The 116,888-nt window shown below is 35.8% G+C and overlaps 12 protein-coding genes across 17 annotated transcripts; 4 read left to right on the forward strand and 8 right to left on the reverse strand.

The window, feature by feature from the left end:
• Window positions 1-12,141: 12,141 nt before the first annotated feature.
• LOC106136156 (insecticyanin-A-like) lies at window positions 12,142-16,153 on the reverse strand. The gene is made up of 4 exons (XM_013336616.2): window positions 16,046-16,153; window positions 15,008-15,221; window positions 13,999-14,097; window positions 12,142-12,365 (listed from the first exon to the last, which is right to left on the reverse strand). Exons 1-4 carry the CDS (start codon window positions 16,151-16,153, stop codon window positions 12,142-12,144), a joined length of 645 nt encoding a protein of 214 aa, XP_013192070.2.
• Window positions 16,154-17,690: 1,537 nt separating this feature from the next.
• LOC106136155 (insecticyanin-A) lies at window positions 17,691-22,778 on the forward strand. Its single transcript, XM_013336615.2, has 4 exons — window positions 17,691-17,894; window positions 20,970-21,177; window positions 21,572-21,670; window positions 22,565-22,778. The coding sequence occupies exons 1-4, from the start codon at window positions 17,772-17,774 to the stop codon at window positions 22,759-22,761; spliced, it is 627 nt and encodes a 208-aa protein (XP_013192069.2). The 5' UTR covers window positions 17,691-17,771; the 3' UTR covers window positions 22,762-22,778.
• A 1,251-nt stretch (window positions 22,779-24,029) lies between these two features.
• LOC106136279 (insecticyanin-A) lies at window positions 24,030-27,485 on the reverse strand. Its single transcript, XM_013336772.2, has 4 exons — window positions 27,316-27,485; window positions 26,053-26,284; window positions 25,024-25,125; window positions 24,030-24,285 (listed from the first exon to the last, which is right to left on the reverse strand). The coding sequence occupies exons 1-4, from the start codon at window positions 27,439-27,441 to the stop codon at window positions 24,095-24,097; spliced, it is 651 nt and encodes a 216-aa protein (XP_013192226.2). The 5' UTR covers window positions 27,442-27,485; the 3' UTR covers window positions 24,030-24,094.
• Window positions 27,486-27,793: 308 nt separating this feature from the next.
• LOC106136280 (insecticyanin-A) lies at window positions 27,794-31,382 on the forward strand. Its single transcript, XM_013336775.2, has 4 exons — window positions 27,794-28,194; window positions 29,228-29,453; window positions 30,533-30,637; window positions 31,136-31,382. The coding sequence occupies exons 1-4, from the start codon at window positions 28,084-28,086 to the stop codon at window positions 31,327-31,329; spliced, it is 636 nt and encodes a 211-aa protein (XP_013192229.2). The 5' UTR covers window positions 27,794-28,083; the 3' UTR covers window positions 31,330-31,382.
• Window positions 31,383-31,878: 496 nt separating this feature from the next.
• LOC106136195 (bilin-binding protein) lies at window positions 31,879-39,994 on the reverse strand. 2 transcript variants are annotated; one of them, XM_013336664.2, is made up of 4 exons: window positions 39,647-39,994; window positions 37,548-37,761; window positions 37,115-37,216; window positions 31,879-33,090 (listed from the first exon to the last, which is right to left on the reverse strand). In XM_013336664.2, the coding sequence occupies exons 1-4, from the start codon at window positions 39,752-39,754 to the stop codon at window positions 32,906-32,908; spliced, it is 609 nt and encodes a 202-aa protein (XP_013192118.2). In that variant the 5' UTR covers window positions 39,755-39,994; the 3' UTR covers window positions 31,879-32,905. The 2 variants fall into 2 exon arrangements, 1 of the variants encoding a protein (XP_013192118.2); XR_009657237.1 differs by lacking the exons at window positions 37,115-37,216; window positions 37,548-37,761; window positions 39,647-39,994 and adding an exon at window positions 33,167-37,108 and having other exon boundaries at window positions 32,954-33,090.
• Window positions 39,995-43,331: 3,337 nt separating this feature from the next.
• On the forward strand, window positions 43,332-71,365 carry LOC106136222 (uncharacterized). The gene is made up of 40 exons (XM_013336698.2): window positions 43,332-43,534; window positions 45,150-45,351; window positions 45,883-45,969; window positions 46,419-46,651; window positions 47,028-47,241; window positions 47,653-47,751; window positions 48,151-48,377; window positions 48,797-49,016; window positions 49,215-49,310; window positions 49,828-50,054; window positions 50,834-51,050; window positions 51,402-51,494; window positions 51,639-51,868; window positions 52,088-52,295; window positions 52,630-52,725; window positions 53,090-53,316; window positions 53,694-53,907; window positions 59,162-59,251; window positions 59,421-59,650; window positions 60,105-60,318; window positions 60,640-60,732; window positions 61,086-61,315; window positions 61,682-61,877; window positions 61,979-62,074; window positions 62,199-62,425; window positions 62,706-62,922; window positions 63,395-63,490; window positions 63,819-64,048; window positions 64,534-64,747; window positions 64,967-65,062; window positions 65,211-65,446; window positions 65,617-65,830; window positions 66,182-66,277; window positions 66,544-66,767; window positions 67,184-67,388; window positions 67,825-67,914; window positions 68,460-68,692; window positions 69,572-69,794; window positions 70,203-70,298; window positions 71,121-71,365. The coding sequence occupies exons 1-40, from the start codon at window positions 43,406-43,408 to the stop codon at window positions 71,330-71,332; spliced, it is 7,077 nt and encodes a 2,358-aa protein (XP_013192152.2). The 5' UTR covers window positions 43,332-43,405; the 3' UTR covers window positions 71,333-71,365.
• A 2,893-nt stretch (window positions 71,366-74,258) lies between these two features.
• LOC106136221 (serine/threonine-protein phosphatase 5) lies at window positions 74,259-85,840 on the reverse strand. The gene is made up of 9 exons (XM_060949050.1): window positions 85,573-85,840; window positions 85,199-85,440; window positions 84,542-84,689; window positions 83,777-83,898; window positions 82,978-83,248; window positions 81,920-82,150; window positions 79,966-80,185; window positions 79,406-79,487; window positions 74,259-78,663 (listed from the first exon to the last, which is right to left on the reverse strand). The coding sequence occupies exons 1-9, from the start codon at window positions 85,664-85,666 to the stop codon at window positions 78,601-78,603; spliced, it is 1,473 nt and encodes a 490-aa protein (XP_060805033.1). The 5' UTR covers window positions 85,667-85,840; the 3' UTR covers window positions 74,259-78,600.
• Window positions 85,841-86,222: 382 nt separating this feature from the next.
• Window positions 86,223-88,926, reverse strand: LOC106136229 (uncharacterized). Of its 4 annotated transcripts, none has more exons than XM_013336711.2 (5): window positions 88,794-88,926; window positions 87,890-88,031; window positions 87,398-87,554; window positions 86,735-86,921; window positions 86,223-86,480 (listed from the first exon to the last, which is right to left on the reverse strand). In XM_013336711.2, the coding sequence occupies exons 2-5, from the start codon at window positions 88,022-88,024 to the stop codon at window positions 86,324-86,326; spliced, it is 636 nt and encodes a 211-aa protein (XP_013192165.1). In that variant the 5' UTR covers window positions 88,025-88,031; window positions 88,794-88,926; the 3' UTR covers window positions 86,223-86,323. The 4 variants fall into 4 exon arrangements, with proteins under 4 accessions (XP_013192165.1, XP_060805264.1, XP_013192159.1 ...); XM_060949281.1 differs by having other exon boundaries at window positions 87,890-88,043; XM_013336705.2 differs by having other exon boundaries at window positions 87,890-88,043; window positions 88,497-88,926.
• A 2,430-nt stretch (window positions 88,927-91,356) lies between these two features.
• LOC132902805 (uncharacterized) lies at window positions 91,357-99,161 on the forward strand. The gene is made up of 5 exons (XM_060949226.1): window positions 91,357-91,476; window positions 91,662-91,742; window positions 91,835-91,967; window positions 98,250-98,409; window positions 98,901-99,161. The coding sequence occupies exons 1-5, from the start codon at window positions 91,357-91,359 to the stop codon at window positions 99,070-99,072; spliced, it is 666 nt and encodes a 221-aa protein (XP_060805209.1). The 3' UTR covers window positions 99,073-99,161.
• LOC106136154 (uncharacterized) lies at window positions 92,247-94,105 on the reverse strand. The gene is made up of 4 exons (XM_013336614.2): window positions 94,021-94,105; window positions 93,352-93,455; window positions 92,988-93,212; window positions 92,247-92,796 (listed from the first exon to the last, which is right to left on the reverse strand). The coding sequence occupies exons 1-4, from the start codon at window positions 94,103-94,105 to the stop codon at window positions 92,254-92,256; spliced, it is 957 nt and encodes a 318-aa protein (XP_013192068.1). The 3' UTR covers window positions 92,247-92,253.
• LOC106136153 (uncharacterized) lies at window positions 94,565-97,360 on the reverse strand. Its single transcript, XM_013336613.2, has 2 exons — window positions 97,336-97,360; window positions 94,565-96,851 (listed from the first exon to the last, which is right to left on the reverse strand). The coding sequence occupies exon 2, from the start codon at window positions 96,846-96,848 to the stop codon at window positions 94,602-94,604; it is 2,247 nt and encodes a 748-aa protein (XP_013192067.2). The 5' UTR covers window positions 96,849-96,851; window positions 97,336-97,360; the 3' UTR covers window positions 94,565-94,601.
• A 40-nt stretch (window positions 99,162-99,201) lies between the features above and the next one.
• LOC106136226 (L-asparaginase 1-like) lies at window positions 99,202-116,302 on the reverse strand. 2 transcript variants are annotated; one of them, XM_060949157.1, is made up of 13 exons: window positions 115,945-116,302; window positions 114,251-114,376; window positions 113,723-113,835; window positions 112,369-112,494; window positions 111,770-111,894; window positions 105,709-105,938; window positions 104,452-104,609; window positions 103,712-103,825; window positions 103,378-103,434; window positions 102,864-103,008; window positions 101,769-101,898; window positions 101,045-101,270; window positions 99,202-100,250 (listed from the first exon to the last, which is right to left on the reverse strand). In XM_060949157.1, exons 1-13 carry the CDS (start codon window positions 116,174-116,176, stop codon window positions 100,080-100,082), a joined length of 1,953 nt encoding a protein of 650 aa, XP_060805140.1. In that variant the 5' UTR covers window positions 116,177-116,302; the 3' UTR covers window positions 99,202-100,079. The 2 variants fall into 2 exon arrangements, 1 of the variants encoding a protein (XP_060805140.1); XR_009657243.1 differs by having other exon boundaries at window positions 100,112-100,250; window positions 101,045-101,265.
• Window positions 116,303-116,888: the final 586 nt, after the last annotated feature.

Here is a 116,888-nt window from a genome sequence, read left to right on the forward strand (position 1 = left end):
AAAATAAAATGGCGTAGTCAAAAGTGCACTTAGCAACATTACGCATGCAAATCGGAGCCGTTCGGCGTCATCTGTGCTGATGTTATTATGCAGGGGACTGTACCTCCACGGTATCACAAAGATGTTACATCGACTTGATTGCCATTCATTGTAATTTTACGTCTGTTCTATTCGTTCCAAGTTTTGTGAGCGCAAAGTCTTTTATAAATTTTAATTCATCCTTGATTATTGTAGCCCCTGACGATATAACAAATATACTGTGTGCCGTGTGGTTACCGGCACCAATAGATAAAAGAATAGGACCGCTCCATCTATTTTCTATGGATATCGTAAAAGGCGACTAAGGGATAGGATGAACTTGTGATTCTTCTTTTAGGCGATGGGCTAGCAACCTGTCACTATTTATTATGACTCAAATACTACGAAACTATAATTAGGTGTAAATTAAATACAATTAGTGATGTGAACAATATAATATTTCAAAACATCGCGATCACTACCCGAGAAAATTTATCGATTAACTTTATTTCCAACCCTCCACATGAAATGCACTTTCACTAAATGAAAACTATTTGGTCCCCCTTCGTGAGGTATTTAAGGGTTTCCACGGGCTACCTGCGGACCTTACACCCTCTAAACTTTTATTGCAGGGTTGATGGGGAGCCACAAAAGAAAACAAAGTTAGCGAGGGACTTGTTGAAACAATTTCTACTTGTATATACATAATGTAATACCATTATTGGTTGTCCTGTGGTTGAGGTATTAGACTATAGGTGTGTCCGTTCCAATTTGCAAATATAGAAAGTACATACATACATATAATCACGTCTACATCCCCAGCGGGGTAGACGCAGTATTAAAAAGATTGAAAGACCACGTTCAGCTGTATGACTATAATATAATCGAGATTCAAATAGTGACAGATTGCTAGCCCATAGCCTATAAGAGGAATCTGGAGGTTTATGCCTTCCCCTTAGTCGCTTTTGACGAAATCCATAGGAGATATTCTCAGTGCCGGGAACCACACGGCAAAATACATACTGTTAACTACTTTAACACTACGCAACAAAGCCTCTCTCAATCAATTTCCTTGTGATAGCCTGGGAGATATTGCATCATGCGATAAGGCCGCCTTTTGTACATTGTTGTGTTTTGTTTTGAACATATCATGTACAAACACACATTGCACATTCGACCACACAGATATGTAACCGTGACCCTATATAAGTTAGCTTTCTCTGTAAGGTAAAGGAGGTCAAAAAGGTGGCACTTTGTGTAAAAACCTGATTTCACACCAGGATCGTAGCAGTGAAGAATTCTATAACACCAGTGTGTAGAATTTTTAAAAATATTTTTTGAAGTTATCCTCTTCCAACTTGAAATTTAAACTTTCCTTATCATATTTTGCCACGATAAAAACCCCGAAACTAATGTTATGTTTTTAACATGTTTATCTATACAAGTATTTATTATAAAATATAGTATCGTTGAGTTAGTATCTCGTAACACAAGTCTCGTACTTACTTCGAGGCTAACTCAATCTGTGTAATTTGTCCCGTACATATTTATTTATTTTAAACTGTATATCACGTAATAATTCACAGAAAAGGAAATCATTTATTCTCCCCTATTGTGACTCAGTCACCGTCGATTGGCTTCAAAAGTGACCCCTGAGAATCGTCACGACTCGGGAATGCACGTCACGACACTAGTAATCCCTGCCCCTTCAACACCTCGATCACTGAGCAAGGTGCGCCGTCCCCGAAGGCGTTCTGTGCTCTGTGCCCGATATACACTTGGGGCATCTTATTGGCTCACTTGTCAAAACGCCAAAGCTAGTTTAGTTTTTATTGGTCGTAAATTTACTACCGGCCAGTACGTTTGAAATTCTCGTCTTGTTTATTCTCGTTTATTTTTTTTTTTTTTGACGTTTCATCCTTTCTCACCTATTGCAAATCCTTCCATACATTACAATGAACATGCCCCATTTCTGGAGGGGTAGGCAGAAACTCTACTATCCCTTTAATAAAATCCCTGCATGTTTTTTCCTTTCGCCTAAAACCCATTTTTTTTCTTTGTGAGTTAATATAAGTGGAAATCCAGTTTACAAAAATTACAATGAAAGTAATAAAAAAATTTAATTAGTAACGACAGCACCGCTTTACAGTTCCCGTATTCCCTGTTCGAAATCACAAGAACCAATAAAAAACAACCTTATGTACAATATTAGTTACTTAACTATATTCACAATTTTCAATATAGTAAAGTAATAGACGGACATACACTCGCATTAATAATATCAGTATGGAAACATTAATAATATAAGAAACGTTTGCACTTTCGACTACACACATAGAATATATTCAAAAGGGCAGACTTCACCGTCCTGTGCAACTAATAGACAACGGTTTACTCATAAATTTGCCAACAATAGCGCTTATGTTTGAGGGTAAGGCGGTATACGATAAACTTACGACCAGCCCTGCGTAAGCAAAATTTCAGACAAGCAAACGTTTTGTATATTATTTTACTTTACCACTACGGGTAAATGACCGCTCATTTTGGGTATATCGTGGAAAAATATGAAGATACTGTCGGCTTTCTCTCATGATTGGCATCCGCTTTCTTTCTGTCCTTGCTTCAGAAGAAGATTTATAAAAAATTCTTTTTGTTGAGATTAGGTGAATGGAATTCATGAAAAGGGAAGTCCAAAACGAACACACCTTATCCAAATCGGAAATAACCTAGTGCAAAAGTCAGGTCAAGTATGTCTATAGCCGACTAGCTTTCAGCATTCAGACCATCTAGCAAAAAACGTAAATCTATGTATGTATGTATGTAGATATATACCTAATCTGTAAGAAAATAATTCTTTGCTCTAATTTAGATATTTCTACAGAGCATACGTAGACAAAGAACTGTACAAACATTCTCAAACTTCACTCTGTTTAGTCTAGTCAGTAATTGAACCAATTTATATGAACACACGGACCAGAAAAGTTGTAAGCGCAGAAGATTGTTTTGCTCAACTCGCGTCCGCTGAATTGGCTTCGCGAAGAAAGCTGGAGTTTTAACTGCTCACCGCAGAGAATGGAGAAAACATAGGGACACACGGGCGACAAAAATGCGGAGCGAAAAAATATGAAGTTTGACTGGTAACACTAATTTTAAGAAGAAAAGCACACGCCATACCGCTCCAAAATTCATCTCTCCTCTAATGGGTCTACTGGAAGGGATTTCTTTTAAAATAAGTAGTGCGTTTGTACTAGAATTACTGTATTTAATGCTCCTGTATATAATTTTGTGTACATAAATAAATAAATAAGAAAACTAAGTTTAACTGCTCCACACGCAAAATGGACAAAAACATACGGAAGATACGGGCGACAATAACTCGAAGCAAAGACAGCTAGAATTGTAACTGCTTATCTCATAAAATGAAGAAAAACTGTTCGCGAAGCAAAATAAAATTCCGACTGATTATACAATTGTTGTAATTAATTGTTGTAATAAACAGTTTAATCATAAATTTCTTTTTCTTTTTTTTTTAAAGAAACTTTTTTCGGACCCCGTAACAGTACTCTGTGGTCGAGTTGCGATAGGTTTGATCTTGAGTCATTGTATGTTTTTGCAATCTCCTAAACTTATGAGTATTGGTCTGCGGAAGCAGGAACTGTTCAATGTACTGTACAACCGCCCGGGTTGAGAGGCATGCTTGTCTCAAGCACTTGTGTAGACTCCTATGTATGTTTGTAGTAAATAAGATTATATCATAGTTGGCTGTTCATTACAACCGTATGTATTACATGAAAGAAAAATATTACATGAAAAATGTTGACAGCGTTTAGTCGTTGGCTGTAATCGTTCGCTATCGTGCAATTTTCTATACTTTTTGGAATCAAGAATACAGAAGAATAATATTTCTTCAGATAAACCCTAGCTATCAACTTTCATTTTTCTTTCACATATAGAAGGACAGGGGAAACAGTCACAAGGCAGTGGATGATGTAATGATAAAATTCAATATCAGAGAGAGAGGGACTGATAAGAAGAAGCATTTAAAATTTAGAAGTGTATTTTCTCTACATGATGAAATTTCAAAATCTGCGGGGCAAGTCCATTCTCAATCAAAGCATTTTAGTCTTTTCAACACTGTTGGCTCTGACTACCCCGCAAAGGATATAGACGTGATTATATATATGTTCGTGTGCAGGGAAAGCATATACCTATTGGAATTTAATTTCTTGTCCATTAAATTCCAACTAATAATCGCGCCTTTTCGAACACGTTCAAGCACGACCTCACACGAGCAATATCCGGAGCCCGGGGTTCTCTTTACGGTACAATTAAAAGCACTTCGCGAGTTAGCTGCTGTCGCCGCCAGCTTCCGCTCTTTGACCTCTCGTCTTTATAATGGAAGCGTGTTACGAGAATATACCCGTATAGGTATATATTATGACATTTCAAAGCGTAGGTGGTGGAATCAATAAGGTGCCTATAAGTTTTGTATACTTCCTAAAACAGCCCTAACTACTAACGGGATATAGAAATCTATAAAGATAAATAAAAATGTTCACCAAAAAAAAATTATGTACATCAATAACTACATAGTATAAAACAAAGTCGCTTTCTCTGTCCCTATGTCCCTGTGTATGCTTTAATCTTTAAAACTACGCACCGGATTTTAATGCGGTTTTTTTTCAATAGATAGAGTGATTCAAGAGGAGGGTATATGTATAATAACATCCATTAAATAGGGGAGAAATACTGTTATTTTTGAGGTTTCTAATTTGATGTCGTTAATTATTAAAATTTGTTGCATTTTGAAAACAATAAAACCCAGAATACAATATTGCTCGCTTTATACCAATATATCGAGCAACGCTGCGAGCAAAACATATGGATGAAAAAAAAAACAGATACCTCTATACATTCCTTTTGAGCACCAAACCTGGCCATGCATTGTAAAATCCGCGCCATATACAGGATCGCGCCAAATTGGATCGATTTAATCCTTTTTCCGAACACCCTGTTTGTTTGCTGAGAACGGGAAACGTGGACAGCATGGATGTGAAAAAGAAGAAAAAAAAGTACGAAACACAGAGGTCTTCGTGACCCCTACCATTTGTTTCCATCACGTAAACAGGCTTATAAACTTGGGATTCTTCTTTTAGGCGACGGGCTAGCAACCTGTCACTATTTGAATCTCAATTCTGTCATTAAGCCAAACAGCTGAACGTGGCCTATCAGTGTTTTCGAGACTGTTGGCTCTGTCTACCCCGAAAGGGATATAGACAAACAGATTACAGTACTATTATCAATTATACATATTGAAGTAGACGCCTTATTTTGGAATGGCACGAAAATATTTGAACGGTTGAACCCAACAGAACCTGCCAGTTAGTTTAGAAACTCTTGTATCAAAGTAGTTTTAACTTAAGAAATATATTATTTCATTTGTCAATAACTTACCTAAAATTTTGCTCAAAACTGAAAGACTAGTAAATTGTACAAGCCAAGGAAATAAAGGCCAATGAACTTGGGATTCTACTTTGAGACAAGCGACTCGCAACCGGGCACTATCTGAATGTCAATTCAATCATTTAACATACATACATACATATGATCACGTCTTTATCCCTTGCGGGGTAGACAGAGCCAACAGTCTCGAAAACACTGATAGGCCACGTTCAGCTGTTTGGCTTAATGATAGAATTGAGATTCAAATAGTGACGGGTTGCTAGCCCATCGCCTAAAAGAAGAATCCCAAGTTTATAAGCCTATCCCTTAGTCGCCTTTTACGACATCCATGGGAACGAGATGGAGTGGTCCTATTCTTTTTTTTATTGGTGCCGGCAACCACACGGTCACGGTCAATCACTTAAGGCGGCCATTTTAAAGTGACTTTCCAGTATTTTAACGAGCTCGATAAGACTGAAAAGCCATGGAAAATAATACGGTTAGGATATTACGTGTAAATGTATAGATACTGGAACTAGCAGCACTAAACGAATACGCAAAACTCTCACTTATGAGAAACGAAACAAATGGTAGGGGTTATTTTACGGAAAATGCATCTCGTAATGAAAAATCCCTTATAGAGAAAACAACTGCAGTGTTCGTGTGACTTCGCGCTTGATGGCATGTCTATTATCCTTTTGTATCTATGTTTTTTTACGTAATGTCAATTAAGTTCTCAAACACGTGTAAGACCTTCCAAAGTTATGACTGAGAAAGTTTGTGTATTTGTTTACTTTTTCACGCAAAAACTACTACCTAAATGGATTTTCATGAAACTTTGCAGTTATATAGCTTAGAAATAGTGTATTGAGAAAAAATAAATAAAGAAAGGACAGCTTGTAATTTTAGAATCCGAAGCTTAGTGAATCTAAATGCAAAATTTCAATAAATTCGTGTTTGGATAGATCAGTCACTGATATGTATCTAACCGATGTACAGACTTTCTTAATAAATAAACAATAATAATAATTAATCGCGTCTATATCCCTTGCGGGTTAGACAGAGCCAACAGTCTTAAAAAGACTGAAAGGTCACGTCCAATTGTTACGTACGGCTTAATGATGGAATCGAATTTTAAATAAATAATCTCATCAGATTTTAGAAGTCTGATTTCAAACTATAACAATTATTTATTCAGATTTCACTACATTATTACAGTTTTCCTTCATTTGTTATTGAAGTATTCAATTTAATTTTCAAATCAAACAATGAGGTCGTCTTTCAAACCCTGAAAAGACCTAAATCTTAGAGGTCACAGGCCATTCCCAGGTACTAAATTAGACCCATTGCTTTTGCTGAATTAAGTAAACAATGAACCAAGTCCTTGCAGGAATTACTAGGGTTGCCAGATTAATTTACAATAAATAGTATAAGAAGATCTTAATATTTATAAAAATGTAACTCTTTATTTCATGGAAACATGTAAGAAAAATGTATATTTATCAAGTATAAGAATACAAAATTAAGACTTTTCATCACAGTTAACAATTCTATTGTCAAGCCAAACAGCTGGACGAGGCATATCAGTCTTTATAAGACTGTTGGCTCTGTCTATCCCGCAAGGGACATAGACGTGATTGTATGTATGTATCATAGTTACTTATAATGAAAAGAAATTAATAAGGTGATAGTTCATATTTTATTTAATTGATACTAGATATTAAATATCACTGTTTATGTATGGTTTTGATGCTAAAACAGTGTTTTTTTTTTAATTTTAAAATTACCTATACCTATTACATATTAATAACTGTTTTTATCACATATTGATTATATACATAAGTAATGTATTATGATTACATAAGTATTGGTTTTCCCAATAAAATGAAATACCTAATGAAGTGAAAATAGTAGAAAAGTACCTACTTTGAAGTGTTTAACAGTGTAGTTGGTAACCCTAGCAGTGTCGGCCATTTTGTGACTGAGATTTTTCTTTAGACAATGGAATCAGGCTAATGGAGTAAAGGAAATAATTTAAAAGAAATAATGCCAATTTCATTTGCATTTTAGCAACCCTTTTAAGTGTGATGAAAAAAGTTAAAGTGGCCATTTCTCGCTTTTTTTCTTTTTTTATCGCGTGTGTGGGCGGTTTCATTACTCAAATTCTTTGTTCAAATTCGTAACCATAATCCTTTCATGTACCTACCAATGGTACAGATGTTTCGCTAATATTGACCTTTTCCTTCTAAATTCAAATTCCTTAATAGGTACAGGCATGTACGTAAGAAAAAATTTCAAAATTCAAATTAAAAAAAAAATAGTTAATAATTTTTTTTTATAAAATAAATATAGATGAAAACATTATTTATTTAACTACTAACGCACTACCCGTACATACATATTCAGTTTGGTCCAAAGGTTCGACTGGCAGAGAAAGCCCTTGTGGTATTAAGTCCACCTGTTGCACATTTCACGTGCATTGAGTTTTAATAAACAAGTAGGTAATATGGAATATAAGTAATGTGGAGAACTTAATTTGTGCGAGAGAGCTACAGCCACGTGAAATAGCTAGTTTGTTATAAATAAACAAAACATAACTATTTCCCCGGGGCACTTACATGCGATGCATCATAAAACACATCAATATTAATGCTATTACTAGATCATTCGATATGTATTGCCCGCCATATTTAATTTACCTTGCATAAACCAATAAATCACCGATATGACAGAGAATAAGCTGTTATAATTTTAATTTCATATTTTCTGCTTTTTTAATTCTATTAACTCAAAAAGACTTGATTATCATATTCCAGGATCTGGTAACACGAAGTGGCTTCTGTCAAAGAAAGCTTCCCGTGGGTTTCTCTCTTAATCATGGTTGTTGCACTATGTGTATAGAGTCCGTATAGTACCGACGAGCATGCATGAAGTGAATTATGAATATGAATGAAGCGAAAGAATCATGCAGGGATCGTGGCAAGTGGAAAGGTGTAGTCTTTGCCTACCCCTCCGGGAAAGAGGCGTATGTATGCTTTTTCTTCTGCGCGTGCGTGCTAAGGGGGCACCGGTACTAAGGCCATAAACTTTTATTAACCACTTGACCACGGCAACACATAAAAATCTAAAATAAATAATTATTCTCATCCGATGGCTTTCGAGGAAACAAGTAAAATTTAATTCACCAACTGCACAGTGCTTTGACAACGTTCATTATAAATTTCGGACTAACGAAACAAGTTTTTCATTTAAATTTAATAGGTTGCATAGAAATAACTTTGTGGAACTAGATTTTAGGCACTGACAAAATAAAGGTTGTATTTGTTTTGTTTTTATTCAGCTTTATGCTTTAAATAAATCTTTATGTGTGTGTTTATAAGTATCTGGTAACACGAAGTGGCTTCTGTCAAAGAAAGCTTCCCGTGGGTTTCTCTCTTAATCATGGTTGTTGCACTATGTGTATAGAGTCGCCTGATCCACATAAATAAATGGAGTATTTATTTTAAATGTTAAAGTGTTTACAACACAAACGTGAAACTTAAAGATATACACATTCAGTTTCATGAATGTCATTCAGTTTCATGAATGTGCACGTTTTCAACATTTTTCCCTAAAGCCGTGACAGCATCTTTTAGTACTTACACTGTAGCCAGAAAGAATCATTAGTACGTGGTCGCTGTAAATTAAAACCTGTGCATCATTATTTGTTTTTTTTTTTTATTGTTTTGAGTCGGGCACAGGTCTACCACTAATGTTTTTTAAACAAATATGAAGCCTTATCTCTGTATTATAGATGTGGCAGACAACTCCCAGTGGAGCGATTCTATAGACGGACGTGTATTGGCATAATCGAATGGTCAATTTTATTAAAGAGGAATTCCCTAGTTACCTTCGATACAGAACTTTGAATGAAACCATTTCTAACTTCTTCATCGCTTTTGATATGTTTGTTATATTAGAAATATTATTACTTAGAACAAATATATGTAGAAGGATAGAAACGAGAATGGTTTAACATTGATAATTAACTGTACTGAGATATCCAATTTTTTTTTATCACTAAAAGTTTATACTTTTTCTTAAATGGTTTGGCCATGTCGAGAGGATGAATGAAAGCAGGTTGACTAAGAAAATATACAAAGGAAGTGTGAATGTACTGTTGGAGTGGGAAGGTCTAGACGAACGTACCTTGATCGACTAGTAAAAGGTTAGGTCAAGAGTAACCGAAACCGACGAGCATGCATGAAGTGAATTATGAATATGAATGAAGCGAAAGAATCATGCAGGGATCGTGGCAAGTGGAAAGGTGTAGTCTTTGCCTACCCCTCCGGGAAAGAGGCGTATGTATGCTTTTTCTTCTGCGCGTGCGTGCTAAGGGGGCACCGGTACTAAGGCCATAAACTTTTATTAACCACTTGACCACGGCAACACATAAAAATCTAAAATAAATAATTATTCTCATCCGATGGCTTTCGAGGAAACAAGTAAAATTTAATTCACCAACTGCACAGTGCTTTGACAACGTTCATTATAAATTTCGGACTAACGAAACAAGTTTTTCATTTAAATTTAATAGGTTGCATAGAAATAACTTTGTGGAACTAGATTTTAGGCACTGACAAAATAAAGGTTGTATTTGTTTTGTTTTTATTCAGCTTTATGCTTTAAATAAATCTTTATGTGTGTGTTTATAAGTATATTGAGATTTTAAAAATCTGTTTGCTATTATTTCATGGTCGACTGCAGCATTTGATAATAACGTACTGGAAAATTGAGTCATAAAGTGAAGCCATTTAAGTGTCGTAATTATTTTATAAATAGACAAGTTAGTTTTCTTTTGAACGAATAATCTGGAAAATCACTAGACTGATTATGAAAAAATTCGGCAAAAAGATAAACTAGAGAAAAGATGTCTATAAGATTATGAGTGGCTCTTTAATTGTTTTAAATCTTCACGCAAACAAATCTCGTTAAGCAGACAAAAAATAGTCAGCAAATAACATACCGTTTTCTTAAACCGGCCTCGCCGTACGCACTTAATCCGAATTGCCTCTTAACCCTCCAAGCTAAGCGTTAGCAGCTATTACTTAACCCTCAAAAACTCACAAACCACGAGACGACCCAATCCTACTATTTCACCTACGGCAGTAACCGTAATCAACTCTTCTAGCACATTACCAACTTAAAATTCACTTCTGAAAACAATTTTTGATCTAAACCGAACTTTATTTCATTGCAATAAGGTTTTACGAAAATTGGTGAAATGAAATGCTAGTGATTGTCTTCGATAGTCTTTGCTTGCTACGGTAGGGTGTAAAAAAAGCCATAAAACTTTACAACCACCTAAGTCTTGAAGTTTAAGCAGTGAACCTAAATCGGTAAGAACCAAAATGTTAAGTAACCTTTCTTAGGTTATCTGATAAATTTCACGGCTTCTGTGGTGGTCTGAAATTGACTGAAAGCGAAGAAAATCATAGTGTATGCCGGCTTTATAATTAAGTGAACACTCTAAGATACCAGCACGTATAATGATTATATTCTCTTTCTTGCCAGCTGTTTCGCTTCCCGCACTGATTGTTACGAGTAAAGAAACCGATAAAAAATGACGTCTCTATTTCTACCAAAAACTCAGTAGGTGCTTTAAATCTGTATTTTTTTTTTACTCTTTGACTACAGGGTGGATAGCCAGAGAATGCTTTATGTAATGAAATTGCAATTAAGCTACTTAATTTTAAAACAATCTTTTGAGTGTAAACCCCGGTAAAGAAAACAAAAGGACAGTTTAAAACGTCATATATTTAGTAAAACAAACTCATTTACAAATTTCGTATAGCGCCATCTATTAAGACGCAGAAGAAAAACAAAAGAATTTAGGAAAGGTTGGTTTCGGAAAAGTGAAAAACCTAACATTTCTTGAATAATTTGGGAAAAATCCCACAGATGGCGCTGCTAGTTATTTATTGCGGTAACAATATAGGTAGGTACAGCAAATAAATAAAACACAGAAGATACATCCAGGTTTTCTGAAACATACATTTCATAAAGCTGATAATTATAAGGCAATGCTACTCTTTTGATAACAAGCAACTTTTACTGAATGATTGAAAAAAAAATATGAATGTGGGTAAAGCGAAAGATGAACACAGGCTAATTAAATAATCCCTTGAGTAAAAGAGATGTTAACTTAGGTAAATCTTAGCAGTAGGTATACTCTTATGAGTATTAGTTTAAACTATCTAAAATAAATTAAATTGCATTAATCTTATATGGAATGATTTTAGAATAAAAAATATTAAGATTACTGTGATATAGTTTTTAAATGACACAGTAATCTGAATATTCACATATTTTTACATTTTTATGTCTTATTTGATTGTTCTTATAGTCCTAAAGGTACAAAACAAGACCCCATGGTAACTTTTTAAAGGTGACCCGAGAAGTAATTATCTTTGCCTTTAAGGGAAGAACTAAGTAGTTATAGTTATGCTAGAATAGAAAAAAGATATTGTAATAGTGATTTTAATACATACGGCATCTGTTTTCTTTCCCGTCTTACAATAAAAACACCATTCATTAAAATTAGCTTGTTCTTCCTGTCTAAATAACTTTCCATTTGTCCATATGTCAAACCTTATTCCTATAAAATTCCACGGCTTAAATCTTAAAAAATTACACATCATCTTAGTACAGTCTCCTAAGAAGCGCGTACGCAGCCGCTGAAGTCATAAGCAGTGTAGTAGAATCCAAATTTTGATGTCCTTTTGATGATTCACTGCATTTCTCTTCACTATTATTGAACGTGGTGAAGATGGTGTCTTGAAGATCATATTTGGCGATCGCTTGGTCGATTTTCATGGCGTCACTAGCTTTTATTATCGGTGAGCGTGTCATTTTCCAAATTTCATCTGAAATAATTGACATAAGTATGTTCTTAACATTCCCTTGTCGTAAGCTGATATCAATCGTTTTCGAAATATAATAAGAACGACGCTAACTTAGGATAACGATTTCGGATAATAAGATTGCGAAAGTAACCTCTTTGTATTTAAATTGTATTTTTAAAGATGCAAAAAGCGCGCTACTGGCCACTTACAAAAAAATATTTATCTCATGGCACGCTCATTAAATATAAGAAAAAAAATGAAAATATTCTTAATTTCGAATCTAATTTATTTGTACTATCTCTCAAATTCTTTAAATGACAAGAAAAATAGAGCTACACAGGTTTAATATAAAAACCAATGTCTTCCAGTCAAAAGGAAAAAAGAACTAAAATAAAAACCTAGACCGACGAGTGGCTATTTCTGAAGTCTGTCTTTCGGCTAAAACCGACAAAATTTATAATCTATCAATTAACAAAAAAAAAAACGATGAATTAATTTGTTTCAAAGCAAAATCACGCGGTTTTCCGAGCCATTGCCCGAGGCCTCCAGTGAACCAACAAATTGACTGCTACTACCGCCATATGCCAAAAAAAGTTAATGTTTGTACGCATTTTTAAACGTCTGCCTTTTGGTGTCTATATACAATGTTGACTGTATGTTTGAATTATACTATTATCTACTCGTGATTATAGTCTCTTAGTACTTCTTTTAGGCGATGGGCTGGCAACCTGTTACTATTTGAATCTCAATTCTATCATTAAGCCAAACAGCTGAACGTGGCCTATCAGTCTTTTTGAGACTGTTGACTCTGTCTACCCCACAAGGGATATAGACGTGCCCATATGTATGTATGTAGTTCAATAAACAGCTTTACTTGTACAGCTGACCTGGACTAAATCTAACTCATCTCATTGTTGAAATTTTTTCTCTATCAAATTTTTTCTTATTTTCTTGATATTGGTAGGTTTCTCTCTACCTATCCATCCATACTTCCATACTTTTATTGAAAAGAGAGAAGATTTTTCAATATTTAATATATTTTGTATTTAAGTTAGTTAAGAATAAACTCAAAAACTACTGAACTGTTTTAAAGGGTACATATTTTATGGAATTTGGCACGGAAACGGGCTAAAGGTTTAAAAGCTTAGATTATTTTGGCCGAATTTCTGTGTAATAGTGTACGCCCGATATTTTTTATATTTTTTGTTGTAAAATAGTTGTGGTTCTTCTGAAAACAAACTTCTTCTAAATTTTCCTAATGAGCGATACGAGCAATATAATATTGAGTGTATCGTAAAAAATTAATGTTGAGAAAGGGAAATTTCATTACGCCTGTTGTTCGGCACTTCAGAATAAAATTACTCCATGTCTTCCCCTTGCATGTCGTAAAAGACGACTAAGGGCTTTGGATTCCTCTTATAGGAAATGGACTTGCAACCTGTCACTATTTAAATCTCAATTCCTTCATAAAGGCGAACAGCTAAAAGTGGCCTTGCAGTATTATCACGACTACTGGCTCTGTTCAGCCCGCAAGGGATATAGACGTTACTATATGTGTGCATGTAATGTTAACAAAGGGAAATTTCATTATTTAATTGTAGTACTTGTAGAGGCGTGATTTTATGTATGTATGTATGTACGAGTATGTACTTACAAACGCTACTGTTGCCGTCTTCGTAATCTTCACAAGAGAACATGACTGCGTAATGCTGGTAGTCCACGTCAAGAAATTTGTACGTCTCTGATTTACCATCTGTAAAGTTTTACCGTACAATTACTTCACGCAGAAACAATCAGAGACTGAATCTTTCCACTTATCCCTGCATACTTCTTACGCTTCATCCACGCTCATAGCTCTCTCTACGCAAGGTGGCGGTTTTGGGTACTCTTGACCTTATCTTTAACCATGATGTCCCTGATTTGATCAAGATACGCTCGTCTAGGCCTTCCCACTCAAACGTTCCATACATACTCTTCTTGTTTACAACAACAAGTACTGTTTATATTTTTTTTGCAATAGGTAAGTAAATGTGTTAGCGGTATTTACTTGTTGCGAAAAAAATAATCTATGGTCTACCTTTTAGAAATACGGTAGACCATAGACGTAGAAAAGAAGGCAGGCGGAGTGTGACTTGAAAAAAAAAGTGAAGCATCGTAATGTACGTACGCATATGTGTGTAATGGCGGCCGACTGTCACACTATTGGTGAGCCGACCGGCTTAGTATTTGTGCTTCGTTTTTCAGTATTGTAAGACTCCGTCCGCCTTTTTCCTACGTTTATGCGGTAGACATTACTAGTCACATATTTATACCTTACGTAGTATACAGGACTAATTGTCAGAAGTCTCGATGGCGAGGTTTAGCTGAATGGCTTAATCGATAGTTTATTTAGATTGAGCCATTCAACAATTTCCCTTAGTTGACTTTTAGAAAAGAAGAATAAGCCTACTCTTTCTCTTTCCCAAGGATGTCGTAAAAGGTGACTAAGGGATAGACTTATAAACTTGGGATTCTTCTTTTAGGCGATGACGATGAGGCTAGCAACCTGTCACTTTTTGAATCTTAATTCTATCATTAAGCCAAATAGCTGAACGTGGCCATTTAGTCTTCAAGACTGTTGGCTGTATGTATGAGAGCAAAAAATGAGATCAGCATTAATTTACCTGAATACGTTATTATCAGTAGATCTCCACTGCTATTACTGTTAGGGTCACTGGTTATCGACACTGTTCCATTGTAGAAGTCAGTCATGTTGTTCTTCGCCCAGCTTATGGACACATCTGTGTAATTGCTATGGTTGAAAGTGAGGGACGCGCATGCGCCTTCAATGTTCAGATGGTCAGCCGCCATGGCCGCTATGTACCATTTTCCGTCAAGCTGTAATATAGTAAGTTCTTTTTTTAGTAAGATTACGATAGAAATATTTTCTTCCTCCAAGTTACATCTTCATCGCTCTGGAGAAGAGACTGTGGTGTGCCTTTGGATTATGTTCCTGGTTTGGCTGAATCTGGATTTAACCCAAAGAAACATCCGTCCAGTCTATTCTTATTCAATTATGTCTTTTATCAAGTCTTTGTCCTAATAGTCCAATGGGACTAGTGACACTAACAAAATCGTCCCAATTGTCCCACCATGGGTCTGCTTGATGGGACCAATACAATAGACTGCACCCATCTGACCTTCACAACTTTTACAAGGGGGAACCTTACCTATATTCGATGATTGTTGCAGATCCATACCTGAATGTCTGCTAACTATATTTTTTACTCTACGTTAAAGCATCGGTTAGCGCTCAAACTGATGTAAATTACTAAGAAAATCTTGGGAAACGCTTTTTTATCCCAATACAGAATCGTAGTCATAAACTGACGCCTCGAGAGATGTGGACAGTTTTACCACCAGGATGATGATGAAAATTGATCGTTACATACAGTTTCCATCAGAGAGACATGACCCCTATTTCATTTCATCAAAAAAAAATAGAAATTAGTCGTGAGAAGCGACTAAAGCAATATACACATTCATTAAGTGCAGCTTTGATCATGATACAATATGGGTTAGGTTCCTCTGCAAAGGTCAGACGGGACGTCGCTTTGTGTAAAATCCTTCTTATCCAGAATAATGATCACAATCCACAGAGGTGAGAATTCAACCGAAGTATAAAAAGACTGATAGATTTTTACACTAGGAACGGAACTTACTTCTTTCCAATCCAATTCCATCGGTTCGACTACCGGACATGTTGTGTTTAGCACTACAGATTGCACAAACCTTGCACAGAGTAACAATAAAATTGGTTTTAGAAACATCACTTCCTTATTAAGATTCAAATGTTTCGGAAAATAAGAACACTACAAATTTAAAAAAGAGCCTTTTTAAAAAAAATTGGAATCTTTGTTTTTTTTTATTTAGGATTATTGCAACCACAATATATATTTTTTTTGCCAATATTGTCTTGTTTTTTTTTAATTAATGCTTATTTAAATATTGTATTGGAATTGTCTTATTCGTCACAATCTAACAGCTAGTCCGACCCCTGCCGACTGAACCGTGGCATTAGACGCTTCCTTCTTTATACTAACTCATTTTTTATTATTGTTCTTGTTGAGCGTTGAAATAGTTTACAATTGAGATTTGTTTTATTATGTAACTAGTATTTTGTCGCGGCTTTTCGCGCAGAAGTTTCTAGACACGAAAAAAACTTTTACGGAAAGCATTAAGACAATTAACAAAGTCTGTTGGGCGGACAGACATTATGTCGCAGTTAAAATAAGAGTTTTTGACACTAAGGTAATCAAGGTCAATAGCCTGTACTCCATAGAAGATTCGTCCCTGCATTTTTGGTCATCCAAAACTAGTATCTTACTTTAGTTTTCGTGTAAGTAAATAAGAGTGACAAATTCAAAAAAAGGAATTGACAAATGATAATATTAATTGTAACTAGCTAATTTAGTATTCCTGTAAATAGTCCTGGGATTGGATAAGTAAGATTTTTACACAAAGGGATTCCGGTCTGACCTACTGCGCTGCCATTGCACGAGAACCTAGCCCATATTGGATCAAGGTTATACATCCATATTTCTGAATATGCAGGTTTCCTCGCAATGCTTTCCAGCAACATATGATATCGGTTAGCACTCAGAATCGGCAAGAGAAATTGACCAAGTCACACCGGGGAGCCAAAGGGTATCGTGGTGAAATGCCGTGCGATCCCATACATACATGCATACATATGGTCACGTTTATATCCCTTGCGGGTTAGACAGAGCCAACAGTCTTGAAAAGACTGAATGGCCACGTTCAGCTATTTGGCTTAATGATAGAAATGAGATTCAAATAGTGACAGTTTGCTAGCCCATCGCCTAAAAAAGAATCCCAAGTTTGTAAGCAAATCCCTTAGTCGCCTCTTACGATATCCATGGGAAAAAGATGGAGTGTGTCTTTTTTGTATTGGTGCTGGGAACCACACGGCACATCATGCGATCCCATGATGTCCTCAAAATAGAGGAGGGGTATTAGTAGGTAGGCCACATTAGACACCAGGAATCCCACACTTTCCGGGTGAAGATCCGGGAGGCAGCCCGTGAAAATTTCCCCTTCGAAAACAAAAAAAGGGTAGCTTTTAACCTGTGCCTACCTGTGCATCACGGTTTTTCAACCGGGCTTCATAACGGTGCGATTACTTACTCGCTTATTACCTCATTTAATACCTACTGTAAACTTATATCATCGATTCAGACATCTCACCTTCTTATCACTATTGATAAAATGAGATGATACAAACGGCGTAACAGAAAGCAGATAAAATGTTATATTCATTGTTATTCCGATTTTTGTGATAGAAGCTATTTATTGGATGTATTGAGATACATTTTTTTTATAGCATTCTAGTTTTTTCTGTTACAAAAAAAATATTTCTTTAAAATCATGAGTATAGTTATTTTAATGTTTGTGAGTTTGATTTTAAATAATGAAATCTCAAATAGTCAAGTTCTACAGTTTGGTCCGTGTGCTGATGTTAAAACTATGGAATATTTCGAGTTGGAAAGAGTGAGTGCGATGGATTTTGTGACAATTTGCTACACTAGTTTTTCCGTAAAAATTTAAAAAAAATTGCAATAAACCTTTCTTAATGTAAGACTTACCTTCTTTGTTTATAAACATACATAAAATCATGCCTCTCTCCCGGAGGGGAAAGCAGAGACCACTTGCCACGATATCTACATACTTCCTTCGCTTCATCCACATTCGTAACTGTCTTCATGCAAGCTCGGCGGTTTCGGGTACTCTTGACCTTATTCTTTATTTATATTTAATTATTTATTGTTTATTATATTTTAATATGTTTTTCCTAAAATATAGTGTTTTTCACTTGATTATTTCTCTCCTCTTCAGTTCTCCTTCTTTCTTCTTTAGTTTATATAGTACACTAGAGGCCGCCCGCGACTTCTTCCGCATGGAAATCCTATCAATCCCGCTGGAACTCCAGGCTTAAAAGAAGCCTATATGTTACCTACATACCAAATTTCAGAAGTTTTTGCGTGAAATAGTAACAAACATCCATACTGACATTCTGACATACAAACTTTCGCATTTATATTATTAGCAGGATTTCCGAACTTTCCTCTGTAACACCCTACACTTTTTCAAATTTAAAACTTAGTTTAGTGAACTAGGATTTTTTCTAGCAAATTTTAAGCCAACTTTTTTATTTTAATAAAAATAACAAAATTAATGTCAATAACAGTGAAAACTCAATACTACCTTCGGTCTATTATAACACCATCTCTTTAAATAGACACAAACAATTGCTGGGTTCTGAAGGTTAAGGTTACATCATGAATAATAGTATAATACGAGCCGAGACGGAAGGAGATTACTCACGCTGCTTGATATAGTCCACTGAATATTAATAAGAATGTTGCAACCTGTCTCTATTTGAATCCCGATTTGTAGGCAGCCCTTCGGACTTTTCAAAATTATTGGCTTTGTCTACCCCGCAAGAGAGTGATTGATGTATGATGTATGTTATATTATAAGAAGTAAATTATACTTAACATATCTACTATATTATACATCTTGCAAGTGACTTTAATAGTTGTTGTCTTAAAGTCGCTTACAAAATGTGTTGCATGTAGAGGAAGTGAATGAAGTATGCAGGGACCGTGGTAAGATGTTTTCGCTGCCTATCCACGAGGGAAAGAGGTTTGATTTTATGTATGGAAACTAAAAAAATAAACTTACTTAAACAACATTAAAAAATAAAAAAATACTTATGTAATAAAATAATGCCAATTAAAAAAAAATTGTGCTCATTCTCTCTTTATGTCAATAAAAAAAATAGGTAAAAAAACTTTTTAAGTTAAACGGTTTTATGTTAAACATACATTGCAATGTTTAATATAAATGTACTAAAAACCAAAAAATAATAAAATAGATACAGTCGTGGGAATTATAAACATATGCATAGACTAGACTAAAATAAAACCGTGGGGCACGTCAATTGTCTACAAATTATAGACTTAATATGCGATAGAAGAATCGTTTAATTCGTCGTTAGGCAGTTGGCCCGCAGACGGTGCGCAAATTACTTACTATTTTGCTGGCTAGCGAGGAATCGTTTCACTGCTCGTAGTTTGTCTTTAATCGACAAAACTTATGATAAAAGTACTACTCGCTCAACATTATGAAACCCTAAAACTCGCTTAATCGAGCTTGCTAACTTGTTTCCACATTCTAGCCCTACTTATCACACGTCCATCGTTATCGGTTGAACAACTGCCTAATTATAGTGTAACATTACAAAACAAACATTTTAATCAACGATTGTAGACAATTGACGTGCCCCACGGTTTTATTTTAGTCTAGTCTATGCATATGTTTATAATTCCCACGACTGTATCTATTTTATTATTTTTTGGTTTTTAGTACATTTATATTAAACATTGCAATGTATGTTTAACATAAAACCGTTTAACTTAAAAAGTTTTTTTACCTATTTTTTTATTTTTTGGTTTTTAGTACATTTATATTAAACATTGCAATGTATGTTTAACATAAAACCGTTTAACTTAAAAAGTTTTTTTACCTATTTTTATTTGTTTTTGTAACGAATAAACTCAAAAACTACTGGACCGATTTGAATGAAATTTGGCACAGGGATAGACTTAACCTTCAGGAGTAACATAGGCTACATTTTATCCCACTGCTTAGATTTTAATTTTGAATAGTTAATTGTATTCTACTTGTTGAGACCTTTCATTTGATACCCATGTTGATGGGATTGATAAAACCTAAGTTATCCGCCATTTTGTAGAGGCCGCCATCTTGGATTTCAATTTTTTATAGTATATTGTATTCTACTTGTTGAGCCCTTTCATTTGATACCCATATTGATGGGATTAATGAAACCTAAATTATCCGCCATTTTGTAACGGCGGCCATCTTGAATTTATAATGATAATGAATAAACATATTTATATTGTCACCAAAATCCAAAGTGTATACAAAATTTCAGATTAATCGGTTAACAGGAAGAGGGTGAAATTTGAATTACTAAATTTGACCCAAGAATAAATAAAACAAACGGGGTGAGCTAAATAAAACCGTTTAAAAAGACTAAGTAGAATTTGAGATGTATAAAAAGAGACTCTATTTGATACGCTGAAACTGTTTCGGTTCGGTAATTAGGTTAATTTTTGATACATACATATAATATAATCACGTCTAAGTATATCCCTTGCGGGGTAGACAGAGCCAATAGTCTTAAAAAGACTGAAAGGCCACGTTCAGCTGATTTCTTTTTGTTTTTCGTGTTATCAATCTAAACATGCCGATGGTAAGTTACATATTCAGCTCTCTACACTAGAATCTCATCTTATACTTTGTTATTAATACACACGTGTTAACGCATTGTTTTACATAAACAAAAAGAACGCCCGTGACTCCGTCAGCGTATAGAAAAATCTCGTTTATGTTCCCGTAAGAATTTCTGGAAAGCACTGAAAGATTTAGTATACCCCTAGGCCACATAAGAAATCAAATCTTTTGTTTTGTCTGTCATTTGAGTCGGTAACGGAAGAGGTTTTTATTCAAGGATAAATCATAAAAAATCATCGGTTTCAGTTCTTAGGCCAATGGTACGAGATAGAGCGCTTCCCAACCTGGTACGAAGACTACGGCGCGTGCGCATACAAGCGGATCCAAGCTTGCGGGAGAAGGATAGAAATAGAACACGCTTTTGTGAGGGACGGAGTCAAATACATATTACACGTGAACAGCAGTTATGTGCCTGGGGATGACGCTGTGTTTGTTATACAGCAGAATAACGTAGGTAAGTGCCGGGTGGTTCCCCGCACCAATACAAAAAAGAATGGGACCACTCCATCTCTTTCCCTTGGATGTCGTAAAAGACGACTAAGGGATAGGTTTACAAACTTGGGATTCTTTTTTAGAGCTTTTTGGCTTAATGATAAAATTAAGATTCAAATACATAGTGACAGGTTGCTAGCCTGTCGCCTAAAAGAAGAATCTCAAGTTAATAAGCCTACCACTTAGTCGCCTTTTACGACATCAACGGGAAAGTGATGGAGTGGTCCTATTCTTTTTTCTATTGGTGCCGGGAACCACACGGCACAAACAGGTTAACTTTTCTTCATTAATTAAGTTATAGGGTTTATATGTATGTATGTATGTAACGAAGAAAAAACATCTTTAATCCTTGACAGATCCAATGGGCGTGCCGTTCACAATAATCACAACGGACTATACCAACTACGCAGTCGCATATGGCTGCAGCTTCAATGAATTCATCGGAATTAAGTACAGTAAGTGCTAATTACGGTACGTTTTCGTTCCATCTCTCTTCTTATCACGACATACATTCCTGTCACCGCAATATGACACGTAGGATGCCATTTTTATCGCGCGAAAAACTATCGCTATCCCGTTTCACGTCATAATAAAAAGCGAAACGGCGATAGTTTTTCGCTATGGGGACTGGTTCTTGCAGCTTCAATGAATTCATCGGAATTAAGTACAGTAAGTGCTAATTATGGTACGTTTCCGTTCCATCTCTCTTCTCATGACGACATACATTCCTGTCACCGCAATATGACACGTAGGACGTCGTTTTTATTGCGCGAAAAACTATCGCTGTTCCGTTTCACGTCATAATAAAAAGCGAAACGGCGATAGTTTTTCACTATGGGGACTGGTTCTTGCAGCTTCAATGAATTCATCGGAATTAAGTACAGTAAGTGCTAATTATGGTACGTTTCCGTTCCATCTCTCTTCTCACGACGACATACTTTACATTCTTGTCCCGCAACATGGTACGCACAACGCCGTTTTTATTGCGCGAAAAACTATCGCTGTTCTGTTTCACGTCAATAAAAAGCGAAACGCCGGTAGTTTTTCGCTATGGGGGCTGGATCTATTTTCACCAAACAATATAACATATTCTATTTTATATAATATATTCTTTTTCCACGTAAGAGATGTGGTACAGGATTCCATGCTAGTTTGGTAATGTAGAAGCGTGTGCCAACTGCTTCTCATTTCGGGCATATTTTTAAATCAAGGGAAAGGCTTAGGTAACCTGTCACTATCTGAAACTCAATCTCTACTCAAGTCATTCGGGTAAACGTAGCCTTCAAGTCTTGCTCTATTTATTTTGTGAAGGATGAAGGTGTAACATACATATACATGTTTTTTTTAAGTTTCAGCCTGGATTTTATCGAGGACTTCTACACTGGAACCTGAGATTTGGCAGAAAGCTCGTTCGGAATTGAACTCGCTACCATACGCCAGTGTCGCCTACTTGGAGCCTGTACCACAGGGTGAAGGAGACTGTGACTTCCATTGGACGGCGCATGTGCAGTCTGTCAATACTGATGATGTTTTGAGTAATGATTAAAATTTTTACTATTTATAGTTGTTTCATTTTCTGTTTAAGTATTTTTTATTCCATATGAGTGCGGAAATTGGAGCGTAGGTGGTCGAATCGGTAAAGTGCCCGGTTAAAATGCGTGTTGCGCAAAAAGGCACAGGTTCAAATCTATGTACCTACTAAATACATACATATGGTCACGCCTATATCCCTTGCGTGGTAGACAGAGCCAACAGTCTTGAAAAGACTGATAGGCCACGTTCAGCTGTTTGGCTTAATGATAGAATTGAGATTCAAATAGTGACAGGTTGCTAGCCCATCACCTAAAAAAGAATCCCAAGTTTGTAAGCCTATCCCTTAGTCGCCTTTACGACATCCATGGGAAAGATATGGAGTGTACCTACTTATGACTATTTTCGAAGTTATGAACGTTAGTTTGAATACTGACCGATGCTGTTACGGTGAGGGAAAACATCGTGAGGAAACTAGCTTGTTGCGTTCAGGCAACTGGATGTGTAACCATGATCGATCCGGGTTAGATTTTCCTGCAAAAGTTGCTGAGGTCAGATGGGAGTCGCTTCGTTTGAAAAACCTGACTCACCCAATCCAGGATCCATGGTCAAAGCCATACCCCGAGCCCCTCTCCAGAGAAGTGAGGATACGACCGGTACTAAAGGCAAGAGGAGGAGAACGTGTTTGGGAATTGTCAAAATCAATTTGAGAGGACTAATGGTATCCTACTCATATTATAAATGCGAAAGTTTGTGAGTATGTCAGGATGGCAGTATGGACGTTTGTTACTCTTGCAACAAAAACTACTGAACCGATTACGATGAAATTTGGTACGTAGGTAGCTGAAGACCCAGAATAACATATAGGCTACTTTTTATCCCGGAGTTCCAGCGGGATTGATAGGGTTTCCATGCGGACGAAGTCGCGGGCGGCCTATAGTATTCTATAAAAGTCTATACATCGAATCAATCTAAGACTTTTGCTTACATTATATACAATACAAGAGAACTAATTTTGGATTTGACAATTTATAACTTGATGTTTTTAATTTATTTTAAAAAACAACGAGCAGTAGAGATTTTTCTTAAACACTAATAACAAATCGCGCTTTGTCATCAAAAATAAACTGTAATTGATACATACATACACATAATCACGTCTATATCCTTTGCGGGGTAGACAGGACCAACAGTCTTGTAAAGACTGATAGGCCACATTCAGCTATTTGGCTTTAAGTTATAATTAATATCTTAAATCCAAATAATAATAATAATAAACTGTCATTAATTTTAGCAATATTTATTAAAATGGCTTACATTATCATACACATAAAATTATCATAAAAAAATTAAATAGGCACAGGGTATCTGAACGTCATTGGTTCAGTCTCGATATCCTCATAATATTTTGGGTTGCAGCTAACATTGTCGTCTTTGACCAGTTTAACTGGATCCACGTTAATCATACTGAGTGGTTTAATGGCCAGCTCTTTGGATACATCGTTAAGGAGTGGTCGTCTTGATAGTAGCCACACATATACTGCAATAATATATAATAATTACATACATACATATGGTCACGTCTATATCCCTTGTGGGGTAGACAGAGCCAACAGTCTTGAAAAGACTGATCGGCCACATTCAGCTATTTGGCTTAATCATAGAATTGAGATCCAAATAGTGACAGGTTGCTAGCCCATCGCCTAAAACAAGAATCTCAAGTTTGTAAGTCTATCCCTTAGTCGCCTTTTACGACATCCATGGGAAAGAGATGGAGTGGTCCTATTATTTTTTTGTATTGGTGCCGGGAACCACACGGCACATAATAATTTTAAGCCAATACTCTTACGGTGAGATAAAACATTATGAGGAAACCTGAACTTTCAAGCAACTGGATGTGAAACCATGATCCAATGTAGGTGACAATTCTTAAGCAAAGATTGCGGAGGTTAGACGAGGGTCGCTTCGTATAAAATTCTAGCTTATGTTATGTGTATACATGCATACATATAATCACGCCTATATCCCTTGCGGAGTAGACAGAGCCAAGTCTTGAAAAGACTGATAGGCCACGTTAGGCTTAATGACTGAATTGAGATTCAAATAGTGACAGGTTGCTAGTCCATCGCATAAAGAAAGAATCCCAAGTTCATAAGCCTATCCCTTAGTCGCCCTTTACGTCGTACATGGGAAATAGATGGAGTGATCCTTTTCCTTTTTTCTATTGGTGCCGGGAACCACACCATTCATCTTAATAGTGAACGAAAATCATACTCACTGAAGTGTTTATTGATAAGCGGACTGTATTGGCACGTGTAAACAGTGGCGTAGTACCGGTAATTAGTCGTCAGAATGTGGAACGGGTATCTTCTTGTTTTCACTGGAAACAGTCGAATGTATAAAATATAGTTAGTGAATGTAGGGACACAAATTTTCAAATGTTGGTATAAATAAATAAATATATACGGGACAAATCACACACTGATTGAGTTAGTCTCGAAGTAAGTTCGAGACTTGTGTTACGAGATACTAACTCAACAATACTATATTTTATAATACATACTTATATAGATAAACATCCAAGACCCAGGTCAATCAGAAAAAGTTCTTTTCTCATCATGCCCTGGCCGGGATTCGAACCCGGTGTCACAGACAAGCGTACTACCGCTGCGCCACAGAGGCCGTAAAAGTACAAACGTATGAGTGTCTATCAATGTAGTGGTGGTTGCGTCCAACTCATAAGTTTTGCAGGCAGTCGCTTATATACGGAGTTCAGTATAGCACGTGTATTATTATAAATCATCCCTCATAGTCGGAATTCCTAAAGTAAATGAAGTTTTCCATAAGAAAGATAGGAAGGAATCTATACAATTTTCAGTCATTGATCATCTAAGAAAAAATAACAGGCACAAAGATATTACAGCAACCCAAATCCGACAGCACGGATGGAGCAAATTTCCATAAAAATAAGTATTTGACGTGGACATCCCATTAAAAGATTGCTTTAAATGTTTACGTGAGAATATTCTCAGCGAGAAAGTAAATTAGTGAAGCCACGTTTATACCAAAACTAGACATAACCAAAAGTAAAAAAACACAAAGTAAGATTCAGAGACAGTGATAGACCTCAATAAAAATATACCTTAATAAAAACCTTTTTGAAATTAATTTTAAAAATTGCGCGGGAACAGTAGCAACTTGCGGCGCAGGCACACCCTGAATATTTTCTTCGCTGCCAAACCAAAAATTTATTATTTTAAGAACAATCATCTAAAACAATGAAAAGTCTTAAAATCAATCAACTCACATCTTCTAGGAGCGTTCTCAAAAGTGAAGGTGACATCTAACTTCGATCCCCCTTCTATATCACCAGGAATCTCCAGTCTCCCCAGGCTGAACCTGTGGAAGAGACCCCGGTCTACCCTGGACTGGTTGAGGTAGATTCCTGTATGTTTATGAATGGTCTCTATTGTGGAGCAGTTGTTTTTTTGCTGACCATCGCTGGAGTAATGGTAGGCTTGGTACCATTTACCGTGGAACTGTAACAATATCATTTCACGTCCTCATACATACATACATGGTCACGTCTATATCCCTTGCGGGGTAGACAGAGCCAACAGTCTTGAAAAGACTGAATGGCCACGTTCAGCTATTTGGCTTAATGATAAAATTGAGATTCAAATAGTGACAGGTTGCTACCCCACCGCCTAAAAAAGAATCCCAAGTTTGTAAGGTTATTCCTTAGTCGCCTTTTACGACATCCATGGGGAAGAGATGGAGTAGTTCTATTCTCTTTTGAATTGGTGCCGGGAACCACACGGCACGTCCTCATTTCTATTCTAACTCAAAGTTTGGATAATTGTTAAGTTGACTTCAACCAATATTATGAAAGCGGCTCCCGTCTGACCAGGAACCTTGAATAATGATACACGCTACTACACTAGATGAATGTAGTTGCTTTTTGCGACAAGCATTGGAGAGAGATGAAGTGACCTTTTTCTAAAGCACTGGAAACCACATGTTGCAGGCCACTTCAGAATTATTTGTAATAAAGAATGTCATAAGACTTTTGGCAAAATACAGATGATGACGAATTAAAAGTATATGAAGATAGTCAAGGCATAATAGAAACAAAGCAATGTACCTAATTAAATTATGTGTATATATTAATGGATGCCGTAAAAGGCGACTAAGTGAATGGTTAATAAACTTGGGATTCTTCTTGTTAGCGATGGACTAGCAACCTATCACTATTTGAATCCCAATTCGCTGAACGTGGCTTTTTGGTATTTTCAAGACTGTTGGCTCTCTCCACCCTGTAAGGTATATAAACGTGATTATAAGTATGTATGTATAGCTCTTTTTTTAATCGAGTGGTTAATTTGTGAAATGAACATTTATATTCCCCGAGAAGAACTGTCCGCGAATACTCAAAAGTAGAAAAAATGGGTATCTCTTGGACAGGAATGTAACATCTTCAACTACATCATCACTTACCATCAAGTGAGATTAAAGACAAAAGCCTAACCCAAAAAAAACCTAACTAAATTTCTATAGAGTTTAAACTTACATCGGCCAGTCTAAAATCCTCTTGCAAGCTTACATTTTCAGGACACTTGCCAAGTAAAGTAAAATAAGCCGAAACACTATACAAACATAAGAAAAATACAATTATATTTAAATTATTAATCATCATAATAAACACACGACTGAGATACTCTGTGATATAAATACAAATAAAGCTACAGTTGATTATTTCTAAGGTTATCAAGGAGCAATATAAAGATGATTTTGTGGTAAAATCCATAATAACATTAAATTCTTAGAAGGTGTTTACAAGTTATCGTTTGTAAATAAATTATGGTTATAATATAAAGCTTCACAATAATATTTCTTAGTAATAAAGAGCTTCTTAGAATTGTTTATCGCAATATTTATTTCTTTATTAACTCGATTTGTGTAGACTTATTACAAAAGTCGTATTCACAATAGTGCTTGCACTCTCTCGTAAGGATTTACATACACAAAATTACTCCTCTATCTGGGAAAGACTAGGTACTACATCTCTCCACTTGCCACGATCCCAACACTTTATTTCACTTTATTTACATCCACCATTGCCTTCGTGCAATCGTCTTCGGTTTAACTTGACCTTTCGCAAAGACGTTTCCGATTTACGACCTATTTCTCTAAAAATAGTTAAGGATGCGCATATTATAAAACGATATAAATGATTTACGCGACAATATAATACGTCTTTAGAAGGGGTCGGTTCATTGGATAATTGTCGCGTGGGACCACTTTGGTTCTTACGCTCGTTTAGGATACTTGTTTTAAAATGCTGCTGATTTTCTTGTGTTGTTTTTTCGCTAAAACAATGTCTGCTGAGTTCACGTTGCCTGGTGAATGTCCCGATGTTAAGTTACAAGAGAATTTGGATTCCACTAAGGTGAGGTCTCGAGTTTTTAGAATTTTTCGATCGTTATTGTCTTAGTAGCGGTCACATGTCTTTTTTTTAAATTTTATTTATTATTTATGTACATCAAGGAAATACTTTTTACTAAAGACAAATTCAGTACAAGGGCACTATTTATTTCTAGAGAAATTTCTTCCAGTAGGCTCACGGCATCATGACAGGAAAATTTTAGTATGTTTGCACTTGAAATATTCTAATCTCTTTAATATCAGATGTTATTGAACTTGTTATAATTCTTACATTCTTTAAATAACATGTTTCATAATCTTTATCTGTACCTAATCCATTACATTCATATATCCGTACCTGGATAATAAAATGACTGTTATCAAGCACGTAGTGATAATCACAACAGGTGCATCGTTTTGTTTTCTTAAATTTATGATTACTTTTATCAATAACGGATGATTATAGTAGTGAAAAAAGATTTAAAATCTGAAGACGATGTTTTTATCACACATGATGTCAAATGCGCTTTCGTGAATAAGAGACCCTATATCATACTACCTCAATTGCATACTCTTCCTTCATTCACATCAAATTAATTCGCTGATCTTATTTTTTCTCCAAAGTTACAGAGGCACCTTAATATTAGATTATGGTTACAATAACCTGAATAAGTAGGTTTTCTCTCTATGTTATTTCTCACCGTGAAAGGAACAGCAACAACCAAACAATACATACATACATATAGTCACGTCTATATCCCTTGCGGGCTAGACGGAACCAACAGTCTTAAAAAGACTGATAGGCCGCGTTTAGATGTTTGGCGTAATAGAATTGAGATTCAAATAGAGACAGGATGTTAGCCCATCACCTAAAAAAAATAATCGTAATTTTGTAAACTTATCCCTTAGTCGCCTCTCCTGACATTCATGGAAAGATTTTGGTCCTATTCTTATATTTGTATTAGCGCCGGGAACCACACGGCACTGCCAGGAACACAGATGATCTTATTACAAATCACAGATTCAATACTAACAATACGAATAATAATTCCTAACAGTTTTCAGGAATCTGGTACAATGTAGCAAGTTACGCCAGCGATAACCGACCAATCTACGACTGCGCTACCCTGGACTTCCAAGAAGATAACCTTGGATATACCCTAAGAGAGACCTTTGTCACAAGCGACGGTGTGAATAGAACTCAGAAGTCTTACCTTGCCAGAGTGGACCCGACATTTGATGCTGGAAACAAGGCTCAGTTTATAGTCAGCCATGAAGATGGAGGTAAAACATAATATATAAAATCATGTTTATCTCAATTCTATCATTAAGCCAAATAGCTGAACGTGGCCATTCAGTCTTTTTAAGACTATCGGCTCTGTCTACCCCGCAAGGGATATAGACGTGACCATATTGCCGTCCCTCATCAAGAAAGCTATTCGTAAATTTTTACTTTATTACGGAAGTAATACAGCTGAATATTTAGCCATACAGCTGAACGTGACCTTTCAGTCTTTTCAAAACTGTTCTTTCTCTTCAATACTGTCTTTTCAAGGCTCTGTGTACCCCGTAAGGGATATAGACATGATTATATGTATGTACGTATGTTAAAGACTAAATAGCTGTAAAACACAATTTTAATCACTACTCATTTGGCTATTTCTACCCCATAAGGGATATAGACGTGATTATACATTCTATGTATGTATTCCACTGCAAAGGTTGCGCAAGTCAGATGGTAGTCGCTTCATCTAAAAACCTGACTTTCCCATTTCAGAGAGAATCGTTGTAAAAGGCGTACATGTAGATAGTGACTACTCATTACACCACAGTAAAGTTTTCCTTTATAAACTATATTTTGTGCTAATTAAAGACTAATGAAGAAAGCCTTGTGGTTCATGGCACCAATAAAATAGTAGACTGGTAGAGAATGGCAAAAGGCATTAAGTCCACCTTTTGTATATTTATTTTTGTGCAATAAACTTTTAAATAAATAAAAAAAGAATGAGAGCACTCCATCTCATTCCCATGGATGTTGCTAAAGGCGACTAAGGGATAGACTTATAAACATGGGATTCTTCTTTTAAGCGGTGGGCTAGCAACCTGTCACTATTTGAATATCAATTCTATTATTATACAAACAGCTGAACGTGGGCAGTTTCAGTTATTTCAAGACTGTTGGTTCTGTCTACCCCGCACGACTTTAACTCACTACGGCCTAACATGGCCTAAGTTTTAAGGTAGATGAGAATGCGACCGGGATTATTAAAAATAGGAGGATTGAAACACATTTAAAGGATATTTATAGTTTTAAGTCAATAATAAATTTACAAGATTAATAAAAAGCTTATCATTATTTCCAGATAAAGTGCTACAGTTTCCATTCTTCATTCTGTCAACGGATAATGACAAATATGCAATAGCGTACACTTGTAAGACTTTGAAGAAAAAGGCGAGAACACATTATGGTATGTTATGTCCAATCTCAATTTAATACATAAGTAGTTTTTGTGTAAAACAATATACTTACATGACAGTTATTTGTTTTAAATAATAATATAATCTCGTCTATATCCATTGCGGAGTAGACAGAGCCAACAGTCTTCAAAAGACTGAATGGCCACGTTCAACTGTTTGGCTCAATGATAGATTTGAGATTCAAATAGTGAAATGTTGCTAGTATATAGGCCTATCCCTGAGTCGTCTTTTACGACATCCATGGGAAAAATATGGTGGTTCTATTTTTAAAGTGCCGAAAACCACATTGCACAGAAATGCTTTTTCGTAAAATTCGATTTCCATAAAATTAAAAAAGACTATTTGTAATGTTCTTTATGGATAACGAACCAAGTGGAAAAAAAGAAGATGATGATCTAAAATGTACAAAATCCCTCAACAGACGTCTACCCAGCATATAAATACGTGACTATATGTATGTGTCAGCACTCATCAAAATCCTGTTTCAGTATTCACATGGATCCTGTCAAGAAGTAAAGAGCCACTGCAAGGAGACACCCTGAAGATAGTGGAGAATGTCTTATCAAAATATACCGAGTTGGCTGAACATCGCATGGAATTCGTATTCAAAGACTTTAGTGACAGCAGTTGTTCTTTCGCTGACAAATACGAAGTGGATTTTTTTACAACCAATTTCTGGTAGCTGACTGTTTGTATCTGTGATTATAAAAAAAAAAAAAAAATTTATCTGTATTTTTTTTACATGTTTGGCTTAAAAAATGTCATACGTTAGGAAATATTGTTAGCAACCAACCGTAATGTGACAAAAACGCCTGCATCGTTTGTAATATTAGTTTTATAAGTTAATTTATAAATAATTTAGATTACCCTTTGTTTATTTTATGCCTCTAAATGTCAGACTTCTGAGGCGATAAGAGAGGTTCTCGCAAAAATGTTAGGACAAATTAAACGCGGTTAGAAAAATGTAATCAAAGCTTTTAAAAAACAAAACTTGTGGTTACAAACATACAATCATGCGGGGCAGGCAGAACCAACGGTCTTGAAAAGACTAGATAGGCAACGTGCAGCTGTTTGGCTTCTTGATAGAATTGAGATACAAATAGTAACAGGTTCCAAATCAAAATTGTAACTTGTAGTTCCCGGCACCAAGTTTAAGACCTCTTTGTCTTTCCTATGGATGTCGTATAAGGGATAGGCTTACAAACTTCGGATTCTTTTTTAGGCGATGGGCTAGCAACCTGTCACTATTTGAATTTAAATTCTATCAATAAGCCTAACACCTGAAAAATTCTTTAAAACACTATAAAGCAAGCAATTCCAATTATGCATTTATTTCCAAAACAGATTGGTGTCCGATAGGCTGCCAACTGTTAAAATTAGAGAAATCCCTTTCACAGCATATACAGTACTTTGGTACCTATGTTATGAATTCTTCCTTCAGCGGACTAAGCTTTGATGCCAAAAGCTTTAAAAGTATCAGGCTATAGATGTATATAAACCTTTGAAGTACAAATCAAATCAAATCAAACATCTTTATTGTGATTTGATTTGATTTGTACTTCAAAGTACTTTCATCTTGTAATAATATGGATGAAATAAAAAGAATAATCAATTCAAATCTGTTGCAACACTCTTTTTACAAAGTGAATAAATACTTTTTAAAAGTAATATCATGATAACGAGGTCGTGGATATGATAAAACGAAATTCTGTCCATATTTACCTTTATCTATGGTGACGAACTTAAAGAGAAAAAAATTAAATGATACCAACAAAAATAATCAATCTTTTACTTTTAAAAAACATACACGTTAGTTTCCAATCTGGTTACAATATACATATTTCAGATCAATGAGTTTATCACATACTTAATAAAATAGTTAAGTGACAGTTGTCAGCTATATAACTTGAATAGGCTCTTTATCAGAATATGCTGTACCAAAGACGATAAACACGGGTTATTTTATTATAATAATGCTACTAGTAAACATATTCAAATTAACAGTATAAAAAAGAGTCAAAACTAATCGTAAAAATGATAAAAGATTTAATTTTCAACAGAAGAACACACAAGTTTAAAAAGTAGGAAGCAGTCAATGAGGGCCTATCTATTATCTATGATATTGTTAGCTTAGTAATTGACCAATTGACTAAGCACGGCATCAAAGTTGCTAGTCTTAACAGCACTGATACTAAACTCGGTTGACACTTAAACAACACTTAATTTTAATGGCGTAACATTTGGGCTTCTATTCCTAGTCACTGTTTCTTCTGTGGCTGTGTAATGGCGCTGGAGCTGGTAAACTTACAAGCCTCCTCAGAGAAGTCGGTCTTCACCAATTTTGTAGCGTCAATGTCCTTAAAATTGGCCTTCAGGAAGTTTTCAACAGTTGTCTTCGTGTCACCTTCCAGCTTCTTGCTTCGGGAAAGGATCCAGGCCGAGTCTGGAACAAATGAAATTTGAAAAAGTTTTGTTTTTGTTTCGTTTAAGTTCGAGCATTGATAACTCTTGCGAAATACCTTAAAATTTTGCTCTAAACAAATTTATTTTATGGTCACATATCTTCTAACTTTCAATTCGTATGAAAAATCTATGTACAAAAACTATATTGAATATCTTAGGAAGTTGTTTTATTTTAAGCAAAATTTGCAAAACAGTTTTATGTTAATTGTGATGAGTAACACATTTCGTGAACCAAATATCCATTGACGTCTTGATTAATACATTTATCAGTACTATCAAAAATTGTTCTACTAATCTTATCTTTTTTATAAATGCTGTGATTTCGCCAAGGCAATCGCCTTGGTTTTGAATATCTATAATTTTACAATTTCATTACATCAGGAAGTGATTTTTATACATACATACGTACATACATAAAATCACGCCTCTTTCCCGGAGGGGTAGGCAGAGACTACCTCTTTCCACTTGCCACGATCTCTGCATACTTCTTTCGCTTCGTCCACATTCATAACTCTCTTCATACAAGCTCGGCGGTTTCGGGTACTTTTGACCTGACCCTTTACCAGGACGTCCTTAATTTGATCAAGATACGTTCGTCTAGGTCTTCCCACTCCGACCTTTCCCTCCACACTCTCCTTGTATATCTGCTTAGTCAACCTGCTTTCATTCATCCTCTCCACATGACCGAACCATCTTAACATACCCTTTTCTATTCCTGTAACTACATCTTCTTTCACATCACAACATTCCCTTATCACGCTGTTCCTTATCCTGTCACTCAATTTCACACCCATCATACTCCTTAACGCTCTCATTTCCACTGCATTTATTCTGCTTTCATGCTTCTTTTGCCATACCCAACTTTCACTCCCATACATTAATGTCGGGACCAACACGCCCCTGTGCACAGCCAGTCGAGCCTTTTTGGATAGTTTCTGACTGCTCATAAAGGCATGCAAAGCTCCATTCACCATGTTCCCCGCGTTCACTCTCCTTTCAATATCACTATCATACTTGCCATCTGATGTAAACTTTGATCCTAGATATACAAACTCTTTCACTTGCTCCACTTTTCTCCTCCAATCAAAATATTACATGCTGTCATTTCTTTCTCCATTTCAAAAACCAGTGTTTTAGTTTTACTTACGTTCACTTTCATTCCTTTCTCTTTTAAAGCTTCATGCATACAGTTTACCATCTCCTGTAACTCCTCCGCTGATGACGCCAGTATAACCTGATCGTCGGCATAGAGCAGACATTTGACGAGTAACTCATTCATCCTTAATCCACTTTTAGACTCTTTCAAATCTGTCAAACAGCTATCCATAAATAGGTTGAACAGCCACGGTGACGCAACACATCCTTGCCTAACGCCTTTCTCAATCTTAAACCACTCAGTGTGCGCTCCGTTTATCCTGACACAAGCACTCGAATCCTCATATAAGGATTTCAGTGCTCGTATTAAGAGACTGCTCACCCCATGCATAGAAAGTGCTGACCACAATTCATTCCTCTCAACTCTGTCATAGGCCTTTTCCAGATCTACGAATGTGCAATAGACTTTTTGACTCTTGGCCAAAAACTTTTCGGCTATGCACCGCAAGGAAAAGACCTGATCAGTACATCCCATTCCCTTTCGAAATCCCGCTTGAGCATCCCATATTTTGTCATCAGTTTCATTCCTGACTCTATTAATCAATACCTTAGCATACAATTTGCCGACGACGCTAAGCAGGCTTATACCACGATAATTTTTGCAGTCCAGCTGTGACCCTTTTCCTTTGTAAAGTGGCACGATAACAGCCTTACACCAATCTTTTGGTACTCGGCCGCTTCTCCAACACAAATTGAAAAGGCAGTACAACTGACTAGCTACTACGCCTTTTCCTGCTTTAAGCATCTCGACCGACACTCTATCACACCCAGCAGCCTTTCCCGCTTTCATACTCTTAAGTGCTTCCACAATTTCGAACATTTCAATTTCGCCTTCCATCTCATTCTCTTTTTCTTCGCTATAGCAGAAATCTTTCTTATTTCCTTCCTTTTTTTCAAATAAACTTTCAAAATAGTCCTTCCATATCTTTAGTACACATTCTTCTCCTTTCACAACGCTACCATCCTGGCATCTGATCCTAGTCAGCTCTCTGGTTATAGTATTTCCTCGGGCTGACCTTACGGATTTCCAGAATACTTTCAGATTTGACTGAAAGTCTTCTGATAGCCTTTTATCAAAATCCTCTTTATACTCTTCTTTCTTTCTAATCACAGCTTTCTTAACCAAATCTTTCATTTTCTTATATTCCTTACGTGCTTCATTCACATCTTCATCTATAACCTCTTGCATTCTTAAGTTAGCTTTTGCTGCTAACAAATCCAGCCATGCTTTCTTCTTTAATCGCACAAGTTCTTGCACATCTTTACTCATCCACGCATTTTTGTGATTTTTTCCTTTCCTTCTTCTACTTACACCACACACTTCAACAGCTACTTTCACAATTCTTTCTTTAAATTCCTTCCATCCATCTTCAATATCGCTCATTTCCTCTAAATCTTCAAATTCATCCTTCAGTCTATTAATATACTTCTTACCTACATCCATATCTTGCAAATTTTCTACTTTTACTCTTTCCAAAGCGCTGGTTTGCTCCCTTACCCTGTGCCGCCAGCGATTGAAGATACCCCTTATCCGGGATATCACCAGTAAATGGTCCGAGTCAATGCCAGCACCGCGATATGCACGGGTATCCAGCACTTTGTTCTTCAATCTTTCATCTACAATCACAAAGTCTATCATACTTTTTAAAATACCTTCCACTCTTGTGTAGGTGTGGATCTCTTTATGTTGAAACATTGAGTTCGACACAAAAAGATCCCACTCTAGACAAATTTCTAATACACTTCTTCCATTATCATTCACCTTTTCGTCACCAAACGCACCAAGCACCTTTTCATATCCATCACGCTTTACACCCACCCATCCATTAAAATCACCTAACATAATAATCTTCTCATTTGGCTTGGTAACTTTCAATACTTCTCTTACACTATTCCAGAACTCCTCGTTTTCGCTTTTTGCTGATGTTGTACCCCTCGAACCCACATCCCAAGGTGCATAAACACCTAGAACGAAGATCCGAGTGATTCCAACTTTCAGCCTAATCCATAGAAGACGAGGGCTGACACACTCATACTCATTCACGCACTCAGCCATTCGTGCAGAAAGAATTAGACCGACCCCTTGACAGCCTCGGCTGGTACTGGAAATTCCAGACCAATACGCCGTGTAAGGGCCGTGCTGCGTCGCGTCGCATCCTTTCCGCTTCGTTTCATTCACGCACAACACATCCAAACGTCTTTCATCCATCATCTGGCATACTTCCTCAATCTTATCCTTCATTCCTCCTCTTACATTCATCGTCGCAAAGCGGCTTTCAGCAGACCGCATACCGCTCCCGCCGGGAACGAGACGTGATGGGGTGCGGACACCATCGCCGCCATCTAGGTGCTCTTTCAAAAAATTTGCATCCATGCGATTCCCACGAGACGCTAGGGAAAAATTTTGTCCGCCCCAGCAGAGCCCCGCATGCCAGGGTAAGGCTAGCCATTACCTGGGGGTCGCCCAACCCCATGGCGGAAGTGGCACGCTCGAGACTAGGCTCGCCCCTAGCCATGCATCCATCGGCGCGGCAGACCTTAGATTGGCAGGGATTTACATTAAAGAGGAATCCCAAGTCTATCCCTTAGTCGGCTCTTACGACATCCGTGGGAAAGAGATGGAGTGGTCCTATTCTTTTGTAATGGTGCCGGGAACCACACGGCAAAGTGATTTTTATCGTTGCTATCAATGTTATTCTAAACTTGGGACTCCACCTCAATGGGTATCAGCTCAGCTTTTCTGTGTAATGCAAAATTTTCCTAGTAGTTCCCAGCACTTAAGAATGTAACCATTCCATTCCAGACCCTTTTGAGTATTAAATCTTACCATCATTTCTCAAAAATCTTACCTGTATGAGATTTACTCTGCTCGTCGTATTTGCAGCTGTAAACAAGGGCGTAGTTAGCGTAATCAGTCAGGACTACACTCATTGGTCTCTCACGGTTGACATCTGAAAATTACATTAAAAGTCTCATGGATATTTCTAAGTGAAACTTAAATGGCTGGATAACTAACTGATAATAACTTTTCAAATCGTTTATGATCATTAAAATATTCTCAATATAGAAATATCTCAAGGGTATCTCTTTTTTTGCAATTCAAAATTGACTGCCAAAGAACAGACTACAACTCTAAAGTTAAATACTTCTTTAATGTAGATAAATGAATAAATTTGATACTTTGATAGCGACAGCTTTATAGCTGCAGACTCTGATTTAAAATGAAATGCAATCAGGGAGGGAAAGAGGTAACCTACGGTAAATAAAGAGAAATAAACTCACCTCCAATTTTCAAGGTCACTAGTAACTTAGCGCTCTTGTTAGCATCAGCGGCGAACTTAGCTGTGCCCTCAACATACTTTTGGACACCATCAACGACATGAGAGTTCTTGACCTTGACTGTTTCGCCTTCAAGTTTGTACTCAGCCTGGGCGCATTTGCCTCCCTCTTCAGCTAAGTTGGGGGTTTTTGAAATCTCATACCAGATTCCTTGATACTGCAAAAAATTACATTTATAAATTCTTTCTATACAATATCACAATAATAGCGCTAAACATTCTCTGTTTTCTTGGCGGTTAAAACCTCTTCTGGAGCTCGGAGTGAGCCTCTGACCATGATCATGGATTGGGAAAGTCAAGTGTTACCCAAAGCGACTCCCGTCTGATCTCCGCAACCAGGTGAACCAAACCGTATTGGATTATGCTAAATAATTCATCCTTAATAATCCTTCTCTTTGTATGGAAAATTACATACATACATATGGTCACGTCTATATCCCTTGCGGGGTAGACAGAGCCAACAGTCTTGGAAAGACTGAATGGCCTCGTTCAGCTATTTGGCTTAATGATAGGATTGGGATTCAAATAGTGACAGGTTGCTAGCCCACCGCCTAAAAAAGAATCCCAAGTGCGTAAGCCTATCCCTTAGTCGCCTTTTACGCCATCCATGGGAAAGAGATGGAGTGGCCCTATTCTTTTTTGTATTGGTGCCGGGAACTACACGGCACACCACATGGAAAATTAAGAGCAGTAATTTGCATTATTCATCTATAAAATCGTCTCAAATCTTGACATTTGAGATAAAGGAAATAAAGGATTTACAAAACTAATCAGGAAAGCAGTAAAAGTATATACACATAAAACGGTACAATTAACATTTGACATTGACATTGTATGGAAAACCAATGTTTTCAGTGAAGGTCTTCACGCTTCACCAATTGGTGATTCATCGATTCTTGACCGATTATCGCGACCGGAACGGGTAGGATCGATAGTTAAGTCAACAATTGGATAATGAGACGATTGCTTTATTGAACTTGACAATGGTGTAATTGGGTACTGACCACAGAAATCTAAATTTGCCTCATTATACTCATTTAAGTACTTACCAGATATTTATCTGGTTAGTACTTAAATAAGTATAATATAATTTTACATAAAAAATATCCAACGTGGTCATCATGTCGTGAACAGGTGCCTTTTTATGGCATCACAAAAAAAGGGAAAGGGGAATACCTCAAATAATATGGCTAACGAATGGCCAGAGGGACATGTGAAAGCCTCGAACTGCGCTAAGAGAGCACAAGCCAGCGGATTACATGGCATGATAAAAAAGCAGAACCCCAGTAACGGGAGAGGCGAGGAGGACTAAGAAGAAGTCAATATTTTGAAGACAGAGCAAAAAGTTACAAGATCAGAAGCTGAATGGCTTGATGATGGAATTGACAGTCAGACAGAAATAATAACAGCCTAGGTCGTTGCCTATAAGTAGGTTCTTAAGTTTTAAGCCCTTTCTTTGACCAACTTTCACAGTCTGCGCGGGAAATCTACGAAAACTACCACAATTCTCGGAACGGGAAATCCTCTCTTAGTGCGGCTTGGGCTGAGCATATTGAATGTCAGTCAGTCATTCACTTTCTTCTTTTATTTAGTTAATGTTGTACGTACCGTGTAGTTCACAGCACATATAGAAACAAAGAATAGGACCACTCCATCTCGTTCTCATAGATGTCGTAAACGGCGACTAAGAGATAGACTTATATAACTTTTAACTTGGGATTCTTCCTTTAGGCGATGAGCTAGCAACCTGTCACTATTGGAACCTCAATTCTATCATTAAACGGCTGGACGTGGCCTATCAGTCTTTTTAAGACTGTCGACTCTGTCTATCCGGTAAGGAATAAAGACGTGATTATATGTATGTAACGAGTCTTCTAATACGACATCCAAAAGCAACCTTGGATATATCTTACTTCCCTGCTGGAAACTTTATGGTCCAATAATGTAGCTTTTTCATCCTTGGATGTTCCCATCACCTTCAGCTTTTGCGCTTTAAAGCCTTCTGAAAGGAGGCAAATAAATAAAAATAAAACAAGAACTTACTGCTGTGACATTGAAATTCTCCACCGACTTGATGTCCGGGCAGCCGCCTTCGTGGATGACACTGGCTGACGCGGCCGCGACCAGCCCCAACACAAACAAACGAAGCATTCTAAATTCAAAAAATTAAGTCCTCTTTGCCAACCTGTCTCCGCGGGTATCAGGCACAAACTGGCGAATCTGGCAGCAAATCCACCCTTTTATACCAATCCCACTGGGGGTCATGGGCGTTATTCAATTTTCGTAGGATTATTTAATTGAAGAAATCACTCGATGCCAACGGAGACTTCTAGAGTGCAATCGATTTAATGCTCGAGATCTGTTAGAGACAGACTGTTGTTGAAATCGGTACAATGAAGATTTCTGTTATCTAATCGATGAGATACCATGTGGCGACCATGTTTTGGACACATTTGGTACAAACTAAGATATTGACCGGTCTGATTGTTATAAATTTAAGTATATAAATAGTATGTTTCATAATATACTTAATAATAATTATTCTGAGGGTCCTTTATTCATTGACAGTGAACAGATCTCTCATACTTTCTACTAATTGCTGTAATACTACTCGTATGTCTACTACAGAGCTTCTAGATTAAGAATTATGCATAAGACCCAATTACTTTTGACAAATACATATAAGCCTGTTCCCAATCACTCAAGATTCGAATTTCGGGTCCTCAATTAAAGTCATCATTTGATACTTTATACACATACATACATATAATCATATCTATATCCCCTGCGGGGCACACAGAGTTAAAAATCTCGAAAAGACTGATAGGCCACGTTCAACTTAGTGATAAAAAAATTGAGATTCGTATGGTGACAGGCTATTATATGGTAAGCCTATCCCTAAGTTGCCTTTTACGACATCCATGGAAAAGAGTATATTTATATCACCGTACAAAAAATTATGTTAATAATGCTAACTTAATGCTTATTCATCCATTTACCAATGTGTTAATACTAAAATAGAACAGACAAATCGGATAATTCTACACTTATGCTTCAAGTATTGTTGGTTGGAGACAGCTTGACTCATCCTGGAGTCAGCTTGTTAGCCACGTGATTCTAATGCATCTTGCGAACACGTGACCGAGGTACAGATTATAAAATAGTTCTACATTATTTCACAAAAAGAAATCTCAGCTCTAGCCAAAGCTACAGTATACTTGTATTTGAAAAACATCTGTAAATAATAAGTTGATCTAATAGTATTTGAGCCGCGGCCTTCATTTTGTTTTTAATTTTAAATATCTAGGACCATTTAAGAAATTATTCATATCTATATGGTCCTCTTTATATTTTACACATCATGCCGCCACCGAATATTTCAATATTTTGGTCACATAGCGGGCCGAAGCATTGGCATCTTGGGAAAGCTAATAAAAACTGTTTGGCAGAAGACCACGAAGGAAGGAGTCCTGAACGATGGTCCGATCAGGTGGCCGAGGTACTCTAAATGCCGATGTCTCAAATTCTCCATCACGCAGAAGATCTCAGTAGAACCCTGCTGCAGCGCTCCGTAAGTATATAATGTAATGGTCCTCTACATATTTTTTCACATACTTCAAAATGTTTTATCAATATGCTTTTGCAGTCGGCCGTCAGTTTAATATTATACGTACATACATATAATCACGTCTATATCCCTTACGAGGTAGACAGAGCCAACAGTCTTGAAAGGACTGATAGGCAACATTCAGTTATTTGGCTTTAAGATAGAATTGAGATTCAAATAGTGACAGGTTGCTAGCCCGTCGCCTAAAAGAAGAATCCCAAGTTTATAAGCCTATACCTGCCACTATTTGAATAGTATGTACCTATGTACTATCTATGAAATACAAAGGGCATTGTCATCAATCATCCAAAACCAATCATTCATTTTACCAAACAAATAGAGCGTGAAGAAATCACTAAGGGATGACTAATTGACTGCACTGCATTGGAACGTTAGGCTGTTAACCATATAATTATTAACACTACATAAAACATCATATCGGTAAATGAAAGTCGCTAAGCACCTTTTGGAGACAAATTGAAGGTAACAGTGCTTAAAGCAAGATGAAAAGTGTTAGAGCACTAAGTTAAAAAGAATAGAAGTAAACATTTTTTTCAAAGAAATGTCAAAAATATTATCAAAAGTATGAGATATGCATGTCTCATAAAGTATTTAGGTGAGGGGTCATCATTTTCATTGCGTACGTGGTTAATCCTAAGTAGATGGACTTGCAATATCCAAATTCCTCAACCAGATTACGTTGAGGGATGTATAGACTCATTTAAGAAGACTCCAATGTAGAACAGATTCTCCATCATGGTTTCTCCTATCGATCGGACACAAAATTAGACCACGTCATTCCCAGCAAAATAAAATAAATCCGCTCTAACTTTTGTTTGCCATATTAGGCAATTGTAGAACGAAATCACTCGGAATATCCTAAAACATAAAGATGGATGGATTACAAAGTCAACCTGAAAATCATTTACATATTTTTTCCTTTAAATTACTTATCTAAGTGTGACTGAAACTGGGACAAAATTGTATAAATTTAGATATTTTGACCAGGGAATTCAAGCAAATCTTGCGCTCTCTAAGGAACAAACGAGAAAAGCCGAGGGGGGTAGCCGATAGCGCGTTCGAGTGGCAAGTCGCCGGACACATCAATTGTCCGCATAGCCAAATTATCGAATGACTGCCATCCTCGAAAATTTCCATTAGACCCGGCTCCATATGAATGTTATTTTCGCTGGCAACAACAGCTTAGATTCATTTGTTGTTTACATACATACATACATATAATCACGTCTATATCCCTTGCGGGGTAGACAGAGCCAACAGTCTTGTAAAGACTGATAGGCCTCGTTCAGCTATTTGGCTTTAAGATAGAATTGAGATTCAAATAGTGACAGGTTGCTAGCCCATCGCCTAAAAAAGAATCCCAAGAATGTAAGCCTATCCCTTAGTCGCCTTTTACGACATCCATGGGAAAGAGATGGAGTGGTCCATTCTTTTTGTATTGGTGCCGGGAACCACACGGCACCAATACAAAAACTGTTTAAAGTTGTTTACTGTTTGTCTTATGTGTTGACACTGCTAGCTGTTTGTCTACCCGTGCACATTGTAAAACTCAATCTGTCTAGCAACCTGTCACTATTTGAATCTCAATTCTATCGTTAAGCCAACCATCTGAACGTCGTTTCAAGACTGTTGTTGTTGTCTCTATCTACCCCGCAAAGGATATAGACGTGAATTTATGTATATATGTACTGACCGATGCTGTTACGGTGAAGGAAAACATCGTGAGGAAACCTGCATATTCAGGCAACTGGATGTGTAACCATGATCGATCCAATACGGGAGTCGCTTCGTGTAAAAACCTGACTCACCCAATCCTTCATCCTGATCCATGGTCAAAGGTATATCCCGAACTCCTCTTCAGAGTTGTGAGGATGCAACCGGGATTATAGCCAGGGGGAAGAAGAGATCATGCAGAATATAATCGCTACTGAATCCAAGTAATGTCAAAACGACTTAAACTCAAAAGATTATAAATTATTCAAAGGACATTATTTACATGCATAATATGTTATAGTAGATATACCTTACACTTTATTAATTTCCTATATTTCAAATGTAAAGATAACTGATCGATAAGCTGATTATATATGCGATATAACAAAAAATATAGTCTCCATTATCATAGTGAGACTTAAATGAAGTGGGTGGTATTAAAAGTGTAATATGATCTCATAATGTGTAAATTAAATATTCTAGTTTTAGTGTTAACCTCTTTAGGACTATTAGGATTGTGTAATTCCACAATCTTACAGCCAGGACAATGTAATACTATAAGTGTTGATAGTGAATTTAATATTACTGAAGTAAGTTTTTTTTTTTAAATTAGATCTTAGAAAAAGATTTTTTTTGTAAATAGGATACAAGGTACCGCTTTTTACTGAATTATCTATTTCCTTTATTGTTTGCCGGTTGACTGGAAGAGATCCCTTCATGGGATAAGTCCGCCATTGCAAGTGATTTGTTTCTTTTATAACTATGTTCTTACTATTTTCTTGTTACTGTGTAAATTTCTATGCAATAAAGATATTACAAACAAAGGTATTACTTTAAGACGTCAATGCAACTTTTAATTAAAACTTCTACCGATTCCAAAGCGTAGAGGAAAAGGCGGAAGTAATTACAGTGCAGTACTTTCAGCAAAAACGTTAACTTATAAATAATGATACATACATACATTTTTCTTACCTACCAAACCAGAATAGGAGCTGAATTTAAAATAAAGAACTTAGATATAAGCCGTGGATGAATATTTATTATTATAAATATTCATTTTCTTACAAAACATGAGTTCCTCCTAGAGAAGGGCGCTTCGCTCTTCTCAATTGTGATATACATTTGTATTTTGTCCAATGAAGTTAAAAAAAAACAGAAGTACTAAAACGAGTCAAAGAGTCTGTGGTGTAAAAGGTTACTGTTTCCGTGGATTCTATTTCAAATGATAAAAAGAACAAGAGTTAGGAAAAAAATATCAATAATATAATAATATATTTCTGGTCATGAAATAGATAATAAAATTATATTTACCTATAGTAAAAATATGATAAAAATAAAACACTGCCTTCTTAGGTCTTTGAATGTGGACTTAAAATAGGAAAGTCCCTTCTATGTGATTTGTCCTAAAAAATATTCTTTTTGTATTCATATTTACGCTCTATATTTCATATGATCTTTATGTGCGGCTTAGATACAAACTGAAATGTTTTCGTATAATCCAAAAAGCGGCGTTTTACGGCGAATCCAGATAAAAATCTTAATCACTGCATAACGTTATCAAGGAATGTATCGATTAACTCATTTCCATTGATAATGACCTAAAAATATTGATAAGAAGTAGATATTGAAATGAAGGGATTTTTTTCGCTAATATTAACTCATTTGGCAGTTTCATGACCTTATGACATTGCCTAGTCATCCAAGCCAAATGCTTGGCCAAGGATCCAGCTCTTGGGTTTAGCCGTACAAGACGGAGACCGTATGTCTTCCCGAATTGAGAATTTTGTTGGTATTTGGAGATTAACACAGAAATGTTCCGACAGCTTTTCTAAATCCAAGATTAAAATTGCAAGAATTGCGGAATAAAGCAAGCAAACATCTGATTGTACAGTGGGAATTAAAAACACTATAAATTTAACTTTTAAAAGCACCAAATTGGGCAATTGTCTATTGACCAAAGATTTATACATAACAGAACTAAATTTTTTAACCGTCTAATGTTTTTCTACCTATTAACGACATAGATATTTGAAATTTGACATCCCAATAATGGACAAGCGGTGCCCCTAGAGAGAATTATCCAAAATTGCTGCGGGAAAAGAAATAAGCAGGATTTTTTTATTCCACGCAGTAGGAACTGCGAGCATTCTCTAGTAATTCTTTTGTTAATAAGAACAAAAATAACAACAAATAATTTTAATTAAGTTTGCAGGACTATGGGTGGAAACTCGGCGAACCGGCACCGTAGTGCAAGGCAGCGACTGTTCCACTGTCGAGGTGAATGAGACGGAGACTGGCATCTCCTTCAGGAACACAGCAGTGGATAACAACTTTTTAGTTGTAACAGAAGGCAACGGAACAGAAGTTAATGGAACAATCACCTTGAACATAAATGGGGTGACGGATTGTGAGTACGCATTAATGTTATACATTAAATTTGAAAATCATCAGTGTCTGAATGAAAAGTTAGGGTTCTTTGATAAAAGTAACCTCAATTCTATTCAGATTTCTAGGGAACAACTTGAAGTAAAATACTTGAATCATATCAATTATTTACTGCAAAAAAAATGCGTAAGTAACCCTGGCTCCTGTCCAGAGTAGTGAGGATGAAACCGGAAATACGAATAATGCCAGGAGAAAGACGATATAAATTCTCAACTTTATTGTTTCTTTTCTTTTAGCAGACTTTTTTCTTCAGTTAGTTATTTAGCCGGGCTAGCAACCAGCCACTATTTCAATCTGAATTCGATCATCGATCTAAAGAGATGAACGTGGCCTATCAGTCCTTTCAAGACTGTTGGCCCTATCTACCCTCACTGACGTGTGACTATATGTATGTATGTTCTTCAGTTAAGAAGTTCAGTTAGCTTTATTTTAATTAAACAACAGTTATTATCCTTCCTGTTGTCTCGGGTGATGATGAGATTTATATTTACAGCTTTTGAGGTTCGAGCTCTTCTCGTCAGCTACAATACGTACGCTCTTATGTATAACTGCGAAAATGTTGGAGCCGACAATAGACAGTGTAAGTTGAAGTAAAAAAATCATTTTTTTTTATTGTCTATTACATTGTAGGTATCTTTTAATTTTAAAGTATTAACTTATAACTTACAACTAACAGTGTAAGTTGAAGTAAAAATTCAAAAAAACTTTATTGTCTAGTATCTACATTGTGCTCATCTTATAAACTTAAACTATTAATTTATTACTAAGTACAGGCTATTGACTAAGCTGAACGAGCAGCTATATTATGTAGAAAATGAACCAATTGTTTAATTTACTAATATGAAAAATTCACGGTCATCGGAATAAACCATTTATTTATTCTGTTAATAATATTCGTCAATAAAAGTAAAATCTTTGAAGTTTATTAATTTTTTTTTTAATTTGTTAATACTTAAAATCATTCCGTAAAAGTAAGCTCAGGGTGTCTTTATTTTCTGGACTTCTAATATTAGTTGGTTTATCTTGCAGTGACCGTTTACCTGCTCCAAAGAGAAGGTTCTCAACTCACGGAAATGATGACTGAACTGATAATCTTCACATTGAATAGCAACATGGGTCTTTCTCTTGATGATTTGAGATTGGTTGATCATTCTGAAGAGGCATGCTATCAACTCCCTGTGATATTACCAGGACAACCTGTTATTTTAGACGGATTATGTGATCCTAGTATCCCTGCTGTTCCGGGATTTCAAACCGCTGATGTAAGATCTTGTTTCTTAAACGAATTTTTAATAAATCTGTTAAAAATTATTGTTATAGAGCATTTGAATTATCGATCTTTCAACCAATAGTAACACGACACATTGGCCATATTTAGTTGATTGGCCAAATTATGAAATTAAAGTTCAGATTAAAAGACAGTTTACTATCCCATCTTAAAGAATAATCCCAAGTCTTTTTCTTGACATACATAAAATCACGACTCTTTCCTGGTAAAGTAGCCAGAGACTACTGCATACTTCATTCACCTCAACCACATTTGTAACTCTATTCTTATCAGAAAAAATGCAACGGTATACAATACATTTTTTCTTCGTTACTTATAATTTATGTCTCAAAATTTTTATGTTTCGACAGTTTATCGGTGTTTGGCACGAAATCGGCAGTTATTATTCAGAAAGTTCAGTGGGTACCTGCTCCCGGGCTGAATACAGTTTGGGCGATGGTGCACTCAATGTGGTCAACAGTGAAGTAGTTAACGAGACTCTGTCTACTGTCACTGGCAATGCATCTGTTATCAGTGCTGATGGAAGCGGCAGACTAAGAGTTGTATTAGAAATTGCGCCTGGAGGTAAGAATTTGTTGAGTTATTAAAGATTCTGGTGACCTTTTTCATTCTTACAAGTTGCAGTTTAATGTTTCCGTAAAGGTTAATTAACTTGGGATTCTTCTTGTAGGCGATGGGCTAGTAAACCGTCACTATTTGAATTACAATTCTATCATTAAACTAAACAGCTGAACGTGGCATATCAGTCTTTTCAAAATTGTTAGCTCTGTCTACCCCGCAAGGGATATAGACGTGATTATATGTATGTAAATCTTAAGCTTCTTTGTAAGGTTGCTTTTAAGTACTATTAAAATCGTAGAATTTTACAACCAAATTTACATACAGTTTCAGAGAAACATGCGTGATAATTTATGGAAAGAAAACTATCATCGAATTTCGTAGTTGCCATTATATTAACTTTTTTAACAATTTCAGTGGCTGCGGAACAAGAACTGCTAATTATTGGAACAGATTACATCAGTTTCGCCGTTTCATACTCTTGTGTTAATTTGACGGATACCAATCAAAGACGAGGTGAGATTATTATATTTTTAGATGAAATAAAAATAAACATAACTCTGTTTGAGAAAACTAAATTTAAAAATATAAATCGTAGCCCAACTTGGATCATGGTTACACATTCAGTTGCCTAAATATGCAGGTTTCCATTCACCGTTAAAGCATCGGTCAGAAAAGAGTCATTAATACATGGTCAGAGTAAGATTTGAACCTGTGAATCACGCTTTTTTATTTCAACCAACTTATTTATTTATTTACCGATAAAATTTTTGTATAAGATAGTAAAGACCAGAATCAAAATTATATCAGTTTGTTTGTAATATTTTTATTGCACAGATACAGAAATAGCACATCAGTCTTAGATTATTTAAATTTTTATGAAAGCATCACACCAAATTCAACTTTGTGTGACAGTTTTTAGTTGGATCCTGAGTAGAGCTCCGCAGTTGACGAGTGTTACTCAAAATTTAATAGATGAAACTCTTCACTCCCAAATGGATCTGAACCAGAGGTACTATCGAAACACCCCGAGGAGTGATGAAGATTGCTTCTATTTCCCGGACGCCAATGGGCAACCAGTAATCTTTAGGGGGCAATGTGATCAAACTATTCCTGTTATGGCTAATTTTAATGCGTCTGATGTAAGTTATTTTGAAAGTTAATCTTGTGAAGTAGTAGTAAGTAAAATATTAACGGTTAAACAACTAATATCACTGATATAGTTTAATTCATATATTTGCTACTACTATCTTCTGATTGACGAATTAACACAATATATGCTAGCTGCTTCTCCTCTAGTAAAGAATGTAGAAGTCAATCCAGGCATAGGCTTATTAACTTTTCAATGATGGAAACATGAATAAATATTGGGATAGGCCTTCGGCTTCCATCTCACCTGATGGTAAATGACGATGAAGAAGAAAAATGTAAGTGGGTATGTCTGTGTTATACCGCGGTTAAAAAAATTTAAAGTCAAGTTTATTATTAAAAATAATATTAAATTACAAACTATTGTACAATCATCACCTTAGATTAAACTCATCATAATTTTAACTTTCAGTACCTCGGAACTTGGCACAGCATCGAATCTTATCCGTCGCAGTTTGTATTCGGTTCTTGTGTAAATGCCATCTACTCTCTTCGAGACGATGGTGACATGAACGTCATTAACACTCAGGTCTTTGGAGAAAGACTCCTCACCATAGAAGGAGTAGCTGTCGTGGCTAATGCTTCTGAACCTGCCAAATTGAGAGTAACATTCCCTATTGAAGGAACAAATTGTAAGTCCATTTTGGATTGATTATTAATGCAACCATTACTAGATTGACTAATCCTGTAAGCTGCGAGATTTTGTAAAGTTTACTTCATCTTTATCACAAAATGAGGAAACCCGAACCTCAGCAGTTCTTTTTGATAATTTAAGGTATTATTAGTTCCTGTAATGATTTGTTTAATAAATAAATTTTCTGTGATTTCAGTGACAACTACTTCTGATTACTGGGTTTTAGATACAGATTATTCAACATACTCTTTAGTGTACACATGCGTGGACCTTGAAAATAATGAGAGAGCGGGTAAGGCAATTTATTTACTACCTGAAAATAGATAATTTTAACAAGACACTGTTCTCTGAGTTTCACTTTTGTTGTTAATAATAATTATTGTTGAGTTGTAAGATAATTGTATTTACTAAGAAAGTAATGAAGACAGTCGTAATCTTGAATGTTCTGAGCTAAGCGGATAGGTCTGTAAATAGTTAAAATTTTTGCGGTAAATTTTCTACAATCATATATATAATACGAGTAGTCACGTCTTTATCCCTTGCGTGGTAGACAGAGCCAACAGTCTTGAAAAGACTGATAAGCCACGATCAGCTGTTTGACTTAATGATAGAATTTAGATTCAAAAAGTGACAGGTTGCTAGCCCATCGCCTTAAAGAAGAATCCCAAGTTTATCTATCCTTTAGTCGCCTTTTACGACATCCATGTGAATGTAATGGAGTGGTCCTATTATATTTTTATTGGTGCCGATAACCACAAAAACTCATATTAAAATTACGTAACTACAAAACGAAATGTTCTCCTTTCCAGTCACCAGTTGGAAACTCAGTAGGACTAAGTCTCTCAACTCGACAGTACTGACGATTATGGACGAAATCATCGACACTATACCAGTGCTCAACAACAGCTACTATCAGCAAGAAGATCAAACTGTTCCTGGTTGTTTCTATTACCCTGACCCGGTTCCTGGGCAAATTGTCATTTTCCCGGGACAATGTGAGGATATTGCAACGGTCGACAATTTTAATTTGACTGCGGTCAGTTACTGTTTTGTATCGTTTGATAATTTCACACAGAACTTACTATTTCTTAACTTGAGAGTCTAGTATTACTTAACCAGTTTTTAGAAGGTACTTTTATAGTCTAATTTGCTGAGCTGTCATTTTTTTCATGTACACTATGTTACGGTACATCTACTTTATTTGAAAATTTTATCCATGAGAATTGTCAAAAATACTTCGATACTGTACTTCTTCATATTATTACATTCCTACTGTCATTATTGTATGTACTATTGCTATGTCAAATTTCAGTGTTATGTTATGTAGACGGCCTCTGTGGCGCAGCGGTAGTACGCTTGTCTGTGACACCGGAGGTCCCGGGTTCGAATCCCAGGGCATGATGAGAAAAGAACTTTTTCTGATTATCCTGGGTCTTGGATGTTTATCTATATAAGTACATACATACATACATAAAATCACGCCTCTTTCCCGGAGGGGTAGGCAGAGACTACCTCTTTCCACTTGCCACGATCCCTGCATACTTCCTTTGCTTCATCCACATTCATAACTCTCTTCATGTATGTATGTATTATAAAATATAGTATCGTTGAGTTACTATCTCGTAACACAAGTCTCGAACTTTCTTCGAGGCTAACTCAATATGTGTAATTGGTCCGGTGTATATATTTATTTATTTATTAATGTCCATCACATTCGCCTTACATACAGATGTAGAAAGATATAATCAGCTATTCTATCGTCCTTACTGATTTACATTTAGTTTCATTTATCATTATATTTATTTATTTTTTTAGTTCGCTGGGACCTGGATCGAAATGGCAGCATACCCGAACGATCAGCAAGATGGACAGTGTATAAGCCACGAATACGAAGTCACGGGAGACAACACTTTAAGTATTCAGTCATCAGAAATTGTCAACCAGTTTCTGGAGATAACGAATGGTAATGTTACTTCTGAAGGTGTTAATAGCGCGCGCCTTACTGTTAATATTACTACTGATGATGGCAATGGTAAGTCTGATTTATTTGGTTATTTCATGCTTATCAAAATACCATTCTTCGTGTAGTTAATAGTTAGCTAGTTATTAATTAATTAGTTTCTTAATAGTTAACGTTTAGTCAATTCATACAACTTTAAATTATTTTAACTTTAAATTTTGCAAATCTTCACGATACTGAAGTCAATTAAAAGTGTTTAATCCTTTTTCTTGAAAGCGTTAAAGAGACGCCATCAAAACCTTTTCGCCAATAAAATTTTTCATAATGTACATACATATATTCACGTCTATATCCCTTGCGGGGTAGACAAAACCATCAGTCTTAAAAAGACTAACTATTACTAAGTACTTAATATTTTTTCAGTGATATCCTTTCCTTTTTGGATTGTCGACACGGACTATGAAAACTACGCACTTGCGTACAGTTGCGTTAATAGAGGGAATGATATGAGAGCAGGTAAGACATTTGTATTTTGTCTAAATTTTTAATGCCTCAGTGTAATTCCTAAATAAATAGTTTAAAAAAAATACACATATAAAACACATATTTTAATTTCTAGCATTATGGTCGACAATAATAAAAAGTCAATCTATCTTTCAGTTTACGGTTGGAAACTCAGCAGAACCTACAATCTCAGTAATGAATCAAATGACGCCATCGATGATGCTATGGCACCCATTAATGTCCTGAACAACACTTACTTTGAACCCGTAGACCAATCCCTTGACGCATGCTTCTATCTTCCCGATTTGGCTCCCGGAGAACCCGTGATCCTTGTTGGGCAATGCGATCCTGATATACCTATAATACTAAATTTCCAACCCGATTTGGTAAGTTCTAATGAAGTAATTTTTAAATATACTTACATCTGCATCATGCAATATTTCTTAATGGCAACAATTGGGGCGACGAGTCTTTACTTTAAAACAACAATTTTTAAATTATGATATTTGTCAAATACCACATATCGTAAGATGGTTTTCTATGGTCATAATCTCTTTCACAAGTTAGAAAAATTTAGACCCATTTAACCAAATAAAACATTTCAGTACACTGGTACATGGAGATTATTATCGTCTTACCCTGCTGAATTCCAAGACGGAACTTGCCAAGATGCCACATACAGTCTTCTTGATAATGGTACAGTCGAGGTCTACAACACTCAGGTCGTGAATGAAACCTTGGATACAATTACTGGATCGGCAGTACTGGCTTCGGAAAATGGAACTGGACTGTTGCTTGTTTCTTTCCCTGGCTGTAAGTTATAACAATATTGGCATTTTGTCCCTCTTAAAGTACCCTATTAAAATTGTTGAGGAACCTTCACTGATTGTAAACACATAGTAATACATCTGCAATTATTTCATGAAAATCGGTTACAAAAATGTGCTGACCAATGTTTGCACTGATAAAAAAATTGAATGAAACTCTAGCAAAAGACGTACTAGTGAAAGTTTACTAATAGATTTAATCTCGCGAGAACGATAGGTAATACACGTTAACAATATAACCGATTGCAATTTTCAGCGTAATCTATTGGGCTATTTCTTCGGTTTTACGCACTTCAATTCAATTTTTATCTCATTTTCAGCGCCAGAACAATCAGAATACTGGATTATTGATACCGACTACACTTCATATTCTCTGGTCTATTCCTGTGTAAACATCAATGATAGAGAACGTCGAAGTAAGCAAACTTATAATTATTTTAACAAATTCTTACATACGTCTTGACTGTTATCGATATTATTTTGAAATTAATTTGCACAGCACTTATAATAATTTGTATGGGGCTTCGCTTCTGCAGGTATTACTGTTTCTGTACAAAATTTCATTTAAAGTAATTCTTTCTGATATTTGTGTTTGAATAAATATTCTCATGAATATGAGAATTAGAAATACAGATCTCCTTTTTTTGTTTTACTTGTTTAGACAGTATTGATGTAAAAATTATTGATATATAATGCATTTGATTCTTTTTTTAGGGTCTAAAGAAAAATACTATGTAGTACCTATACAAACATTAATTAAATATTTTTTTTATTTTTCAGTCTACAGTTGGATCCTAAGCCGCAACGAGACCTTACCTGACGAATCTCTTGATATCATAAACGGTTACATTAACGACATAACAGTTCTCAACAACAGGTTTTATCAATTGGTCAGTAGGACTGATGATGCATGCTTCTACTATCCGGAACCGAATGATGATCCAGTGGTTTTCAGGGGACAATGTAACCAAAATATAACTGTTGTACAAAATTTCAATGCAACTGCTGTAAGTAAGAAGTTTCTTTCTCTTTTCCCTAGTTTTGTTTTTTTTTTTTTTTTTTGGAGAAAATTATTTTTGCATTTTACACTAATTAGATTCAGACTGCTTAGAAAAAGTGTGATACATAGCTCATGTAACATTATAAATATGAAAAAATATTTTCAAGATAAAATAATATAGGTACCAAATATTACTTACAAGAACACGTGAACTACTGTTCAAGTGTATTTGGAATTACAAAAAGGAAGTAAAAGTATCTTTATTAAAGATTTAAAAGTTTGTCTTTGTATTAGCTTCACATAATTTAATAATTTTAATTATTTCCTCTTTATTTCTTGACAAATATTTTACATCTATAATTTACATACGCCTGTTTTTTTCAGTATCTTGGTTTATGGCACAGTATAGAGTCATACCCCACAGTTTCCCAACTGGGCACTTGCAACAATGCGTATTACTCAGCAGGCGATGATGGAGTAATCAATGTCTTAAGCACAGAAGTTAGGAACCAAACCCTTAGCAGTGTAGATGGCATAGCATACGTCTCCGATGATGATCCAGCCAAGCTTATTGTTTCATTCCCAAGTGTGAATAATGGTAAGACAATATTACATTATTTAAAATTAAATATAAATAAATAAATAAATTCTTTATTTAGCCATTATGACATAGAACACATTACATAATACACAAAGGGAGTAAGTACATGTTTATATAATTGTATTATAAAGTCCCCTGCCCCAACCAGACACAATCAATCTCTGAACTAGACGTTAGTCTGTATCTCAGAGACCGCTGCCCCGGGGTGGCAGGGAAATTTATAGAGTTTAGTGCTTATGGCAATAAGAACAGAGTAATGATCTAGGTTTCCCAAACTAGACTAGTCTGTTATTTTTGGGAAACCTTATTTAAAAGTTACTAAAGAAATGAAGCCTTAGCTAGAAACTTAACTAAATTGATTTGCTGGGTACAAAAGGTGGCATGTGTGAAGTGTGTATGTGTTTGTGTGTGTGTGTGTGGGTTGTGTGAAAATAAATGTGTGTTTGTTAGGAAATTGAAAGCAGGATTTGGATACAGAATGGAAGACAGTTAGAGTAACAGGTTTTCGGTTTCGTCGTAATTTAATGAATGTAGAAATTTTTGCACACGTTTTTTGCAAACAAATTTTGAGCATGAGTAAATATTGCTTTCTTTGTTTAATTTATTATAAAGTTTTGCGCCTAATACACTGAAGTTTCTGGCTGCTGTTGATGTTCTGTGTTGTGGTATTATGCAAACCTTATACTGAAGATGTCGTCGTCGGTTAGCGTTGAGGTTTGGGTCAAACTTTAGCAGAGAGTGTTTTTTAAGTACCGTCTGTAACACAAAGAGCTGCCTCACTGCCAACACTTTTACGTCGGTGTAAAGCTGAGAGGTTGGGTAACGGTATGGTTTACGTGTCATCACTTTAAGGACAGCCCTCTGTGCCCTTTCCAATGGCAGTAAGTTTGTTTTTGCTGCTGACCCCCAGACCCGGACACCATACATTAGAATAGACTGACATAGGGCAAAATAGGTATTTTTCAGTGTATCAGAATCCGCCACGTTTCTAAGATTTTTAAAGACAAATATCATTTTCCGCACGCGAGAAATAAGCGACTTAATTTGTAGTAGCCATTTTAATTTTTGGTCTAGAATAATACCAAGATATTTGACGTTAGTTACTTGGGGGATAACTGAACAAGTGCAATTCGGGGTCAGGTTTTGGCATATATGGGCTTTGATTACAAAATTGTGATGTGAAGGAAGTGTTGTCGAATTAAGTCCAAATGGCAAACAATTAGTTTTTGATAAATTAAGCGAGAGTAGGTTATCAGATAACCAAGACATAACAACGGCCAAGGCTGATTCTGCATGTATTTGGGCTTCTTCCCATGAGCGACCGGATACTAATAAAGCTGTGTCATCAGCATAAGTATATATGTTACAAAAAGGAATTGTTAGTTTGCACAAATCATTGATATATATAATGAAAAGTGTGGGGCCAAGGACACTTCCCTGCGGGACTCCAGTTGTTATGTACTCCTCTTCACTTGTGTATTCTTCAATTTTTACTTTTTGTGTCCGATTAGACAGGTAACTTCTAAAAAGATCCAAAGCCACACCACGAATACCGACAGCCTCCAACTTTAAAAGAAGTTTGGGGATAGAGACGGTGTCGAAGGCTTTTGATAGATCTAGGAATAATCCTAGTCCTTTTCTCTGTTTTTCAAAGCAGTCAACTATGTCATCAACCAGTGCAGATACTGCATCCTCCGTCGATCTACCCGCTCTGAAACCATACTGATTATTTGAGATTATATTATTAGCATTAAGGTATCTGAGTAGCCGAGAATTAATAATTTTTTCCAATAATTTTGACATTGCAGTAAGCACAGATATCGGACGATAGTTGGTGACATCGTCTCCATCACCACCCTTATAAATTGGATGAATGATGGCTTTCTTAAATGCATCTGGGAAAACTCCACTTGTGAGTGATAGTTGAAAGATATGTCTTAGTAATGGGACAAAAATTTCACGTGATGATTGCAGAATACGGGATGAAATGTTGTCCCACCCAGTAGCGCAATCTCTTCTTAAATTCATTATGTGGTCATTAATTTCGTCATTAGTGACATTAAAAAGAGCAAAGGAGTTTCGAGGGGATGAAACTGGTGCTGTGGGAGGTACAAATGAAGTTTTATTAGTTTGCCCTATTGTATTAGCTAAGTTTCTCCCAACATTTACAAAGTAGTTATTAACCTCATTCACAGATTTGGTAGGATCATGTGTAGACTTTAGGAGGGCTTTAGAACTAACGCGTGATGGTGCAATATTTGTGATTTCTTTGATCGCCTTCCATTTTAATTTGGGATCATTTTTCGTCCTCATTAGAGCCTGCCTATTGTATTCTTTCTTCAATTTCTTCAAAAGTTTATTGATATGATTTCTGTATCTTGAATAAGTAATCGCAAGCGTGACGTTATTGTGTTGTTTTTTTAATTGTTTATGCATTCGGTCTCGATTTCGTATGCAGCGTAGAAGGCCTGGAGTAATCCAAGGCTTCAGATTTCTCTTACTACGGGGGGGTGTGTACCTAACGGTGTTTTTGTTTATTATATCACTGACTGATGAAACCAAAAGATCTGTAGCAGAATTTACGTTTTGATGCTGTTTTATTTGCGAAAAATCAAAAGAAGCTAGGTCAATTTTTATTTGTTCATAGTTTATTTTAGTACGTGTTATGGATTTAACAGATTTTTCTCGTGTCAACTGAAGCGACAGCAATGTTGGATAGTGATCGGTGATAGAAGATTCGAGAACTATTGCAGTGGAATTTTTATCAGTTTTTAATAAAATATGATCAATACATTTTTGCAGTCGAGTGGGATAGGTATACGTCGGAAGCAAACCGTGTGCTGCCATCAGGTTGAGGTAATTGTCAGAACGGTTATCGCTGTCACAAGTGTGTATATCTATATTAAGATCTCCCATTAATCCAACTGTTTTATAGGATTTTAGGGTCAATAGAAGATCATTGATAGAATTTAAGAATATGTCTGTGTTTTTATATGATGGTGATCTATAAACAGCTATGAAAGCGAACTCCGTTCCAAGTGTACAAACTAGACAATCAGCTTCCTTTATAATTTTAGGTTCGAAGACATTACAATCCAAGGTGTTTCTAATGTATATAACGACGCCTGCATTTTGATTGCCATCATCTATCGTTTGATATGATGTAAAGTTATTCAATTTAGGGAGATATGGCGTAACTGATAACCAACATTCTGTTAAGATAATAATATCACATTGTATGTTTAAAGTTGAAAGAAGTGTTTGGAATTGGTCAAAGTTGCAGTTTATGCTACAAATATTCAAATGAATAACAGTCAGAGATTTTTTATTACAATTTATATATTTGAAACATTGATCCGGTGCACATAAAGAAGGAGTGAGTTGGAGGCGCTTAATGTATCACAAAAAGAAGGTCATTAAGTATAGACAATTATGCTTATCAAGATACGTATTCATATTTTGTGTTGTGTATAACGAATTAAGTGTAAGTGTTATAATATATGTATATGGTTTGTGTGATATAAGTGATGTATGTAGATTATATAATATGAAACTTTTATATTCCCAGCAAATGTTATTAAACAGATAAATTTGTAAATAAGGATAGGCTAAGTAAATGCAAAAACACATATTGTAAGAAATTTTCATAATAAAAGGCTCAAACAATACAGACAAATGGTTTGTACTGACATATAGTCATTGTTTTGTTAGGAGAGAGTTCAGCGTGATTTCAGAGTCTACGCGAATCGCTTTCGATTGCTCATCCTTCTTCATGTAAATATTTCCGTTTCCGGTCCAGCAAAACTTGTAATTGTTGGCTTTAGCGTATTCTCGGGCCTCGTAGAACAGCTTCCTGTTGCTTCCTGCAAGGTACTCGGATATGTATATGGGGGTGGGGTCCCCTGCAAGGCCAATATTGGAAGTGTTGAGTCGTTGGTCTCCACTGTGATCTTTATTATATTTGCGTGCCGCTGCCAAAACTTTATTCTTCAGGTGAACAGATTGAAATTCGGCAACGATTATTTTATTCTTTCCTATGCGGTAATTGTCACGTATATCCGAGGGTTGGATTTCCACATGTAGTGCTTGTCCTATATTTTGTAGGTGGGCCGTCAGGTCCGTAAACGATTCTTCCTGGACCGCTGGAACATTTCGTATTTCAACATTGGATGGACGAGAAGTCTGCTGCATGTTCTCTATTTTCTTCTCTAGGCTGACTATGTAGTTTTGTTGATCAAAGCGCTCTTTTTCAAGAAGCTGTATTCTTTTCAACATATTTTCATTACTATTTTTTAGGCTTTCCAAGGTATTTTCAATTTGCAAGTTAGATTTTTGGATTTTAATATTTTGTTTTTTGATCTCAGCGACCTCTTCTATTAGTTTATTCATCATTTTTTGTTGATTAATAGATGATGTGTGGAGTGCCTCCATCATTTCCCTCAAATCACTGCTAAATTGATTCACTTGGGTAGGTGATGAGGAGCCCTGACGCGGCCTTTTATGTCGTGTGATAATATTGTGAAGGAGGTCCTCAGAACTTATTTCGGTGCGAGGGATTGACAAATCAGTGTCTGATTTTGACATATTTGGTGTTGTTGGTGGAGTACGCTTTAATGGCATGGAAAAGCTTTATTTTCGGGAATCGTTAGTATCACCCGCTTTACGGCGCCGTAGTCAAATGAAAAAGATAGGCTGACAAATAGTAGAAAATGAAAATGCGTAGGCACACAGCTGATTCACCTTTCTGGACTGGATAGATATAAGTTGCAAGTAATCCTTTTGTTGTAATTATTATTTTGCTTCGAAACTCTGGCCAGGCTATAAATTATTAAACTTTTTGTTATTACTTAGCTATAATAGGCAACAGTATTATTATTGTGATATAATGAACAGGTTTATAATTATTTGGTATGATTTTCCATGAATTGACTGCGGCTTCTTTAGTTTTATAGTACCTGTGAATTTTATTTCCTTTTTGCATAATTATATGCGAGGACTACGTCTATTTTTTAATTATTAACTAGAAAAAATACCATCTTTTTGCATTAGGTGACTCTTTAATGCATTAATTTCATTATTTTGAGGGGCTAAGCGTCCTAATAAGTATGTATCACATCAAATATATATTTGAAACTATGCTTAATTTAAATCTTTATCTATAGTACTTTTATTATCATACCATTTTTTTCTGTTTATTCAAAAGTTATTATTCAAATAAATATTCAAAGCAAATCCTAATTTTATTTTTCAGAAACTATAGACTACTGGATTTTGGATACCGATTATAGTTCTTATTCATTAGTTTACTCATGTGTAAACTTGGATGAAGAACATCGTCGAGGTAAACTATTTGATTTATTTTATAAAATCATTTTATTAAAAAATATAATATATTTTTGATCTTAATAAAATTAAATCAGTATCAATGTTTATAATTTTCATAATTGGTAAGTACTACGCTTTTCCTTAGTACCTAGTTATTTATACAACAAAATTTAAATATTTTCCAGTATGGAGTTGGAAATTGGGTAGAGTAAAAGAATTAACAGAGCCCGCTGAATTAGCTATAAACGAAACTATAAGAAACATTCAAGTCCTAGACGATAGATACTATTTAAAGGAAGATCAAAGTCCTGAGGGCTGTTTCTTCTACCCTGATGCAATCGAAGGTGTTCCTGTCATCTTCCCCGGACAATGTGACAATAATATTTCTGTCATTGCTAACTTCAATATAACTAGAGTGAGTGAAAATACATTAACATAAGTGCTTGAAAAAGTCGAGTAATCTATTATTTGTATAGAACAAGAGACGCTTTTTATTGCTTTCATGTTTGAAGCACAGTTACTAGACGTAAATGATAAATGAGTCGCTATACACATTTTGTAACCGCCGAGCTTGCATGAAGAGAGTTATGAATGTGGATAAAGCGAAGGAAGTATGCAGAGGTCGTGGCATGTGGAATGATGTAGTCTCTGCCTACCCCTCCGGGAAAGAGGCGGGATTTTATGTATGTATATATACACATTTTGTAGGTTCAAGAAATTTGACTAAACCTGCCTCACTAGTTTTTGATTTCTGTTTTTAACTTTAGCATAAAATCTTATACTAATATTTTGCTATAAATTTTTACCGTTTTGCCTTGCAAGCAAATGTTATTTTTTTAACTTTTGTTAATTATTTATACTTCTTTTAGTTCGAAGGACGATGGCATGAAATCGAATCATACCCGGTTGGAGAGCAAAGACATTGTTTGAGTCACACCGTTTCACCTGGAACCGTTAACACCTGGAATGTAGTGTCTAACAGTGTTTCTAATTTATCTTTAAGCACTAGTGGTGCAGATCTGTCAGTTTCATCGACTGCTGAGCCTGGTCGACTAACAATCACATTTACTACGGCATCTGGAGGTATATTTACTCGCATTTGCAATTTATGTGTTTATGTTAATAGTAAATTTGTAAACAAAACATAGTAACTAAGGTCTGTGGCCCCGTACGCAGGAAAATAGGCTCTAGGGATATGGCCCTGGGGCCTATTTTTCTAGTTTACATTTAATAAAATAGTAAATTCAAAATTTTCAGTTTAATGATGAAACATTAATGGCGATGCTGATTTCCTGAGCCAGATAATTTCTCTTCTGTTTTGAGAAATTCTAATTAAAATTGATTTTATTAACACGGTTTTAATTTATTTACTATGCAATGTTTAATATTTACATCTCTTTTCAGTTGTTACACAACCTTTATGGATTCTAGATACAGATTATGACAACTATGCTTTAGCTTACAGTTGTGTTGATAATGATGACGATACACGAAATGGTAAGCTTTTTTTTTCTTTTATTAATATGACAATTTTTTTTTATTCGTATTTGGTTGCCGACTATTATAGTCAGTAAACCAAAATCCGTAGAATGCTGGGCAGAATTATGATGCTAGGAAAAATACATTTCATAAATGTAAAAAATTTAAAATAATTATTAAAAAAAATTATATTATGGGACATTTATATATATATTATAGGACACAAACAAAATTTTAATTAATAAATAACATAAATAAATTAAGGACTTGATATGAACATATTACATTAAAATGATTAATGAATAATTGTTATGGTGATTATAGATAAAATAAATAAGACGCTTACAATAAAACGAAATGTATTTTCACAGTTTACAGTTGGAAACTAAGCAGAAGAAGAGAATTGTCTTCAGAATTTGGTGATACTATCAACAATATTATCGATACTGTAGACGTTCTTCGAGACGATTACTACTGGCCTGTGAACCAAACAGACGACTCCTGCTTCTTCTTACCGGATTTACAACCGGGAGAGCTAGCCATATTCCCTGGACAATGTGACCTTAATATACCTGTAGTTGCAAACTTTGATATGAATAGGGTAAGAAATATTATTATTTAGCGTATTTTAGTTTGCATACTTAGTATAATCAGCCGGCATGACAGCAACACGTTAATGTTCTTGTTTTGTTCGTCATCTACGGGTATGACATCAAAATTAAATGAATAGTTTATTTGTACTCATTCAGAAACCATACGGATGAATAATTAAATTTATAGTTTCTGATTATAAAGTATTTTATAAGTATGAAGGTTAATGAGGAAAACTGAAAACGCTTAGAGATAAAGCTAAGAATATCTCAATTTTCAAATGATTTATTTCATAATAAACCTTCTGGGCACGTTCCTGTGGGTAAACGATTTAAAGAGATTTCAAAATTTATAAATTATAATCACAAATTTTCAGTATTTGGGCCGTTGGCGTCTCATTTCTAGCTATCCTACCTATTTCCAAGAAGGCACCTGTAATGAAGTCTACTACGGTCTGGAGGAAGGTTTCATAACAGTATACAATTCCGAAGTTATCGATCAGACTCTGGCTTCTTTCAACGGGACCGCTCAAGTTATTGAGAATGGAAAATTGCAAGTCCATTTCCCTGCAGGTTTGAAAAGCTCATATTTTTTCAATTATTCATCTCCTCTTTCTTTTTCTTTTTTTTTTGACCATTTTCTTATGTGTATTTATGTTTTATATTTATTTCAGCTCCCGAACCTATCGAATTTTGGATTTTGGACACCGATTATGATACGTACTCGCTCGTTTACAGCTGTCTTAACATCAACGATGAGCAACGTCTAGGTTAGCAACTGTTATTGTACGAGTATCTTAAAAAGAACATTCTTAAATTTATCATCATATGTTTTTGTTAGTTACACTTTGTTAGAACCTTTTGTATTTCTAAACAATTTTTTTATTAATTTAGTTTGGAGTTGGAAAATGAGCCGCGGCCACTCTCTAAATGAGACTGTTCTGCAAACTATGGATGAGATTATAGACGGCATCAATGTACTAAACGATATTTACTACTATGATATCGCGCGCAGTGAGGACGACTGTTTTTACTTCCCTGAGCCCAATGACGAACCTGTAGTCTTCAGAGGACAGTGTAATGAGAGTATTTCTGTAGTTCAGGAGTTCAACGTTACCGCTGTAAGTATTTTGAGCGTTAAGAGTTTTTAAAATACTTCTCAATTGACTTTAGAAGATAAACCACAGACTTTTATATAAACAAATGAACGTTAGATTTATTTTATAAATATAAAAATTCAGATTTTTTGATTAGCAAGTACCTATATAATTTTGACCTACCTACTTAAAAAAGGAAGATCAGTCATTCTTACCAGGCAAACCCCTGATATAATATATGATGACATTATTACTTCTTTTTTTTATAGAATTCAATTTTTAATATCATTTCTCTTATTAATAGTACTCAGGGCATTGGTATGCAATCGAGAGCTACCCTCAAGAATTCCAATTCGGTACCTGCCAACGTGCCCTCTATACGGTCAATGATGATGGCAGTGTGGAGGTTTACAACACACAAGTCTACCAGCAGAGGTTGGACGCTATTAACGGAACTGCTGTCCTGGCCAGTAGTGATGGCTCCGCCAAGTTGAATGTCACCTTCTTGATCGCTGAAGGATGTAAGTTTATCTGCTGAATTATTTACATACATACATATAATCACGTCTATATCCCTTGTGGAGTAGACAGAGCCAACAGTCTTGTAAAGACTGATAGGCCACGTCGCCTTTTACGACATCCATGGGAAAGAGATGGAATGGTCCCATTATTTTTTGTATTGGTACCGGGAAACACACGGCACTGAATTATTTACCGTGTGGTTTTCTGTTTTTTATCATTTAATATTGTAAGGAACAAAAGTACTTTCGTCTTTTATTTAGTTTGAAGTAAAATGGATCAAAACTGTTCTACCCCTTTTTATTTTAAAGATTTTGTTCTATTATAATTTAATGGGATCAAAATTTAAATATTTTTATTGTCTATATGATTTAGTAATAGTTATGTTTTAGTTCGGCCTAAAGATTTAGTTTATTGTTAATCTAAAATATTTTAAACAATTTAATTTAAATGTTTAATTTGTTATGGTTGCAGTTGAAGTCACCAGCCCATATTGGGTTCTGGATACAGATTACGACAACTATGCTCTTGTATACTCGTGTGTCAACATTGATGAAGACTATTACAGAGGTTAGTAATTTTAACTTAAACATAACTTATAGTGTCATGAAATATAATTAAAGGCTGGTACAAATATTAATTATGAAACAACTAGGTAGTGCACAAAAAGTTCAAAACCACATTGGTAATGAACAGGCAGTAAAGACAAGTAAAGTATGTTAACATTATAATCTGTTTAATGATCCTTGAACATTGAAACCAAATGCAAATAAATTCGAAGATAGGGTTAGTATGGTAAGATATTGGAAAGAGAGTTTATAATCAATAACCTATTTTAAGCTGACAATTCAAGTTCCTTAGTTCATTAATTGTTAACTAAAATTAATTCACTTTTCAGTCAGCAGCTGGAAACTGAGTAGAGATTCAAGCATTAACAGTAACATCAATGCCACTATAAACTCAGTCATGAGTGATATTAGAGTGTTAGATCAGAGCTACTTCATCACGTGGGGTCACAGCGAAGAAGAGTGCTTCTTCTATCCACCACTGACAGATGGAAGAGTTGTGTTAGATGGTCAGTGTGAGGATGACATTGTTAATGTTGTGGAGAACTTTAATGCTACTGGGGTAAGACTTTTACTTTTTGCTTCGATTCGTTATTCGATATTATAGTTCGAGATTCGTTATATAGGATAGGAAAAAAATATACTAAACATATATTTTTTTCTTTCTAAAAAAATATACTAAACATATATTTTTTTCTATCCTACTGATATTGTAATGCGAAAGTTTTTACGGGTGTGTATTTTTACTTTTTCACGCAAAAACATTTGGGCCGATTTTACATGAAACATTGATGAAGTCGCGAGCAACAGCTAGTTAATTATTAATTAATTTAATGGTTTTGCGCAATTTAAATGGTCATAAAGTTGCCTCTATAAACTAATTTTTGATTCTGTTTGAACATTTTGAATCATCATCACCTTGTTCTTATTCTGATGTACGAGTATATAATATTACACGTGCAAATTTATTTTCATTATCGCTTCAATCATGTTTTATATATTTCTTAAATAACTTCAGATTTAATGAAGCAATTTCTCCACCCACAGTTTGCCGGTGCATGGTATGAAATTGAACGTTTCCCGTCAGAGCTACAAAGTGGTGAATGTACTGCCAACAATTTTGAGTTAACTTCAGCTAATACGTTCACTTTGTCTAAAACTTTTACTTACAATGAGAGGTTGGAAACATTGACTGGAACTGCTATAGTTGCTGAAGGTGGAAATGGAGTATTGTCTGTGAATCTGAACAGTGAAGACGGATGTGAGTTATTTTAATCTGTTTTGTGGACTCTCAAATATCTACTAACGTGAAGATCTTTAAGAATATTTATCTTAAGAATTTATAATATTTACCTAGTCTGTTAACTGTGCTCTACCATCAAACTTCGCCCAAAGCAACTTCAATGTAATACTTATGTACGCTTTTACAATAAAATTAAACTAAAATACAGTACAGTTAAATATTTTACTAATTTTGCAGCATCTATCAACTTGGATCTGTATGTTTTGGACACGGACTATGACACCTACGCACTGCTCTACAGTTGCAGAAACTATGATGACAATAGAAAGCAAGGTACTTAATCGTTAATAATAAATAATAATTTCTTTCTATTCTATCTATTCTTCTCAATCTTAATGTTTCATCTCTTTCTTTTTGTAATATATTAAATTTATCCTGTTATATTTTATCCAACTGGAGTTAAATATCTTCTTCATTACAGTTTTCAGCTGGAAACTCAGTAAATACCAAGAGGGTCTTACAGACGAAGCGAATGCCAACATCGACCAAATAGTCAATAACACGACTGACCTATTCGAGGATTATTATGACGTCATAGGTCAAAATAACGATGCTTGTTTCTATTATCCCGAGTTTGATGAACTACCGCCGATCATTGAATTACCAGGACCTTGTGATGAAAGTATAGTTGGTGTTCCTAATTTTGATATGGAAAATGTGAGTTTTTATCATTATAGGATTTTTCCATGTTGTTAACAAACGTGATTGTTTTATATTCTTTCGTCAATTTTATTTCATCTGACCATAAATTTTAGATTTTTTTTAAATTTAAAATATACGTCTTACTTTTTCTTAATGTCTGATCTAATTATTTTCTTGCTTTTTAGTATATAAGATTAAGATGGTTTGAGATATACCGTTACCCTCAATCCGATCAGAGCGGGTTATGTAGCCGAGTGGAGTATACCGTAAATGGTGATTCTATAGGAATCTTGAACACAGAAGTGGTCAACCTGACCTTGATCTCCGAAGAAGGCACGATGCAACTAGCTTCAAATGATGGCAGTGGCGTCATTAATGTCACCTATGTTGTGAATAACGGTAATTTAGAAATTTGATATTCATTTTACTGAGTAGTCGTGTAAAAAGAATTCAGATTTGTTATTTTGATATCAGGCGTCTGATACTTTCTGAAAAAATCGGGATGGCTTGCTCTAATGCAATCTAAAGTTTTTAAAATTTGCTTTAAAAAGAACGTGTCATTACTTTCTCATCATAAAGCAGTTTCCACTTAAGTTAAATTTACAAATTCTAAAACCGACCAACGATTCATGAATGCATCAAATGTTGGGAAAACATTTCAAGATCAGCCGAAAAGTGTATTGTGTCTCAATAAAATTTATGTTATAAGTAATTTATATGCTGTTTTAAATTATTCTTCCTTTTTTATAGAGATAAAAGTGGACACACTCTATGTACTCGCAACTGACTACGGCACCTACTCTTTAGTCTACAATTGTGAAAATTTGGACAACGGAAACAGAATAGGTAAATTTTCCATATTGTTTGTTTATTAACTTTTTATTATTTACACAAAAAAGCTTCCTAGCTTTACTACATTAAAAATATATGTACAATGACTGAGTTACCATGCTTCGTCAAATTTAAAACAGCCACGCTCAACTCCCCAGTCAACTACCAAACTTTATTGCCTACCCAAAAGTATGTAATGCTAAACATAATAGCATTGCCGTATTTAATAACTATGGAACCAAGTTAATGTAAACGAGTTAATTTTTAAATTTTACTTACAGTTAGAAGTTGGAAGTTAAGCCGAGGTAGGACTCTTCTACCTGCATCAGAAGAGGCGATAGATCGAGTTGTTGAAAACATTCAAGGTCTAAATAATGACTACTACATAGAGACTGACCAATCTGAAGACGCTTGCTTTTATGTACCCGAAGTAAAAGACGAAACTCCTCTATTCAGACACCGATGCGAAGATATAACTGGACAACAAGGATTCGATATACAAAGGGTACATATTTTAAAAAATACTGTCAATCTCAACCTTGTGTTCGACCTAAATTCCCAATCCCATTCCCAGTCTAGTTGCTGTTGCCTCTCCTGTCATTCCAACCAGTAGTCACGAAAACACTCAAAGGTCACAATTCAGGATGGCTTAATAATATAAATTAGATTATCGTACAAACATGAGGTGTTGAAACTGATTTTATTACAACTTAAAGATATCATGATAATAAAAATACCAACTTAAAGATAAAATGCGTGCCAATAATAAAACTCTGAATAAAACTTATTCTAAATTCCGTGATATTAAAGTGGAAAAACAAGTTCCGTGTCGAAAGAAGCACGTACAACGCATGCAAAGTTGGATGAAGGAGTGTCGATCACATAAATGACGTCATTTACAAACAAGCAACCATTTTTCAGTTCCTGGGCTGGTGGCATCAAATCGAGGGTTATCCGCAAGATGAGCCCGCTGGCGACTGCGTCAGCTCCGACTACCATATCTTCGGCAACAACCAAATCAGGGTCGTTGACACCGGCATTTTCAACGTTACTGCTCAGCAAGACTCTGGTATTGTACAGGCTGATAGCAATGGAAGATTAATACGATACATTAACGGAATACAGGGTAAGCCTTTGTATTCGTTTTATCTCGAAGATTTAGTCTATCTCTTTGCCTTTTGTCAATCAGCTCATTACTCTTAGGATTTTTCGCTCTAGTAACATAGATTAGAGTCATGAAAGCCAGCATATACCACGACACTAGTAGTAGAAGCTAGGTCTAGTCTATTCTAATGTCATATTTTATTATTCAGCCTAATGGTCTTGACAGTTCAGACTAATATGTCTCTTGCAATATCTCTGGGGCACTGAAACTAGCCTTTTCGACTTCACCTATGGTCAGAAATCCTCTGGACTTGTACCTTACCTGTCTTTTATCACAAAGGTTTAGTCTATATCTTTGCCTTTTCTTTAAGGCTATCCCGACGATTCTCCCTCTAGTAATAAACACTAGTCACATCAGTCAGTGTAATTCAGTCTAAATCAGTTTTTTTTGTTTTCAGATATATGGGTATTGGCCACGGATTACGAGACTTATGCTATATTGTACTCCTGCAGTACTGGATACGGAAATAACATGGAATACAGTCGTGGTTTGTATTTTGATATCATTTATTTATTCCTTTCCTTCATTATTGTCTACGTGAAGAGATCAGAGAATACCAAAGGACAAAACTCGTGCATTGAAAAAAACATTGGAGGAGCCTTACCTATAAGTATATCTATTTGTAACCATATTTTTATAGTTTTACGGCAAAGAAGGTACCTACCGTGGAGTTCCCGGCACATAAGATTAAGTAGTCCACTCCATCACTTTTCAATGGATATTGTAAAACGCGACTAAGGTCAAGTGTCCAAGCTAGTCTAGTAGCCTCTCTTCCTGCGCAGATAGTAAAAGTCAAATAAGAGAAAACCTTATAAATTTGAGAATCTTCTTCTTTAAGATGATAGACTAGCAATCTGTCATTATCTTGATCAATTCCATCATCAATATCTAGCTGAACGTTCTCTTTGAGACTGGTGGCTCTGTCTATCTCGTAAGCGATAATTTTTTCTTGTCGGTATGCTTCCAATGAAGAAAATACTATACTTACTTTACTCTAAACGAATTCAAACTCACTTTCTCTTTTGTTCACAGTATGGAGCGCTAAATACAGCAAGTCTCGCATCACGGAGTTCCCCGAAGCAGCTCAAGCGGTTATGGATAACGTGATTGCGGCGAACAAATTCCTCTATCCACAGTTTTACCTACCGGTCGACCAGTCTGACTCGGCCTGTTTCCACTACCCAGAGAAGACGAGAGGACAGGTCATCTTGCCTGGCCAGTGTGATGAGAATATTCCCGTTGAACAGAACTTCAAACCAGTTGAGGTATTTCTCTTTTTTGTCTTATAAGTCCACGCAATGACATGCAAAATATCACGCCTCATTTTCAGAAGGGTATGCAAAAAGCTAGGGTTCTACCAAGTTAATCTGACCCTTTCATCAGATATTCTTGTATGAACTTTTTGCTGGACATTCTCACTGGAACGGGAATTTAAGTTTACACGGCCAATCGTTCTATTGAAGAATTATTAGGTAGCTACTTAAAACTGGATTACAAATTAGCTAAAAAGGATTCTGAAACATGTCAATGAAAATTTAATATAATCTGTCGTACAATAAGACTCGTTGAAATATACAACAACTTGTATTAGTGCACACACCCGCTCTAGTCTGGCATACGCCGTAAAGTGGCAGAACGACCAGTGCTGCCGCTCCACTTGCTTACGTCACACCACAACGACTGTCATTTATTAATGTAATACATTACAGTTACGACATAATTTTGAAGAGTAAGAGTAAGAGTTGTTGTCCAAGCTTATCTATACATATAATACAACAGTAAAAATATTTTGTCTGTACATTTAGTATTTTTGACTGAAATGGATGGGAGGGATAAAATTTAAAAAAAAAAAATTTTGTTTTGATTTTCTGTCTGTCTGTCTGTGTGTATGATCACGGTGTACTCCGAAAGTACTGAACCGATTTACTTTAAACTTTCACCAATTGCTTTGTTTTAACTCAGAAAAACATTCAAAATTTATTTCATCAAAATGGGTTCACTAAAAAAAACGTTATCGTCATTTGAATGAACTCAAGGCATGAGTTTGCCTGCAAATAAGTTAACGCGGAAAAATTCGAAATTTACGCGGACGAAGTCGCGGGCAACAGCTAGTGCTACATAAGATACTATATTTTATGTTCCAGTACACTGGCACTTGGTACGAAATTGAACGCTACGTTGAACAAGACGAGAGGAGTCAATGCGCCGGCACCAGATATACCCTGGACGGGGACTCCGAGGAGTTTACTGTGCTTAATTGGGATGTTATTACTTATACGCTGCAAACTATTGAGGGCACAGCTGTTGTCAGCTCGGATGACGGCAGTGGGAAACTTGTAGTGTCCATGCCTATTAACGGAACGGAAGGTAAAGTCATATATCCGTCTAGTACTAATATATCTATGTGAAAGACTTATCTGGCTGTAGCGTCAAAAACAGTAGATCGATTTTGATAATTCTTTAATTTTAGTATATTCAAACACCAAACGAAGAATAGAAGGTTTTTTTTCCAAAATAGTTCCCGTTCGCAACGCGATACATCATCTAAAGCCCTCTCCAAATGCCTTTTTAACCTCTTCCAATTTCATATGGCCAATTACGTTATATTAAAATACTAACAATATGACTTCAAGTAAGAGTTGGAGTTCCTAGTTCTTTCTTACCTTCTCCTAGAAACGCACATTTTTCACTTTGAAGGCCGTTATTTTTAGCAGTGAAATTTCATTCAGCTCAGATGTTGATAGAGATGTTAACTAGAAAATTGTCTTCTTACAGTGATGACCAACACATCCTTATACGTGCTAGCCACAGACTACGTGTCGTACTCGCTCGTGTACAGTTGCGAGAACGTAGACGACTACTACAGAGCTGGTTAGTACCGAATTACACTCTTATTAACTTATTTACCAAATCATGTAGGTACACAAAAAACATCAGGAATGGAACCTACATATAAATAACCGTAAAAACTAGTAGCAATTAGCTACTTTACTAGTACATACCTACATACATTAAATCAATTTTTTATCCCTTGCGGGGTAGACAGAGCCAGCAGTCTAGAAAAGACTGAAAGGCAATATTCAATTACATGGCTTAATGATGGAATTGAAATTCAAACAGTTGCTAGCCCATCGCCTACAAATATCCTAAGATTATCAGCATTTCCTTAGTCGCTTTGACGACATCCTTGGGAAGATATGGATTCTATTATATAGGGCCGGGAGCCACATGGCACATTAGAATACACATGTACATACATAAAATCACAAAACTGCACTGTAGAAACATCAGATCTACAGAGACTACATTTCCACTTGCCACGATCTCTGCATACTTCCTTCGCTTCATCCACATTCATTAGAATATTTATCACTTTATCGTTCATACGAAAATTATCTATATCATCACAAAATTTTTTTAGTGCCGTGTGGTTCCCGGCACCAATACAAAAAATAATAGGACCACTCCATCTCTTTCCCATGGATGTCGTAAAAGGCGACTAAGGGATAGGCTTACAAACTTGGGATTGTTTCTAGGCGATGGGCTAGCAACCTGTCGCTAGTTGAATCTCAATTCTATCGTTAAGCCAAATAGCTGAACGTGGTCATTCTGGCTTTTCAAGACTGTTGGCTCTGTCTACCCCGCAAGGGATATAGACGTGACTATATGTATGTATGTAATTTTTTTTTGTAGTAACCGCTTGGAAGTTGAGTCGCACCAGGTCACTGCCGGCCGCCAGCGCAGCAGCCATAGACTCCTACATGGCTTCCAGGGAAGAACTCCACCAACCCTACTTCATCCAAGTGGTGCAAAACGACACTTGCCAAGAGCCGAACTCGTCCGTATTTATTAGAAGCAGTATTATTGTCATGCTCGCATGTCTGGTTGTTAAGATGTTCGTGTAAAGATTAAAAATTAATAATATTTTATTTTAGTTACTTGATTATGTTTTTATTCTCTCCGATTCTCCCTCTCAGACAATTTTCCGTCACTACATTACAGAAACTACATCTTACATTACGGAAATTATATCTTAGCCGATTAATCCTATTTCCCTTGACAAAGACACATTTTGAAAGAAGTCTTTTTTAATTTCTTCAAATTACCATTGTCTACCTGTGGCCGTAAAATAGAATAACACTAAAATTATATACTTTATTGCTTTGTACATGTTCAAGTTGTCAATAAAAATTAAAGATCTGTAATTTGCTGAGTTGGAAGGCTTTATCAAAAGTTAGAAAAAAAGTCTTTAATCCATACTTATAATTGTATCTCTTCACGTCAAAACCGCTGAACCGATCTCCATAAAATTTTACATACATATAGTGTGCAGTAGGAAATAATATGGTACTATACATCCGGGTAGAGACCTGGACAAAAGTTAGTGTTGAAATAAAACATCACGGTTACAAATTTAACAATTTTATTAATTTAAGTCAACACCAAAACCTATTTACATCGTACGATATGCCTGGCAAAATAATCAGTTACTTGCCAAGGTGCTGTGTTATCATAAAACAGTCTACCTACTGGCGTTAAAACACATTTGCACTGTTAAAATCTGTATTGAGCTTAGATTTTGAGGCAGAATTAGAGATGAGATTATCGTGCAAATGTTAAAGACTTATACCTCAGAACCTAGAGAGCTGGTTCCCGTTCAATATTTCCATGATCTGAAAAGTCGAACTATTGAGAGTGAAAGTTGTCGTTCGCCTGATATGAAGCTATGTCGGAATATGATTTCGAATTTCGTGTTTTGCCAACCCTCTTACTAAGAAAACGATCTAAAAAATCGTGTTAAACATCGCTCGTTATGTAACTAATAACTCTCAAAGGATTTCAAGACAAGTTATGTCTTTTTATAATGGGAGGGTAACACATTAACCTTGTTCAACGTACGTCAATAAGGTCCACTAAGGTAAAGCCCATAATCAAGAATTTGCAAAATACATGTATATAATCACGTCTCTATACCTTACGGGGTAGACACAGCTAACAATCTCGGAAAAACAGCAGGCCGCGTTCAACTGCCCGCTGCAACCGATTGCTAGCCCAAAAGAAGAATCCCAAGTCTATAAACCTTTGCGTGATCTTGGATTAATAAATTATAGTTAAAAAAAAAAACATATGAGACTTCATTACAGCTCTTAACAGCGAAAGAGTGCGCTTCACGCCTGTACGCAAGTGTACTTTTAAATGAACATTATTACTACCTAATATTATAGAATTATGCCTTCAAGCATTTCTTGTGGATTTGGCGTTCATTATATTAAATACATAGTATTCTACGAAAAATATTGAGCTTTCGTAGAAATAATTCTAGTCTGTCTCTGTGCCAAATTTCATCAAAATCCGTAAAGTAAGTTCAGATTAAAAACATAATCTTCTCTTGTTCTCGTAAAATTAAAAATATTTTTAACTTAATGTGACTGTAAAATAAATAGGATTACAACATCTTATGTGAAATTATGTCTAAATATTTTTAAACACTGTAAAAAGAAACACTGCTTTATTAACTAAAGTGGCAACTTTAAACAATATTTATCTGCAACAGAGGTAATTTAAAAAAATTCTAATTCATTTACACATACTGCTAAAAATTTAAGAATCATCAGGAATTAAATAACAGAGACATCATGCTTATCAATTCTTGAGAACCTCCTCTTTTTTTTTATAATGAACACCAAAAATACATTAATGAATTGAATACATTTCGAACTCAGAGGCGGTGGTAAGCTTACGTATATTAGCTATCGTGTTTCTTAATATTACAGCGCACAAAGCAAGGAAGATCGCGCCGGAGGCCAGCGGGGCGGTCTGCGATACTCTGTGTTACAACCTAAGAATGTTGGTCTTTATAATTCGATATTATTGCATGATTATTATCTTTTGTGCAAATCAGATTATAATGTTACCTATTCAACATATGTTTTTCGATAACAAACTTTAAATGAAAAACCTTATATCGACCCGTTACAAATATAAATTAAAATCCTGTTTTTGTCTAAGGTTAATAAAAAAAAAACATAATTTATTAGCACATAAAGTCGAATCATTTAAATTTAAAATTGAGCAGTACTGACTTAAATTAAAAACAAAGTTTACAATTAAAGAGTATAATTATATATCGATAAATCTATACTAATTCGGTATTTAAGTAGGAATTTGACATAATTGAAATCACGTATCTTTTAAAACTATTCGCTTTAAAAGTATATACTGAGACGTAAATATAGCTGAACAGTTTTAGAAAGGTAAATATTATGTATATTATCTCAAGATGGATGCATTTTCATTACAAATAACGCAACAACGCTAAATGATATAAACTTTTACAGTTGAAATTGTTATACATTACTCAGATTTCTGTAGTTCTTTTCTTAATGTCATTTTTCTAAGAATTTAATCGTACTGTGTATCGTTCAGAACATTATTAATAAAAATAATGGCCAACCAAGCACAGATTTTTCAGTAATTCTTTGCGTTTTCACAACTCTTTTGGTACACCGGTATTGGTAATTATTTACATGAAGAATAACGCCTTCAACCGTAAAGCAAAACTATATGTAAATTAACTAGTAACAGAATTTGTTCGGGATTAAAGCCAGACCAAAACTTTCACGAAAAATCAAGTCTGTATCGTTCTAAGCTATCCATAAAACATCCCTAACAAATATCTAAAATATTAAACAAACCGTTCCGATCATCTGTTCATTCACTAAATGCATCAGATTAAAATTGTGGTAACTTGTAAATTATACATACTGATAAATGCGTATCTTGTTCGGTATAAATAAAACATCGTGTAAATATACATAATAATATTATTAAAAAAAAAATCTTTGACATCTAGTGATGTAGTGACGAAATAAAATTTGTTCTACAACAAAATAAAACTAATTATTTCATTACATACGTAACGTAATTATTATAATGGCCTATTTAGCTATAGATGCGTTCACACTAAGGCCAGATACAGACATTTTTCACATATCAAAAAATGCATAGTGTATTCCTTTCTTCGGCGTTAAATTTTCATGGATAAGGCTAAATGCTAACATTAACTTTTATAATGTTATTATAATTAATTACATTGTATTAAGAGTGTTTTATTATAATTGATATTGCTTTATTGAGTCTTCAGCTATTAATGAATCTTATCCATATTAAGCTAACGCCGAATCATCGTTTCCAATCTAATCTTCGATCACATGATAAGATATTTAGCTTTTATTATGCTCTTAATTGTCTATCATCCATCAGGGGGATTATTCTCGAACGTTGATTATGCATAAATTTTCCATGTCAATCTACAAATACATACATATGATCATGTCTTTAGCCTCTACGAGGTATACAGAATTAACAGTCCTAAAAGACTGAAAGACCACACACAGCGGTATGGCTTAGTGATGGAATAGAGGTCCAAATAGTGAATTTATTCGTTTTAACCGCAAAACAAGAAAGTTGGGGAAGACATATTATCATATGACCTAAATATGCTTACTTCTTATTTTTCCTCTTTTGTGACGCCGTGTAGTGCCCGGCAAATTAGAATGTACCCAGTCCATAACTAACTGATATATATGTTCAAAGAAGTTTGAAATGTTATACAAACTCTTTCTTGTTATGTTCTTGTTTATCTGTGGCGCGGCATCCCATCCTCGTCGCCAAATGATATATTTATAGATATTTATAAATAATCATACAATAAAACCACAGGATAGCTTGGACACGAATGACATGTATTTTTAAGATGCGCGCGCATGGGGTGATACCTTCAAAGCTTAGAAATAAGATGTTACAGGAATTGCACGATTCCCACTTAGGTATAACTAAGAGTAAAAGTAATGCTCGTAGTAGAATGTGGTGGCCGGGCATCGACGGCGACATCGAGCGCTGGGTGGGCGCGTGTGCGGCGTGCGTGGCGGCGCGCGGGGCCCCGCCGCGAGACCCGCCCGCGCCCTGGCCCGCCGCCGCCCGCCCGTGGCAGCGCATACACATCGACTATATGACTATAGGGCAAAGGGTATACTTGGTGGTTGTGGATTCACATAGCAAATGGTTGGAGTGTTTGTATATGCACAATGGAACTTCAACGACCGCTTTAATTACTAAGCTTAAAGTATTATTTGCTACTTTTGGTATTCCAGACGTCTTAGTATCTGACAACGACACGAAAATAAATTCTCTCGAATTTAGGTTATTTTGCTCAGCAAATGGTATCAAATATATGACGTCACCTATTTACCACCCTCCTAGTAACGGACAAGCCGAAAACTCTGTCAGAACATGTAAAAAGATGTTAAAATGTATACTTAAAGAAAATTTAAGTCTGTGCGAAATTCAGGAACATCTTTTAGGATATTTATTCAATTATAGAAATGCCGTGCATTGTACCACCGGAGAAACGCCAGCCAAGTTAATGTTTGGTCGTAAACTTCGCACTCGTCTCGACCTTATTTTGCCATCGGAAAGAGAGCACAGCTCAGTGCATGTGCCGGGTAGGCGATCGTTTTGTATAGGAGACAAGGTGTGGTGCCGATGGTATAGTGCGCGGATGGAAACTTGGCAACTAGGAATAATTAAAGAGAAAGTAGGTAACAAAATGTACAAAATTTTTATAGATAGTTTAGATGAATATTGTATCAGGCATGTTGATCAACTGCTTAATTATACCGGCGGTGAGAATGAAGTAGCTGATGGCCATCTACTTGATGATGTTTCTTTATCGAATCCTGTTACTGCTGTCTCTTCCCAAGAACCGGCTGCGATAAGTCTAAGTGATGAAACTCAAATGAGTTCACAACCTCAGCATGTAACAAATAATAGAGACAGGGAAGTTGGCAGAGATTGTGAGGAGGAGGAAAGTGAGAGAATCGTTGAAATTCAAAATGACTCTTCAGCCGAGCATAGTTCTGAGCAAGTGCAGGGCGTCAGTAGCGATGCAACGGTGGTAGATCCGCCGGAATCTCTCACTCGCCCTAGACGAAATGTTCCACGGGTTGATTACAGAAAGTATTTGTAATTAATATCTTCTAATTTAACAAGTTGTTATTTTTAGTTTAAATGTATTTAATAAGTATTATGATTAATGTACATAATTTTCAACAGGTTCTCAAAATAAGTGTGGAGGAATGATATATATGTTCAAAGAAGTTTGAAATGTTATACAAACTCTTTCTTGTTATGTTCTTGTTTATCTGTGGCGCGGCGTCCCATGCGCGCGCATCTTAAAAATACATGTCATTCGTGTCCAAGCTATCCTGTGGTTTTATTGTATGATTATTTATAAATATCTATAAATATATCACTAACCCATGGATGTTGTAAAAATTAACTAAAGGAAAGGCTATTAACCTGGTATTATTTTGTAGGCCAGGTTAACCTATCAGTATTTGAATCTCAATTCCATCTTTGAGCCATTCAGCTAAAAATGGCTTTTCAGTATTTTTAAGACTGTTAGCCTTTGTCTACTCGGCAAGATATATAAATGTAATTATATGTATGTATGTAAATAATAAAATTATCATGATTTGGTCATGCATTTTACAAATAGCACTTTACTATGACAAAATAAATACGCTAAATGCCAATCTTATAATGTCACCGAAGATTTGTCCATATTATGGCTAGAGACTTATTCATCTAATTTTACAGAAATAGCAGTCGCAAATCCATTGCTTATAAAGCTTTATGTATGATGGAGCTAAAAGTATTTTAATTTATTTGCAATGCAGCTATCTTTTATTCCTTACAGGGTAACATGTAAAATATTGACAACCTTGCAAGACTTGACAAGAACATTTATAATATATTTATAATATATTTGTTCTACGAATTTAGATAATTTGTTACATACAAATTTAATGTGATATTTGAACGTACTTAACTCTATGTTCATATGAACATAGACTTTCAAATTTCATCCATAGTACAAGAAAACTTTGGTAAATCATTTTTTAATTGGTGTAATTGAGTTATGCAGTTGTAAGGCCTAGAAGAATGTACCTTGATGAAATCGACAATAACTTAACCAAAGATCAGGTTGTATCTTAAACCAAGCCAAGCTCGCATGAAGAGAGTTATTAATGTGGATGAATCGAAAGAAGTATGCAGGGATCGTGGCAACTGGAAACATATACTCTTTGCCTACCCCTCCGGGAAAGGGGCTCCATTTTACGTGTGTATAAAGTTATTATATAAAATTCGTAGAACCAATGTCCTTGTCTATGGTTGAGCTGTAAATGTGAAATTTCAAAAGAAATCATGTAAAAGTTTGCATGTTATTATGTTAGTGTAGTTCTATAGATGATAATATCGTTACAAAAATTGTTATTACTCGTCTCCCACAAAAACTTTTGACCTCCAAAATACATATTGCATTTCATATTGTCTTAGAAGTATATCCGATGGATAGAAGGCGTTTAGGTTAAAATATTACCTCCACAATTACACATTCGCAATCACATATACCCACCCGCTTTTTAATTATGGCGCGATTAAACCAATATGTATACTAATATTATAAAGCTGAAAATTTTGTTTGTTTGAACGCGCTATCTCAGGAACTACTGGTTCGAATTGAAAAATTATTTAATTATCATTAATTTGATAAACAAAGACTTTAATATAATTTTATCATTGGATAATAAAGTTTCCTTATTTGATTTTGTATAAGGGTTCTTTTTTTTGGTCAAATATTATATAGGTACGTAAACAGTCTCATTTGTGACTGGTTTGGATTTTTTTTAATTGCGGTAGAACGCAGAAATTTAGAAGAAATTACGTCTGATATGTAACAAATTAACTAATTTAAGAAAACTAGTTAAAAGTTGATTTGGATTTCCTTGTAGTCAATTCATATTTAAATGATATGCCGCAAAAAGGCATATCGTAGACGAAATGTATCCATGTGTCGTCTATATAGAACAAAAACTTGCAACAGTTTTTGTAAATTTGATGCAGTTTCTTATTTAATAGAATGACTAAAGAGAAAGGTTCACATGTATTAATATCACCAGATTAAGTATATTAATAAAACTCATTTAAATTCAAACTACAGTTGTAGTCTTCAAGAAATAGATGAACTTAACTAGTTTGAATTACGTGGTTTGTGATATGTGATTGTATATAATTGAGGAGCGTACATTTGTGTCACAGAACAGTCTCGTTACTGACAAAGAAGGTTGAAGAATGAGTGAGCGTACGCCATCGGCTTCACGTCTGGATGTGGCTGTAAAAAAAATGATGATAAAATTAAAAATATTAAGCTATACTAATATTATTAAGCAGAAGAGTTTGTTTGTTTGAACGCGCGTATCTCAGGAATTACTGGTGGAACTACTAAATTGAAAAATTCTTTTTGTGTTGAATAGACCATTTATCGAGGAAGGCTTTGGGGTAGGTATATAACAAGTGTGAAAAAAACAGGGAAAATTATTCATCCCTGAGGGCTTCAATGATGCCCAAAATAACATTTACACGCGGACGAAGTCGAGAGCACAGCTAGTAAATAATAATAACTAACAATTTCTTCAATTGTGAAAAATATAAGTATATATTAATCAGTGCCGTGTAGTTTATATTCGGTCTTATATTCTCCATCTATTTACCATGAATGCCGTAAAGGCGACAAAAGGAATAGGCACTAGTGTTATTCATCTGATGCAGCTTTTACCATGATCCATTATAGGTTAGGTTTTCCTGCAAAGTTAGCGTAAGTCAGACAGGAGTCGATTCGTGTAAAAACCTGACTAACCCAATCCAGAATCGTGAATAGAACAGATTTATTTTCAAAATTGGAACAAGGTATCACATATTGACGTGAACACAAGTCGTAATTATATTTACTACCGCTTCCATAAGCGCATGTCAAAAAGCGGCGGAACAAACTACACTGCAGCATTTACACCGGACGTGAAAGAGATGAAGATATAACTACGGGACTAACACAAGAAGAGGAACAAGATACGTACCACAGCCTCGTATGTAGTGAAGTTAGGTTTCAAGTCTTTGCCATTCATCGTGATAAAAGCACCAAGGTTACCCATTGTATCACTGAAAGATAAAAAGTTTTACATAATGAGATTTCCTCAGTTCATAGTTAATTAAATACATATAATATATAACGGCGTCTGTGGCACAGCGGTAGTACGCTTTTCTATAACACCGGAGGTTCCGGTTTTGAATCCCGGCCAGGGCATGATGAGAAAAGAACCTTTTCTGATTGGCCTGGGTCTTGGATGTTTATCTATATAGGTATTTATTATAAAGTATCGTTGAGTTAGTATCTTGTTACACAAGTCTCGAACTTATTTCGAGGCTAACTCAATCTGTGTAATTTGTCCCGTATATATTTATTTATTATTTATTTATAATCACGTCTTTATCCCTTGCGGGGTAGACAGAGCCAGTAGTCTTGAGAGACTGATAGGCCACGTTCAGCTGTTTGGCTTAATGATAGAATTGAGATTAATATGTATGTATGTATATAGACATTATTCTGACAAAAAAACTATCCAACAATCATACACACCAGTAATTAGGAGCTGAGAAAACAGTGATGCATTTCCCGTCGTGGGCTATCTCGTAGCCGTCGTTCTTGACCTCGTGACTCCTGATGATGTAATCCAGGCCGTTGCGGGTCAAGAAGTTGGCGGTCACGTCGGGGCCGAACTGGCAGCCCACGCCGCGCTTCGACGGCGCCCGCCCGCCCATCGGCTGCGGGTCCGACCACAGCAGCTCGCACATTATACCTGGGAAATTACATACATACACTAGAGGCCGCCCGCGACTTCGTCCGCATGGAAACCCTATCAATCCCGCGGGAACTCTGGGATAAAAAGTAGCCTATGTGTTATTCTGGGTCTTCAGCTACCTACATACCAAATTTCATGGTAATTGGTTCAGTAGTTTTTGCGTGAAAGAGTAACAAACATCCATACATCCATACAAACTTTCGCCTTTATAATAGTAGTAGGATACATACATATGGTCACGTCTATATCCCTTGCGGGGTAGACAGAGCCAACAGGCTTGAAAAGACTGAATGGCCACGTTCAGCTATTTGGCTTAATGATAAAATTGGGATTCAAATAGTGACAGGTTGCTAGCCCATCGCCTAAAAGAGGAACCCCAAGTTTATGAGCCTATCCCTTAGTCGCCTTTTACGACGTCCGTGGGAAAGAGATGGAGTGGTCCTATTCTTTTTTGTATTGGTGCCGGGAACCACACGGCACCAATACAAAAATTATTTTATTAATTAGGTTTAAAGATCTTTATTCACAGACTCACAAAGTAATTAAATTCACTTACAATGACCCTTAATGTAATGTAATACAAAATAATAGTGAACAAGTAACGCATTCAAACAGAATGTTAAATTTTTAAATAAACACAGTTGTCACTACAATAATTTTGCAATTAAGTAACAATATACCTGAGATATTAGAATAGATTTATTATCAAAATTGGATACAAGGTATCACTTCTGCTGCTGGTATAACTAAAATGCTGTTATCTGCCAAATCCTTGTTTTAAATAAAACGTCAAAAATACGGTAAATATTTAAACTGATGCCATTCATCAAATGAGAACGCCTATTTATGACTTAAAGGTACCAAAAAGTCGTATATACAGATCGAAAGAGATTTATTTTTCTTATTTTACTGGTAAAAAGGTGAAAATCCTGATGTCAGATAACGGCATTTTAGTTATACCACGGCAGACTTATTGACGTCACATAACTTAAATCTAATTATAACTACTACCGCTCCCAAAGCGCGTGGGTAGAAGAAGCGGCGGAACAAACTACACTGCAGCATTTTCATCGGACGTCGATTTACATTGGATTATTAAAAACGCTTAATAAATATTATTGCATGAAGAGAGTTATGAATGTGGATGAAGCGAAGGAAGTATGCAGAGATCGTGGCAAGTGGAAAGATGTGGTCTCTGCCCACTGTTATGTTATGTTATGTTAAATATTAGGGAAAAGTGATCAACGGGGCCACGCAGATCAATGCCTGACGTGGTCTGACCGTGGTCATAACTCAATATCGGCCCTTTCTTGTGGGATAGGAAGCCGGGACGAACGCAAGCGAAATTATGAATTGATTTTTAGGATTTTTTTTTAAATATTTTTTAATATTTATATCAAGAACTAAACCAATTGAACAATAATGATGTTAATGTGGATTGGAGTTACTGACTGCTAGTCGAAAGCTGAAATAAGGTACAAAAGGCGCGTACAAAGAATTCCTTACTTAGTGACATTAACATCAATTTTAGGCGATGGGCTAGCAACCTGTCGCTATTTGAATTTCAATTCTATCATTAAGCCAAGCAGCTGAGCGTGGCCTATCAGTCTTTCAAGACTATTGGCTCTGTCTACCCCACAAGGGATATATATATATATAGGACGTGACCATATGTATGTATGTAAGAACCCTACAAAGAATTCCTGCCTTAGTGAAATTAACAACACTCACCATCTTCAGGCGGCTGCTTGTTCCTATCAACCTTCCTGATATCTTCGAGCGTGACGTCATCCTTGGAGAATAATCCTCCGTGCATCACCAACACTCTGTTATTGATGCAATGCGCCAGAGGGAGCCAGTTGTACACCTCGGTGAACAGATCCGCCATTTGTGAAGTATACTTTGAGGTCACCTCGCCACGAAAACCGTACATCCTGTTCATGTCCAGGGTTTCGTGGTTACCTGTGTAATGATACATGAGATGAAATTTTGTTACCATGATTCGACGGCCCGTGTGGCGCAGCGGTAGTACGCTTGTCTGTGACACCGGAGGTCCCGGGTTCGAATCATGATGAGAAATGAACTTTTTCTGATTGGCCTGGGTTTTGGATGTTTATTTATATAAGTATTTATTATAAAATATAGTATCGTTGAGTTAGTATCTCGTAACACAAGTCTCGAACTTACTTCGAGGCTAACTCGATCTGTGTAATTTGTCCCGTATATATTTATTTATTTATTCATGATTCCATACAGGTTAGTTTCCCCTTCAAAAGTTGAAAAGGTCAGACCAGTCGCTTTGTGTGAAAACCTTACACACCCAATCGAGGATCATGCACCCTATGATGATTCCTCACTGAAGAGAATCGACTTTCCAAATGATAAATTACAGTCATAAAACCCTATATCCTCCTCAGAAGGACCAGCGCCAGGGTAAGAAGACTATTTTATGTCATTTACTTTTATAAACTACTAGCTGTGCGTGCCCGCGACTTCGTCCGCGTGAAACAGTTATTTTGGGCATCATTGAAGCCCTCAAGGATGAATTATTAATAATTTTCCCCGATTTTTTTCACATTCTCCATTATTTCTTCGCCTCTCAGTGGCAGCGTGATGTTATATAGCCTAAAGCCTTCCTCCATAAATGGTCTACTCAACACAAAAAGAATTTTTCAATTCAGTAGTTCCACCAATAATTCCTGAGATTAGCGCAATCAAACAAACAAACTCTCCACATTTATATTAGTATAGATTGAACATCATTCTTGTAATAACTGAAAAAAACATACCTCTTGACATATAAAAGTGATTTGGAAACAGCAGTTTAAAACTGAACAGTGTGAAAATACATTCCACACTGAACGATCCTCTGTCCACGAAATCACCGTTGAACAGGTACGGATTTTTCTCTGAAGGTAACCCGTTTAATTTAAACACATTCATCAGGTCATAGAACTGTCCGTGTATGTCACCGCACACCGTAAACTTTTCATCGTCAGGCACTTTGATGTCAACCAGCGAAGGCTGCTTTTGGAGGTATGCTTTCACATCAATCAGGATCTGAAAAAATATAATGGATGTATTGATAAAAGGGTACCATTTGTCCTTCGAGAGTACGTGAAATTTCAAGATTGATTCAGTAGATAGAAACAAACAAACTTAATTTTGCTTATATATTAGTTAGAACTATACAATACACTTATACAAAACAATAGTATTGCCACAATACTTTGTCAGCCGTGTGGTGCCGGCAACCCATATCTTCCCGTCGGTATCCTAAGAGGCGACAAAGGGATTAAGCTGGAGGTGGGCAGCAGCACCTCCTACGCTGATATGACAACATAGTCCAGAAATAATAGACACTGCGGTCACCAACCTGCCCGCCTAGAAGGCGACTATGGATATATTTTCCCACATTTTTGGGGAAGCCTTAGTCCAGTAGTGAACTTTTATGGGCTGTTAAGGTAAAGGAACTTTGTTAAATCTTGACTCTCTTTCCTGGAAGGATAAGCAGTGACTATGTCTATCTACTACTGTGTACTAATGTATGCGGTGGTTAGATTTAATACAAATTTTTTAACTAATTACCTTGTAGGCAAACTTTTTGTGTAATTTCTTCTGCTGCTTGTAATATTCCATGAGTTCTGTTACGAATTTCATAGTGACTTTTCCGTCTTCCAGCGACGGACCTTCGTATTCATCCTCAATGGCTGTAAAATAAAGTATAGTTTTCAACTATTGGATATGAATTTAATATCGGAATCACTTAATTTTGTTATTGTGAGGACAGACAAAAAATTTTTTTCACATAATTTTTATATTTCCATAGTTATTGCTGTATCAAATCATGATCATATTTGAGCATTTGTGTACTTTCAATTCATCACACTACATATTTATTTTGTATTTTAACAGTAGTTACTCATCTTTGTCTTTGTTGCAGACAATAAAACAAACTTGTTAAACACATTCTAAATTTCCACCTGTCCTCATAGTACACAAAACTCACTTCCAAATGTTTACAGATTGCAAACACAATTATATCAATCATATAGATAATTAAAAAATAATAGATTAATTTCCTTGAAAAAGATTTGTTATCTAGATAAGTGACCTCAGTTATACTAGTCTATTTTATAGATTCTGAGCTAGTATGAATATGAGGAAAAATTTTGTAACTTGTAAGTATCATGTGATTTTAAAGTGTGTAACTACTTCATTAGTGCTGGCTAACAAGCATTATTCAAAAATAAAAAAATGCTTTTTAAAATCAGAAAAGTTATGAAAAATATATTCTGATAAACAAAAATTTCTTTTTTTAAAGTTAATTCTATAAAGGTTAGGTGTACGCACTCATAGCATCCAAGTTGATAGAATCTGCAATGTTGACCTCCTTCTTATCAACAGAAATGGCTTTTTCAAAGGCAATTTTTTTAACTATTTTATTGCATTCATTGTATTTCATCTTTGCATCCTGGTCATTTGGCCTAACTTTGGTTACCTGAAATATAATAAAGCCTCATTCCAGTTAAACCAAATAGCAGAACCTCTTTAGAATGTCTTACAGTCTTCTTTAATACAAGCTGTTTAATTATTAAATGCCATGTGCTTTCCAATTTAAAAATAGGACCAAACGCATCTACTCAAGAAGACATAATCCTGTCCTGCAGCTTTTAACATAAATCAATATTTATTAGGTGACCCGGCTTAGGATCCAGAGATCAGACAGTAGTCGCTTCATGTTAAATCATAACTCACCCAATCCGGGATGTAACTGGGATTAAAGCCAGAGGGAAAAGGCCAGCCTTTTGTACAATTTATACTTGAATTACATTTGCTCCCATAGCCTATAAAGAAACCATAACGGCCAAAATGGATTTGTAATCACAGTGCTTATGTCATCATTTGTTTAGTTCTTGTATGACATAAATAGTAGTATTTTATTCCACATGGTAATATTTATTTAAAACCTCAATGTATTTTAACCATTACATCAAAAGCTATACTTACATATTCAAAATCCTTAAGAGCTAGTTTGTACTTTCCTAATGACATGTAAGAGGCTGCTCTGCGGTAATAAGCCTTAGTGTAAGCCCTATCCAATTCTATGGCTTTCGAAGCATCTGTCAGCGCATACCCAAAGTTTTCTAGACGTAAATTGGCTATACTTCTATTCGCGAAAAAAACCGCACTTGTAGGATTCTTCTCAATGGCTTGTGTGTACAATTCGATAGCTCTGTTGTAATTTTGCCCTGAAAATTTTGAGGTTATGTCAGCAACACACAAATAGAACAAAGTCACGATCGATACACAAATATTGTAAATAAATTATACAACATCACAACCGCTTATTCATTAGCAATTAAATGCAAATATGTACTTACTTTTAAAAAAATCATTGGCTTCGTTTTTCAATTTTTCCGCTGCCTCTATGTCTTCTTGAGTTACAGGGCCAGTTATCTCCGCATTATTAGCCATAGTTATGACTTGCAATACCAATATTCAAATTTATATTTTTTGCGTTGAAAAAGGGCCTAATCATAAAATATGTAATAATCTTACATCCATTACATGCTATCCGCAATTCATGAAAAATTAAATTGAATTGAAAGCTGAATGAAACATATAATGACAGCAATTTGTGAATGAATGGTAGTAGGATTTAGTTAGACACTTGTGAATGTGTTGCCATGACTTGTTATAAAAACAAAACATTACTATTATTAGTAGAATTTTTCCCTTGATTTTCTCTATTTTATTAAATATTCTGGAAAGTGGTAAAAGGAATCACTAAGTTTTATATTTAATTAAATAAATTTATTAGAACTGAGGTTAATATAAATATTACGTAAAGGTTATATTACACGATCATTTGGCTGGTAGCAAAGAAAACATATTTGAGAGCCAGCCAGCCTTCCCATGCAGATTGTAAAAGTCAAGCAAGTGAATGGCGTTATATTACCCCAATTGCACTATGACGGAGTGTAATTATTGACATTCGATCCTTTCGAGACCTGTGGCTAGTTCTACTAAGTTAAAGACTATAAAAAACACAATTTAATGTTTTTAAATTGATTTTTATTAAAGTTAATTTTTGAACATCAGTAGAGTAGTAATTACAAAATAAATTTATTATTAAGAAGGTAAAAGCTGAGTCAGCATTTTGACGACAGTTTTTTTATCTAGCTTGCATTTGGGATAGACTACTTGACAATCCGTATCCATGGATCTTCCTGCAGATATTGCTTCATAAATCGTAGTTCCGTCCAGCATGCGTCGAATCAAGGAATTGCTGAAACAGGTCATGAAAAAGTATAATTTAGAACTTCTTCTGCAAGCTCTTTTGTTCTCTGCAGGACATTGCGTCCTTCAGTGCTAGTGCTATATACTCTTTTCTGTCGACTCTTTCCAACAATGATCTCTTAATTTAGTTGGAACTTAGGTACTTTTATCATTTTACCATTATTTTTCCTATTCTTTTCCAAAGAGTTCTTATTTGTTTTCCCATTAGGTCTACTCAAGAGTTCCCATAAAAAATCTTCTCACCTTGACATCGACGAAAGAAGAGCATCAAAATCTGTAGCATTCCCTGTGATCATGTTTTCGTTGGCGAGCTGCACGTAGGAGCAGGTCAGCCGCTGCATGCACGCGGAGGAGTCTATATTGTACTTGCTTAGAGTCTCATCCAGCTTATTCAGCATGTTGGATATTTGGCTCACGTCGGTTTCCAAGCCTAAAAAAAAAGAGAGGTTTATTAAAAGGCTTGACTGTTCAATCATTTTATACACATTTCATAAGTTAATGATATGAAAGCGTACAAAGAATGATAGACCTCCGCGTCGCAGCATTAATTGGCTAATGAGTAACAAGACATGAGTTTAGACACCGGTGAGCTCCTGGATGTGAAACTGACTTTTTACAGGATCCGGGTTTCTAAATGGTACTTTCGGGTAAATAGTTTAGTTGAGTAAGTAAGTCATTCCAACCCACAAGTCTGTGCAAAAGTCTCAACCCAGAAGTCACTCTGGAACTGGAGTCTGTGGGGACTGGCGACAACAATTCTCGGCAGGAGTTTAGCCCGGAACATCGCTCTCGCTTCAAGTCCATTTAAACTATGCGAATTTAAGTCAGATTCTTATTTTGGGGTTGCCAGTGTGATTTGCCAATTAAAAAGGAACTATTTTTGTATTAATTGATAGAAATACTCACTTCTCCCATACCCCCCGCCGTAGCCATAAGACAGAGCGTGTATAATTTTGGGCAACACGATGACTGCTCCGAACCCAAGGATGGTACCAATTAGAACACCGCCAAGGTCAATCTTCACTGGTCCATAAAGACCTGGAGCTGATCCACCATACCCACCCTAGAAATAAACAAAATTTGGTACAGAAATTGCATCGTGATGATTGCGAACTTACTCAAAAAGGTGCCAAAAACATCTTGACCCCTTTGAGAAAGCATCACAGAGAGTATTAGACGGAAGTCGCTTCGTATAATTACTAATTATCTGCTAGATCGTGTTAATGGACGGACCCATTATTCAGGGAGGAGGCAAGCAGGCAAACGCTTGTCCTCCACCCCTCAGACTCCTGTCTGGTTTTGTTCCCCTTGATTGAGGATCCAGAGCTAGTCTTCCACCTGATAACGTACAAACCCCAGGAGAATGATCCACCCATGAACATACGATATTCAACAAACCTGAACACCACTTCCTGTGCTACCGAAAGAGGATATCCCAAACCTCTGCGTCCTCTCAGGCTCCTCTCTGGTCTTGTCCACCCTGGCCGAGGGCTCAGCTAGCTGGTCTTCCGTCCTGTACCCAGCGCTAGGCATGAAGCCTCTGAAATCAAAACTAATTTGGGTTATACGATAATTGTCCGCATGCTGTTTTATTTTCCACTCAACCGCTGATTTATAATGGTGGTATTTGTATAATTAAATCCTCACTTAAGATAATCCAGGGTCCGCTAAGACTAAGTAAAAGCGATGATTGGCATTGGATTGACAAAAGTGAACGTAAAAATTAACGTGTTCGCAAAAGCCGTTGATTTTTTTTTGTGAGAAATAACGATATGACTGTTATAATTAGCTGACACTTATTGGGGCACTTAATTTTTGAATTGAATTGAATGGTGAGTCTAGTGTATGTAGTATAACCATTTTTTCTTCCATAATCCCTTTATAAGTAGACTTGTTCACTGATCCTGCTGCCGTGGTCGGGTGGGTGGTAGATTACAATCCAACATAATGAACAAACAAATGAAATTGCCTACTTACCCTCTATTCATATCAAAATATCCCTTACCCATCATTTCCATAATCAGCTCTGACTCCCAACCCCGACACCAACAAAAATAGGACACAAACTCCCTCCACTTTGTTACTCATCTTCAGAAATTCTCGTATACCACTGGGCATCTTCTACACAACATTCATGATATATACAGGGCGTTCCGAAGCTTGGTCCAAAACAATCGTATGGGGAAACAGTATTGTCAAATGATTTACGTAAGAGCACTTTTACTTCGTCATGGTTGGAGATGACATCGAAGGGGGAAGAACGCATGCGCATGATAATTGGGCTAGTATACCAGTGACTTACATAGAAAAATGCTAAGTGGTTCCATTTGCACGCAATTATTATGTCATGAGTGTCGTATGGTTCCTGGAACTCTAGTATAGGACCACTTTATATTTCTTTTCCGTATGAATGTCGCAAAAAGTTAATAGGTACATTCATTTAATTAACGCAACTTTTTATCCAATTCTTCTTCTTAAAATAATAGCTAACTCTTATAGTATTCAGTTGTATACTGTAGGTAATTACTTTGAAGTTTGGCACAAATGTAGAGGGTTTGTTACCTATATGATCAATAGGTCTGTATTGGGAGCGATGATTCGGCACGACCGCCACCAAAGGGAAGATCTTCCGCCAGGCTAGGTGTTATGCCTGGGGAACCGCGCCTCCGACGATGTTGTGTCGGAGATTGTATATATTGCTCCAATCCGTGAAATCTTTGCTCGCGCGAATTAGATTTTTCGCTGTTTTCGACTGATAGCGTCGGGTGATTCTATTTTTTATTTTTTTTATGACTTGTGGCGTATAGATTTCGCCACAGGTCCACTAAGAGAGGATTCCCTAAACATCCATATAATGTACATACATACAACATATGAACATACATATAATCACGCCTATATCCCTTGCGGGGTAGACAGAGCCAACAGTCTCGAAAAGACCAATAAGCCACGCCCAACAGTTTGGCTTAATGATAATGATAGAATTGAGATTCGCATAGTGTTAGGTTGCTATCGCCCATCGCCTAAAGCAGAATCCCATGTTTATAAGCCTAACCCTAAGGCGCCTTTTACGTCATCCGTGGGAAAAAATGGAGTGGTCCTATTCTTTTTCTGTTGATAACGGCAACCACACATCACATACTAAGCAAAAAGGTCCAAAAATGAGATTTAGTCTAAGTAGTCATTGTACAGTACAAGGCTTACTTATACTAGCTACCTTATAAAGCCTTGTAATCAAGTACATATACTGCTAGTTATTACTTATTAGATTGAGACGTCGTCGAGCTCATCACGAAGTTAAGAGCACAACATTGAATTTACTTTCGTGCGTGTCCCAAATGAATTTGTTGATATTCAGAGCGTGTAATTATGCTTTGTTCTGCCTTTGACATTTTACGACATAACAGCATCTGCAACCACACATCTTATGCATACTTTACATATACATTTAGTCACGTCTATATCCCTTGCAGGGTAGACAGAGCCAACAGTCTTTCAAAGATTCAAAAGCTACGTTCGGGTGTATGGCTTTATAATGGAATTGAGATTCAAATAGCGGCAGGTTGCTAGCCCATCGCCTAAAAGTTAATAAATATAAATATATAAATAAATATATACGGGACAATTTACACAGATTGAGTTAGCCTCGAAGTAAGTTCGAGACTTGTGTTACGAGATACTAACTCAACGATACTATATTTTATAATAATATAATAAATACTTATATAGATAAACATCCAAGACCCAGGCCAATTAGAAAAAGTTCTTTTCTCATCATGCCCTGGCCAGGATTCGAACCCGGGACACCCGGTGTCACAGACAAGCGTATTACCGCTGCGCCACAGGGGCCGTCTGGTGAATAAGTGGAATACACATCGCTTTAGTGAACTAAATTAGTAAACTTAAAACACCTGGTGCATTAAAACTTCTTTCAAAAAACTCTTTTCTCTCTATTATTTTCTGTTTGAATCACCTAGGTCAATAAGCTCAGGTGAGTTGATGAAGCGGTCACAGAAGTACCCTGAGCCCTTAGAGAGGACGCAATAGGACCATGTGTTGCCAGTCATCTGGACTTCGGAGCAGAAATCATATGCATTCATCAAAGATATATAAGAACAATAAACCGTTACCTCTTACGTGTTTGAGAATCGCTAGGTAAAGTCATCAACAGAAGCAGCTGCCGTGAAAACGTAACAAATTGGCGCTTGCCATCATTATGAAATAAACTTTATTCCACAGACCAAATAAAATTTCAGAAGCGGATCGAAAAAGCATTTTCCGTGGAAATGAAACTTTATAGAATATGGTTAAACATTTTTACAAAATAACAAAACAATTTACAAAATTCAGCCTTACTTGATAGGGTTGCCACAGTTTTCGGAAGATGAAGAATTAGTCTTCTACACTCAGTAAGTTCGATGGTACAAGCACAATCAGTAGCTTACTTAAATTATACTTAAACGTTGAATTCCTGCCTGTCCCATTAAGTCCCATGGTGGACAACTAAGACGATCTCGTTAGTGACATTTATAAGACGTGTGCCACATATAGGATTACTTTGAGATAAAATGGTCCCAAAAAGTGGTATTATAAACGGCTGAAATTTGCCTATTGTCATGTCTATATATTCATAAGTCCCAAATCAGAAACATCAAGCAAAGCGCAAATCATTCACACCTTACACATTCCACTCCATTGTAAGAAACAATGCGCGGAAAAAATCACGTTTCCTATATTTCTTCAAATGCAGCATAAAAATGGCGCCAAACTGTGATTCGTTTTGCCACAGATCACTCCTTATTAGCTACAATTTATCAAAAGGTTTACTGTGAAACAATGCTATAAAAGTGTTTTTTTTTTTCAAAATGTTCGCTAAATTGTTGTTAGTTTCCTTCGTGTGTGTTTCTGTGGTATGTGAATATAGGAATAGTGGCAAAAGGAGAGCAAGATTGTTTACTTTTAACACTTTGGACCATGATATTGTGGTATGTTTTTTATTATATTTATACCGGTCGGTTTCACTGTTGTTTTGGGTGCACTGAAGATAAACAATCATGTTTATCAGCAGCTGAAATTTATTGAAGAAATTATATTTTTTTTTATAAATATTGTTTAACTTTACGAGCATATCCAAAACTTGTCTATGACTGAAACTTGTTTTGTTTCTTAGGTCAGTATGGAATTTTCTATACCATTTTTGACCATTCCTGTGAAAAAGACCATGGACGACGGATTGGGGCTTTCATCATTAGTAAGTTTGTATAACTCAAAGTCTAGAATATACGGTTCAATATATTTATATTGTATTCTCGTTATGTATATTCTCATTATTTGTAATTTTAGGGTCTACCGCCAGTAAACATAAATCCTGGTGCCTTAGCTTTGGGTGGTGCTATAGTTCTTGGGACAACGATCATCATACCATTAATTCTTAAGAAATTTGCTTACCAATATCCTGAGCAAAGATACTCCAAACGTAAGTACTGAAACTCGATTATTTTGTATTATTTTTATTTAAATTTAAACTGACTCTTTGCATTAGAATGGTTCTATTGTAGTTCATTTCTGCTGATTATTTATATATGATGATGACTGAAACTATAGAAATAATTATAATTATTTATTCACTATTCATTTAAATATTTGATAAGTCCAATGTCAAGAGCATTGCATCTGGCAACAATTAATAAAAAAGGTGTTCTCTGTCTAACAATATAATTTTCATATAACTTTAACAAGGAACAACAGATTACTTTTCATGATCAGAAACATGGGCCACAGCAAGTGCTTTTCTTAGACGTCTTCTTTTTATGTCTGAGTGACGTGCATGACCTTCTGCAAGGTGCTTTAGGTGGATCTACGATCCCAGCATCAGCCGGTATGTACTGGGTTTCAACATGAATGAAATTTTTCCTCTTTCTTGGCGCTAAATCAAAGCAACCAAATGGTGGAGTATATTCTATATCCCAAGTGGCATTACTAGATAAAGAACTAAGCGATTCCTCTTGACAAATACAATCGGGCTCTTTGAACGCTGGGCAGCTGTCTATCACTTTATCTATAGCCGTTAGATCATTACAAAATACATCCATATAGGCACATTTACAGATGTCTTCAACTGCTTCAGCTAAAGCTTTCCTGATCTCAGCGTCTCTTTGTTTCTTTAGTTTAACCATTTTGCGGGCTTCGACCTTTGCTTGCTCCTCTGGACTTCTCTTTTTTATTATCTTAAAAACCATTGGATCGCAGTTAACGTAAGGATCCTCGTTAGGCAATATTTCCGTCAGATCTTTCAGTGGATTTACCTGAAGTAAAAAAAATTTTACTTATACTATAAGAAAAAAAAACTGAAGTTTAACAAAGCTAGTTTTCCCTTCGCTACAATTTACGTCTAGCATTATTGTCGATAGGCTATCTTCTGTTTTGTTCAGAAGAACGTAACCCAGCTGTTTTTGACCTAGTCACACTTAAAGAACTTCTCATAAACCGTACCTACCTGAATGGTAAAGACGTCGCCTTTCCTCTGAACTTTAAGAGCTGGCTTGGGTTCCAGCGGCTCATCAGGTTCAGAATCACCGCCGCCTACGTCTGCTCCTGGCCTGCTTCCCTTCTTTTTCTTTTTCTTGTTTTTGTCTTTGTCTGGCCCTCCTCGGGCGCATTTAAAAGTCATCTTCGATGCTACACTTTTGCCTATGACGCCTGGTTGCCAACCACGACGAGGCTAAAACAAAAGTAGGTATTGACAAAACGCTTTTATTCAGAGGGATCAGGTAGGTCAATTTTTTTTGGACAGCAGAAATCTACGAATCCTAATATTATCTTCAAAAGTGAGTTAGAAATTTAAAAGAAGTTAAACAAACCTTCATGCCGGGAACATCAGTAGCGTTCCACAGCCAACCCATGCCGGCCGGGACAGGGTAGCCTGGTTTTATGAACAGGCATTGTTTGTGACCTATGACACATCCTGAAAATATTAAATGGATTTTTATATATGTAAATACTAAATAAGTAATACGATTTATATAAAATAGGATAGCATGATTGGAAAATTTCCAAATATTGATATACCTATGCCTGCAGCATAAATTTGCTATTCAAATCATTAATCCACCTCATGATCATCGTCAATTTTAATCAAATCATGAATGCAACGGCAGTTTTCGAAGCCAATCTTGCTTTGCATACAGCCAATTATTTTTAGGTGAATAACCCCAACTTAGTTACACTGATGTCCCTAAAGTTTGTACGTTCGACTGCCAATCAATCTGTCTAAAAAATAATTTGCACTACGACATCTATATGAGATGGAGTTTTTACTGAGGCACTTGATCAAAAATCAAGGACCGACCGACCGAGGAAGAATCATCGATTACGTTAGTGTCACTTGTCCCTTGGGACAACTAGCTGAACACAATCGTCTCACTTGTCCCACCACGGGATAATACAATGGGACTCATAAGTAATGGGACTCCTAAGGCCGGGATATTTTTATGACAGAAAATCTCTGTTGTAACATCAAAATTGATAACCTGGATGAACATCGCCAAAGCTGTAATTGTATTTTGATGAATTCTTCTTTTTCCTCTTCCCAATAGCATCATCCTCGTCACCCATTTTCTTTTTTTCTTTCTCACACAGTAAATTTCTAAGGAAATAAAATTTATAAATATAGCATAGAGCAGTCATTCACATCCAGTTCAGACGTCGCAGATTAATTATTATTTTAAATTATTTGAAACTTGATTTCATTGAACAGCTTTTTGGATAAGTTAACAGCAACCCAGATGACTAAATGATTTTCTAGCTTTCCTTTCCATGCTAATTATAAAAGTCAATAAAGGGAAGGCTTAGACGATGGGCTAACAACCTGTCAAAAAGCCTTTCAATGTTTTCGAGACTGTAAGCTCTGTAAGGTCTGTAAGGTATCTTTGTAAGATATGATATGGGTATTATGTATAATGTTTAAATAAATAAAAACGAGATTTTTTTCAGCTATTTATTTGATGAATGTATTGATAAATCTATTTTTACTCCTAGAACTGTATTTGAATATTTTTCAATAAGCGGATCATTTTTGGGTTACAAAATAAAATGCCAATGCTCTTCAGTTCTACTTTTTCTGTTCGTCCTTAAATTTATCTTGAATGGCCATTTTGTGAGAGCCACAGCATGACCTACCAGTTAAAGCCATTAATCTTTGTTCTTTGTCACAACATCGCCTCTCTGTATCTACATTGAATTTATTAATGCAGCGGAAATCATGGTCTTTCTCTGTCTTAAGGTATTCTTTTATAGCCTTCTTTATTCTTTCATATTCTTTCGAACAACAGACTTTACCCGCATCGCTGTAACTGGGAGGTGCTGGAGGCAAAGCTGCAGTCTTGTACATTCTTGCAAATCCATCAGGAACAGAACAAGGTCGTCCCATTACTGGACATGGTCCAAGTTCTATAGGTGGCAAGCCGTACGGTAGAGGTTCTGCTTCATCTTCGTCATCATCCACTTTCTTCTTCTCGTCTTCTTTCTCCTTCTGGGTAACAGGACAATTGCTTTTATGCTTATATAGTGGACAATAAGGCTTATGTGCTTTTCGCGATGCAATATTACCGGCCTCGGTGATACAGTCACAATTAAAAGTATTACATGGCGGTGCGGGCTTTGGAGGGTTACATTTGCAGTCTTTGTCGTCAGGCATCTGAGTACAATTATAAACATTCATGTCACGGTTGTAAATAGCTTCTAAATTGTAAATGTACTTCTCATTATCTTTATGTAAACTACGTGATGAACATTTTTGCATTGGTTCTCTTAATATAGGGATGCTAGATGATTTTGTTATATAATTAATAATACTACTTTTTTTCTTGGCTGGTAAACTCCCACATCTTCCTCCTCCACAACCACAGCCGTTGTTATATTCTTGTTTCATATTTACTGGACTGCTATAATCTGAATTTAGATTATATTTTGGCTCATTTTCAGGTGAAACTACAGGAGAACACCTGCTTCGTCCACATCCACAGTTGCTCTTATTTTCTTGTCTCATGTTAACTTGACTTTCATAATCTGAATTAATGTTAATAGTGGCCTCTATATTCTGAGCTATGAATTCCCTGCCATATTTAGATTCCTTAAAAGTAGGCTCTCTGGTTATGTCTATAACGTAATTTATCTGATGTTTACTACCTTTTCGCGTGTTATCTTTTGTTAACTGTGTCGGGCTACCTTTTGGTGTCGCACCTGTACCGTGTAATTTGTTATACCTATCTTCACAAGTATCATCTGCTGGTGTCAATCCACCACAACCTCCGCAAGTTGATTTTGGCGGATTATCGGGGCATGTATCACGATGCCATTTGTCATCTTTACATACACAACTACCACAAACTTTTCGCGACGTTTGATCTTTGTTTTGCGTTATACCGCCTGCCTCTTTCTTATATGATTCAAGATTGCGTATATATGTTTTGACCTTGTGTGCTAGTACACAGTTGGGATTGCCACATGGACCTGTGATATCGCCCATTCTGATTTTATCAACAGGATACTTTTTCTTTGGAGGGTTTTTGCTTTGTTCGAATTCACATTTGTAGTCAGCTCCTGGCTGGCCCATGCCACAGCTTTGTAGTTCTGTGCATACTTCTATCTTCTGTTGAGCATTATTTATAACGTCTGGGTCTTCCAGTGTCGTAGTTTCATATAAACTACCAACCATACAAAAGTTGGGATCATCTCCCTCAATTCTTCTACACTGGAACATACTCGGCGCTCTGTTTGTTCTAAATACGAATGCATCTGGATCTTTCATTAGCTGTTGGAATTCTGTTATTATTGAGTCCCCCAGAGCGCTTATTCTGAGGATGAAGGCAATCTCGCCGACCTGTCTACAACAGCATTCTGCTGTGAGTGGAGTGAGCTGCTTTATACTTAGCGGCTCATGAACTTTACCTGCGTCTGCAGTATCCTTTAACATGTGGAAGAACTTTGTATCCCAAATCATTGTTCCAACACCAACGAAAATTTCAACTTCGTTTTCATCATCATTCCATACTTCGATTTCTAATGGAAATTTGGCTAGAATCATCAAAATTGTATCTGGGTATGATGGGAACAGGAAAGATTTACCCACTCTGATTGTTCTTATATATTTTCTTCTTCCCTGTTCGTCGCACTCAATGATATCATCCTTCATTTCTTCATTTAAGGCTAGCTGCCCTTCTTTAATAATGAATTGATTTTTAGGTCCAAATTTTGTTTTAATGATAAGTTTCTTATTTGCACCGCTCTTTGCGTCTTCATCGGATGTAAAAATCGTCACTTTGTCTATGAATATCTCAATCAGGTACATTTGCTCCATGACCTGCCGAGACCAAGTTTATATCAGAAAACTCACTTTTTTATCTTCTATGAGGCACACACAGAATACGTCAAACATAACTTCACAATGTTATTAATTTTATCACTAGATTTAAGTATAAAATAAAATAAAAAAGGGGTTCGAAATTCTAAATATATATTCTATTTATAACCAAATGTTAATTAAAAATTACTTTGTTAACATCGTTTCCAACCCTTCTTCAGTTTTAATATAAAAAAATGTTTGGATATTTAAATTTATTATGTCTTAACCGCAAAAAGACCTAATTATAATAGTTTACCGTAACATGACATATTCTCAGTAAAGTATATTGGCATCTCTCTTTGCATGAACTAATTATGATATTTGGGGATCGGTATAATGAACCGAAAATCATAATCCATAAAAGACAGATAGAGCCTCCAGAACTAATTTACAACTTCTCGAGAATTTCATCTTTCGTTGAAAATTATTATAGGCTACTTACTGCTTAAGTTGATTCCTGAGGCCGTTCTAGATGTAGATCTTCATAACTGAAGGCACTGAAAATTTTATTTTGTAACCCCAAATTTAGTGTTTCGCCATGGCCTTTTAATCAACTGTCATTTCAATATGTTGTCATATTTATAAACGGAATGTCTTTTTCTTTTATTTGCAGTTCAAGTAAAGTTGGCAGATTGACATCAGTGTTACATACTTTTTTATTTTATTGTTTTTGGTAACCAAACATAGCAGTGAAGTCACAGGGGGTGCCTGCCTTGGTATCTACTTAATTATAAACACAAGACCTATAGTATCCACTTATTAATTAAAAACAGAGTATACTGCGCATTGTACACTTCATCTCTTATATTTATCAGATTTATTTGAGTAATTTAATAATTCCATTGAATTGTCGTGTGGTTTCCCGCACTTAAGACAAAAATCCTCCCACTCCATATCTTTCCCATGGATGTCGTAAAAGGCAACTAAGGGCTTATAAACTTTGGACTCCTCTTTTAGGCGATGGGCTACCAACCTGTCACTATTTGAATCCAAATTCCATCATATAGCCATACAGCTGAAAGGGGCCTTTCAGTCTTTTCAAGATTGTTGGATCTGTCTTCCCCGCAAGGCATATAGCCGTAACTATTTTTTTTATAACATTATTGAAACGTACCATTGCAAAAAAAAACTAAGATTGGCACCAAATTCTCGGTCAACACCGTCGGTTTACTTTTGCGACGTTAGCGTCTAAAGCTTTACTTCCGTCTTACCATCTGCTCAGCGAGCTATCTCACCAGTCCCATGGTGGAACTCAATTGAACTAGTTGGATAGACCGCTGCAATGATCTAAACCTGTTTGCATAATGTTTACTACGAGATGTTCATTTTAACTTTCTCATAATTTCTCGTTTTCAGTACTCAACACTGCTGGATTTGAAGCTGATGTGCTGTTGGAGTTCGTCAATGAAGTTGTGGAGAACAAAAGCTTCCAGAGTTGCGCCCTGAGAATAGCCTGCTGGAGCGGCCAGAGCGGGCAATACGTCGAATTTATTAAAATGTGGGATCAAATCACGAGGTAATGCTACTATAAATTTAATTTCTTTGTGTAATTTGTTCCGTATATATTTATTATTTCTTAATTTCGTTGTTCCTGAATTTAGTCTCACATTTGGTTCGATCGTCGATTTAGTCATAAGAGCCAAAAAATATATATCTTTAGCATTTCAAAATAATAATTTAGTGGAACAGACAGAGCCAATAGTCTTGAATAGACTGATAGGCCACGTTCCAGGCCAGCTTTCTGGCAGCGTTCAGACTTGATGATAGAATCGAGATTCAAATAGTGACAAGTTGCTAGCCCATCGCCTAAAAGCAAATTACCAAGTTTATAAGCCTATCCCTTAGTCGCCTTTTGTGACATCCATGGGAAAGAGAAATTTTATTGGTTCCCGACCACACGTCACATCTCTATTTCACCATCACCAAATCATGGTTAGAAATTCCACTGCCTGTTTACTGGCCCAAAGACTAAAAGTTTTACTTGCAGCTTTTTATCTTTATTTCCAGCAACAAAATAATATCAAGTATGATAAACGCAACTGCAGTGGAAGACGCTATGGTACAGGGAAGGAAAGGTCTAGATTGCTTGACCTATACACCCTGCCCTTTACGAAGAAACCATCTCCAAGAGATAATGAAAAACATTGCTTTCTTTATGAAATCTCATGATTTATTTTGAATACAAATAAATTAGGTTACATAAATAATCTTAATTAAGAACAAATTTCAAACAACAGTTCTAGCACTTGGTGAAATCATTTGACTGAATTCACCTCCAAAATTCAAACAAGAGTTGTGTATATATTTTGATTAAAATATTTCTGAGAATTTTTTTATGGTGATAACAAAACAGTACCAAGCTAATGGCGTAATATTACGTAGGCACCTAATTCTAATTAAGTATGTTGTTCTTGCATATCTGACTAATGTTTTTTATAATTATTGTAAGTACATTAAATTTTGTTATCTTGAATGACTTCCTATTTTGCAACATTAAATATATCTTAGATAAACCTTAATTTTAGCAATCACAAAAGAAAATAACAAAATCAGATCTTGTTTTGACGTCCGAGTCCGCCAACAGATGGTTAGAAGGAGCGCAGTTTGAAATCTGGCCCGCATCGAGTTGTTATGTAAGAAACTATTCTAAGACGTCACATCGCGGTGCGGCGGCAGAGCGTTTTAAGCACGGGCACGCATTTGTCTTTATTAATTAAGTAGTTTATTGTATACAACTTGATGCGAGCACACTTTCAAATTGCAATGGGTACGTTCCACAGATTATGTCCACAGGGTATGTTCGTATCGCTCGCTCCCATTATAACGTGATAATTGTTACCAACATTAAGAAAACCGGTAGATATAAAAATTGCCAATCAATTGTTAAATTGATCAAATCGTCATTACTCAGTTTAAAACAACATTTGTCATAATAATGCAAGTTATAAAAAAAGATTGGATATACTTATGTAAGAAGTTAACTTAGGTTGAATTTTGAAATTCCAATAAGGAATAGAATTTAAAAACAAATAAATAAAAGAGGTAAAGTGCTTTTTCTCGAATATGGTATGAGGCCTCTTTCAAAAAAGCGTTTATCACCAACATATCCTACAATCTTTATAATCATTTCTTAGCACAATTTACAGTCCGACGCATCCAGAATCCAGACTTAACTAGCTTACTCTATCACTTTTTAATCTCTTTCTTCAGATGTTCTTCAAGCAGTTTGACTATGACGTCTTGGTTCAGCTTTCTGGCGTAGTCCAAAGGAGTGAAGTTCATTACATCTTTGACATCAACTCTTGCACCTTCGTTGAGTAGACAAGTCGTCATTTCTAAGCTTGAACAGAGAACCGCCTGAAAAATATGAAACCTTTTTTTTTCAAAGGTTTTATATAGTAGCGAATCCCTACTATCATATCTACTAATATAACAAATGCGAAAGTAATTCTGACTATCTCTCTGTCTGTAACGCTTTCACGCCTAAACCACTAAACAGATTATGATGAAATTTAAACTATAGTCAACTCTATCTCCTTAAGAACTTTTTTTTTATTTGTGAAAAAAAGGGGAGAACGGACAAGTTAAGGACAAAAACAAAAGATTGTCAGTGAACTTTTACTTCGATCTCATAAAATAATGACAATATTTCAATGATACGAATAATGACGTAAGATCACAATATTTATATTATAATGCTTTATCAACACCACTGATTTATTGCTTTGCTGACCTTAAAACATCATAACGGAAATTTACGTAAAACATTTCATACGTTGTAATAGATTCTTTATTATCTCCTTTTACGACATCCATGGTAAAGAGATGGAGTTGTCCTATTCTTTTTTTTATTGGTACCGGTACCACACGGCACATAATGAGAATCATACATACATAAAAATCACGCATCTTTCCCTGAAGGTTAGGCAGAGGTTTTCGACTTGCCAAGACACCTGCATACTTCTTTCGCTTAATCCACATTCATCACTCTCTTCAATGTTTCATGCAAAGTTAAAGGTACTCTTGACCTGACCCGTCGCTAGAATTTCCCGGATTTTATCAAAGTACGTACTTCAAAGATTTTTCTTTACCAACGTTTATATTCACACACTCCTCATCCAATCTGTTAACATCAACTTTATCAAACTCACCTTATGTAGAGACGTCTGCTTCAGCTCATCAGCCAAGTTGACATCTGCGCCGGCCGCTATCAGAGACATCACTCTGCTATTAGACCCACTTCTCGTTGCCAACGATAGCAACTCACAAATGGACTTAGATCCAACACTGGACAGATGAGCGCCACATTTCAGAAGCGAATCTATCATCGCTATGTCGTCTCTCTGTATCGCTGTTAGCAGTGGAGTCTCCCCTACTCTGCAAACAATTATTGCTATTGATTTCATATTATCCGTAATTGCTCTATAGAATAAAGTAATACATACATATGGTCACGTCTATATCCCTTGCGGGGTAGACAGAGCCAACAGTCTTAAAAAGACTAATAGGCCACATTTAGCTGTTTGGCTTAATGATAGAATTCAGATTCAAATAGTGACAGGTTGCTAGTCTGTCGCCTAAAAGAAGAAACCCAACTTTATAAGCCAATCCCTTAGTCGCCTTTTACGACATCCATGAGAAAGAGATGGAGTGGTCCTATCCTTTTTTTTCTAATGGTGCCAGAAACCACACGGCACTATATTTCATAAAAATACTTATATAGATAAACATCCAAGACCCAGGCCAATCAGAGATAATTCGATTCCCATCATGCCCTGGCCGGGATTCGAATCATCAAAGCAGTTTTTAATCTCCGCTGAAAAGGTATGATCCATTTTCACAATTTCAGCTAAACTTACTTCTATCATAACATACCTAGTTTTAAGGTGAACATTAGCACCATTCTTCATAAGAAATTCCACCATGGATTTGCTGCCTCTGTCGATGGCAATATGTAAGGCAGTCCGGCCTTCTGTGTTCTGTGCATTGATATCTGCTCCCATGTCTATAAAAATCAACAATAGTATCTCAATCTTGTATTATCATGCTCTTGGTGTATTATTTGCTTCATTGGTTCTTGGGCTTTTGTTGTTCGTTGACATGAATACTTTGTTGTTGTTGTTGTTGTCGTTGTGTTGTGAAATCTATACTAATATTATAAAGCTGAAGAGTTTGTTTGTTTGAACACGTTATTCTCAAGAACTCCTGGTTCGAATTGAAAAATTGTTTTTGCGTTGAATAGACCATTTATCGTGGAAGGCTTTAGGCTATATAACATCACGCTGCAACTATTAGGAGCAAAGAAATAATGGAAATTGTGAAAAAAACGGGGAAAATCATTCATCCTTGAGGGCTTCAATGATGACCAAAATAACTATTCCACGCGGACGAAGTCGCGGGTACAGCTAGTCTTATATATATATATATGTATATATATTGATTGCTTGACAGTCCCGTGACGTTTTAAATATGTATTGAGACGAGAATATAAATAATCAGGGACCTTCCAGAACGTCATCTGCGTTTAAAGGTTATTTATTGCTTTCAATTCCCACGACATGGATCCCGATCATTAGATAAATTGGGATAATAGGAGCTTGTTACTGAGTATAAACACCTATCAATTTTAATATTCTATTGTATAGGGATCTTGTTTAATAAAATACGACCTTGAGAAGTCAACACCAATCAGAGTTATTAATTAATTAGTTCTCTTATAACATCAAATTTATTAAGGAAAATTAACGTACTAAACAGACGTTTATAATATAACATATATTATGAGTACCTACCTAATTCAGCTGCAACTTTAAACAAAATTCATTTTTATCTTTGAGTTAATAAGACCCAAACTGCAAAGTAAACAAAAAGCCTTATTTGTTTCAAAATTAGCAAAATTATCTAAGATGAATGGAATAATATCTTTATTTACTTATTATATTGATGCGAGCAGAATTATTAATTAGTTACCAAGCATTTTCTTGACTCCTCTTTCATCGTCCCTCTCGATTGCATTCGTTAGAAGAGCGCCAAAAACTTTTTCTGTAACTTCGATCAACACCTTTGGAGACTGTATATTGAGACTGCTGGCCAAAGCATCAACCAATACATTGTCCTGTAATAATCCATTATTAAAAATTCAAAAACCAATTGATCATAAAAATGTATTCTCTCGTGCAAATTTTTATTCTAAGTTTGGCTAATTTTGAAGTTGACGTTATTGAAGAAAACGCTGCAGCCGCTGCTTACCGCTTCTTCTGCACTGATGCTATGGAAGCGGCAATAAACTTAGTTTTAAGTAATTTGTTTAACGTCAACCAATGTTGTACGAAGTAACCAAAAGATATGATAAGATTAAGTGATGTTGAAATGTCCCATAATAATGAATAAAAATTTTGAATTTAAATTAACGTGAACATTTTGAATAGGCAAAATACCAATATTTTGGGGAACCTACATACCCTTATTAGTGCACAAGACTTACCTCTAACGCAATAGACGTCGTATTGGTAAGTTCTCCTCTTAAATTTGTATACATCATCTGAAAGATTCAAGTAAATATACATACTAAAACACTTATATAAAATCGAATTATTTCAACTCTGATAGTAAATGCAAAAAGGGGAGTAATAACAAACTCATCTGAATGCCAATCCGAATATAAAATAAATTTCTAATTATTACCGAATATAGAATAAATAGATTTCGCTTAAATTTGTTAACAAATCTATTTAATTGATGAGACAGTAAACAAATAAGCAATCAATGTTACCAAATGAATCACCTTCGACCAGTTAATTTTGTAACAATCAACTAACCTCAACTTTTTCCTTATAACTTAGTTCGGTCTTCGACAATACATATGATAATTTTGTGAGAGCCGCCTCTGGAGTCATGTCATAGCCTGATACAACACCCCAGCCTGCCAGAAGCTAAAAAAAGATATATACAAAGTCATACTAACATTATAAATTTGAAAGTGTGTTTGTGCGTTAGTTTGTTCATCTTTTACGTCAAAACTACTGAACTGATCTCTATGCAATTTTAAATACACATAATATAAAGTCCCAGGTTTTAAGTCATAGGATAAAACTATACGGGCGGATCCGCGGACGGAAACTATTCTGGACTTTTGTAAGTCCAGACAGGACTTTTATACAACGGAGTAAACCTTGTCAATTTGAAGTAGTACAATTACTTAATCAATATCCCACGTTCCCTTTATAATCGTACCCTTGAACTCATATCGATAAGCGAACTCATATCTTAAAATATGTAGATCCATATGAACGAGAACATTTGAGAAATTCATTTAAAACTTTTTCCGTTCAACACTTACTTTTCCTAGGAAGACCTAGACGAACGTATCTTGATCAAATTAAGGACGTCCTGGTAAAGGGTCAGGTCATAAGTACCCGAAACCGCCGAGTTTGCATGAAGAGAGTTATGAATGTGGATGAAGCGAAGGAAGTATGCAGAGATCGTGGCAAGTGGAAAGAGGTAGTCCCTGCCTACACCTCCGGGAAAGAGGCGTGATTTTATGTATGTATGTACTTACTTTTCCTGTCTCGTAAATTGGCGCCGCTACAGAGCCAGTAGAGCATTGAGTGATGTTCACCACTACAACGCCTCTGTCTACCGCAGCTGATATTTCTGCGAATACGTCTGCTCTGTTTGTCGGGATATTACCAGCTCCATAAGTAGACAGGACTACACCTGAAAAAGCCAGATTTTGTTACCCATACATACCCCTTAGTGATAAACAGATATCGGAATAGGTAGATTGATTTTATGTACTTGCATCATGAATTACCTTTAGAAAGCATAACATGGATAAGCCTCTTTTCCGGGATCCCATTTCAGTACTTACACACTTACAGTAAACTACATTGTCCGCGGGTAACATAGGACCACAATTTACGTGAACGAAGTCGGGGGAAAACAGCTACCACTAATATTCTTCTTCATCCCACTTGTAAAAATTCCGGAAAAAAAAACTTAATAATTTACAAATCCCGCAATCCCGGAGGCATGTCCATATTAAAATATACATACGTTTCAGTTCATTGACCCCAATTCAATCTACCTATTCCGATCTCTGGTGATAAGGGTTGTCCAACCCTAACATTTTTTTTAAAACTAGATATTACATCCATACATACATAAATCACGCCTCTTTCCCGGAGGGGTAGGCAGAGACCACATCTTTCCACTTGCCACGATCCCTGCACACTTCTTTCGCTTCATCCACATTCATAACTATTTTCATGCAAGCTCGTCGGTTTCGGGTACTCTTGACCTGACCTTTTGCTAGAACGTCTCCGATTTGATCAATGTACGTTCGTTTTAGCCTTCCCACTCCAACAGTCCCATTCACACATATACATATGTACATACATAAAACTAAACTAAACTAGAAATTACTTAAAAATTATTTTGCCGCGTGGTTCCCGGCATCAATACAAAAAAAGAATAGGACTACTCCATCTCTTTCCCATGGATGTCATAAAAGGCGACTAAGGGATAGGCTTGCAAACATGAGATTATTTATTATAGGCGATGATGGGCTAGCAACCTGTCACTACTTGAATCTCAATTCTATCATTTAGCCAAATGGCTGAACGTGGCCTATCATTGCCTTTTAAGACTGATGGCTCTGTCTTACCCGCAAGGGATATAGACGTGATAATTTATATGTACCTATGTATGTATATGTTATTTATATGACTAAACAACGTGTGCCGGGACAGCTAGTATGTTAGCATAATTGTGCTATAACAATATAACAGAAAATAATAATACAGGGGGTAATTACCCTCTATAGGCGGTTGGAAGAACGCCTTCACGACCGCCAAGCTGATGCTTGGGAAGATCGTGAGCATGCCAACGTTTTTGCTCATCTTGGCGTGCAGTCGGCATTTCTGGATCACTGTGGGTTTGAAGATGGCCCGCTTGTTCACATCAAAGTCTAATCCGACCTCGACGAGGGGAACACAGTTGGGAGAGTCAAACGCGTAGAGGTTGTGCGCTGATATCTTACGCGTCCTATGTAGAATTGAACATTTTTAAGAATTCCAGTTGTTGGGAATGACCAAAAAGGTTGTTTCGAAACATTTCTTTATTTATAATGTAACTAGAGGCCGCCCGCGACTTCGTCCGCATGGAAACCCTATCAATCCCGCGGGAACTCTGGGATAAAAAGTAGCCTATGTGTTATTCTGGGTCTTCAGCTACCTACATACCAAATTTCATGGTAATCGGTTCAGTAGTTTTTGCGTGAAAGAGTAACAAACATCCATACATCCATACAAACTTTCGCCTTTATAATAGTAGTAGGATTTTTTGAATAGTGTTTTGTTGTTATTTTATGTTAGTGGATGTTGTTAAATAATGTGTGCAATGTTCCTACATTTAAGTTGGTAGTACTGATTTTGAAGTTATCTTTTGCTAAGTTGGCAACCCTGTTTTTTTTCCTTCCCTCCATCTCTCTCGTAGAAAATAAGTGAAGAACGTGTATAATTTCTCGTTAATAAAACAGTTTGATTGTTGATTAAAGGGACTTATTATTTAAAATAACTTCAGCTATCAAAATAACTTCATGGTAGCAGAGGTGCGTAGTTCGAAACAAAAAAGAAGTGAGATTAACTGCTGTAGTCTCACGGCGGCGCGGCGTGCTATAACGCAAAAATAAAGGAATACTTGTTCTGGATTGTGAACGAGGTCGGAAAATGGAGAATAACAATAATGTGAATGTGATCAAACTGGAAGGTAGCAAAAATTGGAGCATTTGGAAATTTCAGACAACGGTTCTGTTGAGAGGACAAAATTTGTTGGATGTTGTGGAGGGAAAAATTGTTAAGCCCGAAAATGATGCCGAAAAACGCCAATGGGAAACGAGGGATGCCAAGGCGCAAACGTTGTTGGTCACACGAATGTCTGAGGAGGTTATGTTGCACATCATAACATGCACAAGTTCCGCTGAAATGTGGCAAAAACTTCAAAGTGTATATGAGCAGAAGACGGAAACTAGCATACACATTATACAGCAACGATTTTTTCAATACAAATACGAAAGGGGTATCGACATGTCAGTTTTCGTGTCCAAGATTCAAGAAATGCGGAATATGTTAAAACAGATGGGCGAGGATATTTCTGATAAGTTTGTCATTACTAAAATATTAATGTCATTGCCTGATGAATATAAACACTTTGTATCAGCGTGGGAGTCTGCACCTGATGACAAGCAAACAATTGACAACTTGGTGGCCAGATTATTAATCGAAGAAGAGAGGGTGAAAGAAAAAAATGAGTCCCAAGGAAGTTCATCCTCTGCGTTCGTCGTGAAAAATAAAAGACAAGTAAAGTGTTATAAGTGTGGCAAAAGTGGACATTATCAAAGTGAGTGTAAAGATATTGATAATAACAGTGGGAAAAAGGTAAACAATAACTGTTTTTATTGTGGAAAGTTTGGACATATCAAAGCGCAATGTAGGTTTAGAAAACAAAAAACAGAGGACAAAAAGAAGAGTAATGCGTTTGTAGTGAGAAGTTCATCGCATGAACTGCATAATTCAAAGTGGTTAGTGGACTCTGGTGCTAGCGAACATATGTGCAATAACCGCGCATTGTTTACTACATTTGTAAGTGCATCGGAACAATCGGTGATCGTCGGAAATGGCGCGGCAATTAGTGTGTTCGGTCGCGGACAGGTGGCGGTGCTAGTGTCGAATGGGAACGAATGGATAGACACGGTAATAGACAACGTACTCTATGTACCGGAACTCAACAACAACTTGTTCTCAGTCATTCGCGCCACTGATAAAGGATACGTCATGGTGACAGATGACAGATCATACAAATTTTACAAAAATAAACAAGTTTGTGCAGTAGCGGAAAGAATTGGCGACTCTTATTACTTGGAATTGCGGTATAAACATAGGTGCGATACTGCAAGCACTGTAACATTAGTTCCAAATGATTTAGTTGAATGGCACAGAAAACTCGCGCACCAGAACTTTACCTATGTGAAAGATATCCTGCAGAAACATAACATTGTTGTCAAACAAACCACTGAACCTAAGTGTGAGAGTTGTTTAGTTGGAAAGATACATCGACAACCTTTCAACAAGAGTGAATACGTGAGTACAAAGACTTGTGAGTTGATCCATGCCGATACGTGCGGCCCTATGGAAGAAGCGTCTCTTGGCGGTTCACGATATTTCGTCATATTGAAGGATGACTATTCCAACTATAGAAGTGTTTACTTTGTCAAGACAAAAGAGGAGATTAAACATTGCATTGAGAATTTCATTAATAAAGCTGAAAACACAACTGGAAATAGAGTGAAATGTTTCAGAAGTGACAATGGTGGAGAGTTTATAAACAAGGAAGTAAAGAGTATGTTCTTAAAACGTGGAATAACACACCAAACAACAGTACCTTACACTCCGGAACAAAATGGGAAAGCTGAAAGAGAAAATAGAACTTTGGTAGAAGCAGCTCGGACAATATTACATGAAGTAAATTTTCCTAAGAAACTGTGGGCGGAAGCTGTGAATACAGCAGCATTTATCATAAATAGAACTGGGAAAAGCCGTGAAACTGGAAGGTCTCCATTCGAAGTATGGACAAATAAGAAATTTGACATTCACCAATTGAAAGCCTTCGGCACTGAAGTGTATACCCATATTCCAAAGGAACAGGGAAGGAAATGGGACAAGAAAGGTGAAAAAGGGTTCATGGTGGGTTATGATGAAAATGTAAAGGGGTATAGAATTTATTTTCCTGCCAAAAACACAGTGGAGATAAAAAGAGATATTGTATTTTTAAACCGAAAGAGTAATGAGGACAAACTTCATATAAAGGAAGGCGAAATATCGAAATCTATACCATTAGTAAACCTAGAAGAAGAATGTGTGATGGACAGTGAGCTTCCTAGAGAACCTAGCCCTGTAAATGAAATAACGACTGATTTAGATGAAACAGTGGAGGTTGATGAGGATAGATCAGGATATGAAGGTGACAGTGACTACTTACCATGCAGTGATGAGGAACATTTATTGGAAGAAATTGGTTCACCTCCAAATGAAAGAAGCAAGCGAGCAAGAAAACAAACTTCCTTCTTTAAGTGTAATAATGTGCAGTTGGATGAGAATGAGTGTGAGCCGGTTACATACTGTGAGGCTATGAACAGAAGTGATGCGGGTAAGTGGAGTGAAGCTATTGCTAGGGAATTACAGACTCTTAAAGACAATGATACTTGGGATTATTGTGTTGTGCCAGATAATGTAAAGATAATTAGTAGCAAGTGGGTTTTTAAGGTTAAAAATGTAAACAATGTTTTGACTTATAAAGCTAGGCTTGTTGCCAGAGGGTTTGAGCAGCAGGAGTCTTTTGACTTGTGTGATATTTATGCTCCAGTTGCAAAGTTATCCACATTTAGATTGTTTGTAGCAGTGGCAACAAAATTAAATGTCCCCATTTATCAATTGGATGTGACAGGAGCTTTCTTGTACGGGGAAATAAAAGAAGATGTGTATGTTAAATTACCGGAAGGGGCTTATATAGGAAGTAACAATATAGTAAAACTAAAGAAATCATTATATGGTTTGAAAAGTTCTCCTAAGTGCTGGAATCAAAAGTTTAATTCAGTTATAACTAAGGAAGGTTTTGTGAGGTCTAATTCTGACTCATGTTTGTATACAAAGTATAATGGCATAGATAAAACCTTCGTTTTAATTTATGTAGACGATTTATTAATTTTTGGGACAGACAAAGAAGAAATTGTAAAATTAAAAATTGTACTAAATAGTGAATTTAAGATGAAAGACCTGGGGTACATTTCAGATTTTCTAGGAATAAAGGTTGAACAAAATTTAGATACTGGTATAACTGTATTATCACAAAAGAAATATCTAGAAAATGTAATGAAGAGATTTAATATGGAAAATTGCAAGCCAATGATGACCCCTTTAGATCAAAATTTCAATAGTAAGATATTTGATTCTGATGTTAATTGTGATAAAAATATAGAAAGAACTTGTAGACAGATAATTGGATGCCTTATGTACGCTGCTTCTGGTACTAGGCCTGATCTTTGTTTTGCTATTTCTTTGTTGAGCAGGCATCAGAAGTGTGCAAATAATGTTTTATTGAGTGCGCTTAAAAGAGTACTACGTTATGTAAAGTATACTATTGACTATAGTTTAGTATTTAAATGTAATGATAATATGTTGCAAGGATTCTGTGATGCTGATTGGGGTGGTGACCTAAGAGACCGAAAGTCAACTTCTGGGTACTTGTTTACTTTTTCAAATTGTTTAATAGTTTGGTGCTCCAAAAAGCAATCATCTGTTAGTCTGTCTTCGACAGAAGCTGAATATGTTTCAATGAGCATGGCGGCTAGTGAAGCATGTTGGTTAGTTAACTTATTAAATGATTTTGGTTTTCAAAAAGTATGTCCAGTAAATTTGTATTGTGACAGTCAATCAGCTATATTAAGTGCAAGCACAGAGTCTGTAAAGCGTCTGAAACATGTAGACATTAGATATCATTTCATCAAGGATTTAGTTAAAAATAACAGGATTTGCCTTAAGTATATTTGTACTTCGAAACAACCAGCTGATATGTTGACAAAACCTTTAAGCAAAGAATTAATTGTAAGGTTTCTGAAAGAGTGTGGTATGAATAATGTAATATTAAAGTGAATATGTATTTGTTTGAAGATTAGAATTTTATTTTGTTTGTTAAATGTGTAACATTGAGAGAGGGTGTTAAATAATGTGTGCAATGTTCCTACATTTAAGTTGGTAGTACTGATTTTGAAGTTATCTTTTGCTAAGTTGGCAACCCTGTTTTTTTCCTTCCCTCCATCTCTCTCGTAGAAAATAAGTGAAGAACGTGTATAATTTCTCGTTAATAAAACAGTTTGATTGTTGATTAAAGGGACTTATTATTTAAAATAACTTCAGCTATCAAAATAACTTCAGATGTAAAGACCGTATTTTGCAATCTTCTGTATTTTATTTATCCTGCCGCTAATTAAGGGCATCTTTGGAAACAAGGATGGCTGCAGGGTCTACCGGGCAAACAAATCCATTACACCAGTGACCCTTTATGTGTTAATTCATTTAAGGTGTGCAGACTGTGAGGGTGGTTCGACTTCCTCAAAATTTATTTTACGATGGAAACTATGTACCGTGTGGTTCCCGGCACTAATAGAAAAAAGAATAGGACCACTCTATCTCTTTAACATGGATGTCGTAAAAGGCGACTAAGGAACAGGATTATAAACTTGGGATTCTTCTGTTAGGCGATGGGCTATTAACCTATCACTATTTGAATCTCAATTCTATTATTATGTCCAACAGCTGAACGTGGCGTCGACCTTTTCAAGACTTTTAGCTCTGTTTACCCCGCAAAGGATATAAACGTGATTATATGTATGTGTGTATCAAAAATACATTTTACCAATATGCATCGTTCATGGCGTTTTCAATAAAACACATTCATTAACCTTATATTTAACCATATTGTTGCCATTTTTGATGTGTTACAATTAACATACATACATACATAAAATCACGCCTCTTTCCCGGAGGGGTAGGCAGAGACTACATCTTTTCACTTGCCACCATCTCTGCATACTTCCTTTTTTCTTATCTTTATCTTTTTCCACATTTCGGGTACTCTTGACCTGACCCTTTGCCAGGACGTCCTTAATTTGATCAAGATACGTTCGTCTAGGTCTTCCCACTCCGACCTTTCCCTCCACACTCTCCTTGTATATCTGCTCAGTCAACCTTACAATGATTTTCATTTGAATCAAATCATAAATTTACCTAACTTCAAAATGTATTATAATTCATAGTACATACCTGTTCCCTCTATAAAGTTTGCTGCCAAAGAACACAGTTACTTCTGGGATATTCAGCCCACCAGCAATCAGTAGTGAAGACACAAAGTTGTCAGTCCCGTCGCTTCGTGGCTCAAATATTGGTATCTGATGACAAGAAAAAGGTTGTCAAAAATGATATTCAGTAAATATTTGGAGTCCCATAAAGTTCTGTTTTAATCCTCGAGGAAAATAAAGGTGTGTCGTGTGTAAAAATTCGACGTATCTGTCTGTGGCATCATAGCTCACAAACAGATGGTAATTATTAGGTATGTTTGATCAAAATCGGTTGAGCCGTTAAAAGTTGTGGGAGTTAAAAGTGGCGCGAAAGGAAGACCAAATGTCGGCGAATATACTGTGAAAGCGTACTTATAGAAAATATTGATACCTTAATCGAGAGTGTTCTTAGCTTAACCCCCGGTGCAAAAAAGAGATACATATGTTCTTAGGTGATAATTTATGTCGGGGGGATTTTAAATACATATACATATATGGTCACGTCTATATCCCTTGCGAGGCAGACAGAGCCAACAGTCTTGAATACTAACAAAGGGATTTTAAACTTTAAATTTAATTAATTACCTGTGATCCAGTCAAGACGACACATTTACCTATGTTCTCAAACATGAATGACAACGCCGAGGCTGTGTAAGACAAAGTATCAGTGCCATGAAGGACGACAAATCCATCGTAATCGTCATAGTGCCTCTGCAATGCAAATTTAAACTTTACATACACATACATACATACATATGGTCACGTCTATATCCCTTGTGGGCTAGACAGAGCCAACAGTCTTGAAAAGACTGAATGGCCACGTTCAGCTATTTGGCTTAATGATAGAATTGAGATTCAAATAGTGACAGGTTGCTAGCCCATCGCCTAAAAAATAATCCCAAGTTTGTAAGCCTATCCCTTAGTCGCCTTTTACGACATCCATGGGAAAGAAATGGAGTGGTCCTATTCTTTTTTGTATTGGTGTCGGGAACCACACGGCACCTTTAAACTTTATACTAACAAAAAGGTAGATAGATACTTACTTAAATTTATCAGTAATAATTAAAAATAAACACGGATTGTTCCCCATAGCATGCTGGGTTTGCCTGTAACTGTTCGAGCAATTAGAACGAACCTTATTGTATGTATAATCTCTGTATTTACTTTTGTATCGACTGTTGGTGAACTGAATAAATAAATAAATGTAATTAGATACATAAATATTTCATTTTTAAATGTTCGATTTTTTTTTGAATTATCATTCTCATGTTTTATACAACCTTATAACTCTTAATTAAAAGTACGGTGGGCAGGTTGATTGGTGTATGGTTGGTGGCCCAGGTATCTTCTGAGGCGTGTGTACCTATCCAACTCATAAGCTTATCGGTTTCAAGAAGAATCTGGATTCGAATCCAACAACAATACCAATTTTATAAGCCTATCCCTTAGTCGCCTTTTATGACATCCATGGGAACGAGATAGAGTGGTCCTATTCTTTTTATCTTCCAGATTTCCAAATTTATTAGCTATTCCCTAAGTCGCTTTTTACGACATCCACGGGTAAGAAACCGTGATCAGCTTGTCAACCCTTTGTTTGTTTGTAACCTCTTTATTGCACGTAAGAAATGTAATAAAAAAAACAATTATTGAATTTAGAAGAATATGTACAATGGCGGACTTATTCCAATCGGGATTTCTTCCAGTCAACCAAAATATTAAAGAAAATTCAGTTAATTGAGAATGCGTTACTCATACAATTAGGTACCAATAAATTACAAATTATTTTTTGATAAACTTACATAAATAAATAAAATATATATATATATATATAAACTGACACAAATATAAGTACACTCAAATGTTGGATGCATCAGAATACAGTCTTTTCATTAGTGTTTTAAAGAACTAAGGTTAAGGGCATAACACAACTTTGTCTTACCATAACATCCTCAGCTATCAAGACCCACTCAGCTTCCGTCATGTTTGACGAATCTAACAACTCCTTGCATTCGGATATTTTGTACACTATCCTCAAATCCAAGTCTTTCGATTCTGTAAGCAATTTACTTTCCATACATACATATAGTTACATCTATATCCCCTGCGGGGTAGACACAGCCAAACGTCTTGTAAAGACTGGAAGGCCACGTTCAGCTGTATGGCTTAATGACGGCATTGAGATTCAAAAAGTGACAGGTTGCTAGCCCATCGCTTAAATGAAATCTCCCAAGCAAATATTGATTTCTCAGATACATACATAAAATTACATCTTTATTCATTACGGCGTAGAAAGAGCTAACAGACTTGCTTGGGAAGATTGTAAGCCCGCCTTTTTTAAGATTTCATTGAAGTACAGAATGTTTAGTAAGAAATTAAAATTAATATAAAAAGAAAGAAAATTAAAAAGGCGTTTTCCCAAAATATTGGGTGATATTAGATATGCTATCGATTAGCTTTTTATTCTTACCAGGCAGTACTAAAAATGATGAATCAAAATCTGGCCTGCTCAGCCTTTGCTTCCAGTACATTGCGTCGTGGAGTTGAGGATACGATCGTATCATATTCTCGAATATTCCTTTTTGAGGTATGAGCACTGAAAAAATAAAAATATAGAAATAACAGATCAGTCAACGCATTCAGGGCCCATCTACTTACATGCTGAGATTTTTTTTTTTTTGTAAAAAAATTGGATTTGACGGTCAACTCTAAATGATATTAATCTCTTTGGAAATAGCTTCTTACTTTTCCTTAGAGGTTCACGTTTCACGTACGGCATCACCAAACGTTGGAGTTTCGTTAAACGTATAATTAGCTTTAATACCTACTTACTGTTATAGTACATTATAAAATACATAAATGGAAGACCAATAAAGATCGTCAGCATATTGTGTGCAGTCCTAGAAATGCAAATACCTAGGTATGTGTGAACCTAATAAACAGATATTGGAAGTTCTTATTAAATTTTATTTACGATACCAATCACGTTGTATATCGTTATAATAAGTAAAATTAGATTATATGACGACATAAGTTACAATTGATTATACATTTATGTAATGAAAAAAAAATTTTAATAGTTTTTTTATGAAAATAAAACTGAATAGACGTTTGGTACATAAATACATACTTATAGTCATATCTATGTATATAACTTGCGAGGTAGACAGAGCCAACAGTCTTGAAAATAATTATGACCACATTCAGTTGTTTGCCAATGATAGAATTGAGTATTCAAATAATTAGTGACAGGTTGCTAGTCTATCGCCTAAAAAAAGAATCCCAAGTTTATTAGCCTATCCCTTAGTTGCCTTTTACAACATCAATGGAGAGGTGGAGTGAATTCTTCTTTGGATTGGCGACGGGAACAACGCGGCATAGGAAAATCACCATTCCTTTTGAATTGGATGAAGATTAAAACAACAACAGAAAGTTTGAATTCTAACTATTTAGAACAGTCGTGCGTTTTGTTTTTGGGAATAGATCACATGTCCCGAAATAGCTACCGTATCTCGGCTACATCAGTTCATTGCCCTTGACTCGTTTCATAGACAATGTCTTGTTATTACAATTTAACATAATAAACGGCACTGTTATAGTAATGTAGTATACGAACGAGTAGGTACATTAACAGTGGATAGCGTATAAATGTGACCAACGATAGAATGTAAGGTTACGTGCGAGTTTGAGGGATTAGACGACACATATTTTCATGGGACTTGTCCATTACCTTAAGCAAATGCTCACAGAAATGTATTTATAAAGAAATAACATTATAACTGCCGTTAAAAAAAATACACGATCATTCAAATATTTGTTCAATCGGTAAAAAAGGTGATTTGTAATTGATTACCCAAAGGTATGTTTGTAATTTAAAAACCGGAACGAGTTACGACGAGTTTTGTCAAGGTACCAAGTAATAAACGCAATGATTTCATCATACAAATTACTTTCTTACTTAAAAATATCCAAAACCAATAGATATCGTGTAAGTAGAGTCTCGTTAATAAATCATGATCACATGTTAATCGCGATATTACGAAATCAACATTTAAGCTTAAACTTATATATTCTTTAATTTTCAGTAATTTTTACACCAGCGTTACAAGCCATGTTATGTACTAATCGAATTTTATAATTTATTTTAGGTAGGTATATTCTTACCTCCTTCATTGTTTTTAATCATCCCAATAGTACCGCCTGTGTACAACACATACACCTTTCTCTCATTTCCACAATCATTTTTCACTGAACTCGCACAATTTATCGACAATTCCATAAAACTTTTTGTTTTTTGCACTGTTGCCGCTAATTTCGTATGAGCGTGGCCATTGATTTTTACGTCATGTTTTGATGTTCCATTTTCGTAATTATTTAAAACCTCATTTGTTATCATTTCTTTTTTTTTTTATTTTTTCTCCGCTAAGACTTCTTGTTTGGATTCGCGACACGCGCTCACTTCATCGAAGCTACAAGGACGACTGAACCGAGCTGAAACCGGAGTGGATGTGTTTGCAAATTTTATTACTATTCATGATCTTTTCACTGATAAGTAAATAAGATTCATCAATTTTTGATAAGTAAGATGCTTCACATCATGTTATAAAGGTTTTTAATTTCGATTCATCGTTAACGTCGATAACATTTTCCTTGTCATAACAAGCTTGAAAAAAGTTCGCTAATACCTTAAACACACACAAGTCTATTAATTCAACCTTCAAGTAATGTTTTTAAATCTGTGAGTTCCACAATGTTTAAAATAAATGAAACCTTTAATTTTGGTCCATTTAAGAATTTGTAGAACATTTAAGAACAAAGAAAATTAAATAATTTTTTGGTTCCAATTTTTTTGTCTTATTGTGCGCTTTATACAATATTACTTGATGGGACTCTGTAGGAAGAAACTCGTAAGAAAAATAATAATACATACATATAGATACAATTACGTCTATTACGGGTAGGCAGAGCCAATAGTCTTGAATAGACTGGACGCCCACGTTCAGTTGTAATGGCTTAATGATTGCATTATGATTCAATTAATGACAGGTTGCTAGAACATCGCCTAAAAGAAATATTACAAACATATACCTAAGCCTTTCCTTTGATTG

The sequence above is a fragment of the Amyelois transitella genome, chromosome 18 (assembly GCF_032362555.1).
Source record: "Amyelois transitella isolate CPQ chromosome 18, ilAmyTran1.1, whole genome shotgun sequence".
NCBI lineage: Eukaryota > Metazoa > Arthropoda > Insecta > Lepidoptera > Pyralidae > Amyelois > Amyelois transitella.

Coding starts and splice junctions, on each gene's coding strand:
- LOC106136279 (XM_013336772.2), bottom strand. CDS start 27,441: ATGATGATTAATAATTTAAATATAATTGTATTTTTCTTATGTTTGTAT. Junction 25,126..26,052: donor TGAGAACGCTCCTAGAAGAT/GTGAGTTGATTG, acceptor GACTGTTTCCAG/TGAAAACAAGAAGATACCCG. Junction 24,286..25,023: donor GCTTATCAATAAACACTTCA/GTGAGTATGATT, acceptor ATATTATTGCAG/TATATGTGTGGCTACTATCA.
- LOC106136195 (XM_013336664.2), bottom strand. CDS start 39,754: ATGCTTCGTTTGTTTGTGTTGGGGCTGGTCGCGGCCGCGTCAGCCAGT. Junction 37,762..39,646: donor AGAATTTCAATGTCACAGCA/GTAAGTTCTTGT, acceptor AATTTTTTGCAG/TATCAAGGAATCTGGTATGA. Junction 33,091..37,114: donor GCAGAGTAAATCTCATACAG/GTAAGATTTTTG, acceptor CATTTGTTCCAG/ACTCGGCCTGGATCCTTTCC.
- LOC106136156 (XM_013336616.2), bottom strand. CDS start 16,153: ATGTTTCTAAAACCAATTTTATTGTTACTCTGTGCAAGGTTTGTGCAA. Junction 14,098..15,007: donor ACTGATAATAACGTATTCAG/GTAAATTAATGC, acceptor AAAACTTTACAG/ATGGTAAATCAGAGACGTAC. Junction 12,366..13,998: donor AGACGGCAACAGTAGCGTTT/GTAAGTACATAC, acceptor CAATTATTTCAG/ATGAAATTTGGAAAATGACA.
- LOC106136153 (XM_013336613.2), bottom strand. CDS start 96,848: ATGGAGCAAATGTACCTGATTGAGATATTCATAGACAAAGTGACGATT.
- LOC106136221 (XM_060949050.1), bottom strand. CDS start 85,666: ATGGCTAATAATGCGGAGATAACTGGCCCTGTAACTCAAGAAGACATA. Junction 83,899..84,541: donor TATCAACTTGGATGCTATGA/GTGCGTACACCT, acceptor TTTATTTTACAG/CCATTGAGGATGAATACGAA. Junction 78,664..79,405: donor TCACTACATACGAGGCTGTG/GTACGTATCTTG, acceptor TTTTTTTTACAG/CCACATCCAGACGTGAAGCC.
- LOC106136155 (XM_013336615.2), top strand. CDS start 17,772: ATGAGTATAGTTATTTTAATGTTTGTGAGTTTGATTTTAAATAATGAA. Junction 17,895..20,969: donor AATATTTCGAGTTGGAAAGA/GTGAGTGCGATG, acceptor CATCGGTTTCAG/TTCTTAGGCCAATGGTACGA. Junction 21,671..22,564: donor ATTCATCGGAATTAAGTACA/GTAAGTGCTAAT, acceptor GTTTTTTTTAAG/TTTCAGCCTGGATTTTATCG.
- LOC106136154 (XM_013336614.2), bottom strand. CDS start 94,105: ATGGGTGACGAGGATGATGCTATTGGGAAGAGGAAAAAGAAGAATTCA. Junction 93,456..94,020: donor CTTTGGCGATGTTCATCCAG/GTTATCAATTTT, acceptor TAATATTTTCAG/GATGTGTCATAGGTCACAAA. Junction 92,797..92,987: donor GCGACGTCTTTACCATTCAG/GTAGGTACGGTT, acceptor TTTTTACTTCAG/GTAAATCCACTGAAAGATCT.
- LOC106136226 (XM_060949157.1), bottom strand. CDS start 116,176: ATGATAACAAATGAGGTTTTAAATAATTACGAAAATGGAACATCAAAA. Junction 105,939..111,769: donor AAACTTTATAGAGGGAACAG/GTATGTACTATG, acceptor AATTCTACATAG/GACGCGTAAGATATCAGCGC. Junction 103,826..104,451: donor CAATTTACGAGACAGGAAAA/GTAAGTACATAC, acceptor ATCTTTTTTTAG/CTTCTGGCAGGCTGGGGTGT.
- LOC106136280 (XM_013336775.2), top strand. CDS start 28,084: ATGCTGCTGATTTTCTTGTGTTGTTTTTTCGCTAAAACAATGTCTGCT. Junction 29,454..30,532: donor AGTCAGCCATGAAGATGGAG/GTAAAACATAAT, acceptor CATTATTTCCAG/ATAAAGTGCTACAGTTTCCA. Junction 30,638..31,135: donor AAAGGCGAGAACACATTATG/GTATGTTATGTC, acceptor ATCCTGTTTCAG/TATTCACATGGATCCTGTCA.
- LOC106136222 (XM_013336698.2), top strand. CDS start 43,406: ATGTGTAAATTAAATATTCTAGTTTTAGTGTTAACCTCTTTAGGACTA. Junction 51,495..51,638: donor AGGGAATGATATGAGAGCAG/GTAAGACATTTG, acceptor TCTATCTTTCAG/TTTACGGTTGGAAACTCAGC. Junction 59,252..59,420: donor GGATGAAGAACATCGTCGAG/GTAAACTATTTG, acceptor AATATTTTCCAG/TATGGAGTTGGAAATTGGGT.
- LOC106136229 (XM_013336705.2), bottom strand. CDS start 88,609: ATGCCCAGTGGTATACGAGAATTTCTGAAGATGAGTAACAAAGTGGAG. Junction 86,922..87,397: donor CGGCGGGGGGTATGGGAGAA/GTGAGTATTTCT, acceptor CTTTTTTTTTAG/GCTTGGAAACCGACGTGAGC. Junction 86,481..86,734: donor CTTCTTTCGTCGATGTCAAG/GTGAGAAGATTT, acceptor GACCTGTTTCAG/CAATTCCTTGATTCGACGCA.
- LOC132902805 (XM_060949226.1), top strand. CDS start 91,357: ATGTTCGCTAAATTGTTGTTAGTTTCCTTCGTGTGTGTTTCTGTGGTA. Junction 91,477..91,661: donor CTTTGGACCATGATATTGTG/GTATGTTTTTTA, acceptor TTTGTTTCTTAG/GTCAGTATGGAATTTTCTAT. Junction 91,968..98,249: donor TGAGCAAAGATACTCCAAAC/GTAAGTACTGAA, acceptor TCTCGTTTTCAG/TACTCAACACTGCTGGATTT.